The 144,179-nt window shown below is 32.1% G+C and overlaps 6 protein-coding genes across 14 annotated transcripts; 3 read left to right on the forward strand and 3 right to left on the reverse strand.

Moving 5' to 3' along the window:
- Positions 1–5,144: 5,144 nt before the first annotated feature.
- Positions 5,145–21,215, reverse strand: LOC143063420 (negative elongation factor E-like). The gene is made up of 10 exons (XM_076235562.1): positions 21,055–21,215; positions 16,868–16,940; positions 15,967–16,025; positions 14,852–14,920; positions 13,940–14,011; positions 13,308–13,362; positions 11,850–11,997; positions 10,442–10,496; positions 7,509–7,623; positions 5,145–6,100 (listed from the first exon to the last, which is right to left on the reverse strand). The coding sequence occupies exons 1-10, from the start codon at positions 21,133–21,135 to the stop codon at positions 6,021–6,023; spliced, it is 807 nt and encodes a 268-aa protein (XP_076091677.1). The 5' UTR covers positions 21,136–21,215; the 3' UTR covers positions 5,145–6,020.
- Positions 21,216–21,400: 185 nt separating this feature from the next.
- On the forward strand, positions 21,401–41,120 carry LOC143063422 (queuine tRNA-ribosyltransferase accessory subunit 2-like). 2 transcript variants are annotated; one of them, XM_076235565.1, is made up of 12 exons: positions 21,401–21,500; positions 23,494–23,650; positions 24,407–24,488; positions 24,969–25,032; positions 26,533–26,637; positions 34,032–34,202; positions 34,519–34,618; positions 35,592–35,680; positions 36,180–36,280; positions 37,142–37,270; positions 37,996–38,121; positions 40,962–41,120. In XM_076235565.1, the coding sequence occupies exons 2-12, from the start codon at positions 23,533–23,535 to the stop codon at positions 41,074–41,076; spliced, it is 1,200 nt and encodes a 399-aa protein (XP_076091680.1). In that variant the 5' UTR covers positions 21,401–21,500; positions 23,494–23,532; the 3' UTR covers positions 41,077–41,120. The 2 variants fall into 2 exon arrangements, with proteins under 2 accessions (XP_076091680.1, XP_076091681.1); XM_076235566.1 differs by lacking the exon at positions 40,962–41,120 and adding an exon at positions 40,442–40,557.
- Positions 41,121–42,883: 1,763 nt separating this feature from the next.
- LOC143063423 (abasic site processing protein HMCES-like) lies at positions 42,884–57,904 on the reverse strand. 2 transcript variants are annotated; one of them, XM_076235567.1, is made up of 9 exons: positions 57,801–57,904; positions 52,122–52,265; positions 50,243–50,464; positions 48,485–48,645; positions 47,722–47,789; positions 47,259–47,339; positions 46,328–46,393; positions 45,708–45,817; positions 42,884–44,883 (listed from the first exon to the last, which is right to left on the reverse strand). In XM_076235567.1, the coding sequence occupies exons 1-9, from the start codon at positions 57,857–57,859 to the stop codon at positions 44,634–44,636; spliced, it is 1,161 nt and encodes a 386-aa protein (XP_076091682.1). In that variant the 5' UTR covers positions 57,860–57,904; the 3' UTR covers positions 42,884–44,633. The 2 variants fall into 2 exon arrangements, with proteins under 2 accessions (XP_076091682.1, XP_076091683.1); XM_076235568.1 differs by lacking the exon at positions 57,801–57,904 and adding an exon at positions 57,474–57,768.
- A 9-nt stretch (positions 57,905–57,913) lies between these two features.
- Positions 57,914–87,350, forward strand: LOC143063421 (serine/threonine-protein kinase N2-like). 2 transcript variants are annotated; one of them, XM_076235563.1, is made up of 21 exons: positions 57,914–58,054; positions 62,248–62,563; positions 62,997–63,097; positions 63,492–63,657; positions 64,006–64,160; positions 64,912–65,135; positions 66,077–66,237; positions 67,595–67,704; positions 68,075–68,218; positions 68,816–68,891; positions 69,310–69,444; positions 70,274–70,434; positions 71,231–71,442; positions 73,769–73,841; positions 74,506–74,685; positions 75,716–75,867; positions 76,346–76,565; positions 77,673–77,780; positions 78,370–78,450; positions 78,829–78,888; positions 83,511–87,350. In XM_076235563.1, the coding sequence occupies exons 1-21, from the start codon at positions 58,022–58,024 to the stop codon at positions 83,652–83,654; spliced, it is 3,012 nt and encodes a 1,003-aa protein (XP_076091678.1). In that variant the 5' UTR covers positions 57,914–58,021; the 3' UTR covers positions 83,655–87,350. The 2 variants fall into 2 exon arrangements, with proteins under 2 accessions (XP_076091678.1, XP_076091679.1); XM_076235564.1 differs by having other exon boundaries at positions 64,009–64,160.
- An 11,001-nt stretch (positions 87,351–98,351) lies between these two features.
- Positions 98,352–123,038, reverse strand: LOC143063426 (uncharacterized). 3 transcript variants are annotated; one of them, XM_076235574.1, is made up of 10 exons: positions 122,985–123,038; positions 117,806–117,912; positions 114,988–115,061; positions 114,447–114,513; positions 113,319–113,394; positions 112,610–112,678; positions 111,829–111,900; positions 105,323–105,464; positions 103,521–103,608; positions 98,352–98,493 (listed from the first exon to the last, which is right to left on the reverse strand). In XM_076235574.1, exons 1-10 carry the CDS (start codon positions 123,023–123,025, stop codon positions 98,420–98,422), a joined length of 810 nt encoding a protein of 269 aa, XP_076091689.1. In that variant the 5' UTR covers positions 123,026–123,038; the 3' UTR covers positions 98,352–98,419. The 3 variants fall into 3 exon arrangements, with proteins under 3 accessions (XP_076091689.1, XP_076091690.1, XP_076091691.1); XM_076235575.1 differs by having other exon boundaries at positions 122,957–123,022; XM_076235576.1 differs by lacking the exon at positions 122,985–123,038 and adding an exon at positions 120,621–120,646.
- Positions 123,039–123,056: 18 nt separating this feature from the next.
- LOC143063425 (multivesicular body subunit 12B-like) lies at positions 123,057–140,755 on the forward strand. Of its 4 annotated transcripts, none has more exons than XM_076235570.1 (10): positions 123,057–123,135; positions 129,233–129,336; positions 130,270–130,377; positions 131,331–131,421; positions 132,168–132,300; positions 133,407–133,502; positions 134,116–134,225; positions 136,162–136,223; positions 136,923–136,973; positions 139,831–140,755. In XM_076235570.1, exons 2-10 carry the CDS (start codon positions 129,259–129,261, stop codon positions 139,879–139,881), a joined length of 780 nt encoding a protein of 259 aa, XP_076091685.1. In that variant the 5' UTR covers positions 123,057–123,135; positions 129,233–129,258; the 3' UTR covers positions 139,882–140,755. The 4 variants fall into 4 exon arrangements, with proteins under 4 accessions (XP_076091685.1, XP_076091688.1, XP_076091684.1 ...); XM_076235573.1 differs by having other exon boundaries at positions 123,117–123,135; positions 129,240–129,336; XM_076235569.1 differs by lacking the exon at positions 123,057–123,135 and adding an exon at positions 123,152–123,212.
- The last annotated feature ends 3,424 nt before the right edge of the window (positions 140,756–144,179 follow it).

Raw genomic sequence — 144,179 nt, forward strand, 5'->3', positions numbered from 1 at the left:
TCCGGAAGGGTAAGCAGATCCTGCTCCACATGTGACACCCGTCGTGTTGCTTAAGTGATTACAAATCCGGTAAATAGTCTAATTCGGTAGGTCATATTCATGAAAGGGAAGGGGATTGTAGTTACGACGTAAGGAACATATCCGATATCATTTGTGAAACGGTTATTCCATAACGGTCAACCAACTGGTGATGGCGTCCGTAAAATTTACGAAGGGATGATTTCAACTTCACCATTTGGAACTCTTGGTTTAATAGCTTCCTTGTGAGCAGCAAACCTCTATCAAGAAAATCATGATAGGAAATGCAAGCACGGGAATATCGTATCAATTGGGAGATATATACCCCGTATGCAGGTGCTGCTGGAATGTTGCTACTTAGAAATGGAAAGTTCACAATTGGAAAGCTGAAATCATCTCTTTTGTCGTAAAGTTTTGTTTTCAACCGACCCTCATTGTCAATTTTTAGATGTAAGTCAAGATATGAAGCCGACTTAACTGTATCTGTAGTATCCTTTATCTCTAGTTCGATTGGATAGATGCGTTCCACATAGTCACCAAATTTTGAATTGTTTAGTGAAAGAACATCATCTATATAGCGGAAAGTAGAGTTAAAGAATATTGCTAACTTCTTATCTTTCTTCCTAAGAAGTTCCTGCATGAAGTCAGCCTCATAATAATAAAGAAACAAGTCGGCGAGTAGAGGGGCACAGTTTGTTCCCATTGGAATGCCGACAGTCTGTTGAAAAACACGTCCTCCGAACGTAACAAATATGTTGTCAATCAAGAAATCAAGCATCTTGATAATATCAGTTTCAGAGAATTTTTTGTTTGAATCAGAGTGATTCTTTACAAAGTAGGATTTATCCCTCCCTAAGACAAGATACTTGTATCTTCGTTGGCCATTCTTTTTTATGAAGCAAAGTAATATCAACTCTTTCAATTTGTCTTTTAGTTTGGAATGTGGAATACTTGTGTACAGGGTAGAAAAGTCAAATGTTTTAATACTGTTACAAGATGAAAGAGAGTTAGATTGTATGTACTCTAAAAGATCTTTTGAATTTTTAAGTATCCACATCTGATTCACGCCACCTCTAGAATAGGCAGTTTCACAATAACTTTGAAGCCCGTCTTTGATTGCTGATAAAATAGATGTTAATAATTTAGAAAGAGGTTTCGTGGAGCACTTGGAAGACCCAGCAATATACCGTTGTTTGTAAGGACACTTATGTAGTTTAGGTATCCAATACAGTGATGGAAGATCCAGTTCTTCATCTTTGGTTGAAATTCCAAAGGAACATAGAACAGACCTATGATTATCCAGGATTTCCTCTTTGGTAAGTGTCGTGAGGGTATATGTTGAGTTACCAAGTGAATTGTCAATACCTAATTCGTTTATCAAGCAGTTGATGTAGTGACTTTTACACACAAAAACGATGTTATTTGGGGCTTTATCTGCAGGGACAACAACATATTTGTCATGGAGGTCGGATATGTGTTTTGCAACATTTGGGTCTTTAAAGATTGACGTAGCATGGTTATTGATGGACCCATTCAGTTTCTTAATTCTGATTTGTATCAACGACCTCACTGCCTTAATCCATTCGGAAAGAGTGTCTACGTCTTCCTTCTCGCGCTTAGCCCATTGCCTGGCATAATCCTCGACTGAATCCATCAAAATTTTAAAGTTGTATTTCCAATTGATGGATTTAGGCTCACGATATTTGGGACCTTTCGATAACACATTTCGTAGAGAAGTGTTATTAACAATGTTAAGGTCACCGGTAATAACGTGGCCAGCAGGATTATATGTGAATTTGGAACTAGCACAAGTGCAATCAGGAGGTTTAGACTTGAAGTCGTCAATATCGAGATCCTGCAAAACGCGTTTGTAATTGAAAATTTTAGTTGCAATAGGTTTGGTATAGGTATAAGAAATTATTGGTACAGACTGGTCTTTGAAATAAGGAGGTATTTTCGATTGCACTAATTTATGATGAAGGATATTGCCTAGGTTGACGCCATCGAGACCTTTGTTGGCAAAGGAAAGATTAAGAAAAGATCTTTTCTCTTTTTCATCTTTTCCAATGCGAACTGGCTTGAAAAGTCTGTGACTTGCAATATCCGAAATTATAGCTTCAATTTTGTATTGGTTTGAATGAGGGTTTGTAACAGTGGATTCCAAACATAAATTGAACAGAGAATGAAGTTTCGAAAGGGGTAATGAATAAAGTTTCGTGCGAATGTGATGAATACCTAACGGCTTTTGTATGAATGGCAGCAAGTCATTAATAGAGACATCATGCAGAGAAGGTGATGTATAATGACGATGACCATGACTGCGTCTACGTCGAGGAGTCGAGTTGAAAATATTCATCACATTCACCGAGTTACACGAAGGACTAGATAGAATACCTATACCATCAATTTTGTCATTGCAGCCATAAGGTGTTGCAGTTCCCAATTGTCTAATCCAGTAGTCTTCTTTTTGTCTACGGAGAGTCGTTGAAAGATTAGGATTGTTAGAGCTATGGTATATCTTTTCGATAATGCGAACTGTCATAGAAACGATGGAATGATCGGGCTGATTGAAATGCTGGTATAGAATGTCGTTAGCATTAAGGTTAATGTCTGATCTATGACCGCACATACGTTTGTTAAGCCTTCCTTTCGTTTCACCGACATATACCAATCCGCAAAGGTTGCACTCTAATCCGTAGACGACATTTATCGATTTACAATTCAGATCATCGTAACTTCTGGTAAAATATGACTTCTTGGTCAAATTGCTAGTGAATTCAGCATCTGTAATTAAAATAGCACAAGTTTTGCAGCCTTTGGTCTCACATTTTGAAATGCGACAGTGTTGTACTGTGTCATCAAACACCAAAATGTCTTTAAGGAGAACTGAACATGGCTGTATATGTGTAATATTGCTATTGTCACTAGGACGATGATCTGAATGAGTCGTGTTTGAGATATTTGTCATGTCTGGTGATGAGGGGACACCTGCCGTATCAGACGACACCGTGTCCATGGTGACGTCTGTTTCTGACCTTTTTATACTGGGCGACGTTCGAGCCAGTTTCCTGTTTAATCTTCGTAAGTTCATGCAATTGTAGTTTTGCTACTAGGCGGATGATGTCCTCGGGGACAAAATGTCCACCAGCAGAGACATCGACCCAGTGGTAATAAAAGAGGGACGAAAGATACCAAAGGGACAGTCAAACTCATAAATCTAAAACAAACTGACAACGCCATGGCTTAAAATAAAAAAGACAAACAGAAAAACAATAGTACACACGACACAACATAGAAAACTAAAGAATAAACAACACGAACCCCACCAAAAACTAGGGGTGATCTCAGGTGCTCCGGAAGGGTAAGCAGATCCTGCTCCACATGTGGCACCCGTCGTGTTGCTTAAGTGATTACAAATCCGGTAAATAGTCTAATTCGGTAGGTCATATTCATGAAAGGGAAGGGGATTGTAGTTACGACGTAAGGAACATATCCGATATCATTTGTGAAACGGTTATTCCATAACGGTCAACCAACTCGTGATGGCGTCCGTAAAATTTACGAAGGGATGATTTCAACTTCACCATTTGGAACTCTTGGTTTAATAGCTTCCTTGTGAGCAGCAAACCTCTATCAAGAAAATCATGATAGGAAATGCAAGCACGGGAATATCGTATCAATTGGGAGATATATACCCCGTATGCAGGTGCTGCTGGAATGTTGCTACTTAGAAATGGAAAGTTCACAATTGGAAAGCTGAAATCATCTCTTTTGTCGTAAAGTTTTGTTTTCAACCGACCCTCATTGTCAATTTTTAGATGTAAGTCAAGATATGAAGCCGACTTAACTGTATCTGTAGTATCCTTTATCTCTAGTTCGATTGGATAGATGCGTTCCACATAGTCACCAAATTTTGAATTGTTTAGTGAAAGAACATCATCTATATAGCGGAAAGTAGAGTTAAAGGATATTGCTAACTTCTTATCTTTCTTCCTAAGAAGTTCCTGCATGAAGTCAGCCTCATAATAATAAAGAAACAAGTCGGCGAGTAGAGGGGCACAGTTTGTTCCCATTGGAATGCCGACAGTCTGTTGAAAAACACGTCCTCCGAACGTAACAAATATGTTGTCAATCAAGAAATCAAGCATCTTGATAATATCAGTTTCAGAGAATTTTTTGTTTGAATCAGAGTGATTCTTTACAAAGTAGGATTTATCCCTCCCTAAGACAAGATACTTGTATCTTCGTTGGCCATTCTTGTTTATGAAGCAAAGTAATATCAACTCTTTCAATTTGTCTTTTAGTTTGGAATGTGGAATACTTGTGTACAGGGTTGAAAAGTCAAATGTTTTAATACTGTTACAAGATGAAAGAGAGTTAGATTGTATGTACTCTAAAAGATCTTTTGAATTTTTAAGTATCCACATCTGATTCACGCCACCTCTAGAATAGGCAGTTTCACAATAACTTTGAAGCCCGTCTTTGATTGCTGATAAAATAGATGTTAATAATTTAGAAAGAGGTTTCGTGGAGCACTTGGAAGACCCAGCAATATACCGTTGTTTGTAAGGACACTTATGTAGTTTAGGTATCCAATACAGTGATGGAAGATCCAGTTCTTCATCTTTGGTTGAAATTCCAAAGGAACATAGAACAGACCTATGATTATCCAGGATTTCCTCTTTGGTAAGTGTCGTGAGGGTATATGTTGAGTTACCAAGTGAATTGTCAATACCTAATTCGTTTATCAAGCAGTTGATGTAGTGACTTTTACACACAAAAACGATGTTATTTGGGGCTTTATCTGCAGGGACAACAACATATTTGTCATGGAGGTCGGATAGGTGTTTTGCAACATTTGGGTCTTTAAAGATTGACGTAGCATGGTTATTGATGGACCCATTCAGTTTCTTAATTCTGATTTGTATCAACGACCTCACTGCCTTAATCCATTCGGAAAGAGTGTCTACGTCTTCCTTCTCGCGCTTAGCCCATTGCCTGGCATAATCCTCGACTGAATCCATCAAAATTTCACATACAATCTATCAATTCAATAAGGGGGGGAAACTTGTTTTTCAGGCAAAAAGAATTATTATAAATTCTAAGTAAATGTTTTTGGACATAACTATAACTTAATTATATTTAATCAATTAAATATAGTTATCATTTAAATACATAAATACATCAAATTTTGAAATTAATTCCTGTAGTTCAGTTCATAAATTACAGCAATTAATGAAATTATATCTAAACAAATAGTTCAATCGGAGCGCGCAATTGTTCAACTAAAACACCACATTTTCACAAGCATTATCACAATAATTCACACACAAATATTTACACATTGCTTGTCCAAATAAAACAATATCTAATTATTTATTAACTTTTTTGTCATACCATTCAAACAGAAACAATCAAAAACTTCATATAAAAACTTTCCCTCATTCCTATCATTCACTTCTTGTTTCAGATCTTCACACCAATCACACATGTTTTAAATCTACACACCATTCACTGCTTGTTCCAGATCTTTACACCAATCACACATGTTTTAAATCTACACACCATTCAATGCTTTTTTCAGATCTTTACACCAATCACACATGTTTTAAATCTACACACCATTCACTGCTTGTTTTAGATCTTCAAACCAATCACACATGTTTTAAATCTTCACACCATTCAAAGCTTTTATCAGATCTTTACACCAATCACACATATTTTAAATCTACACACCATTCACTGCTTGTTTTAGATCTTCACACCAATCACACATATTTTAAATCTACACACCATCCACTGCTTGCTTCAGATCTTTACACCAATCACACATATTTTAAATCTACACACCATTCAATGCTTGCTTCAAATCATCACACCATTCAATGCTTGTTATAGATTACACAATTACCCATGTTTTAAATCTTCACACTATTCACACATGTGTAAACACTTCCTAACCAAACAGATCTTCACACTATTCACACATGTGTAAACACTTCCTAACCAAACAGATCTTCATCTTCATAATGCACCTGTCCTCTTCTGTCTCTATGGTTACCTTTCTGTGATGAACTGGCAGCTGAAATCATACAAAATTGTGTTTGTTTAATATTATACATTTGTAATTGGTACCATTTAGTGAATTAAGGAAAACATGCATTTTTGTAATTATTTGATTTCATGGTTTGACAAAGTCTGCAAACAAAGCCTATAAAAAAATTCTAATTCATTGGACATTGAATTTGTGGTTCACTTGTACCCATGAAACCCACGAAAATTGGTATTTAACAAATATAATGGGCGTATGACATTTGCACGATTATTAAAATTTTCATTCTTTCATTTGCGCCAATTTCCTTTTTTCATTTGCGCTGATTTTATATTTGCTCCTAATTAGATTTACAGGTAAGATAATACTTGTAAATGTACTGTACTAGACCGTTAGTAAAATCTACTTAACAATGTTGCTAATTTATTATTAAGTTAATTTTGATTCATATTGTCTTGGAACTTTGTTGTAACATGAAAGACATATTGCACATTGAAACAAGCCGAGGAGTCAATTCTTCAATCATCGAGGGCCATACATATCAGAAGGTTAGTGTCCTGAAACATAACATCATATCTTACTAATGTACCATCGTGTAGAGCCAGAGTCACCACGGATTCTATTGTTAAAACACAGATCGAGCATAACCATGTGGCAGATGTCAGAAAGACAGAGGCTAAAGAACTATGGTTACTGTTAAGGAAAAAGTCTGGAGGTGTATCTTGTAGGCCTTCTTTATCTCCCCGTGATGAGCAGGGGACAACAGTTATATACATGTTATGATTGACAATTCATTGTATTTGTACTAGTGGCTAATAGAAGAGGTATATAATGATAAATGAAAAATAACATGACGTGGATGGAGAGTTCTCTCATTGGCACTCATACGAAATATTCTTATATCTATTCACCTGTAATTTACCTGTAAAAAAAAATCGGCACAAATGAAAGAAAAAATCGGCGCAAATGCAAAACGCTGAATATAATGATCCTCAGTAAGCTCTTTTTCTGGTCTCCAGACTAGTTACCTGAACTCATATCTAAACATCACATTTTTTTTATATAAAATATTGAGTGTAATGCTAATTGGAATCTCCATTCTTATTCAAGGAAGAAATGACATATTGGTCTTTTAACATTTAGATGGAAATTTGTATTAATAGAAAATATGAAAGTTCATAATTCTTACGTTTATTTCACACTGATCAATACTGAAAACGTACCAGTATTTGTAAACTAAAAACACACTTAATTAGGCACTTATTATGTACAACTTAACAGGGCTTTAAAGATAAGAAAATTGATCTCTATTTACAATTGTTTCTCATCAACTTGTCAAGTAAAAGCTAATTTCTTTTGAAATTCACATAAAAAAATTGCACACAAGTTTAATGCCATTTACAAATGAAATTCATGTCATGGCAAATTGGTTTGTTACCTATTGTTGACCATGAAGCTGTTGACTGAGGTTCATTGGACTGAGAATCAAATGTTGGCTGTCTCCTGGCCATACTAACTCGTAACTGCACTCCTTCAAACATAGCTCCATTCACCTAAAATTCAAACATTTTTAAACATTCTTAAGGCTGAAATTTGGGGGTTTTGTCAGATTTTTGTAAGCATTCTGGAAAATCTATAACAGTAAAGACTGCTTAACAAAAATCAAAAGACAGAACCTTCAAGTGTTCCCTCAATCTCACAATGACAAATATATTCTGTTCATTCATATCAACCCAGACATTTTTTTTATAATTTAAAAATAAAAATTAATAACTGTTTATCCAAAAATATGCAATTAATCCTTTGACAGGCAATGTTAATATGAAATAGTTTTATGGTGACTTGAATAACACCAGTATCACTCATATTACAATTCTACCTTGACAGGTAAGTTTGTATTTAGCCTATAAAATACTTATACGAGCCTTGAGAATTGAAAGGTCAGTTTATCCCATTCATACAATAGAAGTTTACCTTTAAGTGTCTGAACAGGGTTTACAGAATAGAGAATAAATGATATAGCAACAAAAAATAGAGAATAGAGAAAATGAACAACAAAATAAAGAATAGAGAATAATTTAATGCGAGGCAAAAGTAATAACTGTGCAAAATAAAAAGGTAACTTAGGTAACTGTAATGCAATACTGATAAAATAATGATCAATGTACAGAATTGATAAATAATGTTGTAACAGAAAGACTAAATAGTAAAATCATTTTCATATGAAAAATATACAGAATGAGAGTTATTTTTAAGGCTATTAAAAGAAAATGCCCTAAAAATTTAAAGAATACAGATATTAAAAAAAACCCATGCAGGTCCTCATGTCATTTACATTGTCAAAATATAGGACACATCTAGTCAAACTGGTTTTAAACTAGACATCTAGTCAAACTGGTTTGGTATAACTGACTGTTTCTTGCCCTAGATGTCTATTTCACAGTGACCTCATGTGTTTGTGTTAAGAGTACATTGTACTGTCATATTTATTGATTTTCTGTTGGACATGACCTACATTGTTAACATGCAAAACAGTGGCTTGATATTTCAACTGATATTAGTATAATAAATTAAAATTTGGAATGTTATATCCTGGTTGCTTTTTTTTTTTGAGGACTAAGATGTTTTCTTCATTCTTGTTCACATTATAATTATTTTGACCTTCAATGCACATTTAAAGATAGAAAAAATTTCAGCTCTCATTTAAAATATTTTGCAACTAAATAATAATCTGTCTGATTTGGTGTAAACAAAAAACAAGACAGTGCAATATATAACCTGCAAGCATAGTCTATTTCTATAAAGTCAAGCAGATATTTTTTTATATCTGAAAAAAAAACTACATTACCATGTAAAGAAATATGCAATTAAAAGGCCGAAATAACCCCAAAAATTCAACATTAACAGATTTTTAACAATTAAATCAAGATGCACAAAGTTTTAAGTATTGGTCAGAATATAGGGTTCTTTTGTACTTTAACAATATCACAATAACAATAAAGTGACCTTAATTTTGGACAAGGTAAATGGCTTGAAGCCAAATTTATCAACTTCTATTGTATGAATGGGATAAACTGACCTTTCAATTCTCAAGGCTAAATAAGTATTTTATAGGCTAAATACAAACTTACCTGTCAAGGTAGAATTGTAATCTGAGTGATACTGGTGTTATTCAAGTCACCATAAATGCTCTATTTAAGTCCTTTTTTTTATGATCATGTAAGTGATATCTATATGCTTGCTACAAAAGCTTTTCAAACCTGACAATAAACAGTCAGGGGCATTACTTAAACAAGTAATTTTTTTTAGTTACTTTTATAAGTTATTTTCGTTTTTAAAAATAATATAATTACTTAAAAGAGTTATTTTAAATTTCAATAGAAGCATAGACTGAATGTTGTTTACTTGAATTTTTACATTATTTTATATCATTTAATACAGAATTTATTAGATTAGAGAGGAGTATAGAGGTAAAGGGTTACTTTAAAAATAATGACAAAAATATTACTTGAATAAGTTATTTTATACATTTTTGTAAAGATTAGTAATAACACTAATTTAAGGAATATATTTAAATGAATTGGGTTACAAACTATAAATTACTTCAAGTCTTAATTAATTAACAAGTATCTATCTATTTATATCCATCTACCTTAAAGATTTTGGAGGAAAATGATAATTTAATAGTCCTAAGAGACTAATCTTTGACCCAGAAGCATCAGTATGAAAGATAAGTGCGTCAGAAAGTTAATTAGTGTTTCAGAAGGATTATATTTTATATTTCATGGGAAAAATAACCAGATGACTGTGAAAATTTGTTAAAGATAGTAAAATCTGTATTCTTGGACACCTAAAACATCAATATTCAGAAAAGTTACTTATACATGTATAAGTAATATTTAAAATAGCCTCGTTTTCAACATTACTTGTATAGGTAATTTTAATTGTTACTTGTTTAAGTAATGCCCCTGACTGATAAACCTTCACATTTGTGTAAAAGCTTTTCAAACCTAACAATATTGCTTCTTATAGCCAAATACATTCATATATAACAACAGAGGAAGGAAGAGTCTGATTTAAGAGGAGCCCTTTTAAAGAGTATGACTTCTACACACATTACTATGATAGAAAGAAAGAAAGAAAGAAAGAAAGAAAAGAAAAGAAAGAAAAGAAAGAAAGAAAGAAAGAAAGAAAGATTGAAATAAAGAAAGTTTGAAAGAAAAATAGAAAGTAGCAAACAAAAATGTTTAAAATGTAGTTGAAAATGTAGTAGGAGTTGATCACACAAATTAGGTATTCACTTTTACCCACCCCTCCACACAACAGTATGGCAATAAAAACATGCCGACTATTAGTTGTTTATAATCTTACCTCAGCTATAGCTTTATCTGATGCATCCATCGACTCAAAGGTTACAAAACCAACACTGCAAATAACCACAAAAATCTTACACATCTTCATAATTTTGATTTCTAGCAATTCTTGTATTTCAGTGGCTTCTATTGTTAACTTTATAATTTACTAGAACATACCCGTGAAATTGAGAAAATCTAGAGCATGGTTGAAACAGATGTCTTTGGTTGCAAGTATGTTGTAGGATGAATTTTTGTAAAAGATTTTATGAATGGAGAATTTCAGGAAAGGTATCAAAAACCATGAGAACTGGCACAGGACAATTTTTTCTAGCCCTCTCCCTTTTTTCCAAAGTCCGTTATTTTTTTTCTTTCTGTTAGTTTCAATTATTTTTGTGTTTTCTCTATACTATGAACATACATAATTGTTTATCATTAATATTTAGAGTATAAAAATTTGCTATTTACTATCAATTATCATCTATATATTATAGTAGTATGATCATAGTATACATGCAGATAAACACGCAAATAATTGTCCTGTCCCAAAGTACTTATGAAAATTATGTGTAATTTTAAAACAGTCCTAAACAGAAGTCTTGTCTATGACTTAAAAGTCTGTACGATGACGGAAACAATATCCTGATACCTTTATTTTCATTTTTCTCCCAAATTAACCAAAACTGAATAATCATTAAAATGGATGACAAATGTGACTATGCATGGTACCTATAGAACACAGAGGCATGTTATTGTGGAAGGGAGAGAAGCGACTCACAAAATGAGGTCTTCTCATTTAATAGTATAGAATCCATAATTAATTAAAACTAAACCACCAATGTGTAGATAGGTCTGCCAATTATTCATACTACAGTCAAACCTAACTTTAACAAACTAATAAAGTAAGTAACAAACACCCTAAGAATTATGTTTTCAGTTAATCTAAGAAAAATGTTCTAACAAAAAAAGTATACATTATATTCAATATCAAAATGTATATTTTTTTCTTTTGATTATTGTTTTATCATAAATCATTGTTCACATTTTGTCATGTCATGGCCTTTTACATCTGACTGTAAGGTATGGGTTTTGCTCATTGTTGAAGGGTATAAGATGACCTATTGATGTTTATATCCACTTTATTTGTATTCTGTTGGATAGTAGTCTCATCGGCAATCAAACCACACCTTCTTAATTTTATACTGGTATTCATAATTATAATAATATTGATAAAATTTGAACAATAAAATATGTTTAAAATAATGACCTAATTTTTGTCTTTCTCAATTGTGATATGTGTAATGACCTACTTTTTGTCTTTCTATGTTGTGATATGTGAAATGACCTACTTTTTGTCTTTCTACGTTGTGATATGTGAAATGACCTACTTTTTGTATTCCTCAATTGTGATATGTGAAATGACCTACTTTTTGTCTTTCTCCATTGTAATATGTGATATAGTACCAATATCTTTGAAAGCTTTTCTAAGAATGTCTTCTGAGATGCCATTGCCATTTACATATATTGTATGTCCTTTCTTTGGCGGTGGTTCCCTCTCTCTCCCTCCTTCTCTCTCTGTACAAATTATTTTTGAATTTGGTTAATTAAGTGATTATCAATAATATTTGTTCCTGTTTGAAATTGAAACAAGAATGTGTCCAAAGTACACAGATGCCCCACTCGCACTATCCTTCACCATGTTCCATGGACCGTGAAATTGGGTAATAATCTAATTTGGCATTAAAATTAGAAAGATTATACTATAGGAAACATATGTACTAAGTTTCAAGTTGATTGGACTTCAGCTTCATCAAAAACTACCTTGACCAAAAACTTTAACCTGAAACTCCCACTTTTATTTTCTATGTTCAGTGGACCGTGAAATTGGGGTCAAAAGTCTAATTTGGCTTAAAATTAGAAAGATCATATCATAATTAGCAACAAGTGTACTAAGTTTCAAGTTGATTGGACTTCAGCTTCATCAAAAACTACCTTGACCAAAAACTTTAACCTGAAACTCCCACTTTCATTTTCTATGTTCAGTGGAGCGTGAAATTGGGGTCAAAAGTCTAATTTGGCTTTAAAATTAAAAAGATCATATCATAAGCAACAAGTGTACTAAGTTTCAAGTTGATTGGACTTCAGCTTCATCGAAAACTACCTTGACCAAAAACTTTAACCTGAACGGACGAACGGACGCACAGATGGACGTAGCCACAGACCAGAAAACATAATGCCCCTCTACTGTCGTAGGTGGGGCATAAAAATACATTAAAACTATCAAACAACCTCCTTAAAATGCATTGGTTTGCACCTGTCCTAAGTCAGGAACCTGATGTTCAGTAGTTGTCATTTGTTGATGTGGTTCTTAAGTGTTTCTCTTTTCTCATTTGTAATATAGATTTAGACCGTTTGTTTTCCTGTTTGAATGGTTTGACACAAGTCATTTTTAGGGCCCTTTATAAGGCTCCCTGTTGCAGACCATACTTTGACCTATAATGGTTTACTTTTACAAATTAAGACTTGGATGGAGAGTTGTCTCATTGGCACTCATACCACATATTCTTATATCTATAAAAAAAAAAAGACTGAGTAATGTATTTCATATTTATATTTTTGAACCATTTCTTATATATATGCATTTAGAATTCAAACTTTATTATCTAAAAAAAAAGATATGAAAAATCCCTAAATGGCAGATTTTGGTCAAATATGACTATGATGTTATGAGTGACATAACAAATGATGTTTTAGACCAGATTATATTGTCCTAATAATAGAACTAACGTAATATTGAAAAGACTAGGTAATTTTACTACTGATATTTATGCAGTTTCAGGGGCCAAATAACAGGCTTTATTATTCTTCAATTAATCATAACTTACCGGTACCTCCACTTACAAAGGTATCATATAGACCTCTGGCTCTTGGTCTGTTCTTCTGAAATGGAACATATAATTAATTGTCATAGGTGATCACATTTGATAAGATATTTCTCCTCACAAGACAGTGACCTTTTTGAATTTAAAAATGAGGCTTGTCTATTGTTAAAAATATTTAAATCATTTTACATGAGATAGTGTGGTGTAATCTGTTTTTATTATGATATCCAGAAAGATACGAAGGACATTTTATTATTCTTTTTCATTCCAGGGCCCCCTTTACACAAGTCCAACTCCTAATGATGCCTTGATGAAACCCTCTTTTTCAAGTTCCTTTGATTCCCAACTGATTTTATAAACATGTATGGCTCTCACCAATGCCTTTACAGCCATTCTAAGGCTACTGTATAATCTTTAATATATTTTTAAATTCACTTTTCATTTTATGGTATTGAGAATGGCATAAATCAGATTCATTTTCCTTCTAAAGTTTCTTAACTGTTACTTTGTCAACAATATAACTTTACTTTTTGTCTTAAGGTACATACATGTTGAGAATGATCTAAATTCAATCATGTTCCTTCTAAACTGTTACTTTGCCAACAATTATAAATATAAATCTTTGACCTTATTACCTCCTTTTCTTCCTCATCCTGGTGTGACGATGAGAATGGTTGAAATCCCACAGCTGGAATCTTCTCAGAGTCCTGTAGAAAAAGACAGATACTGTTTTGTTGAAAAGACTTGCCACATACAATTCTTTCTTTTATGATTTTTTTGTTTCAAACATTTTTCGTTAGTTTACTCTTAATTTTATACTGTTACGTTGTACAGTTCAAAATCTTAAAACCAGGAAGAACTTGTCCTTGTCCTGTTTGAATAATTGTACACAAATAATCTGTATATTGCATAACCTTTCAATAGTTTGATGTTCATCTATATATTATTACTTTCTGGTTTGCAATTGTATTTGAACTATTGATTGATTCGATCATTTAATATGACTACACAAAATTTTAGATGTCATAAGCCCATAACTTACAACCCACCTGTCAATGTAAATAAAACCTCACACTTTCCTCTCTTATTATTCCATAGTTAAAAAGTTTATTTTGAAATTTAAAAATAAATCATTAATAGCATAAGATCTACCCATGATCCCAATGTTTCACACTTATCATGACACAGAAACAGCATGCCTAAGTCATGTTTCAACATCTGACATGTCTGAGTAAGGCAAGACAAAAAAAATGAAAAATTGACACTCCACACCAACAAACCCATTCTTAATTCTAATATTTTTGTGAGCCAAATTTTGTTTGGCATATAATAATTTTAAATATATAAATGTGGCAAACATCATCCTAATACTGCTTGATCAGTGAAGAAAATTTGAAATATGTAACAAATTGTATTATTGAGTTATGTCCCTTTGTAAGATATACCCAGGTGAGATTTCATATACATTTTTCTTATCTTTTTTATACAAGAAATGCATATTTATGAGCTTGCAAGCAAATAAACACACAATATGTCTTTCACCTTACCTTTCTCTTTTCAAAGTTCTTTGATCTTTTAAAATTCTGCTTTTCCTGACTTTCTTTTATTTTAATTGCCTTTTAAAAAACAAAATTTCTGTTACAAATATTGCAGTTTTAAAATTTGTGTTAATCATTGTATATCAATATAAATTCAAATAATTGCCCATTTGCATTCTTAATTTTTTTCATTTGTATGTAAATTATATGGTATACATTTCAAAATATATTATTTTTGGCATACTGCATATCTGGACGTTTTTGCATGCCTTATTTTTCATTTAAATACTAATATAAATAATCACATATATCATAGTACTTAATTTTCCTACCCAATTTCAGTGTACATATGTAACCACATATATTTACAAATGTACTTAGACCGTACTTTAACCTATAATGGTTTACTTTTACAAATTATGACTTGGATATAGAGTTGTATCATTGGCACTCATACCACATCTTCCTATATGTATTTGTTTCTTAACCCAAACTTCAGAAAATTGTAGTATATGTGAATAATGACCCTGTTACTCAGTGGTCTCCCTTTGAGGCTCTATGTATATCATATTTGTTTTTCATTTACTGTTTTATACATAAATAAGGTCATTTGTTTTCTCGTTTTAATTTATTTACATTTGTCATTTCCCAGTCTTTCATAGCTAACTATGCAAATAAGATTTAGCTCATTGTTGAAGGTCCTATTGTGATCGATAGTTGTTATATTGTTTATCATTTGGTCTCTGGTGAAGAGTTGTCTCATTGGAAATCATACCACATCTTCTTATAGATACAGATACAGTGTAACCTGCATTATCCGACAAATTGGGAGACCAGAAAAAAATTGTCAGATAAAGCAGGTTTTTCCTGAAAGGAAAGGCATATTTTTGGACCATAAAAATGTGTCGTTAAAGCAGGATGTTTGAATAGTTAGGTGTCGGATTAGGCAGGTAACACTGTATAATAACGTGGTATTCAATTACCAGTGGCAGATCCAGTACTTTTCCTAAGGGGGCCTGCTCCAGTCATGCTACAGTGATTCCCTATATAATCAACCAAATTTTTCCCACGAAAGGGGGGCCCGGGCCCCCAGGGCCCCATTGGATCCACCTACAATTACCTACCCCTAACTTCAATAATTTTTTAGCTTGTTGTGTGGCATCTCCTGCATTTTCTGGAGCCGCTACAATAAAATCAAAATGACTAAATAATGCTTTAGATATAATTCATTCATTACAAAGTGTATTTTAAATTTATCTTGATCATGTTGATCAGGATTATAATTTTCTTCTACTCTATTATACAGAAATTAAATTTTCAGGTGAGCAAATTTTCAAAATATGCCATACATTTCAATTGTTTAATGGCAAGTCATAATGCTTCATCTTAACAACATTTCAGAAGCTGACTAAGTTTATGATCTATACACAGTCTTAAAAGTACTGGTATCTCCTTCAGCCAACTTGGCTTAAGTTCATCTCCTTTAAACAGGGCCTTTAATTAATCACAATTTTAATATGATTTGGCTATTATGATACATTTATATGATTGGTCGAGAGGGCTTCCAGTAGTGGCTCTTGACATTATGCACCTGGCCAATTAAATTTTCATTCAATGACACAAATATACAATTTTTGGTTGGATTGTTATCTCTTTGACACATTCCCCATTCCCATTCTCAATTTGAAAATCTATGTATAATAGAGGTTACAAGTGAGGAAATTAAGTTTATTATCTTCAATTTTAAAGAATTATAAGGATTTAACACCTTTTGAAAGGAATTTATTGTTGTATAAACTGGACCAAGTCACTCACAAACATATCATAAAAGTCCTTCCTTTATTTGTTTAAAAGTAAATTGGTTAAGTTTATACACCAATAAATTCCTTTAAAAAGGTGTTTAATACTTTATGACTACATAGTCTTAGTACAATATTCACCAAAAAACATAAACAAATATGGAGATTCTAAAGTTCTCAGGTGGATCTGAATTTCAATGATTTTATTCTTCTTTGAAATATATACCTCGTTTTGTTGGTGCATTGATTGGTTGTTCTTTCTCTGGTTTTGGAGCTCTAGCAGCTAATAACGCTTTTTTCTGAAAATAATTAGGGATAATTTATGATTATATAAAATTGTCTATGCAAAATGAAATGTTCATATATTTGCTAATTAGGTTTTTTATTTGTTGCACATGCACTCAAAATGGCAAAATTATTAATTCTGGTTGATGTTGAAGTAATAAATGCTCTCATCATTTTTGCTCATATTAATCATTTCAGAATGGTCTATTACTGTTTTAGACCCAATTGTCAAAACTTGGTTGATTCTGCTTCACCATCTAAGGTTATTAGCGGATTCATCTGAAGTTTGACAATTGAATTTAGCCAGCCGCTTCTTTTCCTGTTCGTATGGGATTAGTGTGACTCTGTACAAGACATCATTCTGACTAATTTGATAATTTTCTGTGTGAAATTCTTTTACCAATTTACAACAGTTACACATCTACATTCTGTATATATATTTTTCAAAGACTGTCACATTATTGGACTGTCAAACTATAGGATTGTTGGATTAAAGGTCTGACACCATTTAAGTCGAATGACTGAAAAACACCATTATAATCCTAATAACACTTGTAATGACCGAATATCCATGTATTTTATAACTTACAAATGATTTACAGAAAGCAGGTAAGTTCATAAAGATCATTTTAAGCTTTGTGTGTACATCCAACATGGCAGCCATTGTGATTTCAGTGGTTGACATGTAGGATGTACACACTATATTTAAAATTATCTTTATGAACTTACCTGCTTTCTGTAAATTATTTGTAAGTTATGAAATACATCGATAATATACTATTATTAATAATCAATGTTTAAAAATCACCAATGTGTGCTAATATAAAAATTTTAAGTGTTATTCAGTCATTACAAGTGTTCAACGGATAATAACAGATAATAACGGTGTAGTTCAGTCATTCATGTAACCCTTTAGGATATGCCAAAGATATTACATCTGTAAAGCCCCAGTTACACACTAGACCATGATCGCATCATGCTCACCATGATCTTAAATAAAGTAAGATCGTGGTGATGTCGCGGTATGGAAATTTCACGATGATACAATGTCCTCAATACGCTTCTACAATGATCCCGCTACGATTACACCACATTCTCACCACACTTATTTCTTAAGAGCGTAATGAGGACGGCATGGGCATGCTAGAATCATATTATAGTCTTGAACAGCATGGTGAAAACGTGGTATAATGTAGTGGGAGCGTAGATGGGTCACGGTGAGAACCTGATGCTCGTACTGAGGATGTAGTAACCTTGCTGTGAAATCGTAGCGCAGTCTCTCCGAATAGAATCATGCTTTTGCTACGCTCTCACTACAATGGTACAGCGACCTTTGCAATCTTACCACAACCTTACTGCGCTCCCACTACCCTTCTACTACAACCTGATTTAGCCTGATCGCACCAGGATTGTTTTGAACATGTTCAAATTTGACCACGCTAATCATGATCTGGAAGACCTCACCACAACTGTTATCACCTTACTGTCATCTACGATCGTTAAAATTTGCATTTTTTTCACAGATATGGTAGTGCGATTGTGGCCTAGTCATATGCTAGTGTGACTTTGTTATATAATAATAATAATAATAATAATAAATTCTTTATTTAAAGAGGGTAAACACAGTTAGTTACAATTACTAATCTTCCCTGAGGCCCTCATATACATGTATGCAATACAAGTAAAAACAAAATGATAATAATAAGAGAAAAAAGCAAACATACAACATATAAACACAATTGTTTAGACATAATAGTTCTATGTACATGTACCATGATTAAAAGATATAAAACAGTTACAGATTGCATGTAGTAAATAGACATAGTATATACAAATCATTAAAATCATACAAGAGTAATAGTTGCAATCATTTCAGACTGAATATTGGGACTGTCTCAAGTATTGTTTTATAATTTGTTTAAAAGAAATAGTGTTTTGCACTTTACGCATTTCATAAGGTAGTCCGTTCCATAAAACTGATCCAGAATAAGCAAAAGATTTTTTAAACAGTTCAGTTTTTGGTTTCTTCTTCTTTAAGTTTTCCAGTTTTCCATCTGAATAAAGATGATTAATAACTGGTGCATGCGTGGCCTATTTATTAAAAAAGAACTAGTTAATATTTTAGTTATATACAAAACGGTGCAGAGAACAGATGTAGTGATTAAAACTATGTACAGGAGATGAAGATTTTTAAATGATAGTGGAGAGAACAGCATATGTAAGCTGATCTCTGAAAGAGTTGACTGTCTGTGTATTTACCACTGCCGTTGGTAAAAGATTCCATTGAGTTATTGTATATGGGAAAAATGAAAATCTGTACGAGTCTTTTGATGTATAAATGTGTCTGAAGGTGTGAAAATGATGTTTTCTGGTTCTTGAGTCTGATGGGATGAGAATTGTGCTAGATGGTATAGCAACAAAATGATGTGTGATCTTGTACATCATAACCAGGCGTGCACGCAGTCTGCGTTGTGTTAAAATAGGCCAGTTTAGTGTGTTCAGCATGTTTGATACACTGCTAGTATTATGATACCTGTTGCAGGCATACCGAGCAGCTCTCCTTTGGACCATCTCTATCTTCGAGATAGATTCTGAAGTGTGGGGGTCCCAAACTGAGCAAGAGTATTCGAGTTTGGGACGGACAAGTGCTTGGTATGCCTGGCTCTTGATGTTTTGATTTGATGTTTTCAGGTTTCTTCGAAGGAAGCCCAGAGTTTTGTTGGCTTTCGAGATATTGTCATCTATGTGTTTGTCCCATTTAAGGTTTGATTGTAATGTGATGCCTAAGTATTTAGCAGATGTAACAGTTTCTAAAGTATGATTGTGAAGAGTGTAATAATGTTGTAGAGGTTGGCGTTTAGTTGTGACAGAGAGAACATTACACTTGTCTGGGTGGAAGGCCATCAGCCAGTCCTCTTCCCATTTTGCAGCTGCGTCAAGGTCAGCTTGCAATTTTAGGCAGTCACTCTGGGATTTAACTGGCATGTATATGATACTGTCATCAGCAAATAATCTTAGTTTGCTATGTGTAAGGTAGTCTGGAAGGTCGTTGATATACGCTAAGAATAAGACTGGACCTAAGACAGTACCTTGTGGAACCCCAGAGGTGACTGGGACTGTGCTTGATGATCTTCCATCCAGAACAAATGTCTGAGTTCGATCGGAGAGAAATGCAGAGATCCAGTTTAAAGTGTTTTCATTAATACCAAAATATTGTAATTTGTATAGTAAGTGACGATGCGGTACTTTATCAAAGGCCTTCGCAAAGTCCATTATTACAAGGTCTGTTTGAGTATTTGAGTTGTTTGTGGATTGAAGTTCTTGGATGAAGAAGAGAAGTTGTGTCTCGCAAGATCTAGAGCGTCGAAAGCCATGTTGAAGGTTGTACAAGATGTTATTTGATTCAAGATGTTTCATAATATGTGATGTTACTATGTGTTTCATTAACTTGCAGCAAATACAAGTTAATGAGATAGGTCTATAATTGACCGTTTTATGCTTATCCCCCTTTTTATATGCTGGTGCGACTCTAGCATGTTTCCAGTCGTTAGGTGTAGTACCAGTGTTGTAGGATTTGTTAAAAATTAAGCATAGAATTGGTGCTATTTCTGTCTGCATTTCTTTCAGTAAGCGTCCACTGATGTTATCTGGGCCGGCTTTGGAACTATCAAATTACCTTGAGTAACACCCCTTAAAGCATAAGGAATATTTACAGATATAAGTTGAAACTTTTGAATTAGGTACTGTGGTGCTTCTTTCCGCATACATTTAAATAGCAATAAATATTTGTGGTATTTGATTCTGTTTTCTACTGTCATCCATCCAAGTTCTTTAAATAAGGGGGCTGATGAGGATAATTGTTATTAGATATTGCTGGTATTAATTACAAAGGACACGTTAAATAAGGAAATGTAAATTACTATAAAAACAAATTATTAAAAAGATGATTCAGCCTTGGTCGTTTCGTCCAAAAGTGGGAAAACACTAGTCCAAATAATTATGACGTCTTGAAAGGAAAAAAATTATAATAGCCTTTCAAGACGTCATAATTATTTGGACTAGGAAAACACGAAAAAGTTTGTTTGGTTATTTTTCGTTGTTTTTCCAATCATGATCTAAAATTTTAACCTTTTTTCTTAATTTTGCATATTTCTGTTTGAGAATTTCTTCTTCTTCTGTCAATGTTGGTGGAAAAATAATGTGAACCATTCTGTATTCTGTATTTCAAAACCGTAATCACAAATCTATCGCAAAATATCAGCTTTCGTATGTTGAAGGTAAAAAACATCCATATGGGAGAATTTAATTTAAAAAACATTTATCAGGAAAACAAATGTTTTTTGAAATTTTTTAAATATTTGAATGTTTAAAAACAATTTCCTTTTTAAATTTGCAGTAACGAAACCTTTTAGAGAGTATTAATTTTTTTGGTATTCATTCTTTGGAATAATTTCGTTGTAGAAATTAAGGGTCCCTTCATACTGGACTCACTAAATACCACAAAGCAAGTAAAGTAGTACACTGAGTAAACGTAAAAATAGAGAAGCAAACCGTATGAAGAAACGGAATTTTAAGTAATTATGTTCCATTCCAAGAATTTACATTTTTTTCTTAGAAAAGTGCGACTCTAAAAACAAAATGTCACACCCACTAACATGAAGGCAACAACTGTTAAGGTTCATCATAACAAACGGACAAATATGGCTGTATTTACATGTCAAAAATTACTCTGAGTACAGACTTACCTGTAAAGTTGGAAAAGTTTTAATGCCTAGCATCCACTAGATATAATAAAGTTAAATGCATTTTGTGTTTCAGAAAGATAAAATCTCTTTTGGATTTTGATGGGCATTTTTTTTCCTTCATGCAAAAGGTGTGAAAACTGACTAAGTTGTGGTACAACTATGAAATGCTCCCTCAGGTAAAAAACCGGTTTGTATTGTTTTCATTGTCCTTAATTGACATGGACACCAGGTATCTTCACAACTATAGGTGAGTTAAAGAGTTTATCTGAGTCAGCTGTGAGTGGACAGTATCAAAGTAATTCAGGTGTTTGTTTATTTTTGCACCTTCTGCAGAAAGGAAAAAAAATGCCCATCAAAAACCAAGAAAGATTTTATCTTTCTTAAACACAAAATGGATTTAACTTTTATATATCTAGTGGATGCTAGGCATTAAAACTTTCCAAACAGCACAGGTAAGTCTGTACACAGAGTAGTTTTTGAGGTGAAAATACGGCCATATTTGTCCGTTTGTTATGATGAACCTTAAAACAGTATACAGTCACATCTGACCTGTATCTGTCTGCCTCTCTCTTGACATAAAAATATATACTTCTTCTATATTTATAATGCAAACAGTATCCCTATCATACAGCTGGGAAATGTGACAAGTAGGACTCGCATCTGTATCGCCGTGTCATATGTTGTTGTATGTCATATGTTTTTGTATCATCCATATTTCATCCGTTTCGAACACACCTTATCGCTAATCCCGGCTGACCCAGCCGCTTGAACTTTAGACGCATACAACAATCACTTTTCCATTGTGGCGACAGATATTTTGTTTTATGATGTCAAAATTTTACGGGAACCTGTGTGATATCCAGTAATAGCGAACAAATAGCGATAAGGTGTATGCTTATGCGTATATTGTCATGATAGGGATTTTCACGGTGAGTTCGGCCAGGATTCAGATAAGGGCAGATTTTCATAATGGAGGCAATTATGGTGTGAAAAATACGGGAAAACATCATTAAAACAGAGCAGTTGCTTGGAAACATGAATAGGATTTCCAATACTTTCATACTATTTCCACCTCTTTGTGACGCCATAATATTGGATTCTATGTCAATATCTATTAATAAAACTGGTTCCTTGAAAACTATTTTAATTTTAACCTATTAATTTATGTAAACAAAAAACTGGTCTCATATTAACAAAACAATTATATCACGATCAACGCTTTCACACTATATGACTATTTACATCCAATATTCTCTAGCGAAAAACAGTTACCTGGAATGAAAACAGGGTGGAATGAAATTATGCTTACAGTATGACATCAATTACAATATGTTGAACAGTGGGTCGTTACAGATTTTAACGCTGCGTTCTTATAAATATATTTGAATTTTCTAAAGATAGAGATGATGTATTTCAAAAATACTAATAACATAATTATATAATTGGCATATTAGAACTTCTATACAACCTACTGATACTATAGCTGCCAACCATATATTTTATTTATTATATAATATACAACATGTAAAATGTACTTGCCATTAACTATCCTTAATATTGTTTGTGGTAATATACATTGTCCATTGTCTATTAACTATTGTGCTTTTAATTTTATTGCTGGATCACAGAGCCCCTAGAGATAAGACAGTATCAAACTTATGATTTCTAGCAAAACAAACAAAGCTACAGCATTGTGTACAGCAATTTTTACTAGGAAATTAGTTGATTTTTAAAGTTGATATGATACACATGCATGACATGATGACATTTAACATTGCGTCTTTAAATTTTATAATATTTTATCATTGTTCTTTATTTTTAGTATTCCCATCTGATTTGAATTACACAGCTGTAAGAAAAAATGAAGTTTTCTGTGCAGAATGTGAAGAATGGTTGTCGTCTAGGACTTATCACAGACCTAGGAAAGAATGGAAATAAAAGTATAGAAACTCCTATGTGTATGTTATATACCAGAGGGGGTAAGTTAATTATGGAGATGAAAATAAGCAGAGTTAAAAAAAAAAATAAAAAAATTGCAGAAACCTATATTGTTAGTATTTTGTATCATAGAAATGAAAAGTATGTCTTAATTTAAATTGGACAATATTTCTGTTATAAAATTATTATTCCATTTTAACAACTGATTTATAAAGTTGTTCATATTTTTAGTTATGACTTATAGCCTAGCACTGATTAAAATTGTCTGCTACACACTGTTATACTGTTTATTTTCCACATTTATAATTTATTGTGTTTTCAATTCTCATTTAATCCTATCCAACAGTTTACATTCATTTCAGTGGCATTTTGTCACATACCAATAGACTATTTGCCAATTCCCTTAATTGACCCTGTAATTAGAGATCCCTTCTTTTAGTTGTCTCCCTTATGAGGGACATAATTTTTTTATTTACAATGGAGAGCTAGCAGAAAGAGCAAATTTACCGGTGCGTAATGTGAGTTATCTTTAAGGTTTTCAAATCTTTTAATTACATTAATTTGTTGTTCAGCTAAATACTTTTGACATCAGAAATTATTTTTCATGAAAAATTAGTTAAACCGACGATACATCACTTTCAATTCATCATGTTTTGCATTGGCAAAAGCCATTTTTGTCCGGTATGGAACCAGTCTATGATTGACAAAGGGAAGTAATTTATTTTAAAAAGTGTGTAATAACAGAATCAAATGGACTATTGACATTTACATTGTTTTATATTTTTTCGTTTTTTTAGGCAATGCTCCTCATTTGACATTAGATGTCTTAAAGAAGATACAGAGAGTTCCTCCAATGGCTCACATGTATTTAAGTTCTCTGTAAGTAAAAAAAACGAGTAATTATAACTTTTTAAATTTCATTGTATTAGTTGAAATTTTACTTTTTCAAATAACATGTTTTATCTGCAAAAAGCATTGTTCAGTTTTATGTTATACATTATGATTCAATTTCATGATTTTACAATGTAATTGGATGAACCATGAATCATTTTTATTCCTTTACAATGGAATAAACAGAGTTATGTCCCATGATCTATGATGTTTACTTTTTCATTGATGCCCTTAAAGATATTTCTTATGGTAGATATTCATGCCTTAATTTGACTAAGTCAACATAAATGTATAAATTCAAGATGTATATATTATGTATTGAGTATGACCTTCATTATATCTTAAATATATCCATGTAATTTTATGATGTAATATAAATGGATTGTTTTACCTGAGAGCTGTATAGTCAGTCAATATTGTTAAAAACTCCCATCATCATCATAAATTGTTTATGTTTTTTTCTTCCAGGGCAGAACATAGTGAAGCTGTGACACAGTTTAAGGAAGGAATAGCTAATTTCTGTGGCATGCAGGTAAATATGGCTTCAGCTTTTAGTTCTACACCAAAAAATATTGGTCTTTTAAATGTGAGTTCTACACAGGTAAAATAGCTATGTCTGTTAAAAATCAGTACTATGTCTGTATTATATGGAAGACTTACTGACGAATAGTACCTCAGACTTACAATGTCTGTTGCTTCTAACGCGTAATACGTCCGTATCAACCCGTAAAACATATTAGCATAGGCACATCTAATTTCCGTGGCGATTGTTTAGCCCTGTACCTTCAGTCATGGTTCATTGACTTTAAATCTTTGCATAATTTAACATGTTAAAGTATTGCTATTCTTATTTCAATATTTGTATTATCAAAATAACAAATAGGCGAGACATATATCTGTGTTTACAGTTTATATATCAATATCTACATAACCTTTAATGACATGATATATTCCATTGATTAAAAGTGCCAAACAACAGATTGCAAAACCCTGGAGTAAAAATCTGTACAGGTTTTATAAACTTGATTTTAGATTCTTTCAGCAACACATCCATTTATTTTTTATTATTGCGAACCCTATGATAGTTTTCCATAGATTCACCTGCAAGTTACCTGTCGATTTAAACTTTTGTAAGTTCTATTGTCCCATCTTACAAATACAACAGGTATTGTTCTCTGTATAGTTCATTCACCAGGACCTTTAAATTTCTTCTAGGAGAAATATATCACTCATTGATTCATTTACCTGACCAAAAAATTATCTTCTTTTTTATTGAAATACTGCTATAAACTCACATAAACTGTATGCAATATTGTATTTATTCAATATATATATCATTAATATATTTTCAATCTGTTCAATATAAAATCTGGTTTAATAATAGAAAGTTTATTTCAGACACATTTTTTAGTATTTTCCAATGAATTTGCATGTTTTTGTTGTTGTTCATTTATAGACTTATGTTTATGAAGACCTAGTTAATTTAAAAATAATAATATTTAAATTTTTATTTATCAAACACACAAAAATATTGAATATTTGATCAGAAATCAACTTTTAGTTTTTGAATCAGTATTAATATTGAACACATTAAAAACAAGTTATTGGTATTGAATAAATACAACACTACATGCAGTTTTGTGAGTCCTTACTTAGTATTGGTATTAGTATTTTTTCATCATCGACAGTTCAATTTTTTGTTCAGGTAAATTAATCAATGAGTGATATATTTCTCTTGGAAGAAATTTAAAGGTCCCAGTGAATAAACTACACAGAGAACAATACCTGTTGTATTTGGTAGATGGGACAATAGAACTGCCAAAAGTTTAAATCGACAGGTAACTTGCAGGTGAATCTATGGAAAACTATCATAGGGTTCGCAATAATGGGCCCATGTTTAAAGATAATATAGGAGAAATATTTTGTTTCTATAATTACATGAGTTATACATATGTTGAAATTTTAAGTAATTTTAGGAAGTGTATGTGTATATAAAAAAAATGTACAACAAAGTTTTATAATTTTTTTAAAGGATTTTGCAGTTTACTGTTCCTTACATGACCCAGCTACAGAGGTACCTTCAGGATACAATGAAAAATCAGGAACAGCAATCTGGACAAAGGGGGGAAAGTATAAGGTATAGCCTTTTCACCTTAGATACTATATTTGGATGTTCTTTTCTTATATATTTGATGCGTTTCCCTCAGTTTTAGTTTGTAACCCGGATTTATTTTTTTTCTCAATCGATTTATGAATTTCAAAGAGCGATATACTACTGTTGCCTTTATTTATAAGCAGACTATTATTTTCAAAAAGTTTACAAGAGCTGAAAAATTATTTGGTGTTATTTTCAAATAGAAATAAAGACGATGTGGTTTGAGTGCCAATGAGACAACTCAGCATCCAAGTCACAATGTGTAAAAAGTAAATGTTTACTTCTAAAATAAATCTATTTTGGTTTGTTGCAGACAGAAAATTAAAATAGTGTATTGATAACAAAATTAGGCTAATGACCTAGTTTGAAATGTTATAAATTTAATTCTGCATTAAAGAATCATCTTGTTACTTGGATTATTAGGAAAGAAAGCAGGTGGGTCATTTACATAAAAAAGACATTAACCCAACAACACACAAAAACAATGGAAACTGTAAATTCAGAAACTATTGCGTGTATTTATTATTGTGAATTTGTAATTTTAGACTAAAATGCGATTTTAATTGTTGCGATATTGAAAAAAATCCTGTTTTAATTCATATAAAAAATTTCAAAATGCATTTTTAAATTATTGAGATTATAACCCTGTCACACTTTTGCAATAATAAAAACATCACAATAATTTCTGAATTTACAGTAAATATAGACTCATTTATTTGGATTAGAAAATATGAATTTATACAATTATTTCATGGATAGGATAATCTTAGAATTTTATAGCCCTTCCTTTTCCTGGTAATTATTTTCTATTCACAAAATATAAGACTCTATTCACAAAAATGAGAATGGAAATGAGGAATGTGTCAAAGAGACAGCAACCCAACCAAAGAGCAGAAAATAGCCAAAGGCCACCAATAAGTCTTCAACACAGCGACAAAATCTCACACCTGGAGGCAGCCTTCAGCTGGCCCCTTAACAAAAATGTGTTCAGCGGAAATGGAGTCGCACTAAACTCTGAAACATATAAATGAACTAAAATTTTAAAACATACAAGACTAACAAAGGCTAGACGGCAGAGGTTTCTGACTTGGGACAGGCACAAAAATGTAATGAGGTTAAACATAGTTTACGAGATCTCAACCCTTACCCTATACCTCTAGCCAATGTAGAATTTTATTTTTTTTATGTTTTTTAAGGCCACACCAATTTGATTTCTTGTTCGACGGACCCGCCCGCACCTATTTTTTTCAAAACAGACTTTTTAGCTCACCTGGCCTAAAAGGCCATGTGAGCTTTTCTCATCACTTGGCGTCCGTCGTCGTCGTCGTCGTCTGTCGTCGTTAACAATTTTTCAAACATCTTCTCCTCTGAAACTACTGAATGGATTTGAATGAAACTTAGCATGATTGTTCCTTAGATTATCCTGCACAAAGTCTGTGCTTCGATTTTTGATCCGTCAAAAAACATGGCCGCTGTTACTTAAAAAAGAACATAGGGGTCAAATGCAGTTTTTATACGACCGCAAAATTTGAAAAATTTTTCGTCGTATATTGCTATCACGTTGGCGTCGTCGTCGTCGTCGTCGTCGTCGTCGTCGTCCTAATACTTTTAGTTTTCGCACTCTAACTTTAGTAAAAAGTGAATGGAAATCTATGAAATTTTAACACAAGGTTTATGACCACAAAAGGAAGGTTGGTATTGATTTTGGGAGTTTTGGTCCCAACATTTTAGGAATTAGGGGCCAAAAAGGGCCCAAATAAGCATTTTCTTGGTTTTCGCACTATAACTTTAGTTTAAGTTAATAGAAATCTATGAAATTTTGACACAAGGTTTATGACCACAAAAGAACGGTTGGGATTGATTTTGGGAGTTTTGGTTTCAACAGTTTAGGAATTAGGGGCCAAAAAAGGGCCCAAATAAGCATTATTCTTGGTTTTCGCACAATAACTTTAGTTTAAGTAAATAGAAATCAATGAAATTTAAACACAATGTTAATGACTACAAAAGGAAGGTTGGTATTGATTTTGGGAGTTTAGGTCCCAACAGTTTAGGAATTAGGGGCCAAAAAGGGACCCAAATAAGCATTTTTCTTGGTTTTCGCACCATAACGTTAGTATAAGTAAATAGAAATCTATGAAATTTAAACACAAGGTTTATGACCATAAAAGGAAGGTTGGTATTGATTTTGGGAGTTTTGGTCCCAACAGAATAAGGGGCCCAAAGGGTCCAAAATTAAACTTTGTTTGATTTCATCAAAATTGAATAATTGGGGTTCTTTGATATGCCGAATCTAACTATGTATGTAGATTCTTAATTTTTGGTCCCTTTTTCAAATTGGTCTACATTAAGGTCCACAGGGTCCAAAATTAAACTTAGTTTGATTTTAACAAAAATTGAATCCTTGGGGTTCTTTGATATGCTGAATTTAAAAATGTACTTAGATTTTTAATTATTGGCCTAGTTTTCAAGTTGGTCCAAATGGGGGTCCAAAATTAAACTTTGTTTGATTTCATCAAAAATTGAATAAATGGGTTCTTTGATATGCCAAATCTAACTGTGTATGTAGATTCTTAATTTTTGGTCCAGTTTTCAAATTGATCTACATTAAGGTCCAAAGGGTCCAAAATTAAACTAAGTTTGATTTTAACAAAAATTAAATTCTTGGGCTTATTTGATATGCTTTATCTAAATATGTACTTTGATTTTTGATTATGGGCCCAGTTTTCAAGTTGGTCCAAATCAGGATTCCATATCAAGTATTGTGCAATAGCAAGAAATTTTCAATTGCACAGTATTGCACAATAGCAAGAAATATCTAATTGCACAATATTGTGCAATAGCAATTAATTTTCAATTGGAGTTATCTTTCTTTGTATAGAATAGTAGTTGATAATATATGTTAGAAATTTGCCAGACATGACTTTGATGTCATTTTCTATTTTTATTTGCCAATAACTTGATGTAAATAACTACATTGGAAATTTGCCAATATAAAATGTTGCTAATGAAGCTTTTTTTCCTTATCTTATCTAAAATGTTCTTAGATAATGTATGTTGGACATTTGCCAGACATGACTATGATGTCATTTTCTATTTTTATTTGCCAATAACTTTATGTAAATAACTTCATTGGAAATTTGCCAATATAAAATGTTGCGGATGAAGTTTTTTTTATTGTTTTATACAATAAACAATGTATATTCACTTTTACTACCAACCAATCTTTACCATTCAGTGATAACAAGCACTTTATTTTACATTTTAATATTTTATGATGTATTTAAAAGAGTAGTTATTGTTCCAAACTCCATTAGAAATTTGAATTGATATCAGTTTTGGAAAAAGGGAAACAGGGATGTGAAAAAAAGGGGGGGGATTTAAATTTTTCTCATTTCAGATTTCATAAATAAAAAGAAAATTTCTTCAAACATTTTTTTGAGAGGATTAATATTCAACAGCATAGTGAATTGCTCAAAGGCAAAAAAAAAAAAGTTCATTAGACCACATTCATTCTGTGTCAGAAACCTATGCTGTGTCAACTATTTAATTTTAGATTTAAAAAGTTTGAAGAAGAAATCTTAAATTGATTTGTAAAATCTTGACATTTGTTTTGTGTAAAAAAAAACCATGTAGTGTCAAAAATTTGATCACAATCCAAATTCAGAGCTGTATCACGCTTGAATTTTTTGTCCATACTTGCCCCAACTGTTCAGGGTTCGACCTCTGCGGTCGTATAAAGCTGCGCCCTGCGGAGCACCTGGTTGGCTTATATCTCAAAAACGAAAGCATTTAGAGCAAATCTGACATGTGGTAAAAATGTTCATTAGGTCAAGATCTATCAGCCCTGAAATTTTCAGATGAATCAAACAAACCATTGTTGGGTTGCTGCCACTTAATTGGTAATTTTAAGGAAATTTTGCAGTTTTTGGTCATTATCTTGAATATTATTATAGATAAAGATAAACTGTAAACAGCAAAAATGATCAGCAAAGTAAGATCTACAAATAAGTTAATATGACCAAAATTGTCAATTGACCCCTTAAGGGGTTATTGTCCTTTAATGACAATTTTTCACAATTTGTTCATCATATTTGCTAACTTTAAAAAATCTTCTCCTCTGAAACTACTTAATGGATTTGGATGAAACTTATCATGATTGTTCCTTAGATTATCCTGCACAAAGTGTGTGCTTCGATTTTTGATCCGTCAAAAAACATGGCCGCCGTTACTTAAAATAGAACATAGGGGTCAAATGCAGTTTTTGGCTTATATCTCAAAAACGAAAGCATTTAGAGCAAATCTGAGAGAGGTAAAAATGTTCATTAGGTCCATATCTATCAGCCCTGAAATTTTCAGATGAATCAAACAACCCATTGTTGGGTTGCTGCCACTTAATTGGTAATTTTAAGGAAATTTTGCAGTTTTTGGTCATTATCTTGAATATTATTATAGATAAAGATAAACTGTAAACAGCAAAAATGATCAGCAAAGTAAGATCTACAAATAAGTTAATATGACCAAAATTGTCAATTGACCCCTTAAGGGGTTATTGTCCTTTAATGACAATTTTTCACAATTTGTTCATCATTTATGTGCTAATTTAAAAAAAACTTCTCCTCTGAAACTACTGAATTGATTTGGATGAAACTTTACATGATTGTTCCTTAGATTATCCTGCACAAAGTTTGTGCTTCGATTTTTGATCTGTCAAAAAACATGGCCGCCGTTACTTAAAATAGAACATAGGGGTCAAATGCAGTTTTTGGCTTATATCTCAAAAACGAAAGCATTTAGAGCAAATCTGACAAGGGGTTAAAATGTTCATTAGGTCAATATCTATCAGCCCTGAAATTGTCAGATGAATCAAACAAAACCATTGTTGGGTTGCTGCCACTTAATTGGTAATTTTAAGGAAGTTTTGCAGTTTTTTGGTCATTATCTTGAATATTATTATAGATAAAGATAAACTGTAAACAGCAAAAATGATCAGCAAAGTAAGATCTACAAATAAGTTTATATGACCAAAATTGTCAATTGACCCCTTAAGGGGTTATTGTCCTTTAATGACAATTTTTCACAATTTGTTCATCATATTTGCTAACTTTAAAAAATCTTCTCCTCTAAAACTACTTAACCAAATTCAACCAAACTTCAACTGAATGATCAGTAGGGTGTATAAAATAAAGTTGTGCTTTTTTTTTATTTCGTCAAAAAACATGGCCGTCATGGCTAAAAATAGAACACAGGGTAAAATGCAGTTTTTGGCTTATATCTCAAAAACTCCAGCATTTAGAGCAAATAAGACAAGTCGTTAAAGTATTTATTAGGTCAAGGTCTACCTGTCCTGAAGTTTTCAGCCGAATTGGGTAACTGGTTTTTCAGGTATAATGCCCCTGAATTGATGATTTTAAAGAAATTTTGCAGTTTTTGGTTATTATCTTGAATATTATTCTAGATACAGATAAACTGTTTATAGCAAAAATGTTAAGCAAAGTAAGATCTACAAATAAGTCAATTTGACCAAAATTGTCAATTGACCCCTTAAGGAGTTATTGCCCTTTAAAGACTTTTTTCACAATTTGTTCATCATGTTGACTTACTTTAAAAAATCTTCTCCTTTGAAACTGCTGTATCAATTTCAGCCAAACTTAGGCTAAATGAGATTCAGAGTATCTAGTATAAATTTTATATTTTATTTCCTTGTATGTCAAGAAACATAGCTCCTATGGCTAAAATAGAACATAGGAGAAAATGATTTTTTTTTTGCTTTTGAAGAAAATAGGACGATTCAAGAACATTTAAATAAATTGAAAAGCCAAAATAATCATTGATGAGAGATTTAACCAAAAAAATTAAGGTGAGCGATTCAGGCTCTTGAGAGCCTCTTGTTTTATTTTTTTTATATTCCCGCTTCCCGCATTCGGAAATGTAATCATGTCCATTTCCCGCACCGTTTTTTTGTAAATATTATAAAAAGATATCAACATTTGTTTTCAAAAATCACAGTCTAACCTGTATATAACGATTTTAAACATAAAAGCACCCCACCACACTAAATATCTGTGAGAATATTTTTTTCAGCATGAAACCTATTTATCCAAAGAGGGAGTGCTCCGAAATAAATTTATAACAGCGGACCTGTAAAGAACAAAATATTGGTTTCTTTCCCCCTTACTTATATTCCCTATAAAAAATGTTCGTTGTTAAAATAAAGTACAGAGAACTTCTGAAGGATTTGCCTTCAACTGCAATTATATTGTATGCTGGCGAAACAAAACTATTCATAGCCGCTGCATGTTTATGCACCTGTCCTGATTGATTCAGGGGCCTGTCGTTTGGCAGTTATCGTTTGTTGATGTTGTTCATTGGTATTTTCCCGTTTGGATATAAATTAGATCGTTTGTTTTCCTGTTCGAATTGTGTACGCTAATAATTTTGGGGTCCTTTATAGCTTGCTGTTTGGTCTGTATCAAAGCCCTGTGTAAAAGGCCGTACTTTGACCTGTGTTTGTTATTATCAGGTTGAGAACCCCTCAGACAAGGGGTCATTTTACTGATGTAGAAAAGAAAATAGAAATACCAAGGATTTGTACTATAGTTCTTCTATACAAAACCTTTGAAAACTTAGAATTTTGTACTCAAAAAGAGGAGAGTTACATCATATTCTAAAAGAGGGGTCCACTTATTTTGAATAATATTAAACTGTTAAAGTAAATGTGTTAATTTAACATGGTTAAAGTCCAGAAATATTACAAAATTCTTGGACATGTTTTGACCATTTAATACTAGATAGATATATAGTTCTTTGAGAAAATATGAGCCCTTTTGTACAAACAAATATATTATAACTTATATTGATCCCTCATCATGCTCATAAAACATGTAAAAGGAATATTTATAACATAAAGGGGTTGTCCCCAAACTGATTATGACTTGGATGGAGAATTGTCTCATTGTCAGTCACACATACATCATTTGTACATAGACCAGATTTAATTATTTCTTGGGGAACAGGGAAAAAATACTTCAGAAATTAAAGAAATGTCAAAGTACAAGTGATAAACATTGATAAATCAAGTTTTAATATTGTCAAAACCTACTATTTTATGTTTACAAAAAAAAATTATAATCGCTCGCCTTTACTTTTCAAGCTTCGCCTCAAAAATTTGCAAATTAAATATTTTTTTATTAAAATTTTCAAATCGCTCGCTCGCCCCAAATTTTGGAGTCCAAAAATCCGTAGAAAAGAAATTAAATTGGTGTGGCCTAAGCTATATTAGAACAATGAGACATAGATAGTACTGATGTATCAGATGAAAGAACTTTACTATGATCATGTACGGTATTATTATTTTTTTAAACTTTTTTATTTGAAAGTTAGATGTCAACCACTTTATGCAAATCCAGGAAGCTTTTCAACCTGATATCTGTGAAGCATTGTATGACGGGGATACCAATAAAGATTCTACTCGCAAACGATTATTGAAAGCAATGGATAGAACTTTGAACTATCTTGATGAAATTCAGGATAAATGGAAAAGTTCTCAGGTTTGTATGTCTCTTAAAGTCTTTTAGAGTAACTGTCTTGCCACTAGGTATTTACTTGTACCTTCTGTTAATTCGACACCTACATTTTTTGTCACACTTTGCATACTTTCTCTTTGCAGTTTGTGAGGGGAATTAATCGAGTGTGTTCATTATTTTAAAGAATATTATTTTAGAAACAATGACCTATAGTTGTTAATTTCTGTGTCATTTTTGGTCTCTTGTGGTCGTTGTGGAGAGTTGTCTCATTGGCAATCATACCACATCTTCTTTTTAATATTTAGCTTTTATTAATACAATTTGTTAACTTATGATACAGAAGTTACAGAAGACAGCACTGTTTGGAGTTATAGAGGGAGGATTTAGTGTACAGGAAAGACAGAAGTCTGCACATGAAACTGTTACTAGAAATGTAGATGGTGAGCTTGTCTTAGTTTACTTGCAACTTCTACTCTAAAAGTGATAAAGATATTAGAAAGAAAAAATAAAGTTGTAAACAAAAAAGCATTTGTATGCCGAAAAAAAACATCATAAGAATTGGTTTTCAAAGAAGAAAAAACTTACTCTACAATTTAGACCCTTATCTCAACCAGAATCTGACCAGTTGGAAATTAATCTTCAGTGCTAAAAGTTTCTGACATATTGCTTAATGTTGGTAAATGTCTATGGTAATTAGTGACAAAGTATTTTTGTTCTGTTATTTAATATCTGTATAAGTGCTGAGCAAATTTCTTGTAATTTCCTCTCTGTGCCAATATATAAATCTGAAGCTTGCACTGAAGCAGACAATGTTTGTGTGAACTCTGGTAATATTAAGGAAGTGTCAACTGTTGTTTCATTTGAGCAATACTGATATACTTATTAAGTTGCCTAGCTTAAATTCATATTTAACTGACCAGTTGCAGAAAAACGTTAATCTACTGGCATGAGTTAATGATTGATAGAGGTTTGCATGTCATGATGACTTGGTTGTATTTGTATTTTTAAATCATTTCTGTTTTGGGGGGATGTAAAACATGGAGTGCCATATATTAATTCGTTGTATCTAATCTAGAAGTCAGGCTAGAAATGCCCATCAGAATTAAAGAGTTTTCTCATGGTACATGGAAAACATGAAAGAATCAGAGAAAACAATATGAAATATTGTAACCATTGAAAACTGTATTAAGATACATAATATAGACAAAGTATGAAGTGGATTCATGTGAAATAAAATGATTACAGATGAAATTTAAAAGATATTTGCCATAAATTTAAGATGTATGTAAATCACTTGAATAAGATATGAAGACTGTTGGAACTTAAAAACTTTATTTTGAATATTCATCATTGGTAAAATGTCAGTTGCTGCATTATGAATTTCTTTTAAAAGAGTGTGTATTTCTTTAACAGGGTTTGTACTAGCAGGATTTCATAACAATGGACCAAAAACAGAAATGTTTGACTTAAGCCAAGTAACAGAAATTTGTCAGAAAACAATGGTAAGGTTAATATCAAAACAAGAAGTTCAAATCACAGAAAAATGTCTGATATAAGTTATCTGATCTAGATGTTGGTGATTATTCAAAGTCTTATCTGATTCTGAAAAATCTATGACTCAATGTTTATTGACTGAACTTCTACAGCAACAACCTTAACGGAATATAACATCACACTAACAGAATACTCCCAAGAATCTGTATTTCAATGGATGAGAAATTGTTGACATAATCTCCATTAGAAACTGGACCGTTTGTTATTATTCTATTTTAATAATCATCAGTATTTATCAACAAAACACAAAATTATAAGTCATTGGATAAAATTGGTCCTTTATAATAAATTTCAATGTTTGATTATTTCAAAACTATAAAAAGTAATTTACAATTTCCAGATATTCCTCAACTGAAACATTAAGAAAATTGAAATAAATAATAATGACTTAAGTCCCCTTCATTTTGAACTCTGTTGGATGGTTGTTTCCTTATATTATTATTACAGGAATGTTTACCAGAGAACAAACCCAGACTTATGCAGAATGCATGGAGACCAGATAAAGTCATGGAAGGCATAGCATTGGGAATAGATATGTTTGATAGTTCGTATCTTTTGAAAAAATACATCAATTAGGAGATAACTGTATTGTATTTTAAGCATCTAGGGCATCAATTTGTGATTTGATGGTCACAAATTAAGTTAACTGGCGACATGTTAGCATCTAGAATCTGTCATGATTTAAAAATGTTTATCATGCATGCATGTTTTGGGAATTTTCCTAATTTTTCCATTTGGATTTTCCATCCATACAAAATACTAAAATTTTCAGGATTTTGGTACTTTCTGTATTTTAACTCCTGCTGTTATTCCATATACACAAAAGTCATTATAAATGGTTTTTTATCAGATATTCAACACAAAAACAATTTGTGAACTAAAGATATGTAAGAATGAGACACACATTCTTAAAAATTTAATTTGTTCCGAAGCATTCACTTAATGTTATCATAGAGTTTTTCAAAGGTACCCTGAAATATTTAAGAAAAATTGCTCCTATATTGAAGTGGTGCACTAGAATTAATGAATTTGTTTAAGAATTTTTTTCGCATTATTTTTTCAACTTGGAAACCCAATTTTCAGCAAAATATACAATTTAATCAATACTTTCTAAAGTTTATCTTTTTATATGACGATCGTGTAAATTTTCTAGTTCTCTTTTTTGTGTTACAAGTATCAGTTTTTTGTAGATCTCATTTATTTTACACCACATCATTTTTTCATTTCACTCTCACTTGAAGATGTACAATAAAGAAGATATATAATTTATGAAAAGATGTTATTAATGAATCTGAAACTTCATCAACAGTCTACTATAATCTGAGGTTACCAATGGGTGGTATTTGTAACATACTTTCGTGAATTTAACATTCATTGTCTTCTCCCAATATGCCTTAACTGAAGATCAGATATCCTTACATTGTTACAGAGAGAGGATGTGGTTTAGTGTTTAAATTCAATGTATGTGCCATTCCTGAAGAACAGAAAGGCAATGGAGACCATCTTCTTGGATTTCAAATTAATCTTGCTGACAAAAAGTAAGCTAACTGAGTAATTTAGTCAACCTGATAAATAAGGGAGTACCTAACACTTTGACTATATATAATGGATTTGGCACATGCAATTTTCATAAAACTTTTTTACAAAATATTTTAATATTTCTTGATCAGTTTTGAAATATGAAAATAATGTATGAAACATGTAAATACTATAAAGAATTTTAGAATGATGTATTAGAAAAGGGAAATAACTCTTGAAACAAAAAAAGATTTATTTGTCATTGTATATGAAGGGAGGTAACTTGAAAATAGAAAAACTTATTGTGTTGCTAGATGTGAAGTTTTAATATACTTATTTCAAATTGTCTGGAATTTTCAGAAATATGCAGTGTTAATTTAGCTTGAAAAATATATGTCTTTTCCAAAGGTAATATAACCTTGACTGACAATGAAATGGTTAAATTGAAGAAAAAAATACAAACAATTTTTCTTTAGTTTGATTTGTTTTAAATTAGACAAAAGGTTTGTCAAATTAGTCTTATATTTGGTAAATCAGTCTCCCTGGTCATATCACTTAAATGCTTTGAGTTTTGCTTTATATAAAGGCAGGAAATTTTTTAAAACCTTTCTTCCATCATTTTAAATTATTATTATTATACATATTATTGTCATTGATTTTTAATCTCCTGGTAATTTTAAAAATAGCCACAAATGTCTTAAAAAGTACCTTATCTTTTTTGAGTATTGTATGTTTATTATTTCAGGTATGTAGATGACTTTGGACCGTTGTTAGAAGGTTGCACATGTTATGCCTGTCAGAACTTTACAAGATCTTATATCAACCATTTACTGAACACATCAGAACTATTATCATCTGTTTTACTAATGATGTAAGTCTTCTTAAGTAATGAATTCATGGAAATATTTAAGCTTAATTATGGTTATAACACATGAAAATTAAAAAGAAATTTTTTATACATGTCACCTAAATAGGTCATTATTTCATAAAATAAAAATTCCTTCATTTTATAATTTCCTAACAAAATTAAGAGTATAAACTATTTGCTATCACCTAAACACTAAACATCAACATCAACAGCTAAAACGATTTAGTATTTATTACACGTTTTTCCAAAATACAAACATACAACACCATTTTTTTTATAATCATCAATTTATCTTGAGCTGTACTGTCTATTGGAGACATTTTGTTTTTTGTTTTTAGCTCACCTGTCCCGACGGGACAAGTGAGCTTATGCCATCACTTGGCGTCCGTCGTCGTCCGTCGTCTGTCGTCGTAAACTATTTCAAGAATCTTCTCCTCTGAAACTACTGGGCCAAATACTTTCAAACTTTAACTGAATGTTCCTTAGGGTATCTTATTTATAAATTGTATCCGAAGTTTTGATCTATCAACAAACATGGTCGCCATTGCTAAAAATAGAACATAGGGGTCAAATGCAGTTTTTGGCTTATAACTCAAAAACCAAAGCATTTAGAGCAAATCTGACGCTGGGTAATATTGTTTATCAGGTCAAGATCTATCTGCCCTGAAATTTTCAGATGAATCAGACAACCCGTTGTTGGGTTGCTGCCCCTGAATTGGTAATTTTAAGGAAATTTTGCTGTTTTTGGTTATTATCTTGAATATTATTATAGATAGAGATAAACTGTAAACAGGAATAATGTTCAGCAAAGTAAGATTTACAAACAAGTCAACATGACGGAAATGGTCAGTTGACCCCTTTAGGAGTTATTGCCCTTTATAGTCAATTTTTAACCATTTTTCGTAAATCTTAGTAATCTTTTACAAAAATCTTCTTCTCTGAAACTACTGGGCCAAATACTTCCAAACTTTAATTGAATGTTCCTTAGGGTATCTAGTTTGTAAATTGTATCCGAAGTTATGATCTATCAACAAACATGGTCGCCATTGCTAAAAATAGAACATAGGGGTCAAATTCAGTTTTTGGCTTATAACTCAAAAACCAAAGCATTTAGAGCAAATCTGACATGGGGTAATATTGTTAATCAGGTCAAGATCTATCTGCCCTGAAATTTTCAGATGAATCAGACAACCTGTTGTTGGGTTGCTGCCCCTGAATTGGTAATTTTAAGGAAATTTTGCTGTTTTTGGTTATTATCTTGAATATTATTATAGATAGAGATAAACTGTAAACAGGAATAATGTTCAGCAAAGTAAGATTTACAAATAAGTCAACATGACGGAAATGGTCAGTTGACCCCTTTAGGAGTTATAGCCCTTTATAGTCAATTTTTAACCATTTTTCGTAAATCTTAGTAATCTTTTACAAAAATCTTCTCCTCTGAAACTACTGGGCCAAATACTTCCAAACTTAAACTGAATGTTCCTTAGGGTATCTAGTTTGTAAATTGTATCCGAAGTTATGATCTATCAACAAACATGGTCGCCATTGCTAAAAATAGAACATAGGGGTCAAATGCAGTTTTTGGCTTATAACTCAAAAACCAAAGCATTTAGAGCAAATCTGACGCTGGGTAATATTGTTTATCAGGTCAAGATCTATCTGCCCTGAAATTTTCAGATGAATCAGACAACCCGTTGTTGGGTTGCTGCCCCTGAATTGATAATTTTAAGGAAATTTTGCTGTTTTTGTTTATTATCTTGAATATAATTATAGATAGAAATAAACTGTAAACAGCAATAATGTTCAGCAAAGTAAGATCTTCAATTAAGTCAATTTGACCAAAATTGTCAATTGACCCCTTAAGGAGTTATTGCCCTTTAAAGACTTTTTTCACAATTTGTTCATCATGTTGACTTACTTTAAAAAATCTTCTCCTTTGAAACTACTGTATCAATTTCAGCCAAACTTAGGCTAAATGAGTTTCAGAGTATCTAGTATAAATTTTATATTTTATTTCCTTGTATGTCAAGAAACATAGCTCCTATGGCTAAAATAGAAATTGGAGAAAATGATTATTTTTTTTGGCTTTTGAAGAAAATAGGACGATCCAAAAAACATTTAAATAAATTGAAAAGCCAAAATAATCATTGATGAGAGATTTAACCAAAAGAATTAAGGTGAGCGATTCAGGCTCTTGGGAGCCTCTTGTTTTATATAGTATTGTATTCTTTCTGTTTCAGCCAAAAACTTCCATCATTATTTTGTATTCTTTCTGTTTCAGCCACAACTTCCATCATTATTTGAATTCTTTCTGTTTCAGCCACAACTTCCATCATTATTTTGTATTCTTTCTGTTTCAGCCACAACTTCCATCATTATTTTGTATTCTTTCTATTTCAGCCACAACTTCCATAATTATTTAGTATTCTTTCTGTTTCAGCCACAACTGCCATCATTATCTTGTATTCTTTCTGTTTCAGCCACAACTTCCATCATTATTTTGTATTCTTTCTGTTTCAGCCAAAACTTCCATCATTATTTTGTATTCTTTCTATTTCAGCCACAACTTCCATCATTATTTTGTATTCTTTCTGTTTCAGCCACAACTTCCATCATTATTTTGTATTCTTTCTATTTCAGCCACAACTTCCATCATTATTTTGTATTCTTTCTGTTTCAGCCACAACTTCCATCATTATTTTGTATTCTTTCTATTTCAGCCACAACTTCCATAATTATTTTTAATTCTTTCTATTTCAGCCACAACTTCCATCATTATTTTGAATTCTTTCTATTTCAGCCACAACTTCCATCATTATTTTGAATTCTTTCTGTTTCAGCCACAACTTCCATCATTATTTTGAATTCTTCCATCAGATCAGGCAATCTCTACAGGATGGAAGCTTTGATGAACTAAACAGTCTCATACAAAAACAGAAACCAGTAGACAGCTGACACAGCATAGAATAAATTTAAAAAAAATAATAGTGATTTTTTTCATTGTTTAGCTTGCAAATTCTGTATATAGATGCCTTATGTTTTGAAGTTTCCAACTATCATGTCCTTTGTCCTTGACCTCTTTTCATGGTTCAGTGATTACTTGAGAATAAGATAAAGATTTTTAGTACTGGTATTTTTAATAATAATTTTTCTCTTATTATGAGTAATAGGATAACTATATTTGGTATGTGCGTACCTTGCAAGGTCCTCCCGCCCATCGAACAGTTTTTACTGACCTGGACCTCATTTCATAGATCAGTGAACAAGGTTAAGTTTCATGGTCAAATCCATATCTCAAATACTATAAGTAACTGTCTAATATATTTGGTAAATGGAATGATTGCAAGGTGTAGAATGTCCAACTGGCAAGTGTCATGTGACCTTGCCCTCATTTTCATGGTTCTGCGGTTTAAGTTAAGGTTTTGTGTTTTGATGTTTTTCTAATACTGTATGCAGTAGGTCAACAATATTCTGTGTATGGAATGATTGTAAGGTGTATATGTATGTCTGGCAATAAATATCTGACCTTGACCTCATTTTCATGGTTCATCGGTCATTTATTTATACTATTCTTTATGTTTGGTGTATGAAAATATTTTATGATTTACATGTCAGTCTGGCATGTTTCATTTGACCCTGACATCATTTTATGGTTCATTGCTCAATGTTAAGTTTGTTTTTTTGGTCTAATTTACTTAAACTGTAGGCAGAACATCAACAATATTTTGGGTATGGAATGATTGTAAGGTGTTTATGCATGTCTGACAATTGTTAACTGACCTTGACCTCATTTTCATGGTTCATTTATCAATGTTAAATTTTCCTGGTTAATAAAATTGAGGATGGAAATGGGGAATATGTCACAGATACAACAATCCGACCAAAGAGCAGATAACTGAAAGTTAGTTTCTTGGATTCTTTGTGCAATAGGTCAACTATACTTACAGCATATTTGGTGTGTGGAATGATTGTAAGGGTTGCAAGTATTTCCAGTTTGGTTTATCAGACTTTATTTTCTTGGATCATGTTAAGAGTTCATGTCTTTTAGATAATCTCAAAAAGTTACCATAGTGACCCTATCAACTTCCATAGTTACATTTAAAGAAATGCTCATGTTCCTACTGAATACCATCACTCATATGCAAGACAAGGGATGGATATATACCCTGCCATGTCCTGTCAGTGTTTTTCTTTACATCCATCTGAGTTAAACCTTTTTACAACTGAGTTTGTTCTTGTGTTAGCTGTAACACATCTGTCCCAGGTGAGGGGGAGAGTTGAGTGCTAACAAACATGTTTAACCCTGTCACATTTTTTATATGCCTGTCCCAAGTCAGGAGCTTGTACTCCAGTGGTTGGCATTGGTTTCTGTCCGTCATATTTGTTTTTCGTAAATTGTTTTGTTTTAAATGAGGCTGTTAGTTTTCTCAACTGAATTGTCTCATATTTTTGCCTGGCAGGGCCTTTTAAAGCCAACAATACCTTATGGGTTTTCTTATTGTTTAAGGCAGTAAGGCTGGTCATGAATGCGTTTGTAGACAAAATGCATAGTCTGCCATTTTATAGTTAATTTTTTTACCCATCATGCATCAGATTTGTATTCAGTACATTTCTTTTTACATACAAAAGTAGTATTATTAAAGGAAGTGTGCGATGAAATTCAACATGGCAAATATTTGACCTAAATCTTTTTTTTATGTATCCCAGAGAAAGAGATTGAAATATTGAATGGTTAGGTTACAGTTTGATTAAAACTACAATATTTCCAGCTTAAACTTCTTTATTATTATAAAGTGCTAGCTTTAATAATTACTTGTATATAATAAGTACGGTAATGGTAACTAAAAAGCTGATCAAAGCTTAACTTCAATAAATGAATAAAAAATATGTATACCCTATTACAACGATTTTCTGGAATAAATGTAATTCTTGATAAATTAGGTGTTTACAAAAAGATCACTTCAACACTTAAACTAAATGCTGGTCATTTTAAAACAATATTGATGATTTCTTTCAAGGCAGTGTCTGCACATACCCGCATGCAGGTATGAATAGTCAAATTGCCATTCGTAGGCTACGTGTACCCACAACCGTTTTTTTTAAATGCCATCAGATCGGGAATGAAATGTTAAATATAAATTGCAATTATCGATAATATGGGGATTTCGTGTAGAAAGAGTGAAGAGTAGGAAAAATTATATTTTCAAATTGTATCTATTTAATAATGATACATAATAAACATTGCGAATTAAATGCACACTAATGGAAAATGAAACTGTACAGTCCCTGTAAAAAGGAAATCATGATAACAACTTTGACTAATGAATGAAATGCAACAAATTCGATTTAAAACTACACTTTAAAACAAATACCTTGTATTACTATAGGCCTTTTTCCTATCTAATTTGTTTGGATTTTTATGCCTCCATGAATATATGAAAAATGTATTCTGTTAAACTTTAATAATATCAAATTAATGGAATGTTCTAATTCATGATACCTATGAGATGTCTTCCCCACATGTATATCACTCTTTTCCATTTTAAGAATATTTATTAACTGAAATAAAAACTGTTCACTTACCTATCTCGGGACTATTAAACTACTATTATACCAGCCTATTTATAAATATTTATAAAACTTCTGAGTAGTTTTGATCAATTTATTCACTAATTGCGACAAATTCTGTATATATTTCACGTTTTATTCCCAATCTGATGGCATTTTATTATAAGACCGGATGCGGGTAAGCGTAGCCTACGAACGGCAATTTTACTATTCGTACCCACATGTGGGTACGCGCAGACACTGCCTTATTTCAAACTGATGTATACATAAAAATTTGAAGATGTAGTAATAGTAGTATGATTGCCAATGAGACAATTCACCACCAGAGACTAAATGACATAGAAGTTCACAACTATAGATCAACATATGGTATACTTTCATTACAACCAATGAACTTACATTACAATTGAATATACATGGAAAGGTATAATGCATGTATGACTATTCAAATCATATGAAAATTGGCAATTGCCAAATATATTTAGCGTAAAAATATGCTAAAGAAAAGAGAGAAAAAACTTCAACAAAATACATTTTTTTTAAATGCTTATATATAAAGCATACAATACCAAAACTATAATTAATTTCTTTTCATTATAATTTTAACAAATGGTTGGGATTACAATCCTTACATTTGTTCAGGAATATCATACCACTGTTACAACATAAAATGTTGGTTAGCAAGTCTATAGATGATACTGATATAATGACTCCATTTTTATCATTATTTATTTTAATTCAAATGAAAAGAAACAAGTCTACCCATATTTATATAATGATGTTTGAACACAAAAGTATGTGTGTAATGCCATATATGATTAATTTCAAGCATTTCACAGCCATATTATGACAATTATATGAACTGTTGCAAAACTACTTTCAACAGAAGATATTCATTTTTATTTTTGAACACAAATGGCATTTGAGTGTAAAATCTAAACAGTTCAATCATCACAAGTTTTTATCTTCTTTGCAGGAGAGTCATTATCTTCATCTGGTTCCCTTTTCCCCTTCTGTAACCAGTTCATCATGAGATTACTACTTTTTGATTGTTTTGTTGGAGATGGTCTCATTGGAGATGAGTTGGATTTTGTTTGGGATTTTGTAGGTGAACTAAGTCCATGGTCATTTTGTTCCTTTTTAGGCTGTGACAACCAGTTCTTCATCAAGCTGTTTACTGGTGCTTTTGGTTTCCTTAAATAAAATATCGAAAATATAAATAAAAATATATAACTTTTGAATGATAAAAATACAAGAATGTGTCCCTAGTACACGGATGCCCCATCCGCATTATAATTTTCTATGTTCAATGGAACTAATTTGGCATTAAAATTAGAAAGATCATATCATAAGGAACATGTGTACTTAGTTTAAAGTAGATTGGACTTCAACTAAAAAAATACCTTAACCTTGAAGCGGGACAGACAAATGAACCGACGGACGGACGCACACACCAGAAAACATAATGTCCATAAATGGGGCATAAAAAAGAAAAAGATACCATAATCATGTGAAAATTGCTATGTTCAGCATTTAGTTTTTTTGTTTTTTTGTTTTTTTTTTTACACACAATATACATTACTGACAGTAGTCACACACAATTTTATTTATTACTATTTGATAATATCTCCTCAAACAATAGATTCTGTAAATTCAGAAATTATTGCGATGTTTTTATTATTGCTAAAAAAATGTGACTGGGGTATAATTGAAATAATTTATACTTCCATTTTAGATTATTTTATACAAATTATTTTTCTCTTTGCATTTTATCACAATAATTAATGCACACATTATTTCTAAATTTACAGAAGGCAGGGTTTCAACTTGTATGCATCCAATAACATTTAAAAGTATAATGTATACAACCTGAAGCCCTGCCTCCCTATTGATTTCTTAAATACAATGCTTGAGCTGACTTTTATAAAGACATAGCAAGCAAGCCAACCAAACCTTTAAACTACAAGCATTAGGAAAATATCTCTAAATGTTATATAGCATTATAGATAACAACTTACTTAAGATCTACTGATTGAACACAATCAGGTGATTTGTAACGTGAATTACCCATAGCTGTTGTCACTGGGTGCATCTGTAGGCTTAATGTAGGTCTAATATTCTGTACTGCCTATAACATATGAATAAAAGATTTCGAAAAATAAAAATGGTGACAGTACTTAATTATAAGTTCAGGCTATTCAAGTTTACAAGTTACTATTTATATCTATATCTTTGTTCTCCTTGATTTAAAAACAAGAGTGTACAAGCTAAAATGTCTCGCCTGCTTTATTAAGCATTGATTTTATGTTGAAAGTCTGAAAAATTTACAGAAATTTTATCTGTAACAGAAACTTTATAACGTTTTTAAAGATCTATGACAATAGGGTCAAGGTCAGATAAATAGTGTCAAACACACATACAAATGTATATAGTTGACCTATTGTGTATGCTAATTGAAAAACAGACCAAAACATGATAACTTAACAATGACCAATGAACCATAAAAATGCCACTGAATAGTAATACCTATGTCTCGCATACTGTGACTTTTATCAAAGGCGCGACAAAAATCAAATACAGTTTTATGATCATTTTCATTATGCAAAAATGCAAATAAAGAAATATATTGCAAACTTACCCCTCTTAATGGAACTTCTGCAAAATTTATCCATTCGTCAATTTCAGCATCATTTGTCAATATTGCCTAAAATATGAAAAATATTAAGCAGTATAAGTCAATTGATGGACACAGTCTGATTAATTACTGAAAACTTTACAGAAGATCAGGATATCTACCATATAAATACTTAATATCAACAGTTTTCAAAGTTTGCATAATAAAGCAAAGAAAAATCAGAATTTCTAAAATTGGAGAAGCACTAGATGACCTGAGATAATTATGGAAACAAAAGTAGTTTTATGTCTAGAGTACTGTTGTTGTTTTGTTTGTTTATTGGTTTCTTGTTTAAGACTAATTTATCTAACAATTTGGTTTAAATGATGAAAACCCCAAAATGCACTTTTACCTATGATGGTTTGCTTTTACAAATTATGACTTGGATGGAGAGTTGACTCATTGGCACTCATACCACATCTTCTTATATCTACTAAATTTTATTGTATTTATTAGTTTTTCAGAATTGTTAATTTTTGCTCAGTCTATAATTTTCTATGCGAGGTTTTGCAATAATTGTTTTTATGTTATGAATTGCTTCTGTGACCTTGACCTTTGATATATTGATTGATTGTTGGTGTTTTAACTCCACTTTTAAGCATTTTCCTGGTGGCCAGTTTTCATTAGTGGAGGAAGCTGGAGTGCCCACAGAAAACCACTGACCTTCTATAGGAACAATGACTCCAGCCCTTTGAAAAAAGAGGTCATCTTGATCCAATGAGATATATTGATATCAAACCCATCTTATTTAACTTGATCATGGGTTCAAATGAGAACAGGAGGAAACCAAAATGTTGACACAATTTCAGTCTTTCAAGAAATGATCTGACCATGACCTTGACCAAGTGACCTTAAAAATAGAGGGAACTTCTTCGTTAAATCAAATACAACTTACAGGCATTCTATGGTGTATCCATGACATTGCAGGTGAAGATTCTACCGTTATTACACTGTATGAATACACAGGAGCAGAGTTCTGGAAAGAAAAAAAAAAATCTTCGTTTAAAAGTCATGCCTTAACAAATACCCACATAAACCAGACAAATTAATCGTTATAATTAAATAGATAGGTTGTTCATAGTAAAAGCTGAGATGAACTCTAAGCTCATTTTAACATCATAATTTAAAAAAATAAAAAAAATATGAGCCTGTAAGTTTTCAAATATGTAGTCTTGTGCATAATTATTTTGTTAAATTACCTTTTTTTGAAAAATGGTCTTTAGTATACTAAGATTGGTATCAAACATTTATATGGATGTGGAGAACTTATTCATTTATATTGTACATTAATATGTTTATTAACACATTCTTGTATAAGAGCAGATTTGAGTTTTAATAAGTTGTTTAAGTTGTCTTACATCTGGGGGATGCCATACATCAAATACACCGGCCATCATTAACAGTTTTCTCTCTGTAACCTCTGTTTCTACAAAATACAACACAAAATCTATATACTGTTTTAAAACTGGTTTCATTTATAATCAACTAAGGCAAAACAAAGAATAATTTGTTCTTAATTCATTAATTTAAAGTCATTGCATAAATTTAAGTTGTTTCATAAATTTTTTAAAGATACTGAAACCATTTATAAAAATAATCCTATATTTGAATTTTATTTAACATTCAGTGAAATACTTTATTGTTTTAATTTTTCCTTAAAATTAAGTCTCATTTTATAAATAGCCAGGTAATGAGGAAAATATCCTCATTCAATAACAGTTTGGTGCCTAAGCCTTATTTCACTTATTGCTGGTAGCATGTATTCTGTTACCTTTTTAAAATCAGACTCAAGACTTCTTTTGAACTGAATTTTATTGAACGTTTTGCTGTGTGTTTATCAATATTCCAAATTGGCTACAGATGTAGGGCAGTGTTGAAATCTCACAAAACAAGCCTCTAGCCTTTGTTCGACTTGTATATATTATTTTTTTTAAATTTCATTTATATCATTCTGAGTTTAGTGTGACATCCACTTTTACATATTTTTGTTTAAGGGGCATCTGAACTTGTTTCTGCGATAAAGACCAATTCGTGGCCTAGGACTGTTTTCTGCAATCTTGTCAGGTTGTTATCTCTTTGACACATTCCTTCTTCAAATTCTCTATTCAATAATGAACAAACCTTCCTCATGTTTTACTTCTTTAACATTGAAGTTCTGGTCAGGATCAATTGGCTCCTTCTTCACTTCTAAGTCAGAATTTTCTTTTTTTACCCAAGTCTCTTGAGGAGAATAAATAAAGTACGGCTGCTTTTTGCCTTGATCTCTCTTCCATTCGTAGAATCTTAAATTAAACATGAATTTCATTTAAATCAATGAGAGAAGTAAAATTTTGGTTTAAAGATAAAGAGTATCATATATTATCTTTACACTAAATCCATTGTATATATGTTGGATGTGTATTGATTGATAGTTTAGTCTTAGATGCATGATTTTTTTTATTAGTTGTTAGTGGCTTTGAACTAACTGTCAGTAACTGTGAGTACTCTCAGCTCTGTAATAAGTGTCTTTTTTTTGTTGGGATGTACAAGTATCTTGCCACATGCAGTGGCGGATCCAGGGGGGTCTGTGGGTTGGAACTCCCCCCATTTTTTGGACAATCAATGCATTTGAATGGGGACATGTAGTTGGAACCCCCACTTTTTTTAAATGGCTGTATCCGCCCCTGACGTCCACTCTGTGTTTTTGTTAGATGTATTTCTATTTGTATCCATCTGATGAGTAATAGATATAGGAAGATGTGGTATGAGTGCCAATGAGACAACTCTCCATCCAAATAACAATTTAAAAAAGTAAACCATTATAGGTCAAGGTACGGCCTTCAACACTGAGCCTTGGCTCATCCCGAACAGCAAGCTATAAAGCCTTTTTCAACCTATTTTTATAGTTTGTTCTTATGTTGTTCTGTTACACCACCATGACTACTGTCCCATGTTTAATAGGGGAAGGGTTAGGATCCCTCTAACATGTTTAACCCCACCACATTCTGTACATATGTGCCTGTCCCAAGTCAGGTGTGTAATTCAGTGGTTGTCGTTGTATAATTGTTTTTCAATTATTTTTTGGTACACAAATTAGGTCATCAGTTTTCTCATTTGAATTGTTTTACATTTGTCAATTCAGGGCATTTTATAGCTGACTATGTGGCATGGACTTTGCTCATTGTTGAATGCCCTAAAATGACCTATAGTTGTTAATTTCTGTGTCATTTGGTCACTTGTGGAGAGTTGTCTCTTTGGCAATCATAACACATCTTCTTATTTATATTCTAGATCGTTTATGGTTTATGGTTTTTGTTAACCCTTTTTTTCCACTGAGTTGCTGTCTTATAGACAAATTAGCACATCTTATTTTCTGTAGCATAGAATTAATATATTTGGTAGAACATACTCTAAATGTATTGGTTGCAAAATAGAATAAAATCAAAGTGCTTGTGAAGGTAAAGATAGCTTTAATTTATCAATGGGAGGTAAAATTAAACATTGCATTGTATAAGCATTGGTTGCAGTTGATTCAAAGTTCTACAATTATGGACGACAACTCCAATTTTTATTGATAACTTTAATAATGACATCATAAATATTTTTAGAACAGATCTTAAAATTCCTGCACCTTGCACAAATCATGAATTTATACAATTTTCTTTACAAATATTACATAGTTTTGTAACTTGAATAACTTAGCTTATATTTCATGTATTTCATTGATAAATTTCTGGAAATGTTCATTGAAAGGATGTTTAGAATGTTATGATCAATGCACTATATTTTGTGTATCTAAAAAGTAGTGATAAACCTTTGAAGATTTAGATATATCAAGTCAGTACCATAGATTTTTTTCATGCAATATCTACCCAAAAAACACCAATGTAAATATCTTACCCATCAGCTAGTACCACACATCTTCTACCTTTCTCCAACGGAACTTTATAGGTCTTCTTCTCCAACATTCCTTCTGCTCTACAGTTATTAGTTTCATAACCTACATTTGTTGGATCTCCTTTATGCCATGATGGGACTAGACCCCATCTCATTGGTTGTATTACTCTCTCTGTAATGGTATCTAGTTCTCCCTGGTAATGCTGACTTGAAATCAAAACTGGTCTGCATAACAGAGGGGGAAAACATTACATGTACAGCTATCATGGCTATGAAATACATGTATGAATCTTAAAAGAAATAGTATCCACACATGTCATTTATCTATCTTAATCAACTTTTTTAAACAGAATAGCAAGCTTAGCAGCATAAATTAAAGGCCCAGAGGAGACTGAATCCATCATCTTGTCAAAAAGATTCTGCAACTTTCCTTGCAGGGGAGATAAATTAAAGGCCCAGAGGAGACTGAATCCATCATCTTGTCAAAAAGATTCTGCAACTTTCCTTGCAGAGGAGATAAATTAAAGGCCCAGAGGAACCTGAATCCATCATCTTGCAAAATGATTCTGCAACTTTCCTTGCAGGGGAGACAAATTCACAGGCGGAAACCCAGTTGAAATAGAACAAAAGAATCAAGCTCTTTGTTAGAGAAGGCGATAAATGCTTACTGTAATGTTTACTATAGTAACAAAAAATTTAAAAGTTAATAGAAACAAATAAAACGACAATTTTCTTCTCAATTACGAGGTGTTTTTTTTTAAAAACACCATTTGCATAAGTTTTCAATTTATCTATTACATAGTAATGCAGAACAATAAGATATCAAGTCGACGACATGGATATTTATCAAGTTGGATGTAGAAAATGCATAACCTTGGATTAAAAAAAAAATTACCACAGACGGAGAACATATCAATCTATTAGTTCAGTAATTTTCATGTCTGCCCTTCCATTATGTGACTCAAGAAAAAATTCAAAAAAATGGGTAACAATTGTATCGAAAAGAGAAAATCATGCAAAGCAAAAGTATTTGATATATCATCTCGCTTCAGATTCTATCATTTGTATATATCAAAGCTACAGGTTTACTTTATAACATAAAAAAAATCACAGTACAAAAAGATGAAATATATGGGTCAAGTGAAATACCTATCTAATGAATCACAAAAACAGAGGAGGTGTGTTCGAATAGCTATTGTTTTACTAAAAGTACTTGACGACAGTGTTTTAAGTTGGTTGATGAAAATGCATATCTTCGAGAAATTTTTTTTTGTGTGTGATGACTAGGGTTTATAATCTTCAACCACTGAAAACTTTTAGTCTGCCCTTCCACGAAATATTTAATTAGAATTTTTTTTAAATGTTTAAGAATTTTCGAAAAATTCCACCTGACAACCGATCAGACAATAGTTTTAAGTTGAATCAATGCAGACAAGCTCATTAACTGATGCTCATTAGCTAGTAGATACATTTGTCTTTTAAAATACAACTGACATACAAGGATCGTAATGGTGCTATGTGGATAAATTTATTGGTTTTCAAGAGCAAAATTGGCAGCGCGTCATCCTTACAATGGCTTCCATTTCTACGATTGTGAAAATGAACTGGCGTAATGGAGAGATAATTTTGACGAAGTAGAATCCTGACTGTTAAAGGCCCAGAGGAGCCCATATCCATCATCTTGCAAATAGATTAGATGCAACTTTTCTTGCAGGGGAGACAAATTAAAGGCCCAGAGGAGCCTGAATCCATCATCTTGTCAAAAAGATTCTGCAACTTTCCTTGCAGGAGAGACTATGATTAAAACAAACTAAACTTTACTCCACTGGACCACTAAATTATAACTTATATTCTATCACTTTAAATAGGTTACAGAACTTACGTATGTGAACCAGGAGCTACATTGTATGATGGGTAATACTTCTGACCACCAGGAGGATCTCGCCATACAGGTTGTTGTCTCCCTTTACCAGTAGTTTTTGACTTGAAGGAACAGGACTTACAAATATCATCTGGTTCTAGAGCACTAAAACGATTAAATGATACTGGAAATTCAGCAATTATTGCTAGGATTATAATGGCAATAATTTAAACTTGCATTTTGAAATTTTTATGAGTTAAACAGGATTTTTCTCAATATTGCAAAAATTACAATAGTATTTTAGTCTAAAATGACAAAATCGCAATAATAAATGCATGCAAACATTTCTGAATTTAAAGTAACAGAGCGAACAATGAACAAAATCTTTTATATCAATATATATTATAGATGTCAAAATGAGTGGGAATGATAGGGAACCTAAAACCACTTCCAAGAATATTCTTTTTAAGTACAACAAGCTATATTAAAGTGACATGAGTGAGTGTGTGACAGCTTGGGTTTTTAGAAAAGGGGTCAAGTACTTTCAGATAGCTTTCAGTATCCAAGGTAACTGAGTTTTCTTTGATACAAAATAATATTGTCTGATTTACTTTTAGTTTTTTTCTTATCTAAATCATATGATTTAATAGAGTTAAATGCTTTTCCTGTACTGATTATTAATAATACAAAAGTAAGGAGTTGTGGTACAATTGCCAATGTGACAACTACCCATCAGGAAACCTAAGGATAAGGATTTAACATTGATATCACTGTATTGCCTTCAATAATGTGCAAAACTCATGTCATAGAAAGAGTTAAAAGATCCTGGCAGGACTATAGGTTGCACTTTGTAAATACACGCCTCTTTTGGGGAGATTAAGAATATTCATAGAAAATTAATTTTGTTTACATACTTGTTCCCAGTTATGCTCTGTGTGTTCCATCTCATAGAGACATAACTTGGGAATGTTACCAGTAAATATGTATGTGAATATTGTTTACATTGAAATCTGTGGTAACCCTTCATTCGATGTAGGGGTAGTTAAGAAAATTAGTGTTGGTTTAAACTCTGAAATGTTCAGGGCATATAAACATGATAAACGTTGAAAATATGCCGCACAGCCCTATATTTTGACGTTTGAAAAAATTGTAGTGCATATGAACATTCAATTCTAGGATAAGATTTGTTTTCAAAACTTCATAGTGAAAGTGGTACAGTTTTAGCCGTAAAAGGAGTTCCTATGGGAAATTGCATTGTCAATATTTACAGAAATGCAACCTATATAAAAACCAAATGTTTGATTTATGAAACAATAAACAAAAATATTAATGGCAAACAACAACCAAATACAACCACTGCACAACTTTCCAGACCCTTGTACAAGAACATGAAGAATTGCATTTTTTTTTTGGTTAATTCCAACCATCCCCTCCAACTGGGATAGTGGTGTTACTACAAAAGTGTTAACAATATTAACAGAGGACTAATGACTCCTCAGATTAATAATAATAATTCTTTATTTAAAGAAGGTTTCACAGTTAGCTATAAAACTATTCTTTACCAAGATCCTCATGAAATACATTGAAATATAACAAACAATGAATTAACAAAAATTAAGCACAATCACAAATTATTGATAGAAAAGGTACTGATCTATAAAGTACTCATGGCTACTGCATAAGAACTAGTTCAATTCCTTATTTCAACTACTAAATAAATCATGTTTTCCAAAAGCTAAAATATTGATTGGTACACCTCCAATGGATTTAGATTATTGACTTTTTAAGCATTCTGCAATCAAACCATGAATAAAATATGTTCTTTTAATTACCTTCCACTAATCTGCTAATCAAGATAAAGAAGGGAAGGCATTTTTGAATAATTAATAAGTAAGAAGGCATCAACACAAACATATAAACAGCTATCCTTCCAAAATTTTTATTTATAGTTAATATCCAAGGGACAGGACTTCAAATTTAACCAAAAAAAACTTTCATCCCATCACATATCCTGTTTCAGTTGTTTTGGGGTTGTCTCTAGTCTAATCTTTATAAATGTATGGTACAGTGGCGGATCCAGAAATTTTCATAAGTGGGGGCCCACTGACTGACCTAAGAGGGGGCCCGCTCCAGTCACGCTTCAGTGATTCCCTATATAAGCAACCAAGTTTTTTCCCAAAAAGGGGGGGGCCTGGGCCCCCTGGGTCCCCCCCCCTAAATCCGCCTCTGTGGTATTATTTATAAACAAATGTGTTGTTGATTGTTTTGATATTCAAAGAATGTGGTGTTGATGGTTTAATTTATTTACAATTTTTTAAACATGTAATTTAAGCTTGAATATCAAAAATTTCCTTCAAGAACTCAACATATTGAATAGACTGTTTGTTGAAGAAGGTATCTAAACCTCTAGATTTGTATACATTGTGTCAGGAACAAATACTGTTCCCAGATTGGGCTGCTGTCACATTAACGTTTTTAATGTTACTGTACAAATGAGGCTTGTATAGTGTATATTGGGAGACGGGATATTTGCCATTTTAATTTTAGGGATACGGGATATTTGTCTTAAAAGTAAATGGGATATGGGATATTGATGCATTTATAAGGATATTGAATTTTTAACATAAAAAAAAAAGTTGAATTTAAAAGTTAAGTACAGAAATATTTACATCTCACTTGATAAAATTGACCCAAAAAGTTTAGTATCAAAGGTCATTTTAGTGCTTTGTTGATTTTAATTGAGTTTATGGTCGTTTTATTTAAAAGTCATCCAAACCCAAGCGAAAAGTATTGATCTATTTTCGATATTTATATGTTCATGTGTACTGATAATTTTAAAAGTATTTGTTTTGCTTTCCATACTTCGTTCCTTATTGTTAATTTTCCTTTTTTGGATGGTGATGTTCCTTTGGCACTATCTTACAGTGTTTGTATATCACAACATCTCCGCTATGCCCGTGTCTGTTGTAACGTTTTGGATTTTAATGAACGAAATCTATGTATTACTGGTAAATAATATTAAGTCAGGGATTTAGTTACCACAAATCACTTAAAATCTTTACTAAATTCTAGATTTGGTTTTGAAGTTTGGTTCTACTTGTAATTTTTTTTTTTTATTTCAAACGGGATAGCACATCCTCATTTTTACGGAGATGTTGTTTACCGTGCCATTGGATGTTGGATGTGTAATGATTGATAATTTAGTCTCAGATGCATTACTTTTTATTAGTTGTAATTGGCTTTGAACTAGCTGTCAGTAACTGCAAGTACTTTCAGATCTGTACTTGGTGTCTTTTTGTTGATGGGATGTACAAGTACTCGGTCACGTCCACTCTCTGTTTTTCTTAGATGTATTTCTATTTGTATCCATCTGATGAGTTAAGCCTTTTTCAACTGATTTGTATAGTTCGTTCTTATGTTGCACCACTGTCCCAGGTTAAGGGGAGGGTTGGGATCCCGCTAACATGTTTAGCCTCGCCACATTATGTATGTATGTGCCTGTCCAAAGTCGGGAGTCTTTAATTCAGTGGTTGTCGTTTGTTGCTGTGTTACATATTTGTTTTTGTTCATTATTTTTATACATAAATTAGGCCGTTAGTTTTCTCGTTTGAATTGTTCTACATTTGTCATTTCAGGTCTTTTTATAGCTAACTATGAGGCCATGGGCTTTGCTCATTGTTGAAGGTCGTACGGTGACCTATAGTTGTTAATTTCTGTGTCACGTGGTCTCTTGTGAAGAGTTGTTTCATTGGCAATCATACCACATCTTTTTTTATATTATATGCTCATATGCATTGATAATTTTCTTGAAATAATCATAGATTTTTGTTAGATGTATCCATCTGATGAGTTAAGCCTTATTCAGTGTTGTCAATGTTTTCTTTGTTTTGATGCTTTATATGATTACAGGAAATTTCTAGTGTTTTACCTCTTATTTTTTACGTGGCGTGGCGAGGATCTTCAGAGGTCTCCACGTTTTACAAATTGTTCTGATGTGCAACGGCTGTTTTGCCAGACAAGCTGGGCCGAGGGACGTCAGAGCACGTCCCATATCAAAAAGTAGATATTTCGCTGTATAAACTATGTTAATAACGAATAATTACTAAATAATCAATGTAAATCAATATATTTTCTTTCTATTTACTGGTGTTGTGAGGAAAGAAATTAAAAAAGTAACAAAAATATTGGGATCTATGTAAGGGAGCTACCATTTGATTTTTATGGGGGGGGGGCTAGGATGAAATTTGAAAAAAATAGGCAGGACAGGAGTTTTGAGTAAAAAAAAAAGGCAGGATGAGCATCTTGGCAAAAAAAAAAGGCAGGATGACAATTTGGGTAAAAAAAGTCAGGATAAACTAGTAAAAAAAAAGGCAGGACCGAATAGAGTAAAAAATAAAAAGGCAGGACAGAGATTACAACTAAAAAAAAAAGCAGGACAAAATTTTTCATCCTAGCCCCCCCCATAAAAATCAAATGGTAGCTCCCTAATTCATAAAGTTCAAGATCACAGAGTCAAATGTTGTGTTATTTCTTTGCAAAACAAGGGCTGTGCAAATTTTGCCTGCTGTAAAAATATTGCAACAGTTAAGTGTAATGTAGGTACATTAGCAGAAAGCTTTCTTGTGTTAAATTTTGAGTTATTGAACTTGCATGCTAAATATCCACTTTTTGATATGGACGTGCTCTGACGTCCCACAGTCTCAGCTTGTCTGGCAAAACAGCCGTTGGATGTCAGAGCAATCTTGGACAAGAGACAGGGTTGCGTCTTCTGTTTTTTCCAACATAGTTTAACGTGTAGGATGAAGTTTCTTAAATATGAAAGAAGAATGCTATCAAAATTATATTTACAGTCATATGCATCACGGTTTGAACAATTAAAAAAAAGTCTGAAATAAGACCCCTTACACTGAATTTATCGTTTAACATCACATAAAAGAGATTGTTATACAAGGCTCTAGATAAGATGGAACACTTCTTCTTTTGGACACATACATTGTATATTCTTATTTAACACTAGAAGTATGCACTAAATTTCCTTTAACACAGTTGTTTTCCCAGAGTCAAAATTGTTGACGTTGTGCATGTTGTGATGATGAGGAAAAAAATGGGCTTGGGAATAAATTTATAATGATTTTTTGGGATATTTCTAAATAGTTTTAGGGATATGGGATATTTGTAAAAAATAATTATTGGGATATTAGGGGTAAACATTATAGGGATACGGGATATTGGGATAAAAACTTAATGGGATATGGGATATTGATACCCCCCTAAACAAGCCTCACAAATCGATCCCTGGGGCATATAATTTTATTTTTATGTCAAGAAATCAGTTAACAATTTCCAGGTAATTAAGCTATGAATTAAGCCTACCATGCAGTACGTCCACACATTGTTTTTACTGCAGTTATGTTCGTGGGTGTTATATCATATTACATTTCGGACCTGTTGATTCATTAATGAATCATTCCTACATGATTTGTCATTTAAAAGAAATGACAATTATTTGCACTCAATAAATTATATATATATTTTGTTGTGGCAATCTTCATTTAGAGTGATGACAAAAAGTATGTGGAATAAAACACTAAAGTGCACTGTAGTTTACAATATTGCACATGGCAAAGTTTGTTTTTTTTAGTTCAGTGCGAGATGAGTGAAATGTAAAACCTGTTTTCATTGGTTTATTTGACTAATGACCTCGTCACGTGATTGTACATGTCAGATTGGTGAATGTCGGTTGTGAAGAAATTTGGCATGCAAACAAGGAAATAATCAGGACAAACTCCTTCGTCTGACCATAATACTACTTTCTCGTAAACAAATAACAATAATAGTATCGATCTCAACTGCTAATGGACAGCAGAACTCAGCTGTGAAGCTTGTATCTGCCCCATTTCCGCATAACTTTGTCGACAAACATGGCGCATGAAACTGGCACCTCCTACTATCAGGTAAACAAGAAGTAAAACATTTGTTTTTCTTAATCATGTACATTGTATTTTGAAACTAATTGACAAGTGTATAGGGTTGTGTTAGTCCCATGATTGAATGGTACTGACAGTTACACTATAGTCTCGTCTACAGTCTAGGGTAGTGCCACAGCTACCACAATTTTAAATTATTTGGGGCATTCCTTAGCTCATGAGTCCTTTCTTTAACCAGTGTTTAGTAGTTTTGTCACATCATTCTCATGTGGTAGATCAACACATGTATATTGAATTTAGATGTAAATCCTTTTGACATGTTGCACAAGTATTGAAATATACAAATTCATCACCCATCCATGCTGTACCAGTGGCAGTACCTAGAATGACCGAATAACACTGTTAATATCCGAATAACACTTGTAATGACCGAATAACACTTGAAATTTTAATATTGGCACATAATGGTGACTTTTAAACTTTGATTATTAAATTATTATATATTATCGATGTATTTTATAACTTCAAAATGATTTACAAAAAGCAGATAAGTTCATAAAAAAAAAAAATTTAGTGTGCACTTCAAAAATAGGCGCGAACGGATCTGATACCGGAAATCACAATGGCCACCACGTTCGATGTACACACTAAATTTTAAATGATCTTTATGAAATTATCTGCTATCTGTTAATCATTTTTAAGTTACAAAATACATTGATTATATATTATTATTTAATAATCAATGTTTAAAAGTCACCAATATGTGCTATAAATATTAAAATTTCAAGTGTTATTCGGATAAAACAGTGTTATTCGGTCATTCGTGTTACCTGTACCAGTGGCACTACATCAGAAAATTAATATTTTCTTAATTTGCTAACTAGATGCAAGCTATTAAACTAGGTTTAATCTAATATGTTTTTTAAATGCCTGTACCAAGTCAGGAAAAAGACAGTTATCCATTGCCATTAGTTTGATGTGTTTGAGCTTTCTATTTCGTCATTTGTTCAGGGACTTTCCTTTTTGAATGTTCATCAGAGTTCGGTATTTTATGGGTTTTTTTAAACATTTTATCATGTTTATGCAACCAAAAATGTTGAGGGAATTTTTTTTTTATAAACTCATGTTTGATTTTAAGTTGTCCTTTAAAATATTTATAATACTTCATATTATTATGATAGATGATGGATACATCTACCACTGTCTACTGATTGATTTGCATATTTCTGATTAGATAATTGGATTAAAGATGATAAAAATTAGTGTCACAGTGATTGATAAAGAAGTGTCATTATGTAATTAACCAATCAACATGATCAACTTGCAATGCATTAATTTGATTATTTAAAAAAAAATGAAGCACTGTAGATAATATCTTATTAGCTATATATTTAGTAATAATTTACCTAGGAAAGCAATTTTCAATGGACTTGATTATTTCCTGGACTTGATAAAATCTTTTTACTGATGTGTGACTACATTGTAGGTCTTCAAATTTGATATGAAATTCAGTATATTAAATTAGGTTTTTTTCAGCAACTTGTGAAATGAGGAGAAACATTGATAGCCTCTGGTCAACAATCTTGAAGATAATGATTCTTTGTGAAACGTGGGCAATTACAACTTCTTAACAAAACATTCCTCATTTAATAAATATTGAAACTACAATAATGTTCATACAATGTATATAAAAGTATTGCTGAAATGACTTTTATCATAGCAGAATCTTCATCATAGGCCAAATTTGAAATAACCACTTTTGCACTGTGGAATTGGAAATGGTCTATTTATCTCTTATCGTGCTTGTGAAAATTAAAGGAACACTGGTGATATCCAGTTATCATGGTAATGGAGGACAAAAGGCATTTAGATGAGCATTTATTATAATGCAAATAATTTTCAAACAAGAATACACTATAATGCAGTGATATTGTTTGCCTCAAATTACTGCCGAAATTCGGCCTTTTCCCCTAGAGGAAATTCCCAATGACTAAAAAAAATGGCTTAAAATTCCTCCCAAAAAGTTTTACGTTTTCCCCAAACAGTGATGGCATTGGTAGTAATGTTTGTAAAATCGTATTCATGTTATTATTTTGATATTAGAAAGCACTTTTGAGATCCGGTTTTCTGATCAGAATCATTATGGTGTTTGAAACACATGTAGTTTTCAATGCATTAAGTACCATAGCTTCTGAAAAATACATCTTTTTTACACAAACATGACAAATGGACTAGCCATAATAGCTTCTTATGTGGTATTGGTTTTGCCCAATGTTGAAGTTACAGTCACCAAAATTGGTTAACCTCTACGTCCTATTAATATCAGCTGGTGGAGATTTGTCTCATTGACAATCATACCACATAATCTTATTTTCATCTGGTAGAATTCTAATGCTAACCAGTAATCAAAATTCACCAATATTTCAAAAATACAAAAACTTTAACTGTGTCTCTAAGATTATTTGTGTATTAAATATTTCCTTGCAGATAAGTATTTAACAATGAAAGATAATTACACAATTGAATACTTAAAGTAGGTGTCAAATTTGATTGATTTTGTCACCTGGCTAATCACCTTGTTGATTGACACAAGGACACTTGGTGTATCTAAATAAACAAAGGTAATTAAATCAATAAATAAATCCGTATTCCTTTAAAATGAAGTTAATATATGATCAGTCAGTCACACATGTTACTAAATACTTACAAAAAAATGTGTGTAACCTTTATGTAATATATATATATATATATATCATGTATATGTTAAATAAAAAGTGAAATATATAAAAAAATGTATACAACATTCATTTTACGCATTGTTAAAAAAAATGGTACTGGGGTCAGTCTTTTCAAGTGTTATATTTAATCTAGGTGTATTTTAATACCATTTTACTACATCAAGTTGATAGTACTTTTAAAGCAGTCAAGTGGATTTTCTATAGCGTTAGATGACATATTATCAGTTGTATATGATTTTGTTCCTGGTTTTATAACATGTCCTTGTACTTACTGATATAAGTGCACACAGAGTGTTGTAAGTCACTGAGTACTTGTTCAAAATTATATTGAATATCTGCTTCTTGTTATAAATGACAAATTAAAAGAAGCATGTGTAGGAATTGAATTGTCAAATTGTTATTTGAATTGGAAAGGCTCAGGTGTCAAAGGTGACAATGTCAAAGGTCAACTCCTGATAAGAATTTTATTGGATAATAATAAGTTCTAAATTTAAAAAAAAATGTTTTTAAGACTGGCCTGTTACATGTATGTGAAGCTGCATCTTATCAGTATTCAATTTTCTTTATAGAACTGCGGTCTCTAGTGTATTTACATCATACAAACTTCATTTGTATGGAATACTATGTCATTATAAATGATAAAAGAAAGAAATAGTAAGTTGACATCCTTATCCTTGACAGCAGCCAAATAAAACAGGCAATACCATGACCAAAAAGACAAATATCTGTAATAAAAACTTACTGAAGATTGAGTAATACAAACCCTACCAAAATCTCAAGTCTTCCTGAAGGGTAAGCAGATTCTGCTCATTAGTGGCACCTGTTTTGTAGCTTGTGGCAAGTACACATTTATAATTGTCAATATTTGTTTAGTAATCTCCTTGAACAGACTATTTACAGTTGTTTGAATTGTATATCTTCCAAAAAAGCATGAAGCATTGTAGAGACACTAATTTAATCTGTTATATACACCTTATCGCTAATCCCGGCTGACCCGGCCGCTTGAACTTTTGACGCATACAACAATCACTTTTCAATTGTGGCGTCAGATATTTTGTTTTATGACGTCAAAATTTTACGGGAACCTGTGTGATTTTCGGTAATGGCGGACAAATAGCGATAAGGTGTATTGCACTTGGACTGTCTTTTGGTGAGTTTGTTTTATGGGGTTGCTGTCTCAGTGAGGTAAACCTAACATTTGCTTTCATTGAAACATGGTGTATGTATGGTATTACACATTTTAACAAAACTTTATTAATATCGGATTATAAGGAATCATTTACTTGTATGGAAAGATGATCTGATTTCCTCTAATCAGCAATGTAATTACTGTAAATATTGGTTACCATACATGGAGCTGTCTGATATTTATTGACCTATATCTTTGTACACATTTAGAAAATGATATATGTAGTACACAAACATGACAAGGAAGTAAATACATTTCACACAAAATAAATAATGGATATGTTCTTTTTTCAGGGAGGTGCCAAGAGAAACTCCTATCATGACATTAGTCAGAGATACGGGTTGAATCCTCATCTTACTGAAGAAGAACTTCAACTTCAGTTAGAAGAAATGAGGGAGAATCTCAAAAAGGAAATCAGAAAAGAAATGAAGATAAAAGAAGGAGCAGAAAAACTAAAGGAAGCCACAACAGATAAGAAAAGTTTGTCAGATGTTAGTAGTATTGTGAAAAAGGCAAACTCCAAGTTAAAAGACTTACATAATGAACTTCTGGAGATCAATTCTAACTTACTGATGTCCAATAGTCATACACACATGGAATCCATGTCTGGTAAGTATCTAATCTTCTTATAAATACTTTGTATATAAATGAATAAATGGAGGTGTGTTTGTAAGGGTTGCTCACATCAGATCAAATATCTTGAGAACTTATTCACCAACTTTACTAACACATATTTATCACATTGTATTTTACTGATCAATCAAACACAATATTGATCATGAACTAATAAATTATGAACAAATCAGTGACCTTGAGTCATGAACAATCATGTGTACATGATAAAAGATTTAAAAAAAAATGCAAAAATGTTTCATTGACTTTTACTTACTTATTGAAGAAGTATAAAAAGTTCTTCGTCATGTTAACAGATGTAAACATGGTAAATTTGACTTTCTGATACTTTATATTAAAAGTTACATTTTGTAGAAATTTACATCTATATATTATGAATTTTTAAACTTTTTATGTTTTTTTTTCACAGATACCTTGAAGTCACCAGATACAAAAGATGGAGGCAGTGATAACAGTCCTTTAGCTCAGAGGCTGAACAATCTTCAGAAACAGTTAGAAATTGAAAATAAGGTAGAAATACTTTTTATATGCACTAAATCATATCAATAGTTGAATAACACAAAGATCAGAAATTACAAATATTTTAATTTAAGCTGCAATGCATCAAAAACCGAAATTCATTTTAAAAGGGTCATGATGAAAAAATGTTGCATTCAGGTAAGAATTTCATATTTCTCTTGACTTCCCTAAGCTCCAATATTAAGCTGTAAAAATAAGTTAAAATTAGGTATGCTATTCTTTAATTAGCCTTCATTGAAATTTAAAACATAAAAAAATGTTTGATTAAAATTGTCCTTCAAATTCTGCAGATAAAAATAATATCAATTCATAGAGATGTGTTCTTGTTTAAGAATTATAATACCAAAAATATTTTGTAAATTGGTAATTAATAAATCTTTTGTAGGTGAAGCAAGGAGCTGAGAACATGATAGCTATGTATAGTAGTGGTACATTTCGTGACAAGAAGATGTTAGCCGAGGCTCAACAGATGTTATTGGACGCCAAAACAAAGATTGAAATCATTAGGATGCAGATGATAAAAGTCGCTCAAGATGCATCCTGTGATGATGGTAAAAATCATTAACATCTTGAAAATATGAAAGTCTGAAAATAAAAAGCTGAAAGGTTAGCCAGAAAGGGCTATTAACAAAATAAAGTATCTGCTAAAATATATTGGTTAACATTTTAGCTAGAATCAGCTTTTAGACCTGCACATATCTATTATTTTAAAATCTGATCTAAAAAAAATTATAGGTAATAGGTCAGATAAATGTGTTGATGAGAAGATCATGACTTTGATTAATTAGGCATGATGTATAATGTTTAGGATTATAAGTGAGATGACAATGTTATAAGTGAAATCATTTGATGATTTTACAAATGTACCACAGATTAATAACTTTTAATTTATATTTCAGCAGGTCAAAGATGTGAAGTGTTATCTCCCTTAGAATTAAGGATAGAAGAATTGAGGCATCATTTAAAAATAGAATCAGCTGTTTCAGAAGGAGCCAAAAATGTCCTGAAATTATTACAAATGTCTAAATCTCCTGACAGCAAAGCTTTGAAAGAGGTATTGTAATCCATCAAGAGTGTTTCAATATCTAACAAGTACAATTAATAGCTTATTTATAACAACCATTCAATATTGGCATGGTGCACTCCACAATATATCAATTTTTAGATAAATAGATTGTCCTACATTTCTTTAAATGAATTGGTATTTCTTGGCTTTAAAGAGATGCAGGCAAGAAATTTCCACCAGTATGAAATACCTTAGATAATCTTGTCACCATTCCTGGGCAACATTATTTTTATCATATTTTCTCTATACTCAACTAGTCTAGTAGTATGAGATGAAAATGAACACTCAGAAAGATGAAAGAAAACTCCAGAAAATAGCTATTATGTCCACTTTATATGAACATGTTGAAGGAAGAACACATATTTTAAGAGCACAATTGATAGATATAACATCACAGACCAAAAGCATTTCAGGTCAACCAGAGCAATTTTGCAATTGAGTCAATAGTTCCAGAACAGATAACAAGACATTCCTTTATATTCCATCATTATATTGAACGGTTGTTAACATATTGACAACACTAGAGTAGCAAAAAAACAGAAAAAAAAATCAATACTGTGAATTCATGAACTTTTGAGGGTACCAATGTTCATGGATATTTGATTTTGTAGTTTTAGCAAAGTCTACATACAAGCCTATAGGAGATTTTAGGGTTACCTAGGCCTGTACTCACTAATTCCCACTTAATTTAATGAATCCACTGTTTTTACTAGTACATTTCTAATGATATTTTTTCCAGGCCCAGTCAACAATGTCAGAATCCAGTCAGAAGTTAGAATTACTAAGAATCTCATTAGAAAAGCGTTGTGAAGAATTAGAACCTAAATCTGCCAAATTACACATTTTACAGCAAGAACTTGATGCTGCATATTCATCATCTTCATTACTTAAAACAAACGATAGAAAATCTGAAACCTCCATGTTCTCAAGGTCTGCTGCTATTACTGGCAAACTGGAAGTTAGGTAGGTAGTATTACATTGTATTAAACAGTACCACAATGTCTCTTTATCTTCTAGCAGATTTGTTAGTTGGCAGAAAATTCAAACTTTACAAATGTCCATTTTTTTTAATTTGCATAAAACATCAATTAAAACTGTTTTGATATAAAGGTTGTAATTTTTCCTGATAAAGATCTAAACTAAGGTGTTTTGATAAAATAAGTATGAAATACAATTATAAGGACTTGAAACATGAAAAACAGAATATTGATGTTAAATTGACATCTTTTATACATATTTAAAATTAATGGTTCTTTTTATTGAGTTGAAACCATTAATTCTGAAATTTGAGCAAGTATTTATTTCTTGTGAGTGTGGAAACATAGACAAGATTGAGATATTGATTTAACAAATTTCAGGAACGGTGTGATACAAATAATGCTTTCAAAATTTAGAATTCTGGAATTTTTTATTTTTTGAGAAACCTAACAACACTCAAAATAACACAAACACTAAAAACATTTATTATCAACAATAACACTAGTAGAAGATACATATAAGACAATAAACAGAGAATTATATAGATCTTCAGTCCTTGCTTGTTGTATATTTTAGGTTGGTAGGTTATCAGACCTTATTAGAAGATATTCAGTCCTTTCTTGTTGTATATCTAGGTTGGTAGGTTATCAGACATTATTAAAGGATATTCAGCCCTTTCTTGTATATTTTAGGTTGGTAGCTATAGGTTTTCAGACCTTATTAGAGGATATTCAGTCCTTTCTTGTATATTTTAGGTTGGTAGGTTGTCAGACCTTGTTAGAGGATATTCAGTCCTTTCTTGTATATTTTAGGTTGGTAGGTTGTCAGACCTTGTTAGAGGATATTCAGTCCTTTCTTGTATATTTTAGGTTGGTAGGATGTCAGACCTTATTAGAGGATATTCAGTCCTTTCTTGTATATTTTAGGTTGGTAGGTTGTCAGACCTTATTAGAGGATATTCCCGGCAGAAAGAAAGACAATCTACAGTTACTGCTCTCTAGTCCCGGTGAAAGTAAAAGTTTGTTACGAGGCTCTAAGAACTATAGAGGCAGTACTAAAACTTATAATGTTAAAGAGGAAGTGTCAAGTAAGTTATAGTTTGTTACGAGGCTCTAAGAACTATAGAGGCAGTACTAAAACTTATAATGTTAAAGAGGAAGTGTCAAGTAAGTTATAGTTTGTTAAGAGGCTGTAAGAACTATAGAGGCAGTACTAAAACTTATAATGTTAAAGAGGAAGTGTCAAGTGAGTTATATCTTGTTACGAGGCTCTAAGAACAATAGAATCAGTACTAAAACTTATAATGTTAAAGAGGAAGTGTCAAGTAAGTTATATCTTGTTACGAGGCTCTAAGAACTATAGAGGCAGTACTAAAACTTATAATGTTAAAGAGGAAGTGTCAAGTAAGTTATAGTTTGTTAAGAGGCTGTAAGAACTATAGAGGCAGTTCTAAAACTTATAATGTTAAAGAGGAAGTGTCAAGTAAGTTATAGTTTGTTACGAGGCTCTAAGAACTATAGAGGCAGTTCTAAAACTTATAATGTTAAAGAGGAAGTGTCATGTAAGTTATATCTTGTTACGAGGCTCTAAGAACTATAGAGGCAGTACTAAAACTTATAATGTTAAAGAGGAAGTGTCAAGTAAGTTATAGTTTGTTAAGAGGCTGTAAGAACTATAGAGGCAGTACTAAAACTTATAATGTTAAAGAGGAAGTGTCAAGTAAGTTATATCTTTAAGCTTGTTCTGTAATACATGTACTGTCAAAACTACTTTATAGGTCATGTGATCCTGATGGTGACCTTTATATATTGGGTTTGACCTGTATATATTTATTACCTGAATTTTTGTTTTCTTTTGAATCTGTATAAAATTATTTCCTGTTTTATATCTTTTATGACAATAGAATAAGTTTGATGTAATCCAAAGGTCACTACAAATATTTTCCCTATTGAATTTTTTGTCAGACAATTGTTAAGTGCAGGCAAAATTTGTATAAATGATTTACTATAGCATTAGTAGTTAATATGAATAATTGTTTAACAAATACATGTATGTGTACTGTCTGTCTTCTTGGTTTCTATGCTACTAATAAATATGTTTCAAAACAAAGTAATTTTGTAACTGAAGAACAAAAAGTCAATTCTTATCACGGGTAGACGTTAAAATCTATTTGACAAGTTAGATTTTTTTTAAACCCTAAGTCTTTGGTTAAATATCCTTAGATATTTCAATGTAAATTTACTATTTTTATATACAGATTCATTTTATAGACATGGAAACCAACGATTGGACAGTCCTGAAAAATAGAGATTTTATCTGTTAGTTAACTTATCGAAATATTTAAAAGGTAGAATAAAAAGATTGTATAGATTATTAATAAAAGATGAATATTTTGGTTAAAACTCAGGTTTGATTATTGATTTAATGATTTTGGACCATTTTAGATGAAGTGATGGCTGTTATCAAATTAGACAATGTTCAAGTTGGTCAGACTGGCTGGAAGACATGTAGTCAACAGTGCTGGGATCAAAGATTTAATATAGAACTTGATAGGGTAAATTATACATTAACTGTGGTTGTAGCACATGTACTTGAATTTATAAATTTGATTTTAGAAAATGAAATTGTTTATACTTAAATATGAAAACATCACAATCAAATAAATTCCCCCAAAAAATAGTTTATTTTTATTAACTGAATTCATAATTATTCATTTTATATTGATTTTGCGGGTACAGATAAACCATGCACTAAAATATTCAACTAAGAACAAATTTTCTATAGGTTTGTATGCATACTGTTGTAAAACCATGAAATTAGATATCCATGAAAATAGTTTTTCTTTAATTCGTGAAAATTGGTACCAACTTAAATAAATGAATCCACTGTATACAAGTATTTATTCCAAGATATTTTTGTTACAGTCTAGAGAGTTAGAGCTAGCAATCTACTGGAGAGATTGGCGACAGATGAGTGCTGTAAAGTTCTTACGACTCGAAGATTTCCTTGATAATCAGAGACATGGAATGGCAATTCATTTAGAACCACAAGGAATTTTATTTGCAGAAGTAAGTTTACATACAAGCTTAATCTTATTATGTTTTGGTATCAGTGGATCACATTCTCCTGTTAACCTTATATACACATATATATGTTACCAAAACAGGACATTAAGCTACCATCAAATCGTTGAGGATAATTAAATTTACAATTGATGTGGCAAACTCTTAATTCTCTCAAAATGTAGACAAGTTTGGAATAAATAGAAATGAAGCAAAAGATAAAATAATCATATAGATTTTTTGTTTGAAGTATTCTTTCACTCAAACAGTTCAAACTTTGCATGCAGAATTCAACATTTGAGATACTGCAAGATTAATTCATCACCAAGAAACATCAAATACTGTAAATTCAAAAATTAATTATTGCATTGATTTTAATATTCCGAAAATTGTCACAGGTTATGATTGGCAAAACAAGAACTGGAATTAGGAATATTGATAGCAATATGTATGTGCAGCATTTCCTGAAACCACAATAGTTAATCATGCATATATGTGTTCTTTGTTCAACCATCACAATAATAAATACCCACAACAGTTTCTAAATTTCAAGTAATGTATATTGTATATATGATATATCAATAACTTAGTATTCCTTTATAGATTACATTTGTAAATCCTACATTGTCAAGAAAACCTAAACTCCAAAGACAGAGGAAGATTTTTCCAAAACATAAAGGTAGTTTTTATAAAACATATTAAATATAATGTATAGATGTATTCAACTCAAACTCCAAGAAACATGAAAAGTTCTTTTACCTACAGACTAGTTCTTAGAAGGGATTTTTCAAAGCTTTAATACTTTAAAAAATCATTCTTTGAAGATATGGTCAATCTCTTAAAGCCTCACTCAGTCAGATTAGATTAGTGATATTTTATATTGTGAAAAGAATTACTTCCCCTAGTAGGACTTCTGTTTGTAATAACTTTATACATTATGTAAAGATTTAATCAACTGCAATCTAACTTTGTGAAAGCAAACTTGATGAGAGATTAGATGTGTATTATAGGGAGAAAAAGAGGATAAAACCAAATGATCAATAATTGGAAAAAATTGATGTAGAAGTTATAAAAAAAATATTACTTGAATATTACAGGAAAGAATTTTCTTCGACCTGGCCAAATGAATATAAATGTTGCAACTTGGGGACGGCTGATGAAGAGAGCTTTACCACATGAATGTAGAGAAAATGCCACTGCCCTTAGTCCAGCCAGTCAGATAAGTTCACCTGGTAAGAACTACTGTATTATTTAGTACAATATTATAAATAACAGGCAAGGAAACAATACAAAAATGATTGAAATACAAGAAACTGTTGAGTATATGTCAATGTATGAAGTTTATAAAATAATAATTAACAAGAATGTGTCCATAGTACACGGATGCCCCACTCGCATTATCATCTTCTATGTTAAGAAGACCGTGAAATTGGGGTCAAAACTCTAATTTGGAAATTAAATTAGAAAGATCATATCATAGGGAACATGTGTACTAAGTTTGAAGTTGATTGGACTTCAACTTCATCAAAAACTACCTTGACCAAAAACTTTAACCTGAAACTTGCACTATTATTTTCTATGTTCAGTGGACCGTGAATTTGGGGTCAAAAGTCTAATTTGGCAATTAAATTAGAAATATCATATCATAGGGAACATGTGTACTAAGTTTGAAGTTGATTGGACTTCAACTTCATCAAAAACTATGAACGGACGGAAGGACGGACGGATGCACAGACCAGAAAACATAATGCCACTCTACTATCGTAGGTGGGGCATAAAAACCCATCTAAAACAGATATCAATGTGCATGTTATTTCTTTATTATGAAAAAAGGCAAACATTATAGAAGATTGACAGTTGAAAGTTGAATGAACAGTCTAATGACATTACATCTTTAACAATATTGTGAACTTTTGTTCATTCTTTTCTAAAACTTCATTTGCCTTGATTTTCAAGACAGAACATATGTTGATCCAGATGTTTAACTAAACATTTGCAGCAATTTATAACTGAAAGGGAATTCTTGAGATATAGATATAACTTTATGTTTTATATTTTCAGGTATTATGGCACAGGACAGGGGACCTCCTATTCACACTATTAATTTTGAACCAGTATCAAATGATGAAAAAGTTCCTGCTCTGCCAATGTCTCCTCCTCCTCCTGTCATGTCTAATAGAGACTTTACAACACCTCCCCAGCATCAAGAACGTGCTATACAGGTAAGGCCCTACCTCCTGTAATGTCCAATAGAGACTTAACAACACCTCCCCAGCATCAAGAACGTTCTATACAGGTAAGGCCCTACCTCCTGTAATGTAATAGAGACTTTACAACACCTCCCCAGCATCAAGAACGTACTATACAGGTGAGACCCTACCTCCTGTAATGTCTAATACAGACTTTACAACACCTCCCCAGCATCAAGAACGTGCTATACAGGTAAGGCCCTACCTCCTGTCATGTCCAATAGAGACTTTACAACACCTCCCCAGCATCAAGAACGTTCTATACAGGTAAGGCCTTACCTCCTGTAATGTCTAATAGAGACTTTTCAACACCTCCCCAGCATCAAGAACGTGCTATACAGGTAAGACCCCTCCTACCAGATACGCCTTCACTCATTATTAGTCTCCTACATATGTTCAAAGTATTTGATGACTTGTTACAGGTCAGCGCTTCGTAGGTGAGTAGCCATAAAATATTTATCTGTGATCATAAAGTTATAATCTCTTAATGATCATGTTACAAGTGGTAATTACATAGAGTCTGTAGAACTGGTTTGAACTGGTCAAATTTCACCTGGAAAGATTTAACAAGTTGTTTAAAATTTTACTGATTTACGAACTGAAAATTTTAACACCATAAAGAAAATTATACATTGTTGTAAGAACGATACCACCATGATGAAATATTATAGATATAGCCTGGGTAGAACACTGACAGTATATAGATGCAAATAGCAGTAGCCTTTATGGTTTGAATAAAATGCCTTTAATATTTACCATTTGTTTTCAGCGTGCTTTAGAATCTTTTGACTTCCTTCCTGACGGAGATGATGCCAATAGTACGATAGACTTAGATAAAGAATTACCTGTTGTGATAAACACTCTGCCTAAACCTTCATCAGAGACTTCATCCTACAGACCCTCATCATATAAACAACCATCACCTCCACTTCCACAGAAAACATCAACTCAAAAAAATTCATACGTTGTGCCAGAACCAGAGTATGTATTTGATTTAAATAATTGGCTTCAATTTAACCTAAATGAAAAAAAATGTTTTGTGCAAAAGAGTTGTGTAATGTTTTTATGCTTAATATGTTTTGGTATATCAGTTTAACCATTGTAACCAATATGACAAGAAGGGAGTTTTGAACCATTAATCACCTGAGTCCACATAACACAGATGAAGCCTAGCGTTAAGTAGATGTTAATACTATTTATCCTGCAATTTGGTGTTCTACTATACAGATACAGCCCTACAGATATCGCTATGCTGTATCTGTATACTATACAGATATTGCTTAAAAGCTCTGCCGAACTGAGAATTGTATGAACCTGCGTGACCTCAGAATGTATATTGCAGTCGCATTCCAATGACGTATCAATTGTGAATTAACGATTACTTTTATACGTTCTGTTTGTTTTCAAACATTTCTTTAGAGCAATACGAACCACACCAATTTTCTGATAACATACACACATTAACACCAGTCTTTTCTACGATGACAACTATCGATTTCAAAACTAGAATGTGTACGATTGTGTAACAAAAACAACCATGTCAATTTCAGCATGCGTGTTTAGTGAATGTCTAGTCTGAAGCGTAGGACAACTCGTACACTCCTGTTTCAAATTGGACAATGTTTTGCTATTTGTTTTTACTAGTGAAATTAAATGTTATGTTAAAATAGATAATTATTCACCTTGAGCGATAGATTATTATTGACCATTCGGGATTCTTTTTTTGCGAACCCGTCTTCAGCTGTATGTGTGATTACTTTATCTTGTTACTACACGGGCCTCAAGGGATTTCAAATCGAAAATAAATGCAAAACATATGTTTTTGTGTCTTTCAAAACACAAATAATATACAGAATTAATTGCAGGATAAAGACAATAACTGTTTAGTGTCTTTAAATATCAGCTGTATTTGTACTCAGCTTGAAACTGGTGTAATAGCTCGCTAAAAGCTCGCATACACCTTGTTTTCTAGCCTCGTACAAATACAGCTGATATTTAAAGACACTAAACAGTTATTGTCTATGTAATTAAATAGTCAGCCAAAGCCAATTACTTGTATGATTGTAGGAGCTAGATTTATCTGTTGTACAATTTCGTTTACAGATAAGAGTTATGCTCTTAAAAAATGAAAACATTGCTGAATTTTTATTTTTTTTCGTTCTTTTAACTTAAGTTTGCCTCAACCAAATGCTATAAAATTTATACACAATACTTATTGCCTAAAAATACAGATTTAGTTGAGGACTATTAACAAGTGAAGATTAAATGAAATGTAATGGATGATATAACTTGTTAGGTTTAAATGTGTTTTATGAATTTATTTCAATCTTAATCATCAATTTCTTCGTCTGTTGAAACCTTTAAGATTTTTTCTCAGTACTGTTTTGTTTTTATAAAGGGACGTAACATCACTACTAACCGTGTATGAAATAAGCCCCGCCTCCCTACTAACCTAATATGAAATATACACGGTCTTCATGCTGACGCTTTTAACCAATCATATTCCTAGAAATGTATAGGAGGTAAAAATGAATGTTTCCCGTAGATGTATCAGTATCACCTGTCATAGCAAGAAGTGTCAAAAGTTTGTTGAATTTCAAAATGTGTTCAAATTTTCACATAAATAAAGGCAAATAGTATACTGCTGTTCAATAGTTTTATTAGTTAATAGATCGATTAAGTGAAAACAAATACGAGTTACTAACCAAAAAAACAAGGGAAACATCAACTTAATCAGAGGAAAATAACTTAAGGGAGTTCGCTTCGCAGATTCAAAGTAATTAACTTTTCAAAACACTAGTTTATATTGATAGGGGATTGATAAAGGAATCCAAAGAGCAAACAAAAAATATATGTCACCGTGCTTGTTTTCGAGATATTAGCCATTGAAATTTTGGCGGGAAAATATTCTCTCTTGACTTTTCATTGCTTTATCATTAACAAGTTTAAGTTCTCAAAAAGCTATTAAAAAGTAATTAAAATTTTATTAGACTTTAACAGATGGCTTATCATTATACATGTAAAAGATTTACAAAAAGAAAAATCAGGATCACCAGGGAATTCAAATGGACAAAACCAGAGGATTCCGAAAATCTGACAAAAAATCCAAAACATGACAAGCCAGCTTCCTTAACAACAGAAACACTGAAGTGCAACAACAAAAAAAAAAAAAACAACATACATAGAAACAGACTATTTGATAATACTGAAATCAATAGATTGGATACCATTCCAAAGTTGCCAAATAGACGCCAAACTTACCATGTTAATGATGTAACATCCTGTTATTTGTTTGTTTATATTTTAGTTTCTCTGATCAACATGTACAGATGGATGAATTTAGGGCTGTTAGTGTATTAGGTAGAGGGCATTTTGGAAAAGTGAGTAAACTATGAACACTATGATGATGGAAGACTTATTAAGTCAGTACCTGATAGGTAAAATAAGTTATTTGTTTACAAAAAAAAGGTAAAATTAATTTGTGCACTCCTCTAAAAAATTATGTAAGAATGAGGTGCATAATATAGATGGATTCTATTTATGATGTAGGTAACTGGTTATTTTGAATAATGATATCCGAGAACACTCAGACATTGAAACAACAACTTGACAACTTTTAAAATATAGACGTATGTCAATGAGACAGCAACCTTACAACACAATGAATCATGAGAAGTTTGTATTCTAGACTATGTCATGAATTTTGTTGGAAAACATTTATTTTGTTTTTATATGTTTCATACATTGTAAATACGACCATTCTTTTCCGGTTTAAATGTGTGAGGCAAAATCACAGGAATTTCTGCAGAAAAGTAAACAGATAGCAGAAGTATAGCTTATTCTTATCATATTCATCAGAGATGCAATCATAATTTATATAAAAATACATAAAACTGATTATCATCAAGTTAATTCAGTATCTTTTATGTTGATAAATTGATTATACTTTCATCAAGTATATGGAGAATTCAATTCTTGACAGATCTATTTTAAACCTAAAACAACATATTGAATTATTTAGAAATGTTCTTTTTTCTTTTTTAGGTAATTTTAGCAGAATATAGAAATACTAAAGAATTTTTTGCATTAAAAGCTTTAAAGAAAGCAGAAATTATAGCGAGGGATGAAGTGGAAAGTTTAATGTCAGAGAAACGAATATTTGAAGTGATTAACTCCATGAGACATCCATTTCTTGTTAATTTATTTGCTTGCTTCCAAACTAATGTAAGTAAATTATTGCTAGATCTTTTGAAATGATTTTTTTATATATAATAATATGTATACCACATGAGACAACTCTCCACAAGTCACCAAATGACACAGTAAAACTATTTTATCAGGATTACTTGCTTTAATCAATTCTCTGAAATTCAAGTAGCTTAATCTCAAATTTGCTTGGTTATAGATATTATATAGGTAATACAACTTTACATCATTTGTTAATCTTTCCTTAGCTTCTTATTACTCAAGATTTTAATTTCATTGTTAACAATAAAATAGAGAAACTTTAAAGTGACATAACATCTTTGTGAGATCTTTAGGTCATACAATTTCTTGATGAATATTTGTAATTAAAACTTTTTTTTGTGGATGAGTATAACTGTGTTAAAATAATGATATTTCACGAATTTTTTTTTTAGGACTATGATTATTGAATTATTGGTCTAAATCTGTTACAATTATTAATGAATATTAAATGTATACCTCTACTTTTTCAGGAGCATGTGATATTTGTGATGGAATCAAGATATGTATGATATTTAATGTTTTCCCGTACTTTTACAGGAGCATGTGATATTTGTGATGGAATCAAGATATGTATGATATTTAATGTTTTCCCGTACTTTTTCAGGAGCATGTGATATTTGTGATGGAATCAAGATATGTATGATATTTAATGTTTTCCCGTACTTTTTCAGGAGCATGTGATATTTGTGATGGAATCAAGATATGTATCATATTTAATGTTTTCCCGTACTTTTTCAGGAGCATGTGATATTTGTGATGGAATCAAGATATGTATGATATTTAATGTTTTCCCGTACTTTTTCAGGAGCATGTAATATTTGTGATGGAATCAAGATATGTATGATATTTAATGTTTTCCCGTACTTTTTCAGGAGCATGTGATATTTGTGATGGAATCAAGATATGTATGATATTTAATGTTTTCCCGTACTTTTTCAGGAGCATGTGATATTTGTGATGGAAGCAAGATATATATGATATTAAATGTTTTCCCGTACTTTTTCAGGAGCATGTGATATTTGTGATGGAATATGCCTGTGGTGGAGATTTAATGATGCATATTCACACCGATGTGTTTTCTGAACCACGGACTGTATTTTATGCTGGTTGTGTTGTATTAGGTTTACAGTATTTACATGAGCATAATATTGTGTATAGGTGAGTGTAAGTGTAGTATGTGTATTCTAGACATATTAGTTCTTTGTATACTCTTCAGCTCATTCATTTCTAATCTGTTAACAGTCTTTTGATCCTTCTTATTTTACTCATTCAAACAGATATTTGTGTGCATTGGTTCAATCATTTTCTTAACATTATAATCATTAGTTGCATATTTCATACAATATCAAGGCTTTTCTGAACAAACGACACAACTTCTTCAATGATTTAGAGATCTTCAATTTCATTTATCATGTTATATTGTTAGTTTTTTGTCATCGTAAACATTTATATTAATAAAAAAAAAAGATACAGGTGTCTAAGTTTAATGAATAGTCATTTCACTAATTAAGGTTTTACTTGCTTATTTAAATTAGAATGAGATTTAAATAAAATGAATTATTGTCGATATTTATGTTTGCATGTTGTTATTGGTATGAATTCTAAATCTTAATTGTAAATCATTCTTCAATTTCAGAGACCTTAAACTTGACAATTTACTTCTGGATAAAGAAGGATTTTTAAAAATAGCCGATTTTGGACTATGTAAAGAAAATATGGGTTATAGTGATAGAACTAGTACATTCTGTGGAACGCCTGAATTTCTTGCCCCCGAAGTTTTAACGGAAACCTCGTATACACGTTCAGTAGATTGGTGGGGATTAGGTGTGTTAGTATTTGAAATGTTGGTTGGTGAGGTGAGTCTGATATTAAGATTTATAATTTATTGAACAACTTTATTTAGTGTCGGTCATGGCGTATTTATTGTTGTAGGTTACAGGTTAACAAAATGTTGAACAATTGTTAAAAAATTGTATAATTCTTCAAAAAAGTTATATTAAGTCATGAAATGCAGACAAGATTATTGTGATGAAATGATTTCAGGAAAAGAGTGTCTAGATGGTCAAGAAAGTTTGTTACTGCCAGGATAGTCATCATGATAGTATTGATAAAGTTTGTTACTGACAGGATAGTCATCATGATAGTATTGATAAAGTTTGTTACTGATAGGATAGTCATCATGATAGTATTGATTAAGTTTGTTACTGACAGGATAGTCATCATGATAGTATTGATAAAGTTTGTTACTGACAGGATAGTCATCATGATGGTATTGATTAAGTTTGTTACTGTCAGGATAGTCATCATGATAGTATTGATTAAGTTTGTTACTGATAGGATAGTCATCATGATAGTATTGATTAAGTTTGTTACTGACAGGATAGTCATCATGATAGTATTGATAAAGTTTGTTACTGCCAGGATAGTCATCATGATAGTATTGATAAAGTTTGTTACTGATAGGATAGTCATCATGATAGTATTGATAAAGTTTGTTACTGACAGGATAGTCAGGATAGATTAAGCAATAAGGATATGTGGTATGATTGCCAAAGCAGTTATAGGCAGCAGTACAGCCTTCAAAAATGAGAAAAAACCCATAGCGTATAGTCTACAACAAAAGGCCAAAACATAATAAAAATTTTATAATTCAATTGATAAAAACTAAAGGCCTTATTTATAACAAAACAATTTACAAAACAAAACCAACAAATATGACAGACATGAACCAACAACAACCACCAAATAACTGATACATATCTCAGGCCTTATTTATAACAAAACAATTTACAAACCAAAACCAACAAATATGACAGACATGAACCAACAACAACCACCAAATTAAAGATACCTGACTTGAGACAGACACCTAAAGAATGTGGCCAGTTAAACATGTCAATGGACACCCAACCATCCCCTTGAGTTTACATTTTAAATAGTTTATCATTACACTTCATTTGTAGTCTCCATTCCCTGGTGATGATGAGGAGGAAGTGTTTGACAGTATTGTTAATGAAGAGGTCCGGTATCCAAGGTTCTTGTCTACAGAAGCCATTGCAATAATGAGAAGGGTTTGTATATTATCTTTATTAGATAAGTGAATAGATATAAGAAGATGTGTTATGAGTGCCATTTAAGGTGGTACCTAACACTTCAGAGAGATAACTCTTTAAAATCAGCTAAACGTTTTAATTACATTGTGTTGTTAATGGAATATGAAGCTTCTCAATGATAAAAATTAGTGTTTGTCAAACTACTATATTACCAGTGTAATTTTTCTGATTAAACGGTTGATTCAAATTTTTTGAAATTTTTTATTTTTGTCAAAGGGTCAAAGTAAATACTTTGTCAAAATTTTATGAAAATTAAACGAGCTAAATTAATTTCAGTGAAAGTGTTGGGTACCACCTTAAGTGATTTGAGTCGAATGTGTTTGATGTCAACTTTAAAATCTCTAATTGATTTACACTGGAAACATTTTTGATAAACTAACATCTAGAAAGCTGGTGGGAAGAAAATTCTGAGAAAAAAAAAGAAATATTTTTGATGTCAAGATGTATGTCTAGCACATTCACTGTGTTTACTTTAAATGTTAATCTACACTTTAAACAATTCATGTCATGAATTACCTATAACTGTTAAATTATTCTGTTTATATAGCTACTGAGACGAAATCCTGACCGACGTCTTGGCTCAAGTGAACGTGATGCTGAAGATGTAAAGAAACAAGCATTTTTTAGGGTAAGTTTTCGATGGTTTGATATTTAAGTTCAATGGAAAAGAAGTTATTTGACAATTCTAACCATATTTCCCTACAAGTGTAAAGAGCAAAAAAAAAGAAAAAATAGATAAGGTTATATTTTTGGAGTCACCACCAAACTTCAGACTTTCAGCTCTATTGCCATTATTTTTAAAAGTTGTTTGGAATGTCAGCAATTTGTAATGGAATGCAATTTCTCGCTACATTGAAGACCTGTTGGTGACCCTCTGCTGTTGTTTTTTATTTGGTCGGGTTGTTGTCTCTTTGACACATTCCCCATTTCCATTCTCAATTTTAATGATTACTTTGTTTATTTGATAAAATTTTGATATATTTTTAATATATTTTATTTTCTTCAGAATTTGAATTGGGATGACCTACTTATGAAGAAAGTTAAACCTCCATTTACTCCAACAGTTGTAAGTATAATACATTGTATTTTAGTAAAAAATTTGTCTGTCCTGCCTTGATTGAGATAGGGACACATTAATCAACCCTCTTCAATCTTTTCATATTTATGTACATTTAATTGTATGCATTTAGATCAGTTGCAAATTGGTTAAGCCTTGTGTGTTTTGACCATTTTCTAGAAAACTTCAGCAATTCATTAATGATCTGGCAACTAATTTACTATCCCTCTGTTAAATAAAATGGCCTTTTAAAAAAAATTATGCCCAGTTGAAAAGGATCCTTATTCGTAATTAGATTGAACAAAACATTCTGCAGGAAGATGTCATTTTTGTACCAATGACAAAAAGTCTGAATAGTGTGGCCAGGCTACAAAAAATATTCCAGAGTAAGGGATTGACAATGCTATGAAACAAACCTTATACTTTCCATACTCAGTGGGTCACCTATCCTAGGACCATTAACAAACTTTCCATACTCAGTGGGTCAGCTATCCTAGGACCATTAACAAACTTTCCGTACTCAGTGGGTCAGCTATCCTAGAACCATTAACAAACTTTCCATACTCAGTGGGTCAGCTATCCTAGGACCATTAACAAACTTTCCATACTCAGTGGGTCAGTTATCCTAGGACCATTAACAAACTTTCCATACTCAGTGGGTCAGCTATCCTAGGACCATTAACAAACTTTCCATACTCAGTGGGTCAGCTATCCTAGGACCATTAACACATTAAACTTTCCATACTCAGTGGGTCAGCTATCCTAGGACCATTAACAAACTTTCCATACTCAGTGGGTCAGCTATCCTAGGACCATTAACAAACTTCCCATACTCAGTGGGTCACCTATCCTATGACCATTAACAAACTTTCCATACTCAGTGGGTCAGCTATCCTAGGACCATTAACACATTAAACTTTCCATACTCAGTGGGTCAGCTATCCTAGGACCATTAACAAACTTTCCATACTCAGTGGGTCAGCTATCCTAGGACCATTAACAAACTTCCCATACTCAGTGGGTCAGCTATCCTATGACCATTAACAAACTTTCCATACTCAGTGGGTCAGCTATCCTAGGACCATTAACACATTAAACTTTCCATACTCAGTGGGTCAGCTATCCTAGGACCATTAACAAACTTTCCATACTCAGTGGGTCAGTTATCCTAGAACCATTAACAAACTTTCCATACTCAGTGGGTCACCTATCCTAGGACCATTAACAAACTTTCCATACTCAGTGGGTCAGCTATCCTAGGACCATTAACAAACTTTCCATACTCAGTGGGTCAGCTATCCTAGGACCATTAACAAACTTTCCATACTCTGTGGGTCAGCTATCTTAGGACCATTAACAAACTTTCCATACTCAGTGGGTCAGCTATCCTAGGACCATTAACTCATTAAACTTTCCATACTCAGTGGGTCAGCTATCCTAGGACCATTAACAAACTTTCCATACTCAGTGGGTCAGCTATCCTAGGACCATTAACAAACTTTCCATACTCAGTGCGTCAGCTATCCTAGGACCATTAACAAACTTTCCATACTCAGTGGGTCAGCTATCCTAGGACCATTAACAAACTTTCCATACTCAGTGGGTCACCTATCCTAGGACCATTAACAAATTTTCCATACTCAGTGGGTCAGCTATCCTAGGACCATTAACAAACTTTCCATACTCAGTGGGTCAGCTATCCTAGGACCATTAACAAACTTTCCATACTCAGTGGGTCAGCTATCTTAGGACCATTAACAAACTTTCCATACTCAATGGGTCAGCTATCCTAGGACCATTAACTCATTAAACTTTCCATACTCAGTGGGTCAGCTATCCTAGGACCATTAACAAACTTTCCATACTCAGTGGGTCAGTTATCCTAGGACCATTAACAAACTTTCCATAGTGGGTCAGCTATCCTAGGACCATTAACAAACTTTCCATACTCAGTGGGTCAGCTATCCTAGGACTATTAACAATCTTTCCATACTCAGTGGGTCAGCTATCCTAGGACCATTAACAAACTTTCCATACTCAGTGGGTCAGCTATCTTAGGACCATTAACAAACTTTCCATACTCAGTGGGTCAGCTATCCTAGGACCATTAACACATTAAACTTTCCATACTCAGTGGGTCAGCTATCCTAGGACCATTAACAAACTTTCCATACTCAGTGGGTCAGCTATCCTATGACCATTAACAAACTTTCCATACTCAGTGGGTCAGCTATCCTAGGACCATTAACAAACTTTCCATACTCAGTGGGTCAGCTATCCTAGGACCATTAACAAACTTTCCATACTCAGTGGGTCAGCTATCCTAGGACCATTAACAAACTTTCCATACTCAGTGGGTCAGCTATCCTAGGACCATTAACAAACTTTCCATACTCAGTAGGTCAGCTATCCTAGGACCATTAACACATTCAGTTTGTATATATATATACTTAAAAAATATATCTTTATTGACAAAAGAGGGGCGACCAGAGGGACAGTCAAACTCATAGATAGAAAATAAACAGACAACGCCATGACTTTATACATAATTGTCGAGCCTGCAACTTTTGATGCAGAAAGCTTGACATAGGGATAGTGATCCGACGGCGGCAGCGTTAGCTCACTTCTTAAAAGCTTTATATTTTAGAAGGTAGAAGACCTGGATGCTTCATACTTTGTATATAGATGCTTCATGTTACGAAGTTTCCGTCAGTCACATGTCCAATGTCCTTGACCTCATTTTCATGGTTCAGTGACCACTTGAAAAAAAAGTTCAAATTTTTTGTTATGTTGAATTCTCTCTTATTATAAGAAATAGGATAACTATATTTGATATGTGCGTACCTTGCAAAGTCCTCATGTCTGTCAGACAGTTTTCACTTGACCTCGACCTCATTTCATGGATCAGTGAACAAGGTTAAGTTTTGGTGGTCAAGTCCATATCTCAGATACTATAAGCAATAGGGCTAGTATATTCGGTGTATGGAAGGACTGTAAGGTGTACATGTCCAACTGGCAGGTGTCATCTGACCTTGACCTCATTTTCATGGTTCAGTGGTTATAGTTAAATTTTTGTCGAGCCTGCGACTTTAGTTGCAGAAAGCTTGACGTAGGGATAGTGATCCGGCGGCGGCGGCGGTGTTAGATCACTTCTTAAAAGCTTTATATTTTAGAAGGTAAAAGACCTGGATGCTTCATACTTTGTATATGGAGGCCTCATGTTACGAAGTTTCTGTCAGTCACATGTCCAATGTCCTTGACCTCATTTTCATGGTTCAGTGACTACTTAAAAAAAAGTTGAAATTTTTTGTAATGTTAAGTTCTCTCTTATTATAAGTAGTAGGATACCTATATTTGGTATGTGCATACCTTGCAAGGTCCTCATGCCAGTCATACAGTTTTCACTTAACCTCGACCTCATTTCATGGATCAGTGAACAAGGTTAAGTTTTGGTGGTCAAGTCCATATCTCAGATACTATAAGCAATAGGGCTAGTATATTCGGTGTTTGGTAGGACTGTAAGGTGTACATGTCCAACTCGCAGGTGTCATCTGACCTTGACCTCATTTTCATGGTTCAGTGGTTATAGTTAAGTTTTTGTGTTTTGGTCTGTTTTGCTTATACTGTATGCAATTGGTCTACTATATTTGGTGTATGGAATGATTGTAAGGTGTACATGTCTAGCTGGTAGGTGTCATCTGACCTTGACCTCATTTTCATGGTTCAGTGGTCAAAGTTTAGTTTTGAGGTTTGGTCTATTTTTCTAATACAAAAAGCAATAGGCCAACTATATTTGGTGTATGTAAATATTTTATGATCTATATGTCAGTCACGCAGATTTTATTTGACCTTGACCTCATTCTCACATGTTAAGTTTTTGTGTTTTGGTCTGTTTTTCTTAAACTATAAGCTATAGGTCAACTATATTTGTTGTATGGAAAATTGTTAGCTGTACATGTCTGCCTGGCATGGTTTATCATGTTATCTGACCTTGACATCATTTTCATGGTTCTTTGATCAATGTTTGGTTTTCTTGGTTAATGTTAAGTTTATGTAACAGTTGTAATAAAGCTTTACATTTAGGACTATCAACATAAAATCAATGATTAGTAAAGAAGGCGAGACATTTCAGTGTGTGCACTCTTGTTGTGTTTTATAGTTTTACAGTGGTTATAGTTAAATTTTTGTGTTTTGGTCTGAATGAATAGGTCTATTATATTTGTTGTATGGAATAATTGTAAGGTGTACATGTCTAGCAGGCAGATGTCATGTGACCTTGACCTCATTTTTAGGTTCAGTGGTCAAAGTTAAGTTTTTGAGTTTTGGACTTTTTATCTAATACTATATGCCATAGGTCAACTATATTTGGTGTATGGAAATATTTACATGTCTGCCTGGCATGGTTCATCTGACCTTGACCTCATTTTCAAGGTTCATTGGTCTTTGTTTAGTTATCTTGGTTAATGTTAAGGTCATGTGACAGTTGTAATAAAGCTTAGCTTTATACTTAGGCCTATCAACATAATATCAATGATTAGTATAGAAGGCGAGACATTTCAGCGTGTGCACTCTTGTTATCTTTAAAAGCAGAATCCATTCTCTTGATACATGGCTTCCATTATATGTTACAGAAAACTGCAGAAGATGTAAGCAATTTTGACGAGGAATTTACGCAAGAACAGCCGAGACTTACTCCTGCTAAAGACAGACGAGAACTTTTAACGGATGATCAATCAATGTTCACAGATTTCAATTATATTGCTGATTGGTGCTGAGAATATTCAAGTGCCTGTCTCCTGAAATATCATTCTTAGTCGTGATGCATGCTCATTAAATCTGTTATGTTAGAGGCCAGGAGTCAATTTCATAAAAAATACTTACAACTACGATTTATCATAAGTATTCTGAACTGTTCATGACTTACGATCAATTTTAATGATAAGTTTTTTTGTGAAACAGACTCCAGAATTCTATCTGGTTACATAATTTCTGTGTTAGAATTTTTTTAACATGAAATTTGGGAGAAAGAAAAAAAATCCATTGAACAGTAATTTGCAGTAAAAGGCATATTCCTTATGGGTAGACTCCAATTTAAAAAAATGTAAAAAAAATGGTGAATTAAAGATATCTTTTTTTTTGGTTAAGTTTGATTTATTGGTCACCAACTCAATGCAACCCTCTCTTTTAATAATTTGATTTAATTCTTTTTTATTTCAATAAAGGGCAAAACCATTCTATAAAATGTTAAATACAATATTTTTCACTGTCATTTCATTGTTTAATAAGTAAGAGATATTTGACAGAGTGGTGAATATGACACATAGCATGTTTTCAATTAGCTTTACTTTGTTTTTTATCTTTCATGAGATAGGCACTTGTAATAATTTCCTAAAATGTGATACTATTATTTTAATTGAACAATAATTAAGGCAATACAGTTATGAAGTGTTCTTTTGAGATGATATTCTCAATGTAGATTGTTCTTATTTTTTTGTTAAGCGATGTACTATGTTTATTTTAATGCTGATTTTATGGATATTGTTTCATGAATGTTCATTAAAGAATTTCTGTACTGTCTCAAAGTCAAAGTGAAAGCCTATTTCTTTGTCAATATTGAATTATTTATCTGTGTGCAAGGTATTACAAACATGTATTTTGTGACCATTCCCTTTTAAATTTCAATATCCTGATTGTATATTTATTCATATTTTTCAACACATATGTTAATCAATGACATGAAATATATCAGTATCTGATAATATGTGTTAAGTTGATTAAAAAAAAAGTTGATGGCCCCTAAAACCTATGGTTAAAAGTATGAATTTCTCTGACAAAAAACAAGAATAAGTCATAAATTTTATAAATTGTGCACCTTCTTCATATTGAAGATTGAGAACAATTTTACTGAAATTTGATGCCAGCCTAGTTCAGTGAAGAAAATGTTTTAAATAAAGACAAGATAAATATATTTTATGGACTTATATAAATAAGGAGATGTGGTATGCTTTTTATTTTCAATCTTTGAAATATAAAGTTTACTATTATTTTCTGAAGGGTAGTCATTGCTTTTTGAACAATTCAATAGATATCAATGAGGGAAGAAAGATTTCTCTGAATAAGCAATTAAATACCATTCCTTTGTGTTGTGTAGAAAAAAATCGCCAGTTTTATATCACAAGTTTTCCTTTAGACATGTAAAAATGTATGGGTTACTAATGGAAATAATTTGAATATTGCTTTCAAAATAATTAGAAATTGTTCCTATTGGTAAAATTTGTCATTTAATATATAAAAAGGTGACTCAGTGTTAAGACAATATCATGAGATTAACCTTATAAACTGTATTATGTCTGACTTTACAGCATTGATCTTTAATTGATCCAGTATTGGCCAGTGGTCAGACAGGATCTACTATTTACATTTGATTGGTGGAGATTTAAGGTTGTACTTGATATTTACAATGCATAATTTTAAATTAGATTTTTATTTTGTGAATGATTAATTCATTCTCCCTTGCATTAATAGGTTATTTATTTATAGTGCTATTTAATTTTCTGTAACATGGTGGTGCAAGAAACGTGAAATTCAGGAAATGTGTGATTTTGATGATATGTTTTATTCTGTAGTTGCAATGCATTTGGAATGAAATCTGTTATGACTTTGTAATGTTTGTGCTCCGGCTACAATAGTAGGGACATTATGCTTTCTGATTGCCTTTTCATCTACATGTCCCATATTAGGTTTAAGTTTTTGTTTAATTGTAGATCAAAGTTTCAGATGAAGGTAGTTTACTAAGAAGTTGTGGCCGCACCAACTTGAAGCTCACTTTACATGTTTGTTATGATATTAACTTTTTTTTTAAATATATGCCAGATTAGAGTTGTGACCCAGGCTGTTCACTTAACATGGGAATGTGTGAGCAGGGCATGGGCTCCTGTGGGTGTTATTTCTTGTAAGATACTGAAATGTTTTTCTCACTAAGAAATCAATACATGCTGACTCAGCATTAAACAATTTATCTATTCTGACTAATAAAACACAACGCATTTCAAATAGATACCTAAAGGCCACATTACAACTTATCTAAATAATTAAACAACACAATCATTGAAATACCTTAAGCAATTATCAGCATGCTGTATCTACATATTGATCTTGGATTGAAAGTTACAGTAAAAGAAGACAAATTTAAAGATAAAAATATAAGAAAGGTGTTCAATTTCTTATACAATATGATTATTGTTAACTTGTATTGGGTAAACCATATGCTCATGTTATTGTTTAATTTTAAGTATGAAATAAGTTTTGAAAAGGTGTCACATTTACTCAGGTTTCACCAGAAGCATACACTTTTATAATAACTACACTGTAAATCACTCCACACAGTAAATAGGGTATAACACCAAGTGTGGTCCTGAACATCTATACATAAAATGTTCAAGACTTGCTTAGGGGCTAAATCTTGTCTCAAATCATTGTGAAGAAAAGAACATGTGTTGTTTCTGTTTAAAAGTTGTTTCTTGGTCCAGAATTTAATTATTTTTAATTTGGTATTACAATGTAACCCAATTTGATTAGAATGGCTAGCCAGATTATATCAATTAATTAAACCTGATGATTGTATACCTCTGTTATTTTGGGGTTGTATAAAACTTGATAGGATTGTTTAAAACATGTTTATTTATAAACAAGTCCAAAAACTGGAAAACTTTGTAAAAAAATAAAATTTATGGAAACATTATTTGTGACTGTAAAATTGAACATTTATGTCTAGGATTTTGAAATACAATATGTTTTCTTGGTTGTAATTTAAAGGTTTTAATTCATAAAATTGAATTAAACTTATGTTTAAAATATATGAAAGGACTTTTGTGCTGTCATGCAAAACGTTCATGGTGTGGTTTCTTAAAACACAATAATTTACTTTTCTGTTACTTCATATAAAGTGTGTCAATCCTGCACTCACAAGTTTTATAACTATTTTTCAAAACAGAACCTTGGATAGTTGAGATGTCCAGTCTCAATTGATATCATACATTTGATTGTATTAAAACATATTATTTTTGCTGGTTACAGCTTTCAGCTTTTCTTCATACATTGTATCTTCATAAAGGACTGGCACCTTTTGTGTTCAACCAAAACTATACATAATATATACATCTACTTGTAGAAATTTTAAATCATATGATTCAAAAAGTTTTCAAACAGGACTTCAATAATAAACTCAGCTCTGTTTTCTTGTTCAAAATACATTATTGGATTCTGTATCTTTCTGTTTACTTGAATTTACACCATAAACAAAAAGTGTTTTCTACGAATCATTCCGTGGATTCCGATTTGGACTTGTTTATATAAGAGTAATATCATTCCATCCAGATGTACATATATTGCTATCAGTGCATTTACAGCATATTGTGTATATTTGTATATAACTTATAAATAAAAGACTATGCAAATGTACATTCAACATATTCATGTCTTCTTTCTTCTTTACTTATGGCCTTTGGAGTAAATTTGATCACTAGTAGAGCTGATATTTCAGGTTCACTTTCATTCATATACAAGAACAGAGAACCAAAAGGAAGCACTAAATACTGTTTATTTTATTGCAAGCTTAATGACACAGTTAAAAATTTGAATTCATCAAATTTCACTTTTTTTATCAAAACATTACAGTTGTGGATCTTTGTGAAATTTGTGAACCCCTGGATATGTTTTTCTTTTGACAAAGCTGATAAATGTGGCTATTATAGACCAGTTTAAAGAAAGTGGATGGGCTGTTAAACCTTGTATAATCACAAATCTCTATTTCATGAAGATTGATAGTACTATATCTTGACTTGTATAAGTTGGTCAATGATAATCTTCATTTAATATACAAATAAGAAGGTGTGGTATGATTGCTAATGAGACAACCCTCAACAAGAGACCAAATGACATGGAAATTAACAACTAAAGGTCACTGTACAGCCTAGCACAAATATCCTATAAAATGTATTTGCACAATCAGATGTATCTACGATAGTTCCATCACCATGTCAATGGTTTGCATTTGTTAGGACTCTTTTAAGGTCAAAAGCCTCAAAATTAACCTTAATTTTATTATACAAGCATGTTTTGACAGCTAATGTCTCTAAAGTGGCCTAAATAATTACAAGTCCAAAAAGTTAATACAAATGTTGAGCTGATAAAACCAAAAGAAGCAAAACTTTGACAAAAATTCAGAGCTATGTATGTGGCCTCTATAATAGAACTGAAAGCTGCATTTTGTATAGCCAAAAGATACAAACAAGCTTTGGTGAGGATTATGAAAATGTATACAAAACAAAAAAAAACAAAGCATGGTGCACATATAAAACAACAAAATTAAGCAAAGAGACAATCAAGGAAATTTCTTCTAAAATACACAAAACTGACCCTCATTATCCAACATAAAAATTGTATTTGTGCTGAAAATGAACCTTGGGACATTATTTTAAAAGACACCTTGATGATGTTAATGCAGTCTGCAATTTGTTTTAACCTGATCCAAAAGGTTAATTAGTCTTTTCATCACAATGCAAGATTAAGAAATCTCTACTTAAACTACTGGTCTTATTGAAATGAACCATCTTAAGTGAGAGGAGTAAACCGTGTAACCTTGATGTATTAACACTGACTAAATCAAAGTGCTTGAAAGCACTGAACGGTAAAGATTGCTTTAAGGATGTACTTAGGTGAGGTTTTGGAATTTGTGTCAATTGTTTGGACTCAATTGTTTTTCCATACAATACAATGTAAAATATTTTGCCCCATAACACCCATTTAGTTTTTCATATAAGACTTAATAGCTCATGAATGGTCATTTATCAAAATTTTAGAAGATTCTTGATTTTCTTTCTTTTGTTTTGAGACCCAAATAATACCAATGCAAATATAAGGTAAAAGTCAGAGTCAGCCTTTTCCCGCCGTATTTTAAATAAAATATCAAATATCTCGAAAGGAGGTCCATGACCTATCAATATTTTTAGCTTATCTTTATCCTTAATTGATGCTCTACCAGCTTATAGTATCAATTTTAATTTCTTAATTTATAAATTTTTAGCTAGCCTCACCTAAGTTCATCCTTAATTTAACAGTGGGAAGTAAAATTAATTATTGCATTGGTTGTATTTGATTTAACAGCAATTATAGACAAAGCGGACAGTTGTCTCATTGGCAATCATACCACATCTTCTTTTTTTATCAAGGAAGATAACTCCAAATTTTCAAAGACGATTTTAACAATGACCATTCTATTTTTAGAACAGTTATTAGATTCATGCAACTTATAAAAGTTATGTTGTTTTCTTGACACGTGTAACATTATTTTGTGCCTTGAATGTCAGAGCATAAATTAGAATGCAACTTATAAAAGTTATGTTGTTTTCTTGACACGTGTAACATTATTTTGTGCCTTGAATGTCAGAGCATAAATTACATTGATAAATTTCTGGAAATGTTCATGGATAGGATGTCTAGAATGTTATGATCAATGCACTATATTTTGTGTATCAAAAAAGGTAGTGATAAGCCTTTGAAAAAGTCAGTCCAATAAGGTTTTGATTGAATTTCATGCAATCTTTACCTAAAAAAGAACTAATGGACTTTGCATGAAATCCTAGGGGTAGGGTGGTAAACAACTTTTATAGGAAATTGCTCAGATTTGTTTCATGTCTGGACACCGTTTTACAGTCCTATAAAAAAAAAGTATGTCATTTGAGGAACATCCAAAATCCAAGAAGAACAATAGAAAAGAAATATTGTTTTGAAATAGTAGACAATGAGATATATACACGTAGATGTAACCATGCTAGCAGTGACTTACTTTTTTTAATTATTTCGTTGCTAGGTACCGTACCTTGTTTCCAGATTCGTTTAACTGATATAGTGTTTTTAAATATCCTGTTGAAGTTCAATTGTTCAATGTGTTAAGGTCACAGCAACACCTAACATATATGGTTACTAGATGCTTTACCAAATCATGATTGTTCTGATGACTTCCAGGAAATTCCTCAAATTTTGAATCACATCGAAATTTAGTTCAAGTGGTCCATGTCAAACATCCGGTCGTAACTGTCCTCAAACTATATGGTTGACAGGCGCTTTTAAGCAGAATTGTTCCGAGAGACTTTCAGGTAATTAAAATTTGGAATCGCATCCTTTTAATGATCAATTGTTCCATGTAAATATGCACTTTCTATTCTTCTTTGGCTTCTTGTCAATAGTTTTACAACGCAGAAACAGTTAAAAACTTATACAGAGAAGAGCAAAAACAACAGAGATGTATATTACGACCTAATGTATAAATTGTACTTGGTGATTCTGTTGATCCTGTATAAAAAAAAATAATAAGGGTTCCGCGGAACCCAGTGTCTCGCCTACGTTATCTGTAAATCGCAGGCTCAACAAAAACGAGGGAAAAAATCAATAAAAATATTCCTCTTGATACTATCGTTTGATTGTAAGAAGCTTCTGTCCAAGTTTGGTAAAAATCCAGGATAGTTTATGAATCAAATAAATGTTTAAAAAATTTAATTCCAGAATGTATGTAATGTTAACTGGAAGAAAAACTAAGTCCATTTGTGAGTAAAATACAGATACACAGGTACAAAATTTTAACAAAATTTCCTTCTAGATACGAACAAGCCTCTGTCCAAGTTTAGTACAAACAAGAATATGTCCATAGTACATGGATGCTCCACTATCATTTTCTATGTTTAGTGGACCGTGAAATTGGAGTAAAAACTCTACTCTGGCATTAAAATTAGAAAGATCATATCATGGAAACATGTATACTAAGTTTCAAGTTGATTGGACTTTAACTTCATTAAAAACTTAAACCAAAAACTTTAACCTGAAACTTGCGCCATCATTTTCTGTGTTCAATGGACCGTGAAATTGGGATAAAATCTCTAATTTGGCATTAACTGTAACATTAGAAAGATCATATTATAGGGAACATGTATACTAAGTTTGAAGTTGATTGGAATTCAACTTCATCAAAAACTACCTCGACCAAAAACTTTAACCTGAAGCGGGACAGACGGAAGAACGGACAGATGAACGGACTTAAGTTATTTGATTATTAATTGATAAGAAAGAGAAGGTGCATTCAAAACTCACAAGTCGTAAAAAAACTGACAACGTCGTGGTACAAAAAACACAGAAACAAACAATGAAAAGAATGAACAATTTTACAATGAAGAGAACTATAAAGATTGAACTACACGAACCCATACAAAAACCGGGAGTTAACTCAGCCCCGCCCGCCCCCCTCCCAAAATAAAAGGGTAAAACAACACATCAAAGGTACAATTTAAGAATTGAATGCTCTTTTTTGTAAATTAATTGGGGTGTAAAAGCGTTGACCGAAGTACATTTTGTATGAAGCGCGGAAGCGCTTCATACTAAAAATGTGCGCACGGTCAACGCTTTTACAACCCTATAAAGTTACAAAAAAAGCATTCAATACTTATAATTACATTTTTACCTATAGGATCATGAAAACACGCCTTTTATCAAGTTTTTGTCGAGCCTGCAACTTTTGTTGCAGAAAGCTCGACATAGGGATAGTGATCTGGCGGCGGCGGCGGCTACGGCGGCGGCGTTAGCTAACTTCTTAAAAGCTTTATATTTTAGAAGGTAGAAGACCTGGATGCTTCATACTTTGTATATAGATGACTCATGTTACGAACTTTCCGTCAGTCACATGTCCAATGTCCTTGACCTCATTTTCATGGTTCAGTGACCACTTGAAAAAAAGTTAATATATTTTGTAATGTTAAATTCTCTCTTATTATAACTAATTGGATAACTATATTTGGTATGTGCGTACCTTGCAAGGTCCTCATGCCCGTCAGACAGTTTTCTCTTGACCTCGACCTCATTTCATGGATCAGTGAACGCTTTTAAAAGGTTAAGTTTTGGTGGTCAAGTCCATATCTCAGATACTATAAGCAATAGGGCTAGTATATTCGGTGTATGGAAGGACTGTAAGGTGTACATGTCCAACTGGCAGATGTCATCTGACCTTGACCTCATTTTCATGGTTCAGTGGTTATAGTTAGATTTTTGTGTTTTGGTCTGTTTTTCTCATACTTTATGCAATAGATCTTCTATATTTGTTGTATGGAATGATTGTAAGGTGTACACGTCTAGCGGGCAGATGTCATCTGACCTTGACCTCATTTTCATGGTTCAGTGGTCAAAGTTAAGTTTTTGAGTTTTGGTCTTTTTATCTAATACTATATGCCATAGGTCAACTATATTTGGTGTATGGAAATATTTTATGATCTATATGTCAGTCGCGCAGGTTTTATTTGACCTTGACCTCATTTTCATGGTTCATTGCTCAGTGTTAAGTTTTTGTGTTTTGGTCTATTTTTTTTAAACTATAAGTAATAGGTCAACTATATTTGTTGTATGGAAGCATTGTTAGCTGTACATGTCTGCCTGGCATGGTTCATCTGACCTTGAACTCATTTTCATGGTTCATTGGTCTTTGTTTTGTTATCTTGGTTAATGTTAAGTTTATGTGACAGTCTTTAATAAAGCTTTATACTTAGGACTATCAACATAATATCAATGATAAGTAAAGAAGGCGAGACATTTCAGCGTGTGCACTCTTGTTATTTCATTTACCTGTGCACTTTATTGTGGGACCTCGTGTCATCATGATTGAAAAGTTGCATTGTGTAATGTAATTGATTAAGGAATATCACGAGATTGCTAGTTAGCCAATCAGAATAACGTATTATAATGAAACATACATCTAATGTAAAATTATGACTATATAATTATAATACGTTCGTTCGTCTACAACTTCACCAGACACTCGAATACAAAAAAGTTCTAAAAAGCCAAATAAAGAACGAAGACTGAGGACCAAAAATTCCGAAAGGTTTTGCAAAATACGTGTCAACCATCTGAGTATTTCTAGCGTAGAAGATTCTTAGTATTTTTAACTATTCTAGTTTGATCAACAATTAATCTATGAATATTACCATATCAATGATATTTACGGAATATTAGGCAGTGCTTTCGCCAAATGTGACACCATTTTACTACCAAAAGACAAGCATCAACATAAAATTGAAAACTAAAGAAAAGACTAGGCAACACCAGCCCTACCATGCAAAATCCAGCCAAAGTAACCCTAAACGGACAAAATGTGGGTATCTTAAACATTTGACACAATCTGTATGCTAGTATATTCCATGCTCAAGCCCTATTTCAATTCATCTCGATTTTGATATGGCAACACATTATAATGTTCCAGAATTCAGCGATGATATGCATGAATCCAATTTTCCCTTTATATGCGCACAACATTAATGTGGGTCCACACTTGAGAGATTATTTTTCATACAATCGAGTTAATTTGATTATCAAGAGATCCTTAGCGATGATTAAACAGACTCATCCATTCATTTTAAAACTGCTCAGTGGTATGTATTTTAATTTTAATGGCAATTTCTTTGTTCTTTTTGTGTTTTGTGGGCTTTTTTGTAGCTTTGTGTAACTTCGGTAAATTAAGACATGGACCACAAAATGCATATATGATGAACTAGGATGCCCCGGCAGGGTAAGCAGATTCCGTTCCACATGTGACATCCATCGTGTTACGCCTATAAGATCATATAACATACAAGAAAGGCTAGGGATACCAAAGGCACATTCACAAGCCAAAAATAAAATGATAACGCAGAACAGAAAATGACAAACAGACAAACAACAGTACACAGTATACAAAACCCAATATAGAGAAGCAAAGACTGCATGAGCAACACGAACCCCACCAAAAAAGGGGGTGATCTCAGGTGATCCGGAAAGGTACACATGCTTCACTGCGGCACCCGATAACAGGTATAACTCAGACGTTCGAATTCGAGGAAAAGGGGACAGGAGTGTAATCACAACATAGGAACACATTGTTGTCATCTGAGAAACAAATATTCCATAATGGTCAACCCACTTGTGATTGCGTCCGTAAAATTTACAAACTGAGACGAATTCAACTTCACCACTTGGAACTCTTCAATGTATAAATAGCTTCCTTGTGAGCAGCAATCGTCTATCGTGGCAGATTCAGAAATTTTCAAAATGCGGAGGCCACTGACCTCATACGCGATTACACGATCCAGTGATTACACTACATAATTAACAAAATATTTCCGTTCCCCCCTCAATTTGCCTCTTATAGTGGGAGTTATATACTTCGTAAGCTGGAAAGTCACACAGAAATGGAAAGTTCACAATTGGAAAGCTGATATCTCGTTTGTCGTTAAGTTTGGGTTTCAACCGATCATCAATATCAATTTCTAGATGTTAGTCGACATAAGATGCAGACTTAACTGTATCCTTCATCTTTAGATCGATTGGACATTGGAATGCTTTAAAACCTAAATATTTTAATATTTGTTTTGAATCTTCACACATTTTCAAAATATACACGAGCTGTTGTATAAAAAAAGTAAAAAAAGCAAAAATACCGAACTCCGGTAAATTCAAAACAGAAAATCCTTACCTCTATCGTATCTGTTGAACCCTTTTTTCTCAAGTTCGATATGATATTGATGCGTTCAACATAGTTCTTCTTCTTCTTTAAGTTTCCAGTAGTTATTAATTTTTGAATTACTTTACTTTTAGTTAGAGATCATTTAGCCTACTATCTTTCTAAGAATTTCAGATACAGATCCCGATCGAAAAACACGTCCTCCAAACGTAATCAATTAATATGTTTTGTCAATCAAGAAATCAAGCATCAAGATAATGTCAGTTTTAGAGATTTTTTTAACTGACTGACTTGTATCTACGCAATATGTTGATAAATCCTAGTAGCTAGTTATAATTTTCTGGAAAAAAAACACTTAGCAGTTGATGACCTGCCCAAGCATGTAAAATTTACACGTTCGTTTGTAAAAATAACAGAAAGATTGTAACCTCAGTCTGGGACTATAGTCCCAGCCTCAGTGGACGTGAAACAAATACCAATATAAAAAGGGATATTTTCCGGAAATTTACCTACTTTGACTTTATATTTTATACTATGAATTTAACTTCCTGGAAAAAATGTAAATAATGTTGAAACTTTGTTTTGAAGGTAATCTTAGAAACGTATTCAAAACGCATCAAAATTGACCAGTCAAGGTACAGTAGGATGGATATATAATACGTTTATCCTACAACGCATGCTTTATCCATCATACATCTATTTGTAAACAAAGGCCCTACTAAGGTCAACATCTAGTACGAGTGTACATTTTACTCTTTATGTATATATATAATATTAGCTCAGCATGTATGAGCCAGTTGTGGTTGGAACTGACAAATGTAAATGGTATGGCAAAATATGAGGCCATAAATATATCATACATGTATATATTATATTCAATCATGTAGGTCTTCATAGCAAGTTTGCCACTCTAGTATCATTGCTATTGGAAATTGTCCTGTATCACCAAGATTGTAATTCTATTCAAAGACGTTTTTTGTCAGGCTTGGTTATTGACATATGCAACACACCTGTGACCTCCTTTTATGAATAAAAGTTGACAAATAAATTTTTGTGTTCAACACTTGATCCAATAGACCACTTTCAAGTTCATACGTCACCGGAAAAAACTCGTCAATTATACAGAGGGGGCTGCCTGTATCCCTGCACTCTTTACGTTCATCAAGCGTCTTGGTGATCGTCATTGTGCAGAATAAACTAGAAATAATGGTTGTTCTGTAGGTACTTAATGACAATTCCCTAATAACATCAATGCTGATTGTTAATTTTGATAATTCAATTTGTCGTATAATTCATACAATATAGAATTATAGTTTCCCAACCACTCGCTCAACATTGGAATGGAAGTGACGACGCCCCTAAACGCACAAATGACGTTCACTAAAACCAGAGTTTTTGACGGAAATGCATCGAACTCGAAAGTTGTCTATTCACCTGGCTTCAGGTACAAGTCTCTTCAATTTTATGTTGAACTTTACAGACATTTGAAAGTTATGGCAATGACTTTAAAATAAACATGCAAAATTAAACCCTAAAGGTACCCAATATATTGAAAAGGTGGAACCAAATATTATAAAGATCAGAGTATATTTTGTGTTGGTTTATTTTGTTTACACCAGCTGACAAATTAAAAAAAGACTAAAAAATGTGTACATGTATGGCAATAAAACAAACTATATCCCTTTTGTATGAAATTAACCATAACCAATACATTTAAAATTCAAGAAACATCCAAGGAATGCAACATTACATGTTTTCCTCTCATGCCATTACAATGACTATAAACAGATAAACTGGTAAATTTAACTTGGAACACTCCTTCTTCTTCTTCCTTGCTAAGGACTGGATTCTTTAAAAGAATGTTACAAGTCCACTAGACGGAGAATGAGTCATTAGTGCATCAATGTGAAGCATTACAGAACTCTCAACTCTTTACATGTGCCAATTAAAAAACAAGAAGACATACCAGGTACACTTTATAATGACTCTCACTCAATCATTACTTCTTTTTTTTCAGATTGTATACCAAGATGAAAGATGACAAGAACATTTGAATTATTGGCTGGTTGGACACTGATCACAGTGACCTCTATAGCTTACATCTATTACACAGTTTGGGTTATTGTTCTGGTAAGATATACTGTAAATTCTTATAATATTGAGTTTTTTTTATTGTGATTAATTTGACTGGCAATACAGTGTTATTAATCTAGCATTTTTGTTCATTCTTTAAAAAAAAAAAAAAACACAACAAGAAATGCACACAACAATTTCTGAATTTTCATTATGGAAATTTTTTCTCAAAATTTAACGCTTCTAACATATTGATGAAAATGAAAATTCTATGATATTCACACCAATGTTTTGCTAATAGTTTAAAAAATTGTAAAAGTAAGAAAAGTTGTAAGTGAATTAACATTTTTGCTAAATAAAAAGGATTAAAGTCAGTACTTTGAGGAGTTTCTCTGTCAAACTATGTATCTCATTATATGGACTTATAAGTGAGTCTAATGTACATTCATTTAAAGCAAAACAAGAACTCCCAACACACATTTTTAGGTTACTGGACTTAAAAATCAATTGATTCAAAACATGGTGAAAGTGGCATATATGCTTATACAACATAACAAATACCAGTAACTATAAAAAGACCTCCAAGAAAATTGAACATTAAATTAGTAGGTGGAGCACAAAAGTAAACACATTTATTTTATATTTTTTTTACCTGAATATTAAATTAAAATGGCTGTTTATAGCTATGATAAAACACATATTGTTTATGCAATCATTGGTATTTTCAGCCCTTTGTTGACAAAGATCAAATCTTCCACCAAGTCTTTCCAGACCACAAATATGCATTAGGTATTCCATTGCTGATGGGTGTCACTGGATTAGCTGTTATAGGTAAATATGTTTTCATTTGTTTGAAATCTAATGTCATATTGGAAAAAAACATTTTTTTTGTTTTTTTTTGCCATTTTTTAAAACAAGATTTATTGTTCTGTTTGATTTTGAAGTTATTGGCACAGTTCTAGATTATTTCATAACTTTTTAATTTATATTCAGCCTAAAACAAAGCTAATTATTCTCTATAAATGAATTATATAACCATCATCAAGACATGCATTTTTTTGAAACCTTGAAAGGTTTAACTTTACATGCTTTAAGTAAAGAAATGAATGTGTGCTGTTCATACCAGACAATAAGTACTTTGTTATTCTTTCCCCTCAGAATCCATCAAATTTTATATCATATGAATAGAACTGTAAATTCAGAAATAATTTGGATGTTTTTAATTGTCAGATAGGAAAAATGATGGAAATGAGAAATAAAATGTTCAAATATTTCTCGCTGCTTTGAAAACCCCATTAGTGGCCTTCAGCTGTTGTCTGCTCTTTGATTGGGTTGTTTTCTCTTTGAAACATTCCCCATTTCCATTCTAAATTTTATTAATAACAAAATATGGATTCATGTTGGTGGTGATAGCCATTCAATTCCTGAGTGAAACAACCCATCAAAAACAATATGCATTGTGTAGTATGTTTCTTCAAAGCACTATTAACAACTGGGATTAGCCCATTTTGCCTTTTTCAATAATGTGTTAAATAAACAACTGTAAGGAGAATCTGGTTAATCATTACTTATGTTTGTTATTGTAGGTCTATTTGTATTGCTGACTTGCAGAGGACAGAGAGTTAAATCAAACTGACAGATTGGTTCTTTACAGCTGATCTAACAGAATGTACAACAGATATTCATTGAAACATTAACGTCTTATTATAGTGCAATATTCTTTTATTTTTCCAATAAAATATTAACATGAACATGTTCACTGTATAGCATTAAGGGAGCTACCATTTGATTGTTATTGTTTACTCAAAACTCCTGTCCTGCCTATTTTTTTCAAATTTCATCATAGCCCCCCCCCCCCCCCCCCCAACAACTCTATCTTTAAAGTAAGTTAAAATATACAAAATGCGGTGAAATGCCTTTATGAAAACCCGGTCATTTTGGTGTTGGAAAGGACAAAAGTGACTGCATAACTCGTCTTGGTGTTTCTAATGGCTGTTGTGATTCTTCTGTAAGAAAAAAATATTATATATGAACATATTTATATGAAAGAAGAACTACATAAAACATGTTACATGTATAAGTTCAAGAAGATTATTAATTATGGTAAACCCTTCCTTTAGTAAATTACAAGATGAATGCAAGAAAATTGTAAATAATAAAAAGAGATGTAAGCAGGTATGCATTGATGTGAGACAGCAACCTAATGACACAGATAATCAAAAGACATGTATAAAGTAACATACAATTCAGCGCTACTAAAGATTAAACTTCAACCATCTTTCTAGTTGACATATAAGGCATTAGCATAAATTGGTCAGTTACCAATATCTGCCTTTTACAGAGACCTTTTTAATGTTCACCTTGAATCTATGAAAAGTAGATGTTATTATTATCTCAACAAAATAACTATGCAACAACATAGTAAACCAAACAATCTCAAAAGATAGAGCCAATTTGAACAATAGCTAATCACTATATCTTTATTTTTTATAATTTGTATTTCAATCTTTTACTGATTTAATGAAGGTCAATGTGACCTAATCATAGGGTGGACCCATGTCACAGATAAATACATCAAGTGACGAAAGATCTTTTCTCCGATTCATAAATTGTAGTTTCTAAGATCTGGGCTTGCGTCATAAAACTTTCAAGTATTATGCATAAAGATAATCATACTCAGACTCCGAAATCAATGAATTATAGTAGTAGATTTAGTTTTTGGAGCACAAATTTTGTAATGCAAGTACAGATTAAAGTTTTATGAGGGAGACCAGATCGTTTAACTGTAGTCATTATTGTGTAAATTGAAGGTCCTTGTTACCAAAATTAAGTGTGGATGCATCAATAGATAATTCCTCCATTATTTATAGTTGATTGAATCAGGACATTAGGCCAGGATTTTTTAATTTGTTGGTTTACGGATCCGCCGACCCGATTTCGCCGATTTCCAGAATAAAAATAAAATTGACTTTTCATGCTTTTTTATTCCCGCCGACCCTAAGAAATGCATTATCCCTGAAAAATAATTAAAATAAAAAAAATTTATGAAATGAAATGCATTAATCACTAACAAAATTGATAACACTTGCTGTTGTGAAAAAATAAAACTTCCAGTTTACGTTTTTAAATATAGACAAATCAATTATCATAATAACTGACCTTGAAATGTCGTTTGCACAAATAATTTTGCGGAACGAAACTTGTGTTTAAAACCAATTACACAATAAGTTCGTTTCCCTTATTTGTCATCACTCCGTAAGATGCATCATCTCATAGAAATAGACTTTTTAGATGGTGACGTTCCCTTGTCACCATCTTATGATGTTTATATATCTCAACTTGTACGATTCGCTCGTGTATGTAACAATGTATTAGATTTTAGCGAGAGAAATTTATGTATTACTGAAAAATTATTACACCAGGGTTTTCGATATCACAAACTGGTCAAAACATTTACTAAATTTTATCACCGGTATAAGGAAATAATTCGTAAATATAACTCAACATGCAGACATCTTATACGTTCAGGTATTTCACATCCAAAATTTTATGGAAATATTCTTTATAAAGCACAAAAATGTCAGTATTCTCCTCAGAAACTAACAAAACCTTTAAATAGACTTATTAAAAGGGGATATAGTTACGATACTGTTGTCAGGTCATTAAAGATTGCATATTTTGGCTTTAACATTGATTCACTGATAGGGTCTTTGCATCGGAACTAAACACATTTATTTCTAAAAAAAACAGTTGTTGGCATGACACGGGTTATGTTCTTCTCATATATTTTATGATAGTATGATACTAAACCCCTAACGGGAGGGATTGTACCTGATATTCATATGATGAAGACATAATCTTTCAATCAGTTTAATTGAGGTCTGGAGCTGGCATGTCAGTTAACTGCTAGTAGTCTGTTGTTATTTATGTATTATTGTCATTTTATTTATTTTCTTTTGTTACTTCTTTTGACATCAGGGCCCGTATGCATAAAGCTACTTAAGTTAAGATTTTCCTTAGTAAACACTTAAGTTAAGGAAACTCCGCCCTTTTTATCTAAGTGGTATGCATAAAAAATCTTAAACTAAGTATTTCCTAAGTAAAATCTTAGTTGTTTTAAGTCACGCCCACAAAACTTAAGTGGTATGCATAAAACTCCTTACACTAAGGAAACGCCTAAGATAACACTTAAGTCTAAGGTACCTATAAAGCTACCTTAAATTTTCAAAAAGAGTTAAAAATCAGTCGAAAGTTTGCGTTATTGGTAGAACATTAATATGTTACCTACAATTTGATTGACTAATATATATATCAGTAATAAAGTACTAATTATTCGTTTTTTTATTGCTAAATAATAAGTAAATATTAAAGATCATCGTTATTCTCTTCAAATCACGTATAATTAACAAATCAAGAGATAACAGTAGGTAGTTATATAATATACTATTTCTTAATCTCGTTGTTATGTTTACCGAAAAATACCCAGTTTTTACACACATGTAATTCATGGTACTATTTCTTTTGTTTACTCTGTACGTACACGTTTTTTTAAATTGTTAAAGTACATCGCGCGGTATCAATTGTAACCGTTAGTTAAAACCGAATCAAGGAATGAAGAAAACATGCAAAACCACATTTTATATATGTGTGTGTGTGTGGGGTCTTTTTGGGGGTTTTTTTTTTTGGGGGGGGGGGGGCGTTGCGTCATTTGAATTTTCAATTTAGTTTTATTTTTAAGATGTAGGACATACCCTAAAATGCGTCATTTGAATTTTCAATACAGTTTTATTTTTAAGACATACCCTAAAAAAAATCGCTTACAGGGAAAAATCGAAAAGTTTTAAGACCTACCCAGAGCTGGATTTCTTTCATAAGGGGGAAGCATGGACCTCCATTTTGTTTCACTGTTACGGAAGTCAGGAGTCCCCATGGAATTCGTCGGATATATAAGGTATTTATGATACCTTACTCGTATTAAATTATTTGTTTCATATTACCTTATATATTCAGCGATATATATTGCGGTTTCGAAAATATTTCTAAGTACGTTAAGATGTGGAGAATATACTTACTGTAATAATTTGTTTTAGTAAAGAGTGTAGGACTTTGGAAAAATACGCTAGTTTGTATATGGATTTCTGGAAAAAAATCTACCCTATCCCTTTTTTTGTTGTAAAAGGAAAGTGATAGAAATGTTAATTTCACATCAAAATAGATTTTTTAAAACCATAAGCAAATAAGCAAATGTAAGCAATGTGTCTGGAAAGGGAGATGCGCATAATCAGCTTAACGATTAGTAAACATTTTATTGAAAAAAAGTGTTTTGTAAAATTATTTGTTAGTACATGCATGCTTACAATGCTGTTCTCAGTCTTGTGCTACGCCATTGATTTAACCTTGATCATGTTTTGTTAGAGTTTAAAACATATTGTTGTCTCCAGAAAATATTACACCCATGAAAGATAATTAAAGAAGATTAAGTAGCATGGAAAGTTTTGGATAACCGAAATATTTTTATTCCAATGCTCATCCGTCAAAACATCAACCACAAAAAACGTTGTCTTACTTGCGCCAATTTTTCATCATTAAACTATGTTACGTTCTATTGAATTGTTTTACATACCTATATCAATTTAACCCCAGCTCTTTAAAATAAAAGCATGCATTGGTCAATAAATTTAAATACTCATAACAAACTTTTACACGGACGAGTACATGTGATGGGCTATAATATTTATCATACGGTAACTAGAGAAAGGTTCCGATTTAAGTATTCCTTAGGTAAGTGAAGACTTAAGTAAGTTTATGCATACCATTTAAGAATTTGACTTAACTAAGGAAATTCTTAGTGAAATCTAAGTTTAAGGAATACTTAAGTTAAGATGTTTTATGCATACGGCCCCAGACTCGGACTTCTCTTGAACTGAATTTTAATGTGCGTATTGTTATTCTTTTACTTTTCTTCATTGGCTAGAGGTATAGGGGGAGGGTTGAGATCTCATAAACATGTTTAACCCCGCTGCAATTTTGCGCCTGTCCCAAGTCAGGAGCCTCTGGCCTTTGTTAGTCTTGTATGATTTTAAATTTTAGTTTCTTGTGTATAATTCGGAGTTTAGTATGACGTCCATTATCACTGTACTATTATGCATATTTTAGGGGCCAGCTGAAGGACACCTACGGGTGCAGGAATTCTCGCTACATTGAAGACCCATTGGTTGCCTTTGGCTGTTGTTTGCTCTATGGTCGGGTGGTTGTCGCTTTGACATATTCACCATTTCCTTTCTCAATTTTATTGTCCAAATGTGGATAGGTTGAAGGCATCAAGTTGAAGTATTGAATATTAACAAATCATTTGGAATTTTCTTGTTTCATAGATAATAAAAAAATATCGTCCATTTGTATAAAAAACGGGAATGTGAGACAACAGATTGACCCGATAATCTCGTTTTTACAATGAACGAGTCTATTAGGTTTTTGACACGTGTGTTGAAACTTATTTTCGTACGACGTTTTTACATTTTTTTTCTTTATCAGTTTTCGTGCTTGAAGATCATTATTCACCAAGTTTTCTGGAATTGATTAAGAGCTACGCGAATCTATTTTTCTTGTTTCTGAAATGACGATTTAATTTCATCTTTGTCCGTGCACCCTCCTTTTTTTTTACTGTAAATTATTAGACAATGTCATGCGATGTTTATAACAGCTGAGCAATAATATTTCATTGAACTAAAATTTAAGAAATGATGATAAAATGGCATAACAAACATATTGTTAGAAAGGTGAAATATATATTGATTTTGCATATTTTTCTGTCTTCAAAGATGATTTTTTTTCTTTTTTTTTTCCCCGACCGACCGACCCGACTTTTTCATGGGGAAAATCCGTAAACCAACAAATTAAAAAACCGTGGCCTTACTGCAATGGAGAAGTATTGTATCTGCAAGTTTGGACTCCTAACTTTGTTTGGTGGGAGGATAAAAAACATAGTTTTATTAAATGGATAACACCAAACATGAGAATTTACAATACTTACTCATGTGTAGAACTTTTTTATTTATGTTAGATGATACATGTTTAAAGGCTGTGTCTAATCTGTTGAGAACTCTTGTATGTTCATCAACCTGCAATTAAAAAGGTATGATTCATTTCAGATAAAATTGACTTCAACATGCAAGAGATCCGTTATTTACCGGACTATTTGTCTTTTGGTCAAACATCTGTCATTTTATACAGTTCAGTGAATGTTACTGTTAAAATTCATGACAATTAATCTATGAAATATAGTCTTAATATATACAATATATATCCTTAGATAACCTTCCTTTAAAAAGACAAAATTTCGTAATATTCATCATATTGTCTGTAAATGGAAGAAAATTGCATACGAAAATTGTCCTTCTTTGGAGATTATTTCATAGAAAAGACAAAAGGAGTAGGTTCAGTAAGACCCCTTTTTGGCCCCAAAATTAGGCAGTTTTGCAAAATTGTGAAAATGTAATCTTTTAGCTATTTTTTGGAAAGTAGAATGCTTCTGCTACATAAATATGTGCTGTTTTTGACAATACAATGCACATATATATCGTGTACTAGCATCATAAAGTCATGCTAAATTACTGAAATCTTCACAATTATAGCATTTTAGTTGAATTTTAGATGGTTTCCGTCTTAAATGAAAGTGGCCGCATTCATGTTCATTCATAATATTGAAATGTAAGTTGTATTTGATGATAATACATAACATATATAAAGGTTGAGGATGAACACGGATGCGGTCACTTTCATTTTTGACGAAAACCATCTGAAAAGTGACGTTTTTTGGCATATTTGATAGATTTTTCATATTTAAGCTTCAATCGGAGCGTTTTTAATGACTGAATCAGTTAAAATCTTTTACATAAACTAATCGAATCAATTGAAATAGACACTTAAGTGTTTAAAAAGTGTCCTAAATATCTCGTTAGATAAAACTGAAATTAGGCCCTTACCTTTCCAATACAAAATAATGGAATATTGTATTAGGTTGAATATTTTATACAACGATATTTTGCTTTACACCTGTACTTACCAGAAAACATGTCTTTTGACAACTGAGATCTAATTCTGCTTAAGTTTATACCTACCATCAAACATGTCTTTTGACAACTGAGATCTAATTCTGCTTAAGTTTATACCTACCATCAAACATGTCTTTTGACAACTGAGATCTAATTCTGCTTAAGTTTATACCTACCATCAAACATGTCTTTTGACAACTGAGATCTAATTCTGCTTAAGTTTATACCTACCATCAAACATGTCTTTTGACAACTGAGATCTAATTCTGCTTAAGTTTATACCTACCATCAAACATGTCTTTTGACAACTGAGATCTAATTCTGCTTAAGTTTATACCTACCATCAAACATGTCTTTTGACAACTGAGATCTAATTCTGCTTAAGTTTATACCTACCATAAAACATGTCTTTTGACAACTGAGATCTAATTCTGCTTAAGTTTATACCTACCATCAAACATGTCTTTTGACAACTGAGATCTAATTCTGCTTAAGTTTATACCTACCATCAAACATGTCTTTTGACAACTGAGATCTAATTCTGCTTAAGTTTATACCTACCATCAAACATGTCTTTTGACAACTGAGATCTAATTCTGCTTAAGTTTATACCTACCATCAAACATGTCTTTTGACAACTGAGATCTAATTCTGCTTAAGTTTATACCTACCATAAAACATGTCTTTTGACAACTGAGATCTAATTCTGCTTAAGTTTATACCTACCATCAAACATGTCTTTTGACAACTGAGATCTAATTCTGCTTAAGTTTATACCTACCATCAAACATGTCTTTTGACAGCTTTTATTTAAATCTGTCAGTAAACTGTTATAATCTAATCTGTTACAGAGATATTGTCCACTTTGTTCTTTCAGTGTATCAGAGATGTCTAACTCTGTTAGATGTGGTTGTTTGGACAATCTGAAGAATAGAATACATAACTCACATTGTTAGCTTTCAATTACTGTAAATTCAGAAATTATTGAGAGGTTTTTATTATTGCGAAAAGTGCGACAGAGTTGTAAACCCAATAATTTAAACACACATTTTGAAATATTTTATATAATCTTATATAAATGAAACAGGATTTTTCTCAAAATCGTAAAAATTAAAATCTCATTTAAGTCTCAAATGACAAAATCACAAAAATAAATGCACGCAATAATTTCTGAATTTACAGTAGTGTAAACAATATTTATTTTGAGAATAATAACATTAACATTGCAATATAACAAGTAAATTTTCCCTTTATACAAATTCCTTTCCCTGCTTTCAATTGGCAATACTGATTAAAATTTCTGAAAGATTTTGTTACATTGTTGAAAATTTAAAGGGAACAGATCCTGATTCATGTGCTGTAGCTTTTCAGGCCTGCTTAGGCCTAAATTAAAATATTGTTTGTTTGCCCTTTTCCGACCCTATGTTTTGAAACAGGGTAGGTAGGTAGGTAAAATATTTTATTTTTCTTTCCCAAAAAATAACTGAGGTCGGTACATTTTTTGTCATGGGTAGGCAGGTAGGTATAACATTTTATTTTATAGATACATAATCTGCATGACGTCATTTTTGTCTGTATTGCTTTTGTTTAAGTATGTTTTTGCTAATAAATTTCTGGGACTTTTAGACTAGTATAAGGTCCCAGGAAGTTTTGAAAAAAACATATCATGTAGAATGTGAAATTAATTCATATGCACTACTATTTTGTTTTCAAATATCAAAATATAGGGCTGTGCGGCATATTTTCAACATTAATATGCCTGGAACTTTTAAGAGTTTTAACTTGCACTAATATTCTGTCCTACGTTCATTGTACGCTTACCTCGACCTAAAGGTTTTCTGTTAGAGATAACTTTGTCCTGGTAAAATATGCCCGGGCAGACATACATTACTAGTAGAGACAGTCCCTAGAGTGTTTAAATGTTTGTGTGTGTCTGGGTTTCCAATAAAAATGATACAAGACTTGAAACTCAATTGTCACGTATTTTTCATCGCATTTATAAATGATCTGTATGGAAAAACTTGGCGATTTTACTGCCAAATATTCTCCACTTTACAGACCTTTGGTTCATGTCAGATATAAATAATACTAGAACACACCCGCGAAACTGTTAGAACTCAAAATGACAGCAGAAAGCAAATTTATATACTTTATTCATAGTCTTTGTATGTTCAAAGTACAGAAAAACACAAACCGGAAGTCTAATCTGACTTAAAGTTTTGTCCAATGACGGGAAAATATCCGGACGCATTCTTTTTCGTTTTTATCCCAAAATAACCCAAACTGAATGATCATAAGAATGGATGACAAATGCGACTATACATGTTACCTATAGGACACAGAGGCATGATGATTAATTTATTGTGGAAGGAGGAGAAGCGACACCCAAAATGAGGTCTTCTCGTTTAATAGTATAGATGTCAATGCTTGTTGAAGGCATCGCTAACAGAATCACCCTGATCCACCGATCACCAAAGGTCATTCCTACATAGGAAACAACGTCCGTTTACAAAATAGTTTGTACACATGTTGATAATTTTGTATTGGACAAACTTTTTTTTAATGAACCCTACTCTTCAAGTATAAAGACACAAACGTTCGTCATATCATGATTTCAAACAAATGCTTTGAAACTCTAAATGCAAGTGTTCATGTCAAACGCTCACGTGATACAAAACGGACTAGACCTTATCCGGGAAAGATAAAACCCGAGGATTCCGGTAAAAAAGTTTTGAGCGGGAAATACACATATAAGATTATTTGTAGGAACGGAAAAACAAAATAAAATAAAATCTTGCAGGTAAATACAAATAAAAGATTTTCAGGCGGAACGAATTTATAGGGTCGGTCGGTAAAGGGCAAACAAACAATATTTTAATTTAAGCCTTAAGGTGGTACCCAACACTTTCACTAAAATTAATTTGGCTCTTTTAATTTTCATAAAATTTTGACAAAGTATTTACCTTGACCCTTTAACCAAAATATATAAATTTCAAAAATTTTGAACCAACCCTTTTATCAGAAAAATTACACTGGTTATATAGCAGATTGACAAACACCAATTTTGATCATTGAGAAGCCTAATATTCCCTTTACAACACAATGTTATTAAAACGTTTGGCTGATTTTACAGAGTTATCTCCCTGTAGTGTTAGGTACCACCTTAATTCATTAGTTTAAACATAATAATTCATTGATAAAATTTTGACATTAATATAAGACCCATCCCCATATAAACCCCAACATTTAATTACATCTTTCTCAGATGCCGTGTTTCCCCCACAAATAGCATTCTGGTAAACAGGGAGTTTGAACATCATCAGGTTTCAAGAAATAATAGCATCAAATTTAAAAACCCAAAATATAAGAAAATCATTGCCATGTTTCTCCAAGACCCTTGGGAGGACACTGCTGGATGCCATGTATGTTTATATGGAAATTACCCGATACCGTTTTAATAAGATATTTATATACTATATAGTATAGACTCCTTATCATATATGTGATATCAATTTTGGTTGGTTTCATAGGTAAAGGTTAACCATAAATTTAAATGTTCAGAGAAGTTCAAATTTTCTATTGGACAAATGTTGGAGTGTATGCAGACATTCATGACATTGGCAAAACTACAAGATCAAATATCCACAAAAAAACATATTTCCTCCACCCACTAAAATAAGGAACCAATAACTAGAGGCTCTTAAGAGCCTGTGTCACTCACCTTGGTCTATGTGCATACATGTATTAAACAAAGGACATAGATCAAATGGATTCATGACGATATTGAAGATAATAACCAATCAAAGTGTGGATAGCACCTGTGGAAAGTTTGCAACTGTAGATTGTAATATTTCAAATAGATAGTGTGTAGATTGCATGGTTACCTTTTTTTCCTACTTAAAAAAGAAAAAACTTTATCAAGAAATAATTGTAACAGGATGCTGCTACGAAGTCTCCCAAACAAAGCTCTCAAAATTAGTCATTCCCACGGGTCGCCTGACATTAAGCAAAGTCCAATACAAATTGGTCCGGTCTAGTAAAGTGATATTCATGATTTGGGGGTGGGGATCTAGACAGTTTACAAGTTCTCAAACAGGCAGGAGGTAGGGTGAGAGTGGCCCTAGGGGACTAGCCTTTTATTTCATCTGATTTGTTTTATTATTCCGTACAAGAATATATGTTGTTTCAGTGTGGGGATTTCAACAGTTTTCAAGTTTTTCGAAAAGGGGGTGGATCTTGACTGTTTACAAGTTCTCAAAACAGGATGGGGTGGGGTTACACCGAGGGACTTAATTATGTTTCACTTTATTCGTTTTATTGTCCAATACAAGAATATTTATGATTAAGGGTTGGGGATCTCAACCGTTTACAAGTTCTCAAACATGAGGGGTTGGGGATGACTCAGAGGTACTCCCACTATATTTCATTGGTTTTGTTTTGTTGCCCCATAAAATAGAATATATATGGTTTAGGGGTGATCATCTCGACCGTATCAGTTTTCCAAAAAAAGTTGGTTGGGTCACCCCTTTGGACTTCTTCTATATTTCATTTTGATTTATTTTATTTTCTCATACAAAAATATATATGGTTTGTGGGTGTGGATCTCAGCCGTTTACAAGTTCTCAAACAACAAGGGGATGGGATTGACCCCTAGGGACTCGCCTTCTTTTGAATTTGATTTGTTTTATTATCCAGTACAAGAATATATATGGTTAAGGGGAGGGGATCTTGACCATTTCCAAGTTGTCAAACAACAGGGGGTGGGGCTGACCCAAAGGGACTCCCACTTTATTTCATTGAATTTGTTTTGTTGCCCTATACAAAAATAGATATGGTTTAGGGGTGGGGATCTCGACCGTTTACAAGTTCTCAGACATGAGGGGGTGGGGCTGACCCAAAGGGACTCCCACTTTATTTTTATTTGATTTGTTTTGTTGCCCTATACAAAAATATATATGGTTTAGGGGTGGGGATCTCAACCGTTTACAAGTTCTCAGACATGAGGGGGTGGGGCTGACCCAAAGGGACTCCCACTTTATTTCATTGAATTTGTTTTGTTGCCCTATACAAAAATATATATGGTTTAGGGGTGGGGATCTCAACCGTTTACAAGTTCTCAGACATGAGGGGGTGGGGCTGACCCAAAGGGACACCCACTTTATTTCATTTGATTTGTTTTGTTGCCCTATACAAAAATATATATGGTTTAGGGGTGGGGATCTCGATCGTTTACAAGTTCTCAGACATGAGGGGTGGGGCTGACCCAAAGGGACTCCCACTTTATTTCATTGAATTTGTTTTGTTGCCCTATACAAAAATATATATGGTTTAGGGGATGGGATCTAGACAGTTTCTAAGTTCCCAGACATGAGGGGTTGGGGCTGACCCAAAGGGACACCCACTTTATTTCATTTGATTTGTTTTGTTGCCACATACAAAAATACATATGGTTTATTGGTGGGGTGACTGACCCCTCTGGAGTTCCTCTATATTTCATTTGATTTATTTCATTGTCCCATACAATAATATATATGGTATATTGGTTGAAGTCTCAACTGTTAATAAGTTCTCAAAAAACCAGGGGGTGAGAGTGACCCCAGGGGACTCGCCTTTTATTTCATCTGATTTGTTTTATTGTAACATATAAAGAACATATAATGTTTAGGAGTGGGGATCTGACTGTTTTTAAGTATTCAAACATGAGGGGTTAGGTGGGGTGACACCATGGACTCAACCTAAATTTAATTAATTTGATTTGTTTTATGGTCCTGTGATCATTACTGAAAACCATGTGTGTCTGTCACTTACTGTTTTCTTCAAGTTTATAATTTATTATTGTTATTGAAAATTTAAAAAAAAATCCCTTAGGGTTCTTTAGTAAATTCCTCCCTTCTTTTGGCCCCTCAAAATACAACTAAATAGACCCCAAGGAGAAAAATAATAAGAAATGAGCAAAAACTTTGTTTAGGAGTCTTAATAGCAATTAGTATAATTACGATTTTTGTTATAGTCCGATTTCTTATGCCGAATATGTAAAAGGTCGAGTTTATTTTAGTCCAAGTTTGTTGTGGGCCGAGATTAGATGAGATACCATGATACTTCCGATACTCTCGGGCTTTTACATATTGAATAGAAATTTGTAAAAATCGTAGTATAAAGCGACGAAAAATGTTCATTCATGAAATATTTTAAACACGCTATTAATTTTGTCTCTTCAACCGGAGGAAGGTAGGAAACCTTTGAAACCGGGATTGTAGTACTCCCGTTTGGAGGCACACATATATGGATCTGACGCATGTCTGAAGAATACCGATAAAATCATAACGTAGAAACTGCTGTCTCGTGTGTGTATTGATTTTACTTTCCGCGTAGCGCAGATCCGCGAAGTAGTTTTTGTTCGTCTTTCAAATGAAGTTGAATTATTTGATTTATCGATGAAAATTCAGTGCATTTTTTATTCAAGCTGTATGCTATTAAAATGGAAGAGCTCAAAATTTCAAAAGCATCTTTCTATTATTAGTTTTCAAACACCAGTACTACATTATCTAGAAGTAGGACACACTTCCTAAAGTAAGTTAGGCTGTCTCTTTTCCGGTTAGGCCGATGCCTTAAGAAAGTTTATTGCTATAGCAAGCTATAGCAAACTTTCCAAAAATGGCAAAATTTCCTTAAAATTACCAATAAAGGGGTAACAACCCAACAACGGATTGTCCGATTCATCTGAAAATTTCAGGGCAGATAGTTCTTGACTTGATAAACAATTTTAACCCTTGTCAGTTATAAGCCAAAATCTATATTTTACCCCTATGTTCTATTTTTAGCTATGGCGGCCATCTTGGTTGGCTGGCCAGGTCAACAGACACATTTTTTAAACAACATACCCTAATGATGATTGTGGACAAGTTAGGTTTAATTTGGCCAAGTAGTTTCAGAGGAGAAGATTTTTGTAAAAGTTAACGCTGCCGGACGCAAAGTGATGAGAAAAGCTCACTTGGCCCTTTGGGCCAGGTGAGCCAAAAATAAAGGAATCCACAGCAGCTGTTGAATCTTGTTGGATTCAGTAATTATAATTGTAGATGCTAACCAGGTGCAATTAATGTCATTAAACATATGCATTTGACATAGTACAAATCAAATGTTTCATCCAGTTTAAGGGCACAGCTCAATCGACATAAATATTTAGTCTAGCAGCTGATATTTTTACAGTATCATTTTACAGAAATCTGTCAATAAGTATGAATCAGTAAATCCAACCATTAAGTTTTCATCATATTTACTAATACATACTGATCACATTCAGATATTTTATTTTCTGTGTCTGTTACTAGCTGATCCCATTTGTTAGTTTCTTCTTGCAGCCTACAAAATAATCATCAATTTAGGTCAAGAGAAAATATGATAGCAATATAAGCACTACAAGTCATGTCCTCTGCGTTCAGTTATTTTGAACTTTAAAGTTTTTTTTCAATCCCTTGGTTTTAATATTTTGTTGCATGTGTCAAATTACTTTGTGACATGCATGAGGTTAGGAATCTTATGTTATTTATTTTTGTTTAAATAGGTGAATATTTTTGTTTAATCCATGTCATGCAGATTGAAAACGTAACCATGTTTTGTACATATCTATTTAGGTTTATGGCTTATTTGAAACAGACATTTTATCATATGTGGTGAATTTGATTTTTTAGCCAAAATTTAATAACAGCAAAGTTTTGCATCTTTATTTCATGGTGGAGCAGTCCATTCTTCAAATAGAAACATGTTGTATATAAAAGAGTGACGAAAGATACCAGAGGGAGAGTCAAACTCATAAATAGAAAATAAACTGACAACGCCATGGCTATTAATAAAAGACAAACAGACAAATAATAGTACAGAAGACACAGCAGAAAAAGAAAGACTTAGCAACACGAACCACACCAAAAACTTGGGGTGATCTCAGGTGCTCCGGAAGGGTATTGTTTTTTTTTCTTCACAAATCACAATAATATTCCTAACCTGAGATCTTTTAGCAAAGATGTCCAAAATAATGACCCCTTACAATGAATTAATTATTTCTTAAATTCACCTTGAAATTTTTGTCTTCATTTCTTCTATGGCAGAGTCCAATTCTGAGTTGATGGGATTTGGTAGCATACTGAAATAGAAAACATTAACTTATTCAACTTTCAATTAAATTTAATTCATTCAATAAAATAGTGGAATTATTCTCATAAAAATAAGGAGATGTGGTATGATTGCCAATGAGACAACTATCCACCAAAGTTCAAAATGAAGTGAATGTAAGCTATTATTCTCCTGATCAATCCTAACTTCTTACAATAGTATATTGAAGTGGCCATGCACTATATATAAATCACTAAAAGCACATTTGGTTTATCAAGCATCTAAACTATGCTGTGTGTGAAAATAAGGAGATGTGGTATGATTGACAGTTAGACAACTATCAACTGCAGTTTATTAGTTCCTTAAATCATATAAGATCTATACAATTGCAAAGAAGATGAATTTAGGGAGGGGGTATTTGGACTTATTAAAGTCACAGTAATTCAATAATTCATAGAACACAATATCATTTAGCCACGTTGAACACATTCATAATTAGGCCTAAATAGTAAATAAAACAACAACAGACAAAAGATAACAATTCATGAATATTTTTTAGGATTTTTGTCCAGTGAGCTGGAGCTTTACTACTATTACTCTTTTGCTTAGGTTTCCTACATAGTACATACTATTAAATCTTTATACTAAGAAAAGCTTGGAGTTCTATCTACCTTTCTTTTTCTGAAGCTTCTTTAAAAACACCTTTGACTTCCATGTCTGCAATCTTTCTAAGAACAGCCTCTTCCACTAAAATTATTCAGACTTTAAAAAGGTACATCTTATTTAGTCAGAATAAAAGACATTCTCAATTTTATTCTTGTGACAAACATGAATGAGAGTTACAGAAACATCTACTGAAAAACACTTTATCTCTCAATTATTTAATTTTGGATGTAACAAAGTCTTCTGATTGGCTGACCTTGTTTTGTTTGTCAGCCCATAGATGTAATTTAGTTGTGACTATGACGTCATCCATGTTTTTTCATGGTTTACTCAAGTTTAAAATGGAATTTAGAATAAAATTATAAGAAATATAGCGGGTTATTTCAAAGTGTGCACCACATTTTTTATGTTATTTCAAATAGACAGAAAAAATATTACAGTCATTCCTTAAATGTAAAAATAAATATATCTGTTCAAAAAAGTGTTCACTTCCTCCCTTCTTCAAAAGTTGGATCAAAGGTACATGGTTATGCCTGTCCACAATCAAATGCATTGTATGTAGGCTTAATAAATGTTACTGAATCATCAGAATAATGTGTATACATTTTTATAAGTTTTAGAAGGATTTGTAACTAGTTCCATTTTTTTTCATTTTTTTTTAAGGAAAACAAAGTCTTGTTACTCTATAATAACTTACCTGAAAATCCTCAAAGTCATAGGGTAGGTTGTTTTTCTAAAAACTTATTGTGGGTAACAATTTCATATGGAACTCATTCCTGTGCTAGGGTTGAAATTTTCTGAACCCATCTCTAAAGTTCATCATAGAAAATGGTGATTATAAAATTAAGATGATGTGGTATGATTGCAAATGAGACAACTCTCCACCAGAGACCAAATGATGTAGAAAATTAGCAACTATAGGTCAGCATATTGTCTTCAACAATTAGCAAAACCTATACCACAAGTGGAATTATTCACTTTGTGCTGGTGAATGTCTTCTACAAAGTCCACCCGGCCAAAAAAGCAACAACACTGATAAGAGCATTCTTAAAAAAGGATTTTCTTCAGCATCATTGCCAGAAATAATCAAATCATAGCAGATAATACCCAGTCAACTATTTATTTTATACTGGTACCTTCTCTTTTGTAAGCACTGAAATCTCTACAACCAGTCATTTGATCTTCCATCTTTTTGAGAGTGTACTGAAATGTAAGAACAGCAATTTTCAAAGATACTTGAAGGAATACAGTGACCTATACATAGCTGTTAATTTCTATGTTATTTGGTCTCTTGTAAAGAGTTGTCTCACTGGCAATTATAACATATTTTCTTTAAATATACGGTTTCCTTCTGTAAAAAAAAAAATGTAGACCTGACAAAATGACCTAATTATTGCTGCACAGCATTAAGCCTGTTGCATTTTTCGAAATAATAAAAACATTGCAATTATTTCTGAATTTACAGAAGTTAAAAATGGCTATCATTCTTTCTTCTTTGTAAAGTTTTGAGATTAAAACGACTTTTATGCATGGAGACAATATTCAGCTATCTTATTCTTTCTGTTTTGGGCAGCCTTGTAACGTGGTGAGATTAAAATGACTTTTTTGCATTGAGACAATATTCAGTTGTATTTTGTAAGTGGAAAACCACTTCAGGCAAAGGTGCAATGTAAATACCTCTAAGCAGACTTTTGTTAACATGACAAGTCTTTCGTCTGGTGGTTTGCTACTATCTATTTCTTGATACAATTCTGAAAAATAAATGAGAAATTGTATAGAAACCTGATATTTGATTAAAAACAAAAATAAAGTAGAATCTTAGTTTCGTAGAATTATTCTAAATTCTGTAGAATATTTAGGACAGCAATTATTTGGTTATTTCGTTGTGTCTCTTTAGACAATAGACTGTCATGTTACATTGGTTTAATTCTTACCAGTTCAGACCAATCTTTTACGTTTTTCGCTTCTTCAGATGTGCTGGGTATTTGAATAACCATAATTGTCAAGAAAAATGTTTTATAAAAATAATACATAAGTTGTATATGGTGTAATCATGTACATCTGTTATAAATTTAGGATCAATCTACAAAGGAAGATAACTGAAAGGAGAAGGTTCAATAAGGCCCTAAAATGGCCCCCTTTTTTGGTCTAAATTTCAAATTGGGATTTATTAACCAATATCACAATGATTAATAGTTAATACAGTGACTAGAAAGGAAATAAGTCTTTTTGTTGCAGATTTACATTCCTGTGTTTTATTCATGACGTCTCAAAAAGTACTCATTTTGATTTTCCAGGAAAATACAATGAAAATGGGTAAATTTCCATTGAATATTTGGACAGGAAACATAGAGCGCATACGTCGACAAATAAGATCTTTGACAATAATGTTTGTAATGACATTTTACATGTCTAACTTGAATATTTAGGTTGTCGACGGCTGCTCTCTATGTTTCCTGATGTTAAATTTGGCTGAAATTCTTCCAATTTTGTAAAATCCCTTATTTTGACCTAACTGGGATGTAAAAATCAATGCTTTAGATAATCAAAGTGCTCGATAGCACCTGTGGAAAGATTGGAAGAGTAGTTTGAATAATTTCATATTAAGGTATGGTGGGGACAAAAGAACATTAATAAAACAGTATTGCTGAAAATTGTATAAACAGCAGATCTTTAGCAGGAATAAAAGTGCTTTTCCAGTATGAAGATAAAATGAGCTCAAATTAAATAAAATGTTCTCTTAATTTGCACAATTTTATTTAAACTGCAGTTTATATCTTATCCAGATACTGTTGCCTTTTATGAACATGTTTAAACAAAAATTAAAAAATTGCAAATCAAAAATTCTTCTAGTACAGGTTACCAATTCCTTATAAGACATAAGTTCTAGACCAACAGCTAAGAACTTTAAAGTGTCAACAAAAATAATCTAAAAATGTTGTTTTGGGGCATTTTGTTAGATAGGTTATATGACATTGAGGATTAAAAGTTGTAGAGTGCCTTTTGATCAATTTATAAAGTATTTATTCAGCACAGGGCATTGAAAATGTACTTTTTCAACGTAAACAAACTAAAATTTATTGAAATGCACATTTTTCTTGATAGCAAAAATATATTCACTTATTAAAATTCAAATGACTAAAATAGACATATTAATTATTGAAGGGGAATAAATTAATAAAAACTGGTTTGTTATAATTAAAAGTTTTAAAATTTTAAAACTGTTTCAAGCCAATTTCTGATAAAAAAAAAAAGTGAACTAACCTAAATTGTTGATTTATTACAGATGATTATTGGAAATTTATCAAGTAAATTATAGGCCTAACTTGAATACCTTTTATATATTCATATCTATATTTCATTTTTTTTAAAGATCATGTTAATCCTTAATTAATCATTTATCTTTCAGACATAATTTACAGAATCATTTTATGTAATGTAGATCAAAAGTAATAGGCAATAAATAAATCTATCATCCTTATATATCAAACATCTAATACATACATTTGTGTATTCAATTATGAGGTCAAATATTTGTGTATTGAAATGTATATTGGGTCTGTATAATTATGTAACACTGATGTTGATAAGTAATGTGGCCAATTTGATTGACAGTTTAGGAGGTGGGGCATTGTAATTTAAGGTCCACCCTGTCCCTGATTATTTGGTGATAATGACAGTTGTCAATCATACTTGTATTGTATCAATACTCAATTACCTAATCAAAGTGCTTAAAAAAAAGCCTGCACATCAACACACATTAATTACATACATTCTTGAATGAACTGCTCCAAAAATATACCCATTTTTCACAGTTTATATGTGTATTATGTGCACATACATGAGAACTATAGGGAACTATATTTCAGTGTGAATACATGCAGTAATAGTAGCTAACCTGTCGTGTTGTTAGGGAGGCCAGTGCCTAAGGAAAGATTTAGAACAAGTTCCAATCTTTCCAAAAACTATGACAGAAAATGTTCTATAAAACTTTCTCACATGTCTTTAAGTCCACTTTAAACATTTTTTATCTTATAGCATTGAACTTTATAATTGAGGCCAAATATGACCCTTAGCGAACTTACTCCTTTTAGATTATGTTATTTGGCTAAACACAATACAATGAACAAAGTTCCTAGCAAAATTAGAGCAATTTTGACCCTTCAGCGCTTACGAGCACTTTGATTTAATTTAAATATTATAATTGTTACAATTTTGCCTTCTCCAAAAGAGCCTTTCTAACATTTCTCTATATTATTATATTTTTATCTTTTTCATTCATAATTGATTATTATGATTATTTACATAACTATTGCTATGCTTTTCAATACCTTCCCTAGATGAGCCTTTCTAACATTTCTCTATTATATTATTATCTTTTTTTTACTGATTATTAATATGATTATTATATAATTGTAAAATACAATTATATATAATATGTTCCCTATTGGAATTTTGAAAACAAGAATATGATTATTGCCATGCTTTTTAATACCTCCCCCAGATGTGCCTTGCTGTAGAATATTAATCCTTGAAGCAGCAAAACTGGATCTTCTTTTACTTTTCCTACGTGGACTTTTTCTGGTGTTTTCAGCCATGATTCTGCAAGAAAAAATACAAAATGTTTGACGCAATTTAATTCTTTATAAAATGAATAGGATATCATCTGGTAAACATGGAGGATTTACTGTGAATTCATTTATTTGTGTGGGTACAAATTTATGTGGATTGAGGAAACTTGCGTGTTCGTGGATATTTGATTTTGTAGTTTTGCCAAAATCTGCATATACATTTGTACCTTATAGAAAATTTGTACTTCGTTGAATACTTAATTTCGTGGTTCATCTGTATCCAGGAAATCCACGAAAAATTAGTATCCAACGAATAATAATGAATTCACAGTAGTCAAAAATGGTTGTTGGGATAAGGAAGCTTAACCATGTTATCTGTCAAACTGTTTGAACACACACATATTGAATGACATCAGTGTAACTTCATATATATGTAGAAAAAGATAGGAGGAAATCACAAATTATACAAATATTCTTTTATTTAAAAATATATATATTTTGAGTGGTATATGATTTTAAATGGTATATTTTAAAGCTGTTAATTGTATTTTCTGGTTCTGTCCTGGCCTTTTATAGTATTTTTTAATATTATTAAACAATGGTGTTTTCTTATTTGTCTCTAATTTATGTCTAATCTTTTGTACTTGTATGTAATGTGATGAAAGCTCTTTATAGGGCCCTTTACTTTGAAATAAAATATTCTTATTTATGTTACTTGTTTATGTTAGTGAATTAAATAATAAAGTGGCGAAAAATATATTGTTTTGGCAAAAGAGGTGGCAAAAAAATAATAGACCTGGGAAACCCTGCTTCCCACATTAGTGGGACCATCCCATTTTAGTAGCACCTTCAAAGTTCACACTTTATAATCCTACATATATATAAAGGCCATGCTGTGCAAAACAGTAAATATCTGTGGATCATAAACGTATTTACACTTTTGATATTTAGCTGAATCTTGCATCCAAATGACCTTAGATCTACTCCTAATCACCTTTTAACGTCAATCAACAATCACTTTTAAATTGTGATGTCAAATATTTTAAATTATGATGTCAAAGTTTACGGAAACCTGTGTGATTTTATGTAATGGACAAATTGGCATACAAGTGTACAGTGTTCTCCCCAGAAATTTTGGATAGCATCACATTTTGCGTAAAAAAAATAACTGTATTTTTTTTTTAATGTCATTTGTCGCGTCGCGTTGATGCTCTATTTCCTTTATATGTTTTAGTTTATATTGTTCAATTCATAACTGAGAATACAATTAAACTATAACATTGTTTCATGGCACTCAATGAAATAGTCCCTGTTGTTTCTTATCTTTACATCAAAATGATATGTATTTTTAACAAAGTTATCTAACAAATAGTCTATTAATGCGTAGTTTTCTCTATTGGTATATTTTTTCTGTCTACTGTGCATCTGTTGTCATTATCGTGAAAATGCGGATTTTTGTCATATCTGGTCCGGTTCCGATCCGTAGTTTACACAAAAATGTGCAATGGCGGCCGTAGAAAAAATTACGAAAATGAGTCTGAGAATAAACATTATTTGACAAGAGATTGTGAATGAATAAGACGCTTTTAATGCATTAAATAAATTAAACATAAACTTAAGCCAATTATGATCACTTTTTAAAGAAGTATAAAACTTATTTTTAGCTCAAAACCAAAATTCTCGCTCTCGTATTAGGGAGCTACCATTTGATTTTTATGGGGGGGGGGGCTAGGATGAAATTTGAAAAAAAAAAGGCAGGACAGGATTTTGAGTTAAAAAAAAGGCAGGATGAGTAACTTGGCAAAAAAAAAAAAGGCAGGATGACAATTGTTGTAAAAAAGTCAGGATAAGCTAAGAAAAAAAAAGAAGGCAGGACCGAATAGACTGAAAAATAAAAAGGCAGGACAGAGATTACAAATAAAAAAAAGGCAGGACACAATTTTTCATCCTAGCCCCCCCCCCCCCCATAAAAATCAAATGGTAGCTCCCTTACCGGAAGAGAAAGAAATTATTTTTTGGAGAGTTGCACAAATAAACAACCTTTTTTTTTTAAAAAGAATCGTTTTAATCTTTGAAATTTCGTAATACAAAACATAGATTTCGAATTGTTTTGTGATTGCATTTATCCATGTCGAAATTGGTGATTGCAGACACGTGGTATTAGTCATGACACAAGTGTCAGATTGGGATATTTGCATCCAAACAGTTATCACCCTGAGGGCAATTAACACCTGGCTATTTAATCTCTTAATTGCCTTTAGTGTCCGACTTAAAGGGATTACAATTAACGGTGATATAATTTTTATGATCATAATCGATAATAGATGAAAGTTCAAAATTGAGGACAAGTAAAATAGCATCTTCAAAATAATTATAGCGTCGCGGGAATAATTATAGCGTCGCGGGAATTATTATAGCATCACGGTGAAAAAATATAGCGTCGCGGTACCGCGACGCTAAAACGAGAGAACACTGGTGAGAACACTGGTGTAAATACGTCTATTGAAAGACTACTGATAATTCTGTATTTTGTAGCCGTAGGTGTCGCTGTTGACACTGGATTGTCTCCCTTATAAATATTCAAGTCTTGCTTGTTCAATGTTTACTCTGGTAAACAACTCATTTGTACTTTAAATACACTTAATCTAAATAAGAAAATGAAAAGAGTGTAAACAAAGCATATTTTTTTAGTAAACATAGTAAAATAGTAAATTTAGTAGTGCAAGCAGAAATCCCAACCAGTTCAAAATGACCTGAATGAAAATCAAAATGATCCAGTTACAAAATTAACCTAAAAAAAATATTTGTATAAATTATATATGAATGCAACCAGATACATATAATACATTGTATTATATGTCTATGAGGTCCAAGGACACAGTTATCGTCCTTTGGTTTTCGTTGTCTACGAATATAGTCCCTAGTGTAAACAGTGTATAACTTGCATGTTTTATTTAATACACTTTCCCAATTTATTTCTTTATATTAAATGCATGAAATATTAAGTAGGGGGATGTAATTACATGTCAAAAAAAATTTGGGTGCTGAAACTTTATGTTAAGTAGTGATTTGGTCCAGTTCTAAAAGGTCAAAGTCTGAAGCTGTCGAACTGAATTTTACACCCCCTTAACACAGAATTGTCAATATTTTGAGTTAGAGCTGGGAGAAGTATCTATAATTTTGATATTATTTGTCTCACTGGTAGTACACTACACTGTAAAAATATTTTTGAGAAAGAGCAGGTGCGATTTTTTTAATTTGAATTTATTGTCTAAAAGAAATGCACTACGAAATAACTGTGTTCTCAGGCCTAAGAGATGGATTCCTGAAATCTAGATTCTGTACTTTGGGAACTTTCCTGAATGATTTGCTGGTTTCAATTTTGTCAAACTCAATAAAAGTAAAGGATTTACATCTTTGGTTTACAGAAATTCTGTTAAAAAGTGCCATTTTGGCATTCTACGGCTATAATAAGCATTTTTAAGCAGTTTACATTTTATGCCTAAGAGGCATGCAGACTTTCTATCTGACAGCTTTTTTTATCCTGATATTTGTGTTTCTATGCTTAAATCAAATTAAATTAACCATTTGTGAACTCTAAATAAAGAGAAAAGTAGATTATCACAGAAAAAAAGTGCAGCATATTTTGTATTCATGGCCCTGGTTAAACGGCCTAATTGATGTATGTAAAATGTGAAGCGCTTTATACATCAAATCTGTAGTCCATCACAAATATTTCACTAAATCTGTAAAAAAAGTATTTAACTATATTCAGTACACCTTACTCCTTTAAAGGCTACCATATGTTTTTTCCTGTATGATAGTAAGTGGTCAAAATTTATGCCTATTGAGACTAAAACTAAATGCAAGTTTTCCATCGAAAAGTGAAAAAACAGGCCGTCAGACCATATTGTCTTGCAAAAATTTAAATGCAAGAGTCCTTTTGCATTTCGACTTCTTGTATCATAACACCTTAGCATAGAAATGAACAAAAAGTAACACATTTTCACCTTTGATAGCTGCTGTGTGCATTTTTATATGTCAATATGGACTACCGCCTAAATTGACTCTAAATAATTCTCAGTACTACATGCTCCAAGACCATTTTATTCTCATGTGGTATACTTTTTGTAACTTTTCTATACATTTAAAGTACATTTAATATATATGAAAGAATAATTTAAGCTTAAAAAACTTCAAAAACTTCAAATTGGCTGAGAAAAATGCATATTTATATAAGGCTTCCCTGCATTGGAAAATCTCTATTTTCAGGCATAGGCACATATAAATTTGACTTTGGAATAAATACAATACATCTGATAAATAAAATGAGTATGCAGATGCTTTTAATACTTAATATCTAATATTCAAGAGCATTTAAAAAGCAAATTTTTGCAAAATTTCAAGTTTTTAGGCCAAAATCTTGACAGTTGAAGATATTTAATTTATACGTCAAAAATAAACCTCCAAATGTCAATACTAAAATGACCATAGTTTCTGTTATATATGACATATGGCCATGAAACTTGGCAAACTATCTCATTATTGCCTAAGCTTATGTTATGCAAAGTTTTATAAAGATTGGTCAAGTCTTTCTGTCCTATTAGGTCCAAGGACACAGTTATCGTCCTTTGGTTTTCGTTGTCTACGAATATAGTCCCTAGTGTAAACAGTGTATAACTTGCATGTTTTATTTAATACACTTTCCCAATTTATTTCTTTATATTAAATGCATGAAATATTAAGTAGGGGGATGTAATTACATGTCAAAAAAACTTTGGGTGCTGAAACTTTATGTTAAGTAGTGATTTGGTCCAGTTCTAAAAGGTCAAATTTTATCACGTCTGAAGCTGTCGAACTGAATTTTACACCCCCTTAACACAGAATTGTCAATATTTTGAGTTAGAGCTGGGAGAAGTATCTATAATTTTGATATTATTTGTCTCACTGGTAGTACACTACACTGTAAAAATATTTTTGAGAAAGAGCAGGTGCGATTTTTTTAATTTGAATTTATTGTCTAAAAGAAATGCACTACGAAATAACTGTGTTCTCGGGCCATGATGCAACTACACATGACTAATGTTTACTTTAAAAAAAAAAGATTTGATTTTCCCTCTCCAATTAAACAGGAAGTCAAGCATTGTCTTAATCAAACAAACGTTTTAGTAGGCATAACAATACAGCAATTCAAGTGTTTTTGTGACAACGATTGAAATTTTGTAAGGAAAATGTAAACATTGCAGTTCTTTTGGTAATTTCACAATTTACAAACGCAAAAGTTACAATTAAATATGTATTTAATATTTACACAGCAGATGTTTATACCAGGTTTCTAACATTAGACAGGTGCTGCTTGTGAAAGAGAACGAAGTCCGTATGAATAATTATTTACGTTTGATATTTTAGACCAGTCAAATCGGCACCAGAGATGGGTCTGTCTGTATCTGTATGTTACACAGTGCAGGATCCGATCGCGGATATATGCGCACTGGAAGGAGAGCGGGTTGGTTAGTCCAACCGTTGGAGGGCAGCCGTGAAACCCTCAACTGTCTTTTGACATGCAGTTACCTCGTCCAGATGGTTCCACTCAACTATTGTTTTTGGAAAAAAAGAGTTTTTACGAATGTCTGTTTTGCAGTCTATTAATTTATACGATCTGCTATTTCTGGTTTCTTGTCTTTCCACTATGTTTGAATATTGGAAGTCACTAAAGTTTTTTGCTTTCACTTGGCGTTTATTTCTTGTCTTTTGTAGATAATCTGTTGGATCAATAGCCGGCACCAATCCCTCAACCACTTTGTAGAACATAGTCAGCCTCTGATGTTTCCTTCGCTCTTGGAGAGGTGGCAGTTTTAGCTTAGAAAGCATATTTGTGACGCATCCGGTGTCTCTGGATTTATAGTCGTGCAGAATGAAACGTGCTCCTCTTTTCTGTATGCTTTCTATTTTTTCTATTTCCCTGATGGTGAATGGGTCCCAGATGACAGCACCGTATTCTAGTACGGATCTAACCATGGCTAAGTAGGCAAGTTTTTTGCACTCTTGGGGGCACTGGCGTAAGTTTCTTCTCAGGAACCCCAGTGTACAGCTTGCCTTGCTTGTTGTTTTCCCTATGTGGCTGGTCCATTTTAGGTCATCAGATATGTTAAGACCTAGGTAAGGATTAGTTTGTACCTGTTCTAGTATGTGGTTGTCTAGTTGGTAGAAGTGTGTTGATTTTTGTTTGAAGCTCATTATATAGCATTTTTTTGCGTTGAATTTCATTCCCCAATTTCGTGCCCATACTTCCAGAGCTTTTAGATCTTCTTGGAGAGTTTGGTGGTCTTTTGTGTTTTTGATCTCTCGATAGAGTAGGCAGTCATCTGCAAATAAACGAACTTGAGATTTTACGCTTTCCGGGAGGTCGTTGATGTGGCATAGGAAAAGCAGCGGTCCTAGTACTGTGCCTTGTGGTACGCCAGAGTCTACGTGGGCATATTCTGAGTGCTCACCTTCTACGACAACCCGCATTGATCGTTTTTGCAGAACTGAGACTATGTACAATATCTTTTACTAAGGCCATTGATGACTTTTCAATACTCAATTGGGTCCGATTACTTTCAATGTAATTGATTAAATTACAATTACTTTGTCATTTGTACGATTAAATTAAATTAATGATTACATCATTTCTAAAAGTGTCTGATTAAATTAATGATTACATTGGCAAAGTAATCATGATTACATCTGATTACAATGAATTTAAAAAAAACCATTTTGAATGATGTGAATGAATAAACGTTTAATATAACTATAGCATTTTTTAGAAAGTATTTAGTTTGCTATATTATAAAATGATAACTTCAAACTTCATCTATTTAATAAACCACAAAAGTTCACTTCATACATACATGAACATTGTGTCACCGGTTATGACCCATTGCACTTTATCATCATTGATCTCTGAATTATTTTGACTTCAATTGAATATAGCTTTATAAAAAGAGTTTGCTGTTTGTCTTCTGACCTATTCTAGACTTTAATTTATATTTGTTTCAAGGTGCAGTTCATGGAAGCTAAAATATGGATTAAATAATGTTACCAGTTTAATCAAATTGTAAACAAAATACAAGTACTAAAAATCATTGCATTTTACATGTCCAGTCCAAATACATATCAAAAACAATTTGCTAATTTTAAACAAGATATTTGTCCAACTTTTAATTAATTTTGTGCTAATTAGATAAATGATCACATGTCTGATTTATCTTTTACCATATATATTGTCCTACAGCTATACTCAATTGGTAATTGCAATAAAAAAATAACCTTAATTGGTTTTCTACCTGTCAATTCAAAGTTGACAAAAATCACAACATTAACAAAAGATTATAATTAAGGGTTAAAGAAAACAGTTATCAAATATAAATATGTAAATTTTTAAATTGTGAATATATGTACAATATCTTTTACTAAGGCCATTGATGACTTTTCAATACTGTAGCAGTTTATTTTTTACTGAAGTATACAAACCAATTATCATGCTTTATAAAAAAAAAAGTAAACCAAACTATCAGTTACTATCTTAAGATGTTAAATATTATTAGTAATTAAATAAGAATAACAAAAAGGTTCATTTATTGACCATAAACACAGTTTAAGATTTTTTTATTGTAATCAGAATGTAATTATAAAAATTATAAATCATGATTACAGGGTATTTTGAAAAGTAATTGATTAAATTAAATTACATGTAATCAGATTTTTGGCTGATTAATGATTACAATGATTACTTGAAAAATTGTAATCAATTACAGCTGATTAACGATTACAATTACAATTACCCCAAGTCTGATCGGCACCAACATAAAAAGTCACCTATTTATAGTGATTTCAGCATTTGGTTATTGAACTGATCATAATCATTTCAGCACCTAGAAATACCGGAATCTTGTTAAACCACTAGTTCATAGCACCATTGCTTTCTATGTTATATTCTGAATTTTCAAGCATTAATGAGGGGGGTAGGCACAGGCACTTGTTTCTATCCATAGGAAGGTCGACTATCCATAGGCACTTGTTTCTATCCATAGGAAGGTCATAAATATGGATAGTCGACCTTCCTATGGATAGAAACAAGTGCCTGTGGGGATAGGACCTTTATCGGGACTCTGGGATCAGGTGTTTTAAAGCTCGGGATTTCAGGATTGACCCTTTCGGGATCTGGGAATACTTTTTTCATATTTCAGGACCTCAGGATTTAGTGTTTTTAAGGACGGGATTTCAGGATCTGGTGTTTTTAAGCCCAGGATTTCGGGATCTGGTGTTTTTAAGCCCAGGATTTCGGGATCAGGACCCCTCTTACCCCCTCTCATTAATGGATACTTTGAGTTCAAATAAAATGACAGTTATTTCATTGTCAAAAGTGTACCTTATCCTGACTTGTGCTGAAAATAAATCAACATACCTTTAATTGCATATTAGAGCTTACTGGTTACAAAATGTACCTGATGTTTGATAGTACAAAAACAGGAACTTCTGATTTGAACAACAGGCCAAATGTGCCCTCCTATCAAAATTTCATATACTTCTTTATTTTCGAATTAATCTTTCAACAAGGGATCTACAGTGTTCCCAAGTCCCAAAGCTTTCAGTTGATACCAAAACTACCCAAATATACCTGCTATTTACAAAGATACAGTTATCCGTAGGAACTATGTTGTTTATAATATATACACCTTTCTTGTATGTTCTTTCTGACCAGGGCCTAAATTAGTGGTTCTATACCTATAACTTTGTCACAGAAAATTATAACTGTAACCGGAGAGCATTAATTTCTTTACAAAATCATCTTTTTCTCCACTGGTACTTGACCCATAGGGGCACGTATCATAGATGTAATTGGGAGGAAATATATGCCAGTCAACTGGTATCCATTACCCGGTATACATTGTGTTAATAGGGCTGTTAACACAATGTATAACGCATACAAGACGACTGGTATATATTTCTGCCCCAAAACATCTATAATATGCGCCCCTGTGCTTGAGCCTGGGACCTCTGTGTTACAAGGCAGAGGGTATACTGACTGAGCTAAGAATACTTCCTTAAGCTCAACCGCTAATGGCTGACTAAGTATCTACCACATTTACTATCCCCATAACCTGTTACACTTCCCCCATCTCAACAGTCATCATACACATGTACCTCTCACACACATACCTTAGCTAGAATTCCTCTCTTATCAAAGTTTGGTTTTTGGGATACGATTGCTTTCAAGCAATCTGTAGACTTATACCAGTGGCTCAGAGCATTGCCCTCACGTCAATCGTTTTATTCTTAACATTAAGGAACATCTCAGATTCTTATGATTGTCTTGCTTTAAAAGGTAAAAACAAACAAAGGGATTGAAATTAAACAACTTTGCTATAATGTTCTTTTCATAATCTTCATGTTTGATATTTCTCTTGACTTATGTGCGTGTTTTTAACAACACGGAAAATCAGAATTAAGCAGTATTTATATTTAGTGTTCTTATAAATTTAGAAACATGTCAGAGGGAATTTCCCAGTTTTGATAAAAATGCGAGAGTTCTCTGAATTCCGATAAATCTATTTTTGTCATATAAGAACTGAAGTGGAGTTTCTCTTATATGTCACCGTTATGAAACTGGTATTTGATATTGTACTTCCATAAAGAATTGAAGAACCATCTAGGTCGTTTAATTAACATTTAATATACGTTGGCTTCAAGGGGTATTAGATTGAATGGTTGATCTGGATTCCCACCTCAATTGTTTGATTTAAAACTCATGGTATCGTTTCTATGTTTGTCTGCTACTGGGGGTTATTGTTGTTTCATAATTTTAAATCATATGCATCCTTTAAATTAAAATAAATGTAGTCCTCAGTCATCGCAACACCCCTTACGGCGAAATGGAGTCTTCCATATTATTGTTTCGAGTTGTCTCCCTTCCGTAAGTATTTCCCGTAAATTCTGAAAACAAAACATGTCGAGAAAAATCAACTCGTTCTGTCGATAAACGTCGTGTTATATTAAATACGATCGCAATTTTAACCGAGGAATGTGTACGGAAAGGAGTCATGACCACTGACCCAAAGGAAATTAAATGTTTAAAGAGTTAGGAATGGGGTTCCTCCTAGAATTAACGTAGGAAAATAGGTGATAAGATACGAAGTGAAATACCTTCTCTCACTCTGAGTCTCTGCTGTGACTGCTGTGGAAAGTAATCTTGGAATTGATAGTACAAAAATAAAACACAATGAGTACATTGTTCATACACTTGTATCCGGGATTGACTATTTTGTAACTTCAGATTACGAACATTTTACATGTGCAGTTGAATAAGTTTTGAAAATAATATTATCCAGCTACATGTATACATGTGTCAATGAAAACAACATTTGGCAATAGTATCCCTCAGAGCAATCTGCTCTTTGATTTAGTTGGGCACCAATGTAACCCGAGAGCATGATTCTACTTTCAAAATCATATTTCTTTCCACCGGGACCTCTTTGTTATAAGGCAGCACGTTAACAGAGTGAGCCAAAGAAGTACTTCCTTAGATTAACCGCTTACAGCTGACTAAGTATCTATCACATTCACTAAAGGAAACAATCCTGTCACATAACATTAGTCATTTTTTATGAAGTTTCCTTTTTATTCCATTATTTTTTATTTAAAGATATTTTCACTAGAGGTGTATATTTGGTGCGCATAATAGAAATTCCAATCAGGACTATGTTTTAAACAATAGTGTCATATTGATACGCTGTTGCATGACAGGGTTTTCTTTTCTATATCTTCACATTTCCATAGTAAACATCTACAAGATTGGTGCCAACCTTATTCATTTTATAGTTTTAATTATATAAGTAGACAGGAAATCCAGAAAAAAAACGATTTAACATGTTTAAATTACAATGTTTAAATTCAGTTTTATCTTCGTCAGAATTTTACACATAACATAAACATTAATTAAGTGGGGAGAAGCGTAACAGTTCACACCTCCTATATAAAGAGGATTAAAACTTTTGTATTTCTTTACATTTTACAATGAAACAATTTTATTTATACCATATATAATGAATAACACAATGTATTCAATGCATTACACCTTGGATAGGAACATATAGATCTTATAAAATAAAGGGTAATACATTACACCTTGGATAGGAACATATAGATCTTATAAAATAAAGGGTTACAAAACAGCTGAAACCAACCAAACACATCACTAGAACTGTTAGGTGAAGTTACATTAGAGTACACAAAAAAATCAATTTGGATGTAAATAAAACATGGGAGATTAATCTGTTTTTATATCTGTTCTATTCTATTTTTTGTAGTTACTAGTAGAAGAATAAAGATAAACATGGCAGACAGTGATTGGCCAATAACATCAGTTGCTGTGGTAACAGATCTAACTAAAGTACCACCTGCTTTCATAGTGGTAATATGTCTTTTTGTATTTGATACAGGAATATAATTTATTGGTTAAAATTTTAAATAAACTGTGTTTTTATGATGTGTAAATAATAAAATCTGCTAGTTATTAGCCAAAAGAGCTAGTCTCTCTTATTTCTAAGTTATGATTTGAGAAACTGTTTCTTTTTATGGGAATATGAAAAAGTATAAAATATATTTGTAATAACCATGAGTTTATCAAAGACATTTCACTCATCAGTGTACTGTATTGTTTTTTAGGTAAAGGTGAATCGTAAGCAAACTCAAATCATTATTGCAATACATATTTCTATTAGCTTGTAGACATAATTTTATACAACCAATTTCAGCCCAAGATATCAAGTATCCATTTAACAATCTAATTTTCCTCAATCCATGAAAATCAGAACCAAAAAAACATATAGATTCCACAACTGCAACAAGTGTATTACGATATTTCTCCTCTCGAGACAGTTAAATTTTTATATTTAAAGCACGAGGCTTGCCAAGCTTTTTAAATAATTAAAATAAAACTGTTGAGGTAGGAGAAATTTCGTTATACACAAGTTTCAGTGGTGGAATCTGTTTCTCTAATGATCTTTATCCTTCATTCTCAAAGATTTGAGGAAAGTTGTGTACTTTTGATGATGTCATCAGGCATGGTCGCCTTTTTACATGACGTCATCAGGCATGGTCACCTTTTTACATGACGTCACAATAAGCAAATTCAGAAGAAAACAAGAAAATTTAATGTCACAATTAAATTTCAACCAATCATTTGCCGAGAACAGATTTTTCACTAGTGAAGAGAAATATTTTTCTCAGACCGGTCAGGAAATGTGAAAATAGCACCAAAATTAGAGAAAATGAATGCTCAGTACAGTAAAAATATTCAATTTATATTCATTTTATGTTGTCCTTAATAAATACAAAATTGCAGATTGACAGAACTTATGATAAAAGACAAGAGGCTGATTTATGGCAAGATGGTCTGTTTGGTAGGCGGGTCTTTAGGTACTTGTGTGTAGAAAGATGTGCTCCATCCTCGGTAAGTTAATGACTTAAACATAGTTAAAAACTGTCTTTTATTATAAAAGAAAGTTTCTGAAATACTGTGTACATGTATGGTTTTAAAACAGTTTTGGGAGGAATGCATATGGTGACTGACTGTTCAGTTATCTTTAACCTATGGGAAGATTTGTCTCATTGGCAATCATATTGCCTCTTTTTTTTTATGCCCCACCTACGATAGTAGAGGGGCATTATGTTTTCTGGTCTGTGGCTCTGTTCGTTCGTTCGTCCGTCCGTCCGTTCGTTCGTTCGTCCGTCCCGCTTCAGGTTAAAGTTTTTGGTCGAGGTAGTTTTTGATGAAGTTGAAGTCCAATCAACTTGAAACTTAGTATATATGTTCCTTATTATATGATCTTTCTAATTTTAATGTCAAATTAGAGTTCTGACCCCAATTTCACGGTCCACTGAACATAGAAAATGATAGTGCGAGTTGGGCATCCGTGTACTGGGGACACATTTTGAGGGCCTCAGGGAAGATTAGTTTATTGTAACTAACTGAGTTTACCCTCTTTAAATAAAGAATTTATTATTATTATTATTATTATTCTTTTTTTTTATATCAGTCCAAGATCAATCTATTCATAATTCAGAGATAAAACTTTATATCTATTTAGAAGCCTAACTAAGTCAGATTTCAAATTGCCCAGCTGTTGAACAATTGCTGTCGGGGAAAGGTAAAACTCATATCTCACACTATAATCTATGTTCTTGGGTTTCTTTTCATGTATTTGCCTTGGTCCCTTATCTACATTGTACTTTAAAGTTAGATAATGTTTCTAAGGAATGATGCAACAAAAATTAATTAGCTTTGTCAAACTTCATGGAATTTATTTATATGAAGGCATTGATCATTTTGATGTATGGGTTGTGTTACAAGATCACATGACTAAGCATCTAATAATTAATTTTGATTGGCTAAACTTATTCTAGGGTCGTGATGTACTAGTAGATGTTGCTGTAGTTAATGAAAAAGATGCAGTGCCTGCTGGATTTACGTGTGTTGATTATACTTTAGATACAAGTAAGACCATAGAATCTATTTTGTAGTAACTTACTAATAGGCAAAGGTTGTGAGCAATCTGATTAAATAAAGATTCTGTGCCCAATCTAACAACGCTTTGTTTTACTTTCTGTTTTAAGGATCTTTTAAAATCCTCTGGTTTTGTAGATATGTTAAACACCTTCAAAAATTTGAAGGCTAAAATTTCATTGGCTGACGTAATAATTACTCTATCAAAAAGTGGAAAAGTAGATTTGATTGTTGCCAGATCCTTGTAAGAAAAGCGTGGACACACGATATTAACTGCAATTGAACTTAGTTTTAATGTTAAAAGGATATGTATCTTACATGTCTAATCATAGCTTCTTGTCATTACTTCTTGTCAATCAAATTTACCTCTAAATAGTTATATATGTGTTTTTGGCATTACCCATACTTTCCATTACACTACTATACTTTAGAATTTCCAAAGATCATTACTGAAACCCTCAGATTCATTCAGATTTGGATTAACAAAGCCTCCCTTAAGAAAGTTTTCTCTGATCCTTTCCTACTAAAACCACAGGTCCAACTGTAATCAAACTAATTTCAGAATGAGGCAACAAAATTGAACTTTGCAGCATGGTCTCTTGGTTCTGTACCTGAAACCATTTTGTCTACATCTGTTTTATATATGAGATTATACATGTATGTATTTACTGCTTTCCTTGTACATTGTAGCTTTAAAGCCTTTCACATTGTCCTAACCTTTTTTTCTGATTCTTTAGGAGAAAAGGCTGTGAAGAAGAAGACATTATGTATCAGAATGATGGCTTCCTCTCTTACATCTGATGCTGTGTCAGAATTGATTCTTTTATCAAAAGGTCAAAGGAAACCTCCAATGGGATATACTCTTGTAGGGTACGTAAACTTCAAAGTAGGTCAAAAGGTCAAAAGAAATCTCCAATCAGATATATTTTTGTAGGTTTAGTATAATTCAAAGTAGGTCAAAAGTTCAATGGAAACCTCCAATGGGAAATACTGTAGTAGGGTTAGTATAATTCAAAGTAGGTCAGAATGTTAACAGAAACCTCCAATGGGATATACTCTTGAAGGGTTAGTATAATTCAAAGTAGGTCAAAAGGTCAACAGAAACCTTCAAAGGGATATATTTTAGTAGGGTTAGTATAATTCACAGTAGGTCAAAAGACCAAGGAAAAACCTCCAATAGGATATACTCTTGTAGGGTATGAATACTTCAAAGTAGGTCAAAAGGTCAACAGAAACCTCCAATGGGATATACTCTTGTATGGTACATATACTTCAAAGTAGGTCAAAAGGGCAACAGAAACCTCCAATGGAATATGCTATAGTAGTGTACATATACTTCAAAGTAGGTCAAAAGGGCAACAGAAACCTCCAATGGAATATGCTATAGTAGTGTACATATACTTCAAAGTAGGTCAAAAGGTCAATGGAAAACTCCAACGGAATATATTTTTGTAGGGTTAGTGTTATTAACAGTAGGTCAAAAATTAATAAAATACACCAATGGGATATACAAAAGGGCAGAGAGAAACCTCTTCTAGGATATATACACTTGTAGGGGAAGTACATTTAAGATCACATTGAATAGGCAAAAAGAGTTCAGAGAAGATTATCCATGGACGTAGAAAGTAGATTATCACCCACAAAGCAATTGAGACACCTGCATATATTGTAAACTTGTACTACAACATTATATTTCATACCCACCTATAATAATCTTTCCTTGGTTAGGTGCATATTTTTATGGAACAGCAATATGACTTACCTCAATCCTTAAATGTTCCGCTGAAATTCAGTTATTATTTTTGTCTCAAAGATAGATTAATAAGAAGGGACTACATAACAAGTGTATTACCATGTATTAAGTAAAAAGTTTTTAAAAGAGCATACATGAATTACTTTTTGAACTATAATTGATAAGTTGTAATGAGAATTTAAGGGATATTTCATAATATTTTAATTACAATTTATTTTTGCAGTGATTTAAACAATATGGCATTATGTTATAAAATGTCAAGAATTATAGCCCCTGTACAGAGACAGGAAGTTCAAGGCTCTTCACCACCCATAAATATGTAAGTTATTACTATTGTGTTACTATTTATGAAAAAATACCGTAATATGTAACTCTAATCTTGTTACTTATGTTTAGGTCTCAATAGATTTTTGTATTCCATAGAACCAGCCCATGATAGTAATGGACTCATCATATATTAGTTAGGCTCAATATAACCTGATTTCTTTAAAAAAAAAAAATATAATAGGTTTGAATTTAGTAGGGATGCAGGGTATATATGTCAATGAGGCAGCAACCCAATGATAAAAAAAACATCTAGAAGACAACATGAAATATTTAATACAGACAGTTGTCTATCCTATAAATCATTTCAAGTCACATAAGTAGGAATGATATAAACAAAAATATTGCAAGAGCTACCTTCAAAACCAAATTAGCAGGTTATCAAAAAAAAAACATGAATATATCACATACATCCTGACTTGGAACAGACACAAGAATAATTTGCGAGTTGATCTAGTTTTTTGGAAAGTTCAATCCGTTCAATTTCATACATATTTTGTCATATTTGATCTTAAAAATCAGATTATCTTAATTGTTTTTGAAGCATAATTCATGTGAATTAAGAATTGCATATTTTGACCATATTCAGACTGTTATATGTTTTATAGGAGCAACATAGCAGCCAATTTACCGTATGCAATGCCAGGCACTGCACGATCAACAAAAACTGGGCCACCAGAGAGAGCCTTCAGTAACTTAGGGTTTGCAACTGTCACACGTATGTTACAAATAATTGATATATTGTGCTATAAATGATCATATAGTTGAAATGAATGCATAATATATTTTTATGCCCCATTTATGGGCATTATGTTTTCTGGTCTGTGCGTCCGTTCGTCCGTTCGTTCGTCCGTTCGTTCGTTCGTCCGTCTGTCCCGCTTCAGGTTAAAGTTTTTGGTCGAGGTAGTTTTTGATGAAGTTGGAGTCTAATCAACTTGAAACTTAGTATATATGTTCTGTATGATATGATCTTTCTAATTTTAATTCCAAATTAGAGATTTAACCCCATTTTCACGGTCCACTGAACATAGAAAATGAAAGTGCATGTTTCAGGTTAAAGTTTTTCAGGTTAAAGTTTTTGGTCAAGGTAGTTTTTGATGAAGTTGAAGTCCAATCAACTTGAAACTTAGTACACATGTTCCTTATGATATGATCTTTCTAATTTTAAAGCCAAATTAAACTTTTGACCCCAATTTCACGGTCCACTGAACATAGAAAATGAAAGTGCATGTTTCAGGTTAAAGTTTTTCAGGTTAAAGTTTTTGGTCAAGGTAGTTTTTGATGAAGTTGAAGTCCAATCAACTTGAAACTTAGTACACATGTTCCTTATGATATGATCTTTCTAATTTTAAAGCCAAATTAAACTTTTGACCCCAATTTCACGGTCCACTGAACATAGAAAATGAAAGTGCATGTTTCAGGTTAAAGTTTTTCAGGTTAAAGTTTTTGGTCAAGGTAGTTTTTGATGAAGTTGAAGTCCAATCAACTTGAAACTTAGTACACATGTTCCTTATGATATGATCTTTCTAATTTTAAAGCCAAATTAAACTTTTGACCCCAATTTCACGGTCCACTGAACATAGAAAATGAAAGTGCATGTTTCAGGTTAAAGTTTTTGGTCATGGTAGTTTTTGATGAAGTTGAAGTCCAATCAACTTGATACTTAGTACACATGTTCCCTATGATATTATCTTTCTAATTTTAATGCCTAATTATATTTTTTATCCAATTTCATGGTCCATTGAACATGGAAAATGATAGTGTGAGTGGGGCATCCGTGTACTTTGGACACATTCTTGTTATTGTTTTTTTCTCTCATTTAAAAAAAAAAAAGATTGTTTTTAAAAACAACAATCATGTAAGTACATATATAGACAACACAGTCTAATGAACTATCTAGAACTTTTAAACTGTAAGGTATTATAATTAATTTTTTTGAATTTGTTCATCAAAATTGAAAATATCCACAAAACCCATATACCCAAACCAATGTCCACTATAAACCTCATTAAAAATCATGGAAAGAATTTTTTTAATAAGTTTAAACTCACCCTAAACAGTAGACTAGTTATTCATACTTTAATCAAATAAAAATACAGTTTGTTGATTTATGTATTTTAAAAGGGAAATCAGAATTTTTGTGGGTTTTAGTGTTGAAGAGAGATAACTCTCCTGTCATGGTTCCATAATTTGAGTATTACAAGCATTTATGACATTAATTTTGTGAAATTATTTGAACAACTGCACTAAGTTTAGAATATGTAAAATGCTTTGAATGGTCTTTATTTTATAATTTGAAAATGGCCATTATTAAATTAAAGTTTGTTGAATAATTGTTTTATGTGAATGATATCAGTCATGCAGAGATAGAACTTTGAGCCTAGATATCAAATAGACTGCATTCAAAACCAAAAATTATCAAAGATAGACCCACAACATATGACAAGTTCTTAATAACCAACTCCATACACAAAAAAAGGTCATAATATGTGACACATGTACAATGTAATATGAAGCAACAGTGATAAATATAAATAAGAAGATGTTGTATGAGTACCACTAATTACATACGTGTTTTGGGACAGGGATACAGTAAACATAAACATATAGTACACATACATTTTGTTTTTAATGAATTTATTATTTTTTTACAGCAATGTCAGGAGTACCATTTAAGATCAACCCTAAAATAACAGATCTGTCTGACTTGGCTGATGTAAGTAATAGTGATACATCAACAGTGATAAACAGTTAATACAGTAGTCAGTGGAATATTTTGACAATTGAAGAAACACAAAGAATTACATATAAGTCAACATTGTAAAAAGTGTCATAGAATAAAACATAATAGTAAGCAACAAAAAGGAGGTCACAAATAGCAAACATTTTTTGAAACAGGCAAACATATTAGTACTGCAAGCTATGGAGCACTTCTCTCAAAAAGTTCTCCACTTGTCCATGTCAGAATTAGAAAGATGAGTCTCTTATAAACTGAAGTATTGTAAGCCATGTGTTGATACTGTTGTTATTAATGAGATATGGATGCTTTGATAGACTAATTCAGATATTCATCTCTCATTGGAAACATACAGAACAATAGCTTTTCTCAGTATGGAATATAAAATTAAGGAGATGTGGTACGATTGCCATGGAAACAACTATCCACCAATATTCAAATGAAGTGGATGTAAGCAATTTGGGGTAATCATAAAGCCTGCAACAATGAGAAAAACAAATACAGTTTTGTCAGCTATAAAAGGCCCCGATATGAAAACTATGAAACATTCAATTGAGAAATCTAACAGCCTAATTAATAACTAAACAATTAACGGAAAAAGAAATGATGAGACATTTCTTTTTAGTATGATCTTCCACTGCAATCAATAAATGTATTTTTCCTGTTTTATTTTTTCAGATAACAATACCACAGATCTATAATAAAACACTTGGAGATTTAGAAAGACAGGTAGGTTTATGATTAAGTAAAACAATGTAATGTTTTTCATAATTCTGACAATTTATATACAATGGTTCATGAAATAAAGCTGGATGATGCCATATTGTTCGGGCACCTACTGGTCCATATGTCGCCTTTTTAGCTCACCTGGCTTGAAGGGCCAAGTGAGCTTTTCCCATCACTTTGCTTCTGGCGTCCATCGTAGTCCATCGTTCGTCGTCTTAGTTGTTGTTAACTTTTACAAAAATCTTTTCCTCTGAAACTGCTGGGCCAAATTAAACCAAACTTGTCCACAATCATCATTGGGGTATCTAGTTTAAAAAATGTGTCTGGTGACCCGGCCAACCAACCAAGATGGCCGCCATGGCTAAAAATAGAACATAGGGGTAAAATGCAGTTTTTGGCTTACAACTCAAAAACCAAAGCATTTAGAGCAAATCTGACATGGGTAAAATTGTTAATCAGGTCAAGATCTATCTGTCCTGAAATTTTCAGATGAATTGGGCAACCCTTTGTTGGGTTGCTGCCCCTGAAATGGTAATTTTAAGGAAATTTTGCTGTTTTTGGTTATTATCTTGAATATTATTATAGATAGAGATAAACTGTAAACAGCAATAATGTTCAGCAAAGTAAGATTTACAAATAAGTCAACATGACCGAAATGGTCAATTGACCCCCTAAGGAGTTATTGCCCTTTATAGTCAGTTTTTAACCATTTTTCGTAAATCTTAGTAATCCTTTACAAAAATCTTCTCCTCTGAAACAACTTGGCCAAATTAATCCAAACTTGGCCACAATCATCTTTGGGGTATCTAGTTTAAAAAATGTGTCCGGTGACCGGCCATTAAATCAAGATGGCTGCCACGGCTAAAATAGAACATAAGGGTAAAATGTAAATTTTGGCTTATAACTCAAAAACCAAAGCATTTAGAGCAAATCTGACAGGGGGAAAAAATTGTCCAACCAAGATGGCCGCCACGGCTAAAAATAGAACATAGGGGTAAAATGCAATTTTTGGCTTATAATTCAAAAACCAAAGCATTTAGAGCAAATCTGACGGGTAAATTTGTTTATCAGGTCAAGATCTATCAGCCCTGAGAATTTTCAGATGAATCGGACAACCCGTTGTTGAGTTGCTGCACCTGAATTGGTAATTTTAAGGAAATTTTGCTGTTTTTTGTTATTATCTTGAATATTCTTATAGATAGAGATAAACTGTAAACAGCAATAATGTTCAGCAAAGTAAGATTTACAAAAAAGTCAACATGACCGTAATGGTCAGTTGACCCCTTTAGGAGTTATTGCCCTTTATAGTCAATTTTTAACAATTTTTCGTAAATCTTAGTAATCTTTTACAAAAATCTTCTCCTCTGAAACTACTTGGCCAAATTAATCCAAACTTGGCCACAATCATCTTTGGGGTATCTTGTTTAAAAAAAAATTGTCCAGTGACCTGGCCATCCAACCAAGATGGCTGCCATGGCTAAAAATAGAACATAGGGGTAAAATGCAGTTTTTGGCTTATAACTCAAAAACCAAAGCATTAAGAGCAATTTGACATGAGTAAAATTGTTTATCAGGTCAAGATCTGTCTGCCCTGAAATTTTCAGATGAATCAGACAACCCGTTGTTGGGTTGCTGCACTTGAATTGGTAATTTTAAGGAAATTTTGCTGTTTTTGGTTATTATCTTGAATATTATTATAGATAGAGATAAACTGTCAACAGCAATAATGTTCAGCAAAGTAAGATTTACAAATAAGTCAACATGACTGAAATGGTCAAATGACCCCCTAAGGAGTTATTGTCCTTTATAGTCAATTTTTAACAATTTTCATAAAATTTGTAAATTTTACTAACATTTTCCACTGAAACTACTGGGCCAAGTTCATTATAAATAGAGATAATTGTAAGCAGCAAGAATGTTCGGTAAAGTAAGATGTACAAACACATCACCATCACCAAAACACAATTTTGTCATGAATCCATCTGCTTCCTTTGTTTAATATTCACATAGACCAAGGTGAGCGACACAACACAGGCTCTTTAGAGCCTCTAGTTACTTTACACAAATAGTCCAGCCATACACAAATAGTCCAGACATGCACAGAAAAATTAACTTCACCAAAATTATAAAACAAAAAAGCAACAAAATACAACAAACACCAAAAAAAAATATTGTTGAATTTAAAATCAGATGAAAAATATAAATTATTTTGCATTTAGTATTTACTAGTAATTGCAAAGACAATGATTTGTATTGTATAATATATAATAATGATGTTTCTAATACTGTTGACTTGACACAGAATCAGTACATGCACAGCAAAATAAAAACATTTATTGCTATTCTTCATCTCGATGTCACAGTGAGGACTACAACAAGTAGCAAAAAAACTCTCACCTCACCAGGTTTAAGATGGCCCTTAGAACCAACATGAGCCAAATTCTTTGTGAATATAAATTTGGACATATTTGTAAGTTGTAACAACACCTTATCAAGCCCTGTCAAAAAGAACATACTGGAAATGAGTCAATATTTAAAACAGTTCATACACATAGGTATAAATCTAAAGCTATGTTTACTTAGTAATTAAGGAATCAGATGAAAGAGAAAGGACTAGTGATCCTTGTTGAACACACATATATATATATTATTGTGAAGCTACCCCTTTACAATGGGGGCAAGTACCAGCTGGGTAATGACACCTGGGTCATCAAAAACATAGTATTTACAAACAACAGTATATGATTGTAAGAAAAATGGCACAAGATACTTGCAAATATTTTAAAGCCAAATAAATACATTAATGATAAAATAACATTACACATAATTTACTGATAAGCTGTTTTGTTTTTAATTGCAGTATGAGTATGACTTTGCTACAGAAAGATCAGTGAAGCCAACTCGATACTAAAACAACTTGAAGGTTATTCAAAACCAGGCAGAACAATATTGATGGATTTTATTCATGAAAAGAATGTGAAGAATTTTATACTTATGTTGCAGAACAAATGTTAAAAAACAAATGATTTTTTTTATTTGTATATTATTTCCATTATTACAGAGATTTACTTATGTATAACAGTACATGTTAATATAATTTTCATCTTTTCATAAGACTGTTTCTATATTTAATATTAATTCTCCCGTGCCACAGTTTTGTAGACTGTATCAGACTTTGGCCATTTTATGCTTATTGTTGGTCCTTATGAATGCCACTACATTGGGACCATTTTCCCACAAGAGATTATTTTTTCAGCATGTGTAATTTATTTTGACAATTTTTGGAGATGCTGTAAGACTTTAACTATTCTAGGCCTCTGTTCTGTGTCAATACCTAGTCATTATTTTCTGTAAAAACCAAAAAGGTGTAAAGGTCAAATGAACCAGTTTATAATGGATTCATGATATATTAACTTCAATTCCTATAGAAGGAAAATGATAAGATTATAAATATCATCAACAAAACTTCTTTAAAAAGTTTTTTTTAGACGCCAGTCAAAAAAATGAATAAAATAGATTTGAAATTTCTATATAATGAGTTAATACAAGGAAGTCTGACTTTAATTGAAGATATTTGTCTATCAATTAAATTTATGAGTTCTAAATGTATTTTGAGATGTGTCATAGTTTGTGTTTGTATGTCATGAATTTAAAATTTAAATTCATATTTTTAAGCAAAATTTTGTTTGTGCATTATTATTTTTAATTTATTTTCAGAGTGCTATATGTTATTTAATGTTCAAATAAAGACACAAGGGATCACTAATAATAAACTGTAAACATTTTGCTTTTTGTATTGAAAACTGTTTTTATTCAAACTGATCTATTCCCTATTTCCATTCTCAATTTTAATGATAATTAATGAAAATTCTGTTTGTTTTCAACCTACACCCATAAAAACAGATCTCCATAAAATAGCATAAAAGTGGCGCTTTAAAGTGGCGAATAAACACAAACAATCAATCAATCTACTTTTAAACCACAGTTATAACTTGCAGGATTTCATGCACCCATGAAAAGAAGTAAAGGTAAGGAGCTTGTCCTGCTTGATTTTCTCCTTAAAGAATGCTACATGATTTAAAAGAGAGGCTACAGATACTTATGGTACATTCAAGTCGTAAATAAACTGAAAACACAATGGGCAAAAAAATAAAATAGACCAACAGGCAAACAAAAGTACGCAAAACACACTACAGAAAACTATAAAGACCGAGCCACATTAACCCGTCCAGAACTGGAGCTGATCTCAGGTGCTCTGGAAGAGTAAACATATGCTGCTCCACATGTGACACTCATCACCCTGAAATCATCATGAATAAAAGAACAAGTTGGCATGATTTATGCATCTAGTGTAGTACATTTGACACTAATAATGTAATAACTACCCCAGATGTTTCTGTTGTTGGGCTAATACACCATTTTCTACACAATAAAATGCCTGTTCCAAGTCAGGAATATGACAGTTGTTGTCCATTCTTTTGATTTTTCCATTTGATTATGGAACTTCCTTTTGAATATTCTTCTTGGTTCAGTATTTTTATGATTTTTTTTGTTTGTAGTAGTTCCAAAGTTATCATTTACCAAGTACTTCGTAACGAATGAAAATACGAATCTTGTTTTATTTAAATTTGCTCATTTTGTATAGTTAGAAAATACTTTAAATTAAGGAATGTATCTCCGTAATGCATAGCTATGATTCTTTACCAAGGTTTGGCTTTTAAAAACATAAGTCCTTTTAATTTTTATTAGTTCCCCAACACGATAAGTTAGGAATTCAAAAGATTTTGGCCTTAAGCATCACTAAAGAGACATCGGTTGTCTAAATGCCCATCTGTTACAGTAAAATTGGTACCCTCAATACTATTGTCATTTTGTTGAGTCCGCTTTTCCTATATGAACATACTTTGTCCCTTTATTGTCCCACATCTACATCGTTCCTTAATCATTTACTGTTCTTAAAATGCTATTAGGCAGAACTTTATTCATTGGAATTTTACTGTTTTCAAAATTGTTTTTGATTGAGTAAAAAAGTGGGGGGCGGGGGGATTTGGCAATGGTTGAGTGTTCATGGATTCGTTGAAAAGCCCTTGTCACTTTATTGTCCCCAAAATTACTAGTATGCTTTTTGAGCATTTCTCGTCACTATGGTTCACCCCAATGCCTGTCGTATGTTTGAACATACCTTTTCTCCTTTAATTATTGTCCATCTCGTTGTGTAACTGCACTTATTTAGCTCCTCAGGAATTTATAATAGATATATATTGACCAGGAATATTTTCAAACTTGCGTTAGGAAGTTGAAGCAGTTAGAAAAAATGCCATTGATTGTCTAGGCAATCCGTTCTTACAACTAAGGTTAAATTCTGAAATCTGTCAGATGATAACAAATATTTTATAAGGGCTAGTATCTGATTACTTCTTATCAATTACGGCTGATATTTTACCAAATAAACCCATAGACAAAATGATACGACTATGCTGGTATAACGTTGCACTATTTATGCTTATTGTATATTACACTTTGAAAGTGTTTTTTTTTTTCTACCAGCATCATATTTGTTTACAGATGTCGTTGTCATGTTACAATACATGTTTTAATTTTAAACATCCCAAAACGATATAGAATGTGAACTGACAAAAGACTGGTAATTAAATATTAGATTCTAATTTACTACAAAAGAAAAACCATGAGAAGGTTATGATTATTTTGAAATATAGGCAACAACACAAATGATTTTTTCCTTTAATTGTTTGCGCAGTTCATTTTTAAAGACATCTAGGTCAATGCTTGCAGAAAAAAATCTTTCCTACTAGAATTGTGATTGCAGCTAACTACGCCATATTACAATGTTGTTGTAAAAAGTAAAATCACAAAAATACTGAACTCAGAGGAGAATCCAATCGGAAAGTCCATAATCACATGGCAAAATCAAATGACAAAACACAAGAACTGTCATATTCCTGACTTGGTACAGGCATTTTCAAATGTAGAAAATGGTGGATTAAACCTGGTATAATATATAATTGATGTTAAATAAAGGCAACAGTAGTATACCGCTGTTCGAAAGTCATAAATCGATTGAGAGAAAACAAATCCGGGCTACAAACTAAAACAGAGGGAAACAAAACAGCTTTAAGAGGAAAACAACGAAACAACAGAAACACTAAAGTGCAACAACAACAAACAACGACAACGTAACACACACAGTCAAGAACTATAAGATAACAACTGCCATTTTCCTGACTTGGTACCGGACATTTTAAGAAAAAACGGTGAGTTGAACCTTTTTTTTTTGGCTAGCCAAACCTTGCGCTTTTATGACAATGTTAAATCAGGGAAAGTCCCTGGTTAAATATAACACTAAAATGACAATATTAACTGAGGTTTGTAAAATGAATAGAGTAAGAATCAAATCAATGGAAATGAATTGTACTTAAATGAAGAAATGTAAGGTAATGGCTTATGCAAGAATGCAAATTCTTACTTAATCATCGAAATATGCATTTGGTGCAGTAAAATTTATTACCAGGAAAGGTATTGTATCGCCTCGACGAAGTCTCGAAGGTGAGACTTAGAAGTGGTGTTTCCAGCGCGTCATCAGCAAGAAGTTTATGATTGAGTCATTTTAATGGGAAATTCTAAAGGTAAGTCGATGATAATCAATTTGAGTTGTTTTAATATTAGAACTTTTTGTTTCAATGGACATTGTTTACCTGCTCCTTCAGTTGGTTCAAAGCCTTTTGAACTTTTGCATAATTTACATTTAAAGTTTGTAATTATGTTTCTTTCATAGGAATTACTTATGATAAGTCAATGAGGTATGCAGCTGTATAATTATTGCCAATCTCATCGATAATGTGCCCCTTCAGTCATGGTTTATTGACTCCGAATGTTTTGCATAGTTTACACGTAACGTATAACCATTCAAAATTCAATATATATTTTTTTACTGTTAAAATTACAAACAGACAATGCATATCTCTGAGGTAACATATATTAACGAAGTGTGATTTTGGTTCATTGTTTAAAACATTTCTCAGATTGCAGTGTGGATTCAGGGTTGGCCCCAGCTTAATACAAAGTATTGCGATAATGTTACCTCAATTTTATTTTATCTATCAGAAAAATCTTTAAAAAGAAGCTCCAGCATTTTGCAATGTCAAAATGTATAAACTTTCATAAAAATGTTATTCATTGAACTTGAACATA

The sequence above is a fragment of the Mytilus galloprovincialis genome, chromosome 2 (genome assembly GCF_965363235.1).
Source record: "Mytilus galloprovincialis chromosome 2, xbMytGall1.hap1.1, whole genome shotgun sequence".
In the NCBI taxonomy this organism is placed as follows: domain Eukaryota; kingdom Metazoa; phylum Mollusca; class Bivalvia; order Mytilida; family Mytilidae; genus Mytilus; species Mytilus galloprovincialis.

What these genes read in the sequence shown, in the direction of transcription:
- LOC143063420 (XM_076235562.1), bottom strand. Translation starts at nt 21,135, where the DNA reads ATGGTTCACATTATTTTTCCACCAACATTGACAGAAGAAGAAGAAATT. An exon ending in CTTTGTAAGTGGAGGTACCG is followed by an intron (nt 11,998 to 13,307) that starts GTAAGTTATGAT and finishes TAATTTGTACAG; the next exon opens with AGAGAGAAGGAGGGAGAGAG. An exon ending in AGCTTCATGGTCAACAATAG is followed by an intron (nt 6,101 to 7,508) that starts GTAACAAACCAA and finishes GTATGATTTCAG; the next exon opens with CTGCCAGTTCATCACAGAAA.
- LOC143063422 (XM_076235565.1), top strand. Translation starts at nt 23,533, where the DNA reads ATGAAGTTTTCTGTGCAGAATGTGAAGAATGGTTGTCGTCTAGGACTT. An exon ending in TGTTACTAGAAATGTAGATG is followed by an intron (nt 34,619 to 35,591) that starts GTGAGCTTGTCT and finishes TTTCTTTAACAG; the next exon opens with GGTTTGTACTAGCAGGATTT. An exon ending in ATTAATCTTGCTGACAAAAA is followed by an intron (nt 37,271 to 37,995) that starts GTAAGCTAACTG and finishes TTATTATTTCAG; the next exon opens with GTATGTAGATGACTTTGGAC.
- LOC143063423 (XM_076235567.1), bottom strand. Translation starts at nt 57,859, where the DNA reads ATGCCAAATTTCTTCACAACCGACATTCACCAATCTGACATGTACAAT. An exon ending in GTAGCTCCTGGTTCACATAC is followed by an intron (nt 50,465 to 52,121) that starts GTAAGTTCTGTA and finishes TCTGTTATGCAG; the next exon opens with ACCAGTTTTGATTTCAAGTC. An exon ending in TGTGTGGTACTAGCTGATGG is followed by an intron (nt 48,646 to 50,242) that starts GTAAGATATTTA and finishes GTTTAATTTAAG; the next exon opens with ATTCTACGAATGGAAGAGAG.
- LOC143063421 (XM_076235563.1), top strand. Translation starts at nt 58,022, where the DNA reads ATGGCGCATGAAACTGGCACCTCCTACTATCAG. An exon ending in ACAGCAAAGCTTTGAAAGAG is followed by an intron (nt 64,161 to 64,911) that starts GTATTGTAATCC and finishes TATTTTTTCCAG; the next exon opens with GCCCAGTCAACAATGTCAGA. An exon ending in ACTGGCAAACTGGAAGTTAG is followed by an intron (nt 65,136 to 66,076) that starts GTAGGTAGTATT and finishes TGTATATTTTAG; the next exon opens with GTTGGTAGGTTGTCAGACCT.
- LOC143063426 (XM_076235574.1), bottom strand. Translation starts at nt 123,025, where the DNA reads ATGCTTGACTTCCTGTTTAATTGGAGAGGGAAAATCAAATC. An exon ending in TGGAGAGGGAAAATCAAATC is followed by an intron (nt 117,913 to 122,984) that starts TTTTTTTTTTAA and finishes TTTTTCTTGCAG; the next exon opens with AATCATGGCTGAAAACACCA. An exon ending in GCAAGGCACATCTGGGGGAG is followed by an intron (nt 115,062 to 117,805) that starts GTATTAAAAAGC and finishes TTTATTTTTCAG; the next exon opens with AATTGTATCAAGAAATAGAT.
- LOC143063425 (XM_076235569.1), top strand. Translation starts at nt 123,176, where the DNA reads ATGTATTTAATATTTACACAGCAGATGTTTATACCAG. An exon ending in ATGGGATATACTCTTGTAGG is followed by an intron (nt 132,301 to 133,406) that starts GTACGTAAACTT and finishes TTATTTTTGCAG; the next exon opens with TGATTTAAACAATATGGCAT. An exon ending in ATCTGTCTGACTTGGCTGAT is followed by an intron (nt 136,224 to 136,922) that starts GTAAGTAATAGT and finishes TTATTTTTTCAG; the next exon opens with ATAACAATACCACAGATCTA.